We start from the raw sequence: 121,410 nt of genomic DNA, 5'->3' as shown, positions 1-121,410 counted from the left end.
GAGGACCATGGTCTCAGATTTGGAGGTACTGATTCTCATCCCAGCCGCTTCACACTCGGCTGCGAACTGCTCCAGTGAGAGTTGGAGCTCACGGCTTGATGAAGCCAACAGAACCACATCATCAGCAAACAGCAGAGATGCAATACTGAGGCCACCAAACCGGACCCCCTCTACCCCTTGGCTGCGCCTAGAAATTCTGTCCATAAAAGTTATGAAAAAAAAAAATTATGAACAGAATCGGCGACATATCTTAATGTAAATTTCAAATATTTTCGGTACCTTTAGAACCTAACCCTTTGTCCGGCTGAGGCAATTGAGAACTGGTTCTTATTTGCAATGCCCACCTGGTTGCAGACAGACTTTGAGGTAGGGAGTGCTTGGAGGCGGAAGAGAAGAAGAAGAATCACCTTTATTGTCATGAACATGCATGCACGCACACAAAATTTGCTCGCTGCATTTTACCCATCACAGTGAACACACGCGCACTTGTTAGTGGAACACACTCGCTCCTTAGCGAAACCGACTCGATCGGTGAGTTGAAGTTTTGCTTTTCAATGTATTTTACTCCTCGTACTCTTTTTCGGTGGCAACACGGGGGGAACTCAAGCTACCGGGGTAGCTAGGGAAGTTCCTGCAAGGTTCCTGCGGTGGGAAAGCCCCTAATCCCTTGAAAGTGCCGGTGGGAGATATCACAGGCAACGGAGGCATGAAGCAGATATCTTTTCCATCTTGGTTTCGTGTGGTTACTTGAAGACATAAGAAAGATTCCAGACGAAGTCGCATCCATTTTTCCAGGTGGTAGAAGTCGTATTTGATTGACAGCTGACAGTTGAGTGGGGCGTGGTTCCTGCGCATTCAGAGGACACGCCCACGGCGTTCGAATCGAGAACGGTGGAATTTGTAACGATTTTTATATACTTTTTTCACCATTCTCTTCTCTGTGGCATAGCAAACTTAGAAGAAGACTTTCTTTTCACTTTGCACTCACTGATCACTTTTGCGGTTCCAATTTGTCATTATTACTATTCCTGCTCGATGCCTGTCGGCCTCAGCATCCGTTTTGCAGCTTCGGCGCAACGCAGCCAATCCTTGCGAGAGAGGACGCGGCGGTCGTCGCGTGCCGCAAAGAGCACAAAGGTTGAATTGACGAAGGGGTCAAACGGGTGAAGGAAACAGGCGATGGAGGGAATGCGGCCCATCCAAGAAAGGCTCCTTATGGCAACAGTGACGGCGTGAAGATAGAATTTAGGGGAACAACAAACAAGACAAAGGATGAGCTGCAAGAAGTTTGCAAGGAGCTTCTGTAGGAAAAAGCCCATTGCAAGAAATCATGTTGGATTCTTCATGGCTACTTCTGAAGGCCATAAACAGTCTGGCTGCATTCTTGAAACCAGATGTTGCCAAAGGGAGACAAGGACAGAGCTTGTGCGTTTGTACGTCTAAGCGAAATATATGTCGCCACACGGCAGTGAAAATTGTATTCTGTGCTCGGAGCTGGCACAGCCTGTCAAATCCGCAGCCGAGCGAGCGGATCGTTCATTGCAAATCCAATCGACACATGAGGCGCCGCTCGGTGGCTGCGTGCAAACGCGCCATCGTCTCCTTGTGCGTGGGCGGAAGTGTCATTCAAATACTCACAAAGTAAATGGAGAATGGACGGAATTTCAATAAGAATTCTTCAAGAGCTTCAAATCCTGGCCGGCGGGATGCGACAAATTTCAAACTACTTGTGCACATGCGCACTCAGTGAGGAACAAAGTTTAGTCGTAACATTTTCCAAACTGTGATTACGAATGGGGGGGGGGTTACAGTGAAACGGTGAAAGCGAACAGACAGTGTGAGGTTTCTTTTCCTTTAATCCTTTAAACTGATTAACAGAGATGCACAATAGTCAGACGAGGCGTATTATGTAGCGCGTGCGCACAGGCGCAAAGCTTCCGACAGCCAACACAGGCAGTGACAAAGTCAAATGCAGAAACACTCCTCTGAAAATCACCTGATTTCTTGCGCCTTCGGTTTTTGAAAGAAAAAGATATTTTCAGTCACTTAGCCATCTTCTATGCACGCCTGGAGACTGGTCCCGAGAAGGAAATGTGGTGGAGATAAAAAATCCTAAAGATGAAGGTCACAGGTTGTGGGGGGGGGGGGGTTGGGTTATTGCGGGGGTAACATGCAGTCAATTGGACGCCTGCGTTTGAAAAGAGGTTATGTGACGGCACAGTCGGCCTGCGCGTTGGGCAACGTGGCAATCCCTCGCTACATCGCCTTCCACTTATTGCAGATTCAGTGCATGTAGATTGTTTCTTTTTCCAATAGTTCCACTCTGTTACCGTTAAGTTGATTGGCTAAACGATGTTAATGTTGCAGCAATTGACTTGGGCGCTTGTTCTTAGCAGAAGCAAAGCAAAGCAAAGCAAATGTATTTATATAGCGCATTTCATAGACAAGGTAACTCAATGTGCTTTACATGATTAAAGACATTTTAAAACCAAGGGAAAGAACAGCTTATAAACATTTAAGATAAAGAGGAAAAAAATAAAAGTACAATTAAAACAGTGTACAGTGGAAGAAATATCATTTAAAAGTGGAAATGGGGGGGGGGGGAGAAGAGTTTTGAACCTGGACTTCAAAACATGCACACTTGGGGCTGACGTCACTTCTGTTGGCGACATCTTCCATTTGTATGCAGCATAACAGCCAAATGCTGCTTCACCATTTTTGCTTTGTACTCTGTGCTCCACTATTTGACCCGAGTGTCGATCTCAGAGCCCTACTGGGTTTATATTCCATTAGCATTTCATTCATGTATTCAGAACCTAAACCGTTTAGTGATTTATAGACCAGTAGCAGAACTTTCAAATCTATTGTAAAGCTGACTGGAAGCCAGTGTAAAGACTTTAGAATTGGAATAATATGCTCTGACTTCTTCGTTCTGGTCAGAACCCGAGCTGCAGCTGTTTAATGCTCTTTTTGGGGAGTCCGGTCAGAAGACCATTACAATAGTCAAGTCTACTTGAGATAAAAGCATGGATGAGCTTCTCCTGGTCTGCTTGACACATGCAAGCCTTCACTCTGGATATGTTCTTCAGATGGTAGAACGCAGTTTTCGTCATTGAATTGAATTGAAGATGAAACCTTACTGATTAAACTCAACTCATACATTTGGTAAGGTTTAGCTTGATTTTCTACAACTACGGTACTATAGTTGAGAACATCCCCGCAATGAATTATGGCTTCACATAATGCTTTTGGCTGACTATATTGCCAGGATTATCAGTGTGAGGATAGGTGCGAATAGTTCAGGCAGCAAATCTGTTCACATCATTCAAGCAGAGCGCACCTGCCTTCAACAGGCATGTGCTTGTGTAGCTGTGTGGATGGCGACCTCAAGCGGACAAATTAAATAACTGCACCTCACTGAAGTATCACGCTTTGAATTGCATATGTGAAACTTATAAACATATATAATCATATGATAAATCATTGCACGATACTTCACCAATCCCCATTAATACATTTTCCTATATTATAAAACCAGGTATTAACTTTGTGTTAGAGTGCACATTACTTTTATTATTAATACTCCAAAACTTTCAATGCCCACATGCCATAGTAAACATTTGCCCGTCAACATCTCAAAAATGGAATATGCGTATTCAAAAAAAAAAATACAATAGCAGACAACACTATATGTGTCCATTAGGTTTTGAATTTCTACATTCAAGTATAATGATAAACTATTTACAATTGCTTTTAATATATATGGATTTCGAATTGGGTGACACATTATCTCAGACAAATGGCAAAAACAATTTGCTTTCTTTTGTAAGTGTATATAAATCACAGATGGAGGGGGCGCCATATAAACTCTCCCCAAGGGCACCACGTTGGGTGGGCAAAAGGGCAAACTGAAAGAAATACAGTGGTGCCTTGAGATACAAAACGAAATGAATCCGTTCCAAAAATGTAATTTCTATTTAATGAGGGGAAAAATAGCACTCCATCATATCGCACCTCAGAAAACATACATCGGTACAACACTAATAGTGGTCATTCTGCACAGAGGATAAAGAATATATATTTGTCTACACGTGTTGCTGCATCACTGATGTTCAACCTGTTGGGTAAAGGTTTAAAGCAGGGGAACGTAACACAACACTCAACACGATGTTTCCAAAAGCCGTCTTTAATCCCAGTGACTGTCCACACGTTTGTTTTCTTCCAACTCACGAAGCACGCTATAACGTTATCCAACCGACGAAAAAATACAAATGGTTGGACATTAGAACGGATCCAATAATAATAAATCACATTTATATTGTACTTTTCCTAATACTTAATGATTCTTTTGGTTCATCTATATTTTAAGTAGCACTTAAAATTCACAACACGACAAAGGAGAAGACATCAGGTTTTATTCAAACAGACACTTGAAAGTCAAAAGGCAGGTTGCAGCGTACGTGCCCGCCGAGAGAAATAATAGAGACATAAAAGCTGCAACTATTGAAGGCAGCCGTGGGGGAGGGGTTCTCGTGGGGCTGAACAGACGTGACGACTCACAGCAGGGACCAGCTAGCTGGGGGGAACCAAAAAGGGGTGAGGACAAACAGACAAGGAGGCATTTGTTTCAATCCATTCACATCACCGCAAAGTTCAGAACCTCGCCCCGAAGTCTCTTGAACCATTTTTGCTTTTAAATCAAACCCAAAAGCGAGTGAGCACTAAAGTTTGAGCGGGATGACGGGCCAGTACTTGGGCTGCTTGAGGTCACAGTTCCTGTCAAAGGTGAGCTGCATGGCCGCCTCCATGGCCAGGATCTTGGCCGCATCCTCGCCGTACAGCTTCTTCATCTCGGCCCCGCGCCTCTCGCCCGGCCGCTCGGCGGGCGGGGCCGCGCCGGCTCGGCGGGAGACGCTGCGCGGGTCCTGGTCGGCCGGGACGTAGGAGTCCTGCTGCTCGGCCTCTATTTGTTGCTGCTTCCCTGCAGGGGCAGGAAGGTGAACACAGCCAAGCCCCGTTTAAAAACCTTTTGGAACACACTCATTTGAATACATTCACAGTATAGTAAAGACTGTATCTGAATCAAGCACGTGCCTTTAAGAGGCGGGGTCGTCGTGTGAATGCCTGGGTGTGAGCTGTGGCTGACAGCAGCTCATTGTTTTTGTGATGCAGCGCTGAGACCTACTACAAATAGCAAAACTCTCTGAGTAACTGTCCCCCTAACTGCCAATGATGGCCACAAGATGGCGGCAAGGCACGACCTTTCCATCAGGCAAGGCTAGGGCCGCACTAAATGAAGGCCCGAACCTCTCTCTAAACGGACTGTAAAGTCATTTCCGTGTTTTCTTTCTGAATACATTAAATATGTTGCAAGATATATGCTGAAAATCTTTTCAGCATGGCAGGTTAATCGAAGGCTAAATATATTGATAGACAATATTGTCTGTATACATGTTACTCCACCGTCTATCTTCGAATATCCGTTGCATAAAGGCTTTTAACATTGCGACACTGATGTTCTTCGTTAATGCCGTTTTTCATTGTTTGTTACCGCACAGCTGTGTTTCTTTTAAATACACAACATGGACAAATTATTCTCACGCCTATCGCCGGCATGCTGGAGCCCATCCCAGCTATCTTCGGGCGAGATACCCTGAACTGGTGGTACATATAAAAAAAACGACCATTCACACCCACACTCAAACCGACGAGCAATTTAGAGTCTACCACGCATGTTTTTGGGATGTGAGAAGAAACCGGAGTGCCCGGAGAAAAGCCAGCCAGGCACGGGGAGAACATGCAAACTCCAAACAGGCAGGGCCGGGATTTGAACCCCGGTCCCCAGAACTGTGAGGCAGATGTGCTGACCAGTCGATCGCCGTGCCGGCGTACACAAGTATATTTTATTTATTTTCATTTAGACACATTGCAGAATTTCAGCCTGTCGACTATAAATATTCTCAGATTTCTGTTGTCGTGCATGAAAGCAGACAAATTATCTTTGTGTTGAATCCAAATAAGACATTTGCAAACATCTGCGTTTACTTGGGAAAACAATACTCAACATTTTTGCCAATTTTCTGACATTTTACGGAAACTGAACCATAATCAATTTGTGTTTGTGCATTTCCTGCACTGTCAATTTGAAATAATGTCCTGAGTTTGAATAAAGGAATGGAAAGTAAAGAATGTTTTTAACCGATTAACCGACAGATTAATCGATTACTAAAATCATTGTTAAGTAAAGCCCTTGTTGAAACACCTCAACAATGATGCTATTAAACACGACCAGTGAAAAACTCCACTTACTTAACTCCTGTCTGTGTTTCTCAGTCTGGGCAAAAAACTCCCGAAGCTCGTCGCTTATCTCCATGTTACTGACGTCGCACTCGATCTCGTCGTCCGAACTACTCTCCCCTTCTTCGCCGTCCCTTTCGCCCGGGCGCCAGTCCGCATAGCGCTGTCGGTTGCCGGGACGCCAGACGGGGCCGTAAGCGGCCCGGCAGGCCTTCCGGTAGGCTAGCCAGTGCCGCTGGTGCCAGCCCGCGGCCTGCCGGTAGTGCTGCCAGTATCGACTGTAGACGGGGCTGCAAAACCGGGACATTTGAGCGCTAACGTCCTCCTGCCGAGGAGAAGAAGTTGAGGTCAACACCGTTTACAAGCAGAGGTGGGAAGTAACGAAGTACAAATACTTTGTTACTAAACATCAGTGGATTTTGCATTTGTACTTTACTTGGGTATTTCTTTTTCTGGACAACTTTTCACTTGTCCTCCCTCCATTTGAAAACAGATGTCGGTACTTTCTACTCCTTACTTTGTCAAAATAGACTTGCTACTTTTTTCAAATGCCACGGATGACAACATGACGTAATAAAAAGACAAAAATGTGAAGCAGGGATCGTGAACAATGACGGCGACGCAGCAGATTCGGGGAACCAAGATATTGCCGACCCTTATTTAATGCCCGGATCAGACTCGAAGCAAACTGTAGGCCGGTCCCAAGCCCGGATAAATGCAGAGGGTTGCGTCAGGAAGGGCATCCGGCTTAAAACCTTGCCAAACAAATATGAGCGTTCATCCAAAGAATTCCATACCGGATCGGTCGTGGCCCGGGTTAACAACGTCCGCCACCGGCGCCGTCAACCTGCAGGGCGCTGTTGGAAATTCAGCTACTGTGGGTCGAAGTCGAAGTCAAAGAAGAAGAAGAGGTGGAAAGCGGGTTCTTCGGCAGAAAGAGAAGAGGAAAACACAGAGCCTAGAACTGAATGTGGGGACTTTGAATGTTGGGACTATGACAGGAAAATCTCGGGAGTTGGTTGACATGATGATTAGGAGAAAGGTTGATATATTGTGTGTCCAGGAGACCAGGTGGAAAGGCAGTAAGGCTAGAAGTTTAGGGGGAGGGTTTAAATTATTTTACCATGGTGTCGATGGGAAGAGAAATGGAGTCGGGGTTATTTTAAAAGAAGAGTTGGCTAAGAATGTCTTGGAGGTGAAAAGAGTATCAGATCGAGTGATGAGGCTGAAATTTGAAATTGAGGGTGTTATGTGTAATGTGATTAGTGGCTATGCCCCACAGGTAGGATGTGACCTAGAGGTGAAAGAGAAATTCTGGAAGGAGCTAGATGATGTAGTTCTGAGCATCCCAGACAGAGAGAGAGTCGTAATTGGTGCAGATTGTAATGGACATGTTGGTGAAGGTAATAAGGGTGATGAAGAAGTGATGGGTAAGTACGGTATCCAGGAAAGGAACTTGGAGGGACAGATGGTGGTAGACTTTGCAACAAGGATGCAAATGGCTGTAGTGAACACTTTTTTCCAGAAGAGGCACGAACATAGGGTGACCTACAAGAGCGGAGGTAGAAGCACACAGGTGGATTACATCTTGTGCAGACGATGTAATCTGAAGGAGGTTACCAACTGTAAGGTAGTGGTAGGGGAGAGTGTGGCTAGACAGCATAGGATGGTGGTGTGTAAGATGACTCTGGTGGTGGGGAGGAAAATTAGGAAGACAAAGGCAGAGAAGAGAACCATGTGGTGGAAGCTGAGACAGGACGAGTGTTGTGCAGCTTTTCGGGAAGAGGTGATACAGGCTCTCGGTGGACGGGAAGAGCTTCCAGAAGACTGGACCACTGCAGCCAAGGTGATCAGAGAAGCAGGCAGGAGAGTACTTGGTGTATCTTCTGGCAGGAAAGGAAAGAAGGAGACTTGGTGGTGGAACCTCACAGTACAGGAAATCATACAAGGAAAACGGTTAGCTAAGAAGAAGTGGGACACTGAGAGGACCGAGGAGAGGCGAAAGGAATACATTGAGATGCGACACAGGGCAACGGTAGAGGTGGCAAAGGCAAAACAAGAGGCATATGATGACATGTATGGCAGGTTGGACACTAAAGAAGGAGAAAAGGATCTATACAGGCTGGCCAGACAGAGGGATAGAGATGGGAAGGATGTGCAGCAGGTTAGGGTGATTAAGGATAGAGATGGAAATATGTTGACTGGTGCCAGCAGTGTGCTAGGTAGATGGAAAGAATACTTCGAGGAGTTGATGAATGAAGAAAATGATAGAGAAGGGAGAGTAGAAGAGGCAAGTGTGGTGGACCAGGAAGTGGCAATGATTAGTAAGGGGGAAGTTAGAAAGGCATTAAAGAGAATGAAAAATGGAAAGGCAGTTGGTCCTGATGACATTCCTGTGGAGGTATGGAAGCATCTAGGAGAGGTGGCTGTGGAGTTTTTGACCAGCTTGTTCAATAGAATTCTAGTGCGTGAGAAGATGCCTGAGGAATGGAGGAAAAGTGTACTGGTGCCCATTTTTAAGAACAAAGGTGATGTGCAGAGCTGTGGCAACTATAGAGGAATAAAGTTGATGAGCCACACAATGAAGTTATGGGAAAGAGTAGTGGAGGCTAGACTCAGGACAGAAGTGAGTATTTGCGAGCAACAGTATGGTTTCATGCCTAGAAAGAGTACCACAGATGCATTATTTGCCTTGAGGATGTTGATGGAAAAGTACAGAGAAGGTCAGAAGGAGCTACATTGTGTCTTTGTAGATCTAGAGAAAGCCTATGACAGAGTACCCAGAGAGGAACTGTGGTACTGCATGCGGAAGTCTGGAGTGGCAGAGAAGTATGTTAGAATAATACAGGACATGTACGAGGGCAGCAGAACAGCGGTGAGGTGTGCTGTCGGTGTGATAGAAGAATTTAAGGTGGACGTGGGACTGCATCAGGGATCAGCCCTGAGCCCCTTCCTTTTTGCAGTGGTGATGGATAGGCTGACAGATGAGGTTAGACTGGAATCCCCGTGGACCATGATGTTTGCAGATGACATTGTGATCTGCAGTGAAAGCAGGGAGCAGCTGGAGGAACAGTTAGAAAGATGGAGGCATGCACTGGAAAGAAGAGGAATGAAGATTAGCCGAAGTAAAACAGAATATATGTGCATGAATGAGAGGGGTGGTGGGGGAAGAATGAGGCTACAGGGAGAAGAGATGGCAAGGGTAGAGGACTTTAAATACTTGGGGTCAACCGTCCAGAGCAATGGTGAGTGTGGTCAGGAAGTGAAGAAACGGGTCCAAGCAGGTTGGAACGGGTGGAGGAAGGTGTCAGGTGTGTTATGTGACAGAAGAGTCTCTGCTAGGATGAAGGGCAAAGTTTATAAAACAGTGGTGAGGCCAGCCATGATGTATGGATTAGAGACAGTGGCACTGAAGAGAAAACAGGAAGCAGAGCTGGAGGTGGCGGAAATGAAGATGTTGAGGTTCGCTCTCCGAGTGACCAGGTTGGATAAAATTAGAAATGAGCTCATCAGAGGGACAGCCAAGGTTCGATGTTTTGGAGACAAAGTTAGAGAGAGCAGACTTCAATGGTTTGGACACGTCCAGAGGAGAGAGAGTGAGTATATTGGTAGAAGGATGATGAGGATGGAGCTGCCAGGCAAGAGAGCTAGAGGAAGACCAAAGAGAAGGTTGATGGATGTCGTGAGTGAAGACATGATGGCAGTTGGTGTTCGAGAGGAGGATGCAGGAGATAGGCTCTCATGGAAAAGGATGACGCGCTGTGGCGACCCCTAACGGGACAAGCCGAAAGGAAAAGAAGAAGATCAGACTCAAAGCAAATGTGGTCTTTCACGACAGCACGAGGTCAGACTACTGCCACCAAATTTGCCCGCATCTCGGACACTGGCAAGCGGCACTGCACGACGTGTTACGATACCAACGTATACTGCCTTTTACGATCATCGGGCTACTTCTTGTCAAGTCAAGCGAGACCGGAAAATGTGTCAGATATTGTACATAAGTGACAGTAAAAAGTGTGTTATATTTTTGCACTTCGGCACATTTCATTCAGTCTGTAATTTTGACTTTGACTTTGTAAAAAGGAATTTAATCAGTACTTCTACTTTTAGAGAAGTATCTGTACTTCTACTTTAAGTGCAGTGCGAGTACTTTTGCCACGTCTGCATTCCAAACTATGAAATGATATAATCCCGCAATTTCATTGCAGGACTTGAGTCCAATTTACAACATGCACATGAAATATCCTAATTTAATTTAGAAAGGGATTTAAGATTAAGAGTGCAGTTGAATGTCAGCACTTCATCAAAGTGCAGCAGGGTTTAGTTAAGCGAGGAAGGGGAATCTTAATCTGCCCCCCCCCCCTCCACACACACACACACACACGCACACACACACACACACACACACACTTTTGCAGCCATTAAAACAATCCAGCTGCTTTCGAACTCCGTTTTTCCAAACTGCTCTTAAACACATCGTGACGTTGCCACGCCGATGACCCCGATTCGCACAGACAGCAAATGAGACAGACGAGGGGTCGTGTGGAGTTAGTCGCCGATTGTCATTTTGATTAACTCTTTCATTAAATGAGCACTAAAGTCAAAATGCTAATCCGTGAGGCTGCTCCGGCTCGCTTTCCCCCTTCAGTTTCCTTGTGTTGAGACAAATATTTTGGGGGTAAAGAGAAGCTCTTTTACCTGGCTAACACTTTGGGCTGACGCTTCAGCCTTCGTCAGAGCTGTCAGCGCTTCCTGCGGTCACGTGTCTCACAACAGAAGAAACTTTCAAAGCAAAATTCCCCAACATGATGGTGTCTGCCCCCGCGCTGCCGCTGAAGAATGGCGTGGCAGGTGTGCGTATGTCCCCTGGCCTTCTTATTTCTATGGCCTCATTTATCCATCTTTTGACTTGATTGGTCTCTGATGTGATAATGTTCCCCTTTTCTCAATCCAAGACATGGTTGTGTCCATTTTGTGTGCAATAAACCCGCTGACAAGAATTACATTTTTGTGTGTGTTGCCACCGGAGATTGAATTATTTGTCTTGAGTTTTTGGGTCCCAACGAAGAGGAGCAGTTCAATGCGAGAGGATGATCATTACACTGGGGAACAATTTGAAAACAATTTTCTGTTGACTTCGATTTTTACGCTGATTCAAACTAAAATTGGCATGATGATTCCTGTTTTTTCTCCACAGTGTACCCTCCACATAAGCAAAATTCCATCGATTAGTCGTTAGACTTGCCAGCTGCGTGGCAACTTGTTTGTGCGGTCACCATCGAGACAGTAGCTCTACTGTCAAGATCTGCAAACAGAAAGCTAGCATAGTAGGAATTAAGAGCATTTGTGCTGCCTTTTTCTCTTAACCTTGTAACCATGGGCATACCGTTGTAAGTTCCATTTTGGTTTATGCGTTGTTGTTTTTTTTAGTTTTCAAAACTTGTAACTATTCCATCCTAGTGTTTTATTTACATTTGCTCCAAAAACTTGACGAGATAGAGAAAAAGTGAGATTAGTTCAAAAGAGTTGTCAGACCTAAATCAATAAGAATGTCGTTCCCCAGTGATCTGCCCATCAACTTCTGAAACCAAAGCGACGCGCCAGTCGCTGCTCTTACTTACCATGTGTGCTCTTCAGTGCCTCACAGCAGACAACGGCACGACCTGAGAAGGAATTTGGTAGAAAACTGAGCCGAAAAAGCCAGCTAGCGTGGCTAACGCTACCGAACACAGTGACAACAAGGCTAGTTGTTTGCAGTGAACGCTAGCATATTCCAACAAAGACGCATTCACCTCTTAAACTCCAAATAAACCACGGCGACATGCGGAAGGTAACGTTTTGCTGAATACCTCACAGCTGACATTTATATATGGATTTGAGTTCGACTCATCTCCGTTTGAATACATTTCCCAGCAGCCTTTGCGGCTAAGCAACGGGATCATAATTTATTTAGCGCCTCCTAGAGGCTGTTACGCGAACAACAATATAAACGCAAGACTACTATGTACACCACAGATCAGTGAGCTTGATACGACACGCCCATTTTTAGCTCAGTTACCACGGCGACGCTAAGCTAGGGAGGTCAAAGCCGGCAGCGTATTGCATGGGTGTGGACGACAAGATAACCGAAAGACCAAGGATTACGAAAAAAAAATTATGTATTGCTAGCTCACGCTTTGACGTTGACAAAACAGTGACTCTCATGAAAATCGATTGGGAAATGAGCAAGTGACTACTTCATTTCAACGGCCATGCATTGCCTACTATGGGAACGCCGATCTTTCCAACATGGTCGCCACGTAGGTTATTTGGAGCGCTGGCAGATCTTTCGTGTCAACGTTCCAGTTATTATCTTTGATATACTTGTAGAATATTGTAACTCAACAAAACGTCTGCAGTGCTTAATTTCCCATTTTGTTTCCCATTAGCTGAGTTGTTGCTCAGAGGGGAAGCTCGTGTGGATGTCGTCCATTTTCCCAGCACAATACTCTACTTAACTGTACTTTATTCCAAACGCGACAAAGACAGTAGGACGCAGAGCGCCGGGAGACACGTTTGACCAAATATTTGGGTCGTGCTTGAAGCCTTTTCAGCGCTCTTGTCAGAGTAAACGCAAAGGGACGATAAATAAATTCGAAATAAAAGACGCAGGAATTCACACAGTACAAGCGCACCCTCATAATCCCCATATGATTGTACATTTCAGTAGAATAAATGCTGTTTACGTGTGCGCGCGTCGTATGTTGATTATATTATTATGCATCACATGATTGCGCCGCAGCTGTCAATGAAAAAGCTGCGAAAACGAAACCGAAAGATATGTTCCGAGCAAGATGCTGCAGCAGCTGCTCCTCGTCACTTTGCTCTTTCGAGGTGAGTCGCATACGGGAGCTCGACGTTGCACTTCTCAGCCCTCCTGCAACTACTAACATTTGTGTTGCAGCCGGCAGCCCGCAGATGAGCGCTTTTGGGGACACACCAGCAGAGTATGGCGAGGATGCACACTTCAAGTGCGAGCTGCACGACCAGAAAGGTTCAGTTGAACAAATTCAATATCGCTTCAAACTGAAAGTGAAAGTACATCATTTTCATTGTCATTGCGCATAAACAATTCTTACATTCGCCTTTCAAGTTTATCGGACTCCACTTTCAAGCCAGTGCGTTCAATTTCAAATGATACCATTCGGATTTCGGATTCAGGTGTGCACCAGGTCACGTGGCAGAGGCGCCTGCGGGATCATTCCGTTGAGAACGTGGCGTCCTACAGCAGGAGGTTCGGACAGCACGTCAACGAGCCTTACCGGGGGAAGGTGGTTCTCACTGAGACGTCGCTCAGCTCGGCGTCCCTCACCCTAAAGAATGTCACGTGGGCAGATGAATTGTGTTACATCTGCATCTTCAACGTCTACCCGGGAGAGTCCAAAAGAAAGCAGATCTGCCTCACCGTGGAAGGTAAAACCGATGACCTCGTGTATCGATAGATCCTCCGACGATTGTTCGTTTCCGCCCCGCCCCGCCCCCATAGGTGCGTGCACACCGGTGCGAGGGACGATTCAAAAAATATCAGAAGTGATGATGACGATGATAATAATAATAATGCGTTCAGTGATTTCCCCAATGACAAAGAGGGTCAATTAAGGGTCTGGCGTGTCTGCGTGCCCCAGTCAGATTCACCAAAATCGTGCGGTCCCAGTTGGGCGTAGGTTTCGACAGACGTTCTGGCACCAAAATGTCCTGAGGCTCACACTCGCTGCGCTGATATGCCGAATCGCCTATTTGGTTTGCCGGATAGGCGATTGAAAGACAATCGAGACGCGCACGTTTCTATGCTGAAGCCGTCGACGGAAATCGAGGCCTTCGTGAGCAATTTGTCGTTTGACCAGTGTGACTCTGCCAATTTTGCAGGAATATCTGAGGTGAAAGCAAAGGTGTACCATCCCGGCAGCGGGCTCGCGGACGGAAGCGCCTCGGTTGTGTTCAGCTGCTCTGCCACGGGGAAACCGGCACCCACCATCCGCTGGCGCTTCACGCCCGACGCCGCCGGGTTGCAGCAGCCGGCGGCCACCGCGCTCGCCAACGACGACGGCACGTTCACCAGCGCTCAGAATGTCACGCTGCGTGTGTCACAGAGCTGGCAGGGCCACGCAGACTGTGCGGTGCGGAGCGGGAGTCGGGCGGAGAGGACGGAGAGGGTCCCGTTTGCCTGGAATGCCGGCTCGGAGAAGGAGGCGGGGGAGACCGGTATGTATGTCGTTAAGGCCGGAATAACCCGCAGGGTCGAGTGCCCGCTTCCGACGATCGCATCCAAAAGTGGCGCCTTTGACTTACGAGCGGGTATGTCGACAGCCGTCGCTGTGACTTCTCAAAACCAAAAAAAAAACAAACACGGATAGGCGTGTTTCCGTGGTGTCACTGAGTCTATTTCTAATCGAATCTGTCAGTGGATGCTGCGTGTAATTTGCGGACATCTAATCCCATGTCCTGCATATCTGGCCGGGGGGGGGGGGGGGGGGGGAGCTATGAGTGACTGACTGAGACTCAGAATGAAAGCGAAAGTTACCCGAAAGGGGATGACATTTCAAATGTTAATGTTAAATATATTCTAGAAGTTATCATTTATTTGATTAGCTTGCATTAGTATTATGGACGACTTTAGATGTCTCGCCTTCAAAAAGATGACTCAGCATCATCCGATGGAAGGGCGCCTGGACCAAGGACGTGATCGGATGTGGTCGGGGACGTGACAGGTGTTGGTCCAATGTTTTGTGTTGTGTCTTATTGTTTAGAACATTATGTCTGGGAAAAACCCTCCTATTTTCAAATAAATGCAGGAGCGACGGGAGAGATTGTTGACAGCGTGTTGAGAGACTGTGATCTGAACAATCTCCCATACGCCCTCCTCATGAGAAAAAGAAACCAGTGTCTTCATTCCTTTTGTGTCTATTTTTTATAATGTTGGGTAAGATAAATCCAACAGTTAACTTTCTCTTTCACATTCCTGATCAAAAAGACCAAATGAACAGCTGTGGTCCGATTAAAAGCAACGTTTGTTTGTTTGTTTGTTTGTTTGTTTTGTTTTAATTAAAAGTGAGAAAAGGTCAACGTAATTTTTTTTTTATTTGGGCAGGTGAAGGAGTGTCTTCAACATGGCAAATTATTCTCATAGTGCTTGCTGTGCTCGGCGTGATGGCGCTCATATTCCTCGGCATTGTCAGAAGACTGACGAGGACATGGAAGAGGTGAGGGTATTACAGTTCAATCGGAAATAGGATCGTGAAAGTTGCACGATGTTGCACCGCTGAAACGGTAGCGGCGACACCGTGATCTTTCGACATCGGATGCAACGTGACGTCCGTCCCAAATAGCGATTGGCTATACGGACGTCCTGAACAGCGAGCATCTACAGGCGTTTGATGCCGTGTGTACAACATATTGTACTTGATCCCATTTCTGAAACCATAGAAAGATAGATGAAGAGTAAAAGGCAGAAGCGGGTCGCTAAAGAGAGGACGCTGGCGAGAATTCAAGGGAACGTGTGGATATTAGCAAGGAAGCTGCCGGCGCCATTCTTGAATTTCTTTGGGGTTTTCAGACATTTTGACTGCCTTCATTTCGTCAGATGGCATTTAATTGATTTCTTGATTGAACGAGTCTGGAGGTAATCAGACTTGTGTGGTCAGCAAAAATGAACTCCGCTTTCCCCGACAATTTTATTGGCCACGGTTCATGATTTAACAGGGCCTTTTTTTCCACTTGATGTATAAATCACCATTTAAAAAACAGCACATTTCATGGACTTGGGTTGTATTTGTCGGATATTTACATGTTTGATGATCTTGAACATTAAAGTGCCCAAAAAGAAGGGGACACTGCATGTCGTACTCAATGATGAAGATTTAACGTTAAACTGCTTTTCACCGTTTCAGTTGTCACGATTTTGCGTCGTGCGCCTCGCTAACAAGCTCTGCATAAACCCCGAAAAATTCCTCTTCCGTTTGGAGAGTCCGCTGGCGCGATGGGTTTAGAGTGCCTCGTTGTCGGCCCCGAGTGCACGCACATCACAGAAAGACGGCAGAAGAGTGAGATATTTTAGTTGTTTTGCTTCTTTTAAAGTCAGATTAGACGGCCGGCAGGCGGACGGGGATTTCACGTCAGTGTGACCGCTTTCGAGCGCCTCGTCGTAGGGAACGTGTAGGGAAAATGTGCGGTATTTGATTTATTTATTTATTTATTTATTTTTTAAATGAAATTTGGCAGGCGTGTTGTGGTTTGTGACAAATGTAGAAGACGTTTATTTTTGACCTTTTGTAATTGCAATTGAAACAAGAACATCAAGACTAACTGCACTGATGTTCCTTGTTTTGTTTTGTTTTGTCTTGCGAGCAGGAAGAACGTTTCCAAAGTCGGAAGGGCCGCGTGCAGCGACTCCGGCGCGTCTGATGGCCCGACTTCCCGACGGGATCCTCTCCATTCACCAACTTTGCTCGCACCCGAACCCTAACAGCACTTCACGTAGCCTTGTATGAAGCTTTAAGTTGCAGAAGGTTTCTTAGTAGTTCAAGAGTATCGTTTGCTTTTCTGTAACAAAAGGAAAGGACTTTTGTCTTTTGAAAAAGCGGAAAGGGCTTGAATTTGTCTTATTTAGGATAAGCCAAGACGAACGAGAGGAAGTTTTCAGCTCCAGGAGCGAAGGTCCAACGGAGACTTTAGTGCTACGTAGTGGACGTTTCAGTTATTACACAGAAAGTTGATGAAGATGGAATGTTTGTAATTGTCATATTTCTTTCTAATTCTATGGAAATGGCTTTGCTTTTTTTCCACTTCAGCACTTCTGGGAATAATTTTGTGTTTGCGTACTGTTGCCCTGTGCATTTAATTTATTTTGTTATTTATTTTATCACTTTTAGTTCATGAAGTGTGCAATTTTGTTCTGCAAATTCTATACAAGGTCTTATTTATGCCCTGATTGTAATTGTGCGAGTCATAAAACACGTTGATCGCATCCGATTTGCGTTTGAATCAATAATTCGAAGCGGCGGAACGTGCGCTCGAACGGCCGCAATACGCGCCAGTGGCCACCGGAGGTCGCTCTTTCCTCGTCTGGAGTGAGTCCCCGGGGGGGAACGCAACTTCCATCACTTGCTCCTCTCCGCTCGACGGGAGCGCTCAGGGCGTCACCTGCAAAATTCGAAAACACCCCGCTCTCACCGACAGTCACTTCACGCAGCCGTCTGACCGCCGTGGGTGAGTTTCATCTGCAGCCTTTTCTACGTCCATTATCCTGCTGAGGAAAACCTTTGGTTCTTAACAATATACTAATACGTAATACTCCTCTTGAATCAGTAAGTGTCCATCTATGTATGTATTCCGTAGCTTCCTGTTGAGTAATAATAAATAATCAAGTGTCCTATGCGTTGAGTGTAAGAAGTGGCATCCCTTTTATTACTTTACAGGTTTACAAATAATTTGTAGTGCAACAATAAGTCACTTTTCACGATCAGTAATCACTATTATCAGAAAGATTTCTACAAAACTGTGTATTAAATAAAATGACAAAAAAGAACGATACTGAAACAAAATAAGGAAAATGGGCGAAATCAATTCAATGTGGAATAATTGAGTCTTCAAACTGCGCCATGTCATTGAATTCCCCAATGTGCATTTCTTCCATGTGTTTGTCGTGCAGCAAAACGAAATGAAGTGGGACGTTGCTTTCTGGAGTCGGTGGCGAGACTTTTCCGAGTTTCGAATCTCGCTGCGGTTGGACACGTTTGCGCTTCTCCTGCTCTGGATCGGAGGACCGTCCGGCGCGCGAGGTTAGTTTCTCGGGAGGCCAATAATACAAAACGGGAACTGCGCGAAACCGAAATCGAGCCGATCAATGGAAATCCCAGCGATTTCTACGCGACGTCGGCAATCTGTGCTTGGAGTGATGTCGGGGCGTCGTGCAAAACATCGCTCATCGTTCGCCGCACGTGTTCGGCCTGGAAAAATATAAAAAGCCCACGATCACCTTTCAAACTTTTTTTTTTTTTTTTTTTTTTTGTTCCCGCGCAGAAAATAATGGAGCTTTGTATGTTTTTTTGGAAGCTGTTGCACTCATTAAGCCGCGTCAACTGCATTGTCGCATTCCTCATGGTCATCCGAGTTTCCAAATAAGGTAACCACCAAAGAAACACGAAGACTGGCAAAGGCATGAAGGTGAGTCACTGCTGTTAGTGTGGGCCTGCTTCGCTTTTCTAACGTCTGGTGCGTCGACTTATTGTCTTCATCCTGTGTGTGTGTGTGTGTGTGTGTGTGTGTTGTTGTTGTTTTTTTTTAACCCTTTATGGGTATAAGCGTGGGATGAAGGAAACGCACGCACATTCAAACCCCCAAACTTCACAAGTGCGAAGCACTTTGCTGCCGACAGATAAACGTAAATAGATATTCAATCTGCGGGCCCCCTATTTTTCCTGATCAAACTTTGTCGTCGAAACGTTTTCGCGAGTTGCCGTCGAGCGTTCCACGTACACTTTGAGTTCTGCTTGACGTATTCTGGGACGGCGAAGGGACTGCGGCTGAAAACTAGCTGTTCGGCTAACTCGGGTGCATTTACTTTGATGAAAATGAAATGACCATTCATGTACGTCGTCCCTTGTCAAAAATACAGAATTCCGATATTTGGTGCAGACTGAGGCTCATTTGGGCCAATTTCCTAGTACGAGTCCTGGAATTCACCCAAAATGTCAACTTCCTGTTCAATTACATCCACAATGTTTTTTTTTTTTTTGTGTGCATTCTGTTATGACAGACGTGAATTTGAGGTTTCGTTCGGGCAAAACTGTTGTCGGCGCTTCATTTTTTTCCCAACCTACCGGCGGGCTCAAATATTGAACAGAAATATGAGGACGAGGACGACACTGACGTTAGGTAACATCGCGTCCTCGCAGGTGAGGTGGCATCACGTGCCAGCGTGAGTGCCGAGGCGGGCCGACCCCTCCTCTTGGGCTGCAATGTCACCACGGCAACGGGCGACAGCGTCCATCAAGTGCGCTGGCTGGACGGACGCGACGAGCTGCTGCTGGCGTACCGGCACGCCACGCCGATCCGCGTCAGCCACCGAGCGCCCGGCGTGCGGCTGGTCTCCTGGCGCCGGGACTCCAGCTACATCGCCATCGCCGAGGCGCGCCCGCAGGATGAGGGCTGCTACCGCTGCATCTTCGACGTCTTTCCTGCGGGCTCGCAACAAGGCAGCACGTGCGTCAGCGTGACCGGTGAGTTCGGCCTTTTTCAACCTTCGCGCGACAGCGGAACGAAGAAGAGCAGGCGTAAAGTCGACTGAGGTCGAGCTCTCGGTTGAGAGATTCACAGAAGCCAGATATTCCCCATCCACGCTCGATGTGAGAGAAATGTTGGCCGTTTTTGTCTGCAATTAGGATTTGCGGCGGATTTGTGCCGACCCAAAACCACCAAATATTCTCCATCTAATCAGAAAGAAAGTAAAGTGTATTTTTTCAGCTGTTATCATTGGCTAATTCAGCATTTCGTTAGCCTAGCAATGTAATTGCCAGTCATGATTAGCTTACATTTACATCAATAACCAACACCAATATGCTTGCTAAAAATGGTTTGCTTTTTTTTTTTTTTTCTTTATCTGTGCAGATTTTCATGGATGTCGGTGATTCTCAAAGTGCGGTATGAGTACCGGTTGTGTACCCGCGTTCTCTGTCGTGCTGCGCGAACGTGCGACTGCATTAAACACGTTGAAAACCGACAACATTGGAAAGATGACGCACATTCAAACATATTGGGAGGAAGCTTGTAGCTACGCAGCAGCTTATCTCAACTTTTGAAGTCCAGTGCAGTCGAATTGAACTTGAAAACTTTAGCAAATGTGCACTTTAGGGAACAGAACCTCGGCCTCTATATTTTTGAAAAGATGCAAGCTTGTGTGTTGCATGGACGGAACGGCGGCCCACCCACTCAGCAGCCTCGCTGCCAGCGAGCATGCGCAGTTTGAGCCCCGGCCTCCTCCTCGTTAAAGCGACTCCCGAGGCTTTTTACTGCACGTTCGGGTCCCGGCAGATGTGAGCAGAAAGCGTGCGATAGTAACAGCCCCAAATGTGCTTCGTTCCAGCCAGGGCGCATCAAGACGGCGACGAGAAAGCCCAGCGTGGCGAGCCGGCCGCCCTGTCCTGCCGGTACGGCCTGCCCGATCGGGTGCTCCAGGTTCTGTGGAAGAAGACGGCGGAAGGGGGCGGCGGCGTCACGGTGGCCTCCTACTCCCCAGGCCACTACGACGTGGAGGAGACGCTGCGGGGTCGTCTGAGCCTGAGCCAGAGTCTCGGCCGCACCCGGCTGGCTTTCCGGGCCGTCGGCGTAGAGGACGAGGCGTGCTACACGTGCGAGTTCCACACGTTCCCCGACGGCACCAGGAGCGCCACCGCTTGCCTCTCTGTTTATGGTCAGTGCTCAATCGCACAGATTGTGAGGTGATTTACAACGTCACCTGTAGGAGAAGAAGCCAATGATATCAATGACTCTACAACACGCTAAACATTTTCAAGGATGTCCGTTTCCATGCCTTTCTGTGACTCTTTCAGTCCATTGCAACCTGCTGCTCAGTGGCCACTTTCCTCTGAGAACATGTTGGAAGCCTCGTTTGGCATCGTCTCAGTCTCGATGTCAAAATGTGAACAACGTGACCGTTTTAAAACCAATTCCAATTTAACCGGGACATTGATTGGTCGAGTCACCCTTCAAATAGCCGTTGTGCATTTTGCCCTTCAGCTCTTAACGCCCAGAAGTACTGAAACGTTGAACGGTTGGACCTTCGAATGTGCATTCAACAAAAGTTCAAATGAAGTTCGCCTGTAAAGGTTACAGTGCATTTTAGGTCCATCCGTTTTCCGAGCCGCTTCTCCTCACAAGGGTGGGGGACAATGCCGGCGCCCCTCCCAGCTGTCATCGGGCGGGAGGCACACCCCGAACCGGTCGCCGGCCAATCGCAGGGCACATAGAAACAAACAACCATTGTCAATGCACAACGAAAAGTGTTACAGCTGCAAAGGACGGACCGAAAGTCTTTGGGTTTTGCTTCTTATTCGTTTGAATGTCCAGATGTCCAAAGGCATTTGGCCTGTGCTCTACAGTACACGAGATGTAAGTGGGCAGAACTTTGAGAAGGGAAGTTAATGCTCGAGCAGCCCTTTTATCGCTCAGGAAGGGGAAACGAGTGTATACATAAATCACAATCTGCTCTGAGTGACGCCACAGCTTCCAAAACAACTTTTTTTGGGGTGGGGGTAAGAGGTAAGAGGTGATTGTTTTAGGGGGAAAAAAAACCCCACATCACCAAAAAGTGTAGTTTTGTAATGAAAATAGATCATTACAATAATGTTGTTTTTATTTGTTGATCGAGTTTCCAAGCAGGCGATGCGGTGAAATGGTGGCTCCTTACTTTGCTCGGGGTTCCTTTCAGTTTGCATGTTGCATGTTCTCTGGGGGCTTTGCTGGTGGCTTTTGGTTTGTCTTTTTCCTCCCACGTTGAAAAAAAAAATGGCCAATTAAAAGCTGGGATATGAGGCGAGGCGACCTTTGCAAAAATGTGGGGCTTGGAAGCACAAACCTCGGGTCAAAAGTTTCCAACGTGGCTAAATCACTGCTTTTGCAAGGTAGAAATGAGCACCATGTCTTTGGCAATGTTCAGGACGAACGACTTTGTGATGGCGTCCTTTCTTGTTATGCGCAAAACAAGGTGAAAAAAAATCTGCTCACGTTTCTCAGCGGGGATTAAAAAGTCACTGTTCGCTTTTTTCGAAAAATTGTGGCTACAGGGGTCGGAACGATCACTAAGTTGGTAAAACTGACTGTGCTTTTGGAAACTAGCTCCACTCTGTTTGCAGCCATGTTGTTAGCAGAAGCAGGGCACGTCGGCTAGCGACGATGCATAAATACTGAATTGAATTCAATTGAATTTGGTTCTGTTCCTTTCTATGAAACGGGTCATTCATATTTGGGTTTCTCTGCCGCAAGAGGTCCCTTGACCCCAAATGTTTGAGAACCCGTGTGTTTAGGTTCTGTAAGGACTAAAAACCTCCATAAGGGTCAACAACAGACCGTTCAGTTGAGACAAATTCGAGCTATCCTTGTGATCTGGCACTGTATATGTGGACAAATGGCTGTTTCTTATCTTAACCAGTTCCTAATTTTCTCCGGCAGTTTTACCCGAGGTGACGGTGGCCCATGTGAGCTCGTCTTCAGGCGTCACCGAGGCCAACTGCACCACACGATCACGGCCCGCGGCGCAGATCACTTGGAGCATCGGCGGGGACGACCAAAGTCTCAACACGTCGTTTGTTTCCCGCTACGCCGAAGGTGACGGCATAACGACGGTGACGAGCACGCTCGTCCTCGCGTCAGGCACGCTCACAGAGCGCTCGGTCCGGTGCGTCGTACGCCATCAGGGACTGGAAAAACCTCTCTATGTGGCCCTCCACAACACACGCGGTGAGATGTCCAGAGTCCTCCTTTTAATCGGTTTCGTTATTGGTTGCGTGACTGCTTTTAGCTAGTCAGTTCAATTGTTTATTTCAAACTCATAGTTCATAAAAGGATTCTCATCTTGCGACGAGAGGCGCTAGCCACCGGCTAGCTCGCAAGCTAATAGGCCCTGAAGGCGTCCGTGGCGTCACCTCCTCACTTGGGAATTTTAAGAATGACGTCGAGCTCTTCTGTAAATCGTGGCAACCAGGGAAGATGCATTTTCAGGTTGTTAGCTTAGCTAGCTAGCTAACTGCACAGCGTATTGGTAGAAATGGGCCTGGTAATACTAACTAAGTTGCAGGATAACCACTGATACAAACAAAGGCGCTTCAGTTCTTAAATAATGGAGCAATGGTGACTCACGCTGGATGCCCAAGTGTGTCGCTGGGCGTCGTTTCAGCCATGCCCCCCCCCCGCCCCCCCCCACAAAAAAAACCAACAACAAACAAACAAAGATTGAAATAGTGAAAACCAATTTAACGCCACATCTCCACAATTCAGTACTCTGTATGCTTTAGTCTTTTTACACGTATTCAGCAATTATCTTCAAACACCTTTTATGTATTTAGAAACACATTTCCTATCTTCACTTTATCTTAAACCAGTAAGTTGAAGTACGGTAATGATATTATTGGCCAATATACAGTATCTAAACTATTAGTATGTCTAAAACTTCTTAAAGTGAAGCATTCCAATTTAACACAGCTTCCATATTCATCATGTAGAATAATTGAACATCTGAGTATCAACTAAAAGCCGTTTCGCACTCCAAACAACTCTGACTGGAGTCGCCATCATGGTCTTTGCTTTGAAGAGTAATTCTGGCGGGGGTTTGTGACTGCATTCGATGTTTCATTTGTGTCTTACCTGCTGGTCATTCGGGAGTAGAACTGGGTGTGTTTCTGCGCTGCAGTGAGTCCCGGCCAGACGGTCATCATCTTGCTGTGCATCTTGGTTGCAGTCCTGATCCTCCTCTGCTTGTGTGTCTACCTCCGCCGTAAATTCTTCGCTTAGAAAATGGCTCCCGGCAGGCATGGAAAAACATCCCTTCTGACAAAGACAAAGTTTATTTGGACAAGGTTGGCAAAGGTCGTTGGCAAGGCCCGGGTTTCAAAGCTCCTTTCCACACACAGGTGTTGGCGTGGGTGCGTCAAAGCGTGTCGGCGTCATCCTCCTCCTCCTCCTCATCATCGTCGTCATCATTCCTGTTCACTTGTGTGGAAAGTGTGACGTTGGCATTGTGAGGCTCCGTTCGATCTTCTGCCTTTATAAAAGCCTTCACTGAAATACTTCGTAATACTCAGTTATGTATTGAATGATGTATTTTAACCTTTTTCAAATGTTATTTGATACCGTTGTTAGATTTCTTTATATTTACTACTGTTGTTGGGATTGTGAGCTTTTTCTCGGCCGATTGGCTCATAAGAAGCCGTTTGACTGCCTCATATTGAGGGTACGTTTTAAATATCCACTTGCATCCTTCTTTGCCTGAAGAAGGGCGATGAAGAATCAAAAAGAATTACAGTAACGTTGATGCCCACGCAATGCAGTTTGGAATTTCGCCCAACTTTAAGGGAATATACAGTACGTTTATACACAATTGCCCCAAACTTGAGTTCACTGTCTCGCATGACCCATCAGCATTCAAGCATTAGGTTATTTTCGTTCCGCATTTATGAATTGTAATAACCACCCACAACATGTTTCCCACCAATGACTTGGCAACGAGACTGGCCGAAGTTCCGGAGCGAAAGAACCACTTTGGCGCGGCGGCAGAAGCGCTAGCTTGTCAAAGCCACGGGGTAAGCAGAGTTGCAGTGTTAGCGGCATTAGCGTCCGATTGGAACGTTCTAATAATGTTCGGCTAAGTTGTCGACGCGGTGACCATGCACCAACATGTACCGAGACATTCTTGACAAAAATCTGCTGCTACCTTTGAGGATGATGAAAATGAAACGAGGGTGTACCTTTCAGCAGGATAATGATCCAAAACATACTGCCAAGGAAACTCTCAATTGGTTTCAAAGAAAAAATAAATAAAGCTGCTAGAATGGGCCAGCCAATCACCTGACTTGTGTCCAATGGAAAATCTATGGAAAGAACTGAAACTCAAGGTCCATAAAAGAAGCCTTACGGAACCGTCAAGATTTGAAGACTCCTTGTGTGGAGGAATGGGCCACAATCCCACCAGCGCAATGCATGCGACTAGTTTCTCCATACAGGAGGCGTCTTGAAGCTGTCATTGCAAACAAAGGCTTTTGTACAAAGTATTACCAGTAGTAAATTCCAGTTGGGGTGTTCAATACTTTTTCCCTTTGTCATTTCACATTATTACACACAACTTCTTATTTGTTCTACTTTCTTTGTATGTATGGACTACTTGGGTTGTTCCCGACATCTGGTGAAATGTTCATGTCAATTGCACCTTTACAAATATATTTAATGAGAAAAATGGTGACGTGTTAAATTCTTATTTCAGCTGCTGTATGGCTAGAATAGTTTTTTTTTTCTTTGGGAATTTTCATGAAAGCATATCGCAGATGTTTTGTTAAGAAACCTGGGAACTACTTTAAATTGAGATTAAAAAAAAAAAACGTCTCCTTTAATATTGCCTCGACAGTCGTAGTAACAGTGCCGCAGATCATTAGTGTCTCCATTATTTCCTATTGGAGAATTGCCAGCCGATCGGGAGGCTGACCAGCATCCCGAACAGGTCTTGCTCAACCTTTGGAGGTTCGACTTGAATTTGATAACGTCGAGGGCCCAAGTCACTCAGCTGAACGAAATGTTTAGTTAATAAGACCGACTGCATCTTTTATTGCACTACAATTAAAAATCAGTGCACAAATGTCTTTGCCTGTGCATGTTCTTGTCCTGTTGTCCTCCTTTCCTGCTCCTGAACAGAATAGCAAGAGTGGAGATTGTTTACAGTTCGGGCAAAAGGACACGTCTGTCCTCTGTGCGGGAGGAATGCGTAGGGAGGAGGCCGTGACAAAAATACTTCCCTGAGTCCTCCCTCACATGAAACAGTGCCACACCCAACTTACGGTAAAACTCCAGGCTTTGAGTGTAAAAGATGTTGTCCAAAATAATTCCTTATGGAGCCAACTCACCAACAGCATGAAAAGCTGAGGTTGGCCCAGCGACTTGTTTGTTTTATTGGAGACTCAAGGCTGGCAAAACAAAAGAGTGACCACATGAACGGTTTGAATGTTTGTTGGTTTGGCACCTTTCGGCGCCGGCAGGATGCGCAAGGGAGGAACCGCATCCGGCCGCCGTAATGGCACAGCTCCACATCGATCTAGCTACAGGGGATATCGAAAGTCCACACACCCCTGTTCAAATGCCAAGGTTTTGTGATTTTAAAAAATCGAAACTTTCTCCACCGTTAATGTGACCTATGACCTGCACAAGTCAGTTGAAATCTTTGGAAGTAGAGTAAGTACAAACAAACAACCGCGATAATGGGGTTGCACTCATGCGCACACCGTCTCATCACTGGGGGTGTGGCTGCATTCAGAAAAAGCCAATCATATTTAAGATCAAGTCAAGTTTATTTATTTAGCTTTTAATCTCAGCAGAGTCTCCAAGGGCTTCACGAGCGCAGCGTTACAGAGATCGACGGCTTATCCTGGTCTTAATGACCGCTCGGGCGAGGAAGGAAGGACCTCGTGTTAAAAACGGGACCCGGCGCACAAGTGCCACCTCGTTAAAAACCCAAATACCTTCTGCTCTTTAGTAGTTTTTGGTATGCTGTTGTTTTGTTGCGTACCGAAATGTTGCGTCTCTCTGAGCAAGCACTTGAGGACGGGAAGATCTGTTGTCGACCTGGTGAGGTTGACATCAAAACAGTCTTGTGGGAAGTTGTGAAGTTTTGCGTGCGTGTGAGAGGGCACAAAACGGCCTTTGACAAGTGTTGCTCAGGTTTTACCTGAAGACCCCGTGAACACATTTCCATTTTTTGGTTTCTAAATACATGAAATATGTTAAATGATAAGTGCTGAAAACGTGCAAAGACTGAGAACAATTAAGTACTGAATTGTTGAGATATAGCGTTAAGCTCTTTCTACCACTACAGCATGCAGTTAGCCATCAAGCTGTGCCTACAACCTGAAAAATTAAAACTTCCCTAAAGCGTTTAGCCACGCGTGGCGCACGGAGCGAGGCCAGGACGAATTAGACTGCCGGTCTGCGGGCCCGCTAACAGCTAGTAGCCGCTAGTGGACCGGCGGTGGGGCCTTCTAATACTCCACACCCATGTAGATCCGCACAACAGAGACACTTCAGGGAAAGTTAACTGTTTATTATGTTTGCTAGCCCACGAGCTAACGAGCTAGTGAGCTCGCTAGACCGGCGGCGGCTTCATCTCACGTGTCAGCGCCTCGCTTGATGTTGCTGTGTGTGGGCACACATAACAGAGACACTTCAGGGAAAGTTGACTGTGTAGTACGTTCGCTAGCCCACAAGCTAGCGAGCTCACGAGACCGGCGGCGGGTTCGTCTCACGTGTCGCTTGGTGTTGCTGTGTGTGGGCACACATAATAGAGACACCCTGGGGAAAGCTAACTGTTTATTAAACACAGTAGCACGTTATGCAGCCTGTTGCTAACTAACTAACGAGCTAACGGACATTTGAGCACATGCTGTACAAACCAACCTATTTGATTGACAGTTGAAAAATGAGTGTCATAGAGCTGGGAGGAGGTGCCTCATTTTCACAATTTTGGAGCTTCCTTTTACAGTATATACTTTCTTTTTTATTATTCATTCAAATTTGGCACGCTTGTTAACATTGGTGTTTCAAATTTACAAGATTTTTTTTTTTTACTTTACAGGGCCTTTTAAGATAACAGCAAATATATTGATGGTTTTGTCATTTGCGCATGTCGAGAAATTAGCTGAAATATATTTTTAAAGTGTCATCCGGCGTGAAATTAGACACAAAATCCAATAAACTGTCACCTGCCAACAAGGAGCTCGAACTGTTGCTCGACGTTTTATCAACATGAAAATGTATTTAGTTTTATTTATTTATTAAGCACTCCCATTTTCTTCTGCTTAAAGCAAAACAAAAGCTTCAACTGACTGAATTAACAACAAAATTGACAAGCTCATTGGAGAAGGTCCCTTTGTGCTTTGAAATGTCTCTGAAGTCATTGTTCAATCCCTATTTCTCCTGTCAAAGCCAATTAAGTGCGATGTAGTGCGATATGGTCAATGTTCGACTTCCAGCACGAGGAGGAACCACCCGTTTCATGTTCAAGGGATGGATGAGAAACGTTAGCGGCTCTTTTGAGAGTGCTACGGTGCACAGAGCAGATGATGCAGGTGCTGTGGTGACAACTTTCATAAACCGCAGCACGCCCACGTGAATGTGTGCACCTTCCGCTTATACAAACTTTTTGGATGTGTCACTACCTTTTGAATTTTTCTTTCAAAAAAATAAAATAAATAAAATACATAAAAAAAATAACCCCTGAAGGTCACATCTCCTTCCTACAAAGGAAAGAGGAAGCTGCTGGTTTCAGTCTCATGTGAAAGTAGTCAGTTCACCGGCACGACCGTGGGCGAAAGCTGCTGATCTTCCGCCGGCAGCCGCGCGTGGCATCATACTCGAATGTCTGCGTACTCGGAACTTTCCTCTTTGGGCCGCCTCGGTGGCACGGGGGCACCGGCGGGCAGCTGGTGATGGAGTGCGGTGTACACGACGGAGCTCGCGTCTTTCTCTGTCCTCCTTTCTGAAGGCTTTTCCTCCTTGGACGTCATCCTGCTGGACATGAAGCTGCCGGAGGAGGTTTCGGCACTCGCCGGCTGCTTTAGCAGAGACAAGTGCTTCAAACATGAACAGACATCATTCATACCCGCTGTTTAGAAACACTGACAAGAAGAAGATTGGGGATAACTCACTTGATTGTCACTTTGCGTCTCCCTCTCCGAGTTGCCTGCATGAGGGAGATGCATTTATTTATTTATTTTTTTATCGGATCACATATGGACTGGCTTCATATTTATGAATATGTACGAACAGGTTCATACACTATTTCCACTATGTTTTTTTTTATTATTACTTTTTTGGGGAAATTTTAGGTGAACTTAATTGGCCCTTTTGTAAACTGTTGAATGTTTTAGTCGGTTTTGCTCAAGTTGCAGTTCAAGGAGCCGAATGGCAAAATTCACGCCAGCTTTTTTTGACCTATGAATAGGCTAATACAGCGGTTCTCAAACCTTTTGTACCAAGTGCGACCTCAAAAAAATAATGACAACAATACTGTGTCGCATATTAGGTGGAGATGTTCAACAAAAACGAGGCAGATGACGACATTACTCTAATAAGTTTGAACATTAACACTACACTTAAAAAAGGAGGGATGTACTTAAATAATGATTCAATGATCTATTGCGCGTGATAAATAAAAAAAAAAGTGCCAGACTAAATGTTTGAAATCTAACATTTCTAATAGATTAAATGCAAATTAATTCCTTTAAAAAAAAATGAATTAATTAAATACTTCAAATTGAAATACAACTCAACTGTATTTGGAACATGTAGTGTACTGGATGAAAGTAAGCTGAATGCACTGTAACATTCTGCACAGTTTGAACATTCGATGCAGTGATTTTTAATCGTTTTTGTATCCCACGGTCGTCCACTTCTATGCCTTTCTGTGATTCCTCCAGTCTGGCTTTCTCTCCCGATCGCACGGTGTGACACTCTCGGCTAAGTGGCCGCTTCCTCTCTGAGAACTTCCTGTTCGAAGCCGCCTTCGTCTCGTGGTTTAAATATGTAAACAGCGTGACGAAGAGCACTGTTTAAAATGTTATTTTCATTGAGCCGAGAAATATCTTGCTCATTCATGGATCAAACAGCAGATTGTGAATTTTGCCCTTCGGCTCCTTGTTATAGACCAGCCGACGAGACCTAGTTTTGTGTGTGTGTGTGAGTAGCATTTGCATTGGCTTACAAAAAGGTGGTAAATAGAAAACAGCTCACCTTTACACCGCTGCATGGAAATGACCGAAATGCAAACGACGACGATGACAAACGCCATCGTGCCTACGGCGGAGTACGCGTACATCCATCGCACGTCCGCTGTCATGGCTGCAAAAAACACACATAGACTTGATTTCAAAGAGGACGTGTGTAGCAAAATAGCAGGCGAATAAAACAAATACATTCTTACGAGTTTCGTTCCTCAGCGAGATGTTGGTCGTCACGTGGTTATCTGGGAAACCAAAGGTGGAATTTAATCTCGGAATGACCGGCAAAATTCACCGCAATCGATGACCGTGTTAAGGACACGTACCATACACGGACACTTTGATGTTCTGTCCTAAGGTGAGTCCACTTTGACACCGATAGAAACCCGCATTGCTTACTTGTATATTTGTGAAGCTTAGTAACAACATGGTATCCGAGTTGCTCACGTGGACCGATTTCACGTTAGTGCGAGAGTCATTGGTCACTGGCACAAAAATGTTGCTTTCCAATTTATACCAGGAGACGTACGATGGATTAGAGCAATTCATATACCGGTATGTGCAATTAATCTTGACGCTTCCCCCGACGGGAACGTTGCGATCGCTTTTGTGCTGCATGATTTGCAGGCAGTCTTCTCCGTCTGGACAGAGGGGATGAGAAGCACACAAACATACATTTAGAAGACGCGTGTAAATATGGCCCACAGCACTTTCAGACCTCCATAGAGAATTTTTGCAGGCCTCCTATCAGGAACTGTAGTCCACTATTTGGACAAGGGACACGTTCATGGTTTTGCCTGTACACACCACCGCAGTGAGTCTGAACAAATAATTCAGACACAATTGAAGCTTTTCAGCTTGATTTGAAGCGCTTTGACAAGTTGACATTCTCTGTCGCGCTTGTCCTCGTTTGGGATAAGTGAGGTGCGGAAGTACACCCTGGACTGGTCACCAGCCAATCGCGCTGCACAAACAAACAACAAGCATTCACAACATTTGTTGTTTTGGCAAGTTGGGAGGAAGCCAGAGTACCTGGAGAAAAGCACACAAGCAAGGAGAGAACATATGCCGACTGTCCACAGAAGGGCCCGAGCCGAGCCTGCAGTGGCAAAACCACAACAAGCTCGATGATACGGCGCATCACATCTGGACCGAACAAACGTATGAGTTACGCAAGCTTTAGGACCTCGGACGGTGAAGGATAACACAAAAACAAAAAACAGCAACTTACAGCTGACGCTTGAAGTAAGACGCAGCACTGCCAAGACGGACGCAAGCAGCACACACCAGCAGTGCTTCATGGTTGAAGGCAACACTCCTCATCTTCTCCTTGCAGCAAGTTTGTCATTTGGTTACACAAACACACAAGCACAACTTCCTCTGTCTGATCTGGCTTTGCAATGTTATGTGCAATTGAGTGAAAAGTCACATGCACGTTCAAATTTCAACCACACGCTCACGAGAGTAACTGGACGTGGTATTTTGGAACAACAGCGCCTCGGTGTGGTCACGAGTGTTATTGCTTAATGTCCGTTTGATGACCGAGGGTTTACGTAGTGACGTAGGTCTGTACGTAATGACGTATTCCGTACGTCTCCGACGAGCCGAAAATGGCGGAGTACCTGGCGTCCATTTTCGGCACAGAGAAAGACAAGTAGGTTTCCCTGTCTGTTTTTCTTCATAAAGCGAGAAAGGCGGTTTACTCGAAAAGCGCCACTACAGTTTCCGAGCCTGACTGGTAGGTGAGCTCAGTGGATGGCGGTTAGGCTTAACTGAGTGGCACAGTCGAGCTGATATTAGCAAGAGGAGCTAACAAGCGGAGCTAGCGCAATGAATGAAACAGGAAATCACGGCCGCAAATCTGCAGCTGCGAGGCGCTCACAAGTCCATCCATTTTCGGAGCCGCTTCTCCTCACTAGGAAATACTTCGCAAGCACATCTTGTACGAGTTGGCCGCATCTTTACGGCCACGTTTGCTTTTCACCGCTAGCGAACTTCTGCGTTTCGCTTCACCCAACCACCAAACAGTAATCGTTGGCTTGATTCTACTAAGTTGTATTATTATTCTACATATGTATTAAAACATTTTACGATCAAACAAAGTGACTGTTACTCACAATGTGACAAATATTTTAACTTTTCTAAGATATTTCAGTCCAAACAATACGGACATATGCCGTCTTGGGCACTTCTATCATATACACTTGTCGTGCCATTGTGTAAATGAAACGATGCGCAAGTGAGATCATGTTCATGATGTGACAGAACTGTCCCCACAAAATTCAGTTAAAAAAAGAAAAGAAAAAGAATACCAGCCGTGATGTGCGTTTGGACGCAGCACCACTCAAGAAGCTTGATCTTACAGGAATAAAGATGTTGAGATTGATCTCTGGAGTGACGTAATGAGAAATGAATTGGTCAGGGGGTCGAGGGAGGTAACTGAAGTCTCAAAGAAAGTAGACTGAGGCGCTTTCGACTTCTGATGAGAAGAAACGAAGGACAGACCGCACGGAAATACGAGGGCTACCAAGAACCAGATAAAGAAAAAAAGACTGTGCTAAACCAGATCTTGGAGACAATGAAGTCGATAAAAACAATGCCTTTATACAATATCAAAACTACATCATGTCCCAAAAGTCACAAGACACAGTTTTCCATTTCCTTTCAGGTATCATGCAGACAGACGTGCGGCCATCAGCCTTCGACGGCGTTGCAGTTTTTGTAAGCACGTGTTACCCTCGCCGGTGGAGATTGGAGCGGCGTTGCAAGACGTTTTTCTGTCCTCGACTGCAGTTCAGCACCAGTTTGAGTAGCTTCGTGACCGTTGTCACAACGCACAGTGCTACTTACTCGATCTGTGGCAAGTTTCTCGGAACGGCAGCGGAAGACCCGCGACTACCACCGCTGATGAAAACATCAAAATCCGAAAACAGGCGGAAAGTCGAAGCTTTTGACGTTGTTGAGCATCATAATCTTTCGCTTGAAGCCTTTGCACGACCTGAAGTAGTTCCTGATCATGTGTTATCAATTTGCCGATCGGTGAGCCATTGGCCAGGGAATGATCATATGCGTACAAAAGCTGCAAAGCCCAAGCTGATAAATGGTGATGATGGCCTCTCGTCTGTCTGAATGATACCTGAAAAGAAATCGAAAAAAGGAAGTTTAGTGTATCGCGACTTTTCAGGGACCCTGTATTTGTGTAGGGAATAGACAAGAAGAAGAAGAAAATGATGTGCAATATTCTTTCGCTGTTGCACAGCAAGTGATCAAATGTTCATGCGAATCCTTCCAGGGTCAATTGTTCCTTCTATTTCAAAATCGGAGCTTGCAGACATGGCGATCGCTGCTCAAGATTGCACAACAAACCGACCTTCAGCCAGGTGAGGATGACGTCAGCCGACAGTTGCTACGAATGCGGATTTGATTTCCCTTTTAACTGCTCATTTTCTCCGCAGACCATTTTGATACAAAACATCTACCGCAACCCCCAGAACAGTGCACAGACTGCCGACGCGTCGCGCTGTAAGTGTCGCCTTCCCCTCCTTCCTGTGTTTCATTAAAGTGGCGGCCACGCGAGGTGTCGCTTGCAGCGAAACGGCTGCCGGCTACACAACACACGAGAACATAAACACCTTTTGCACCTTTTAGCTGGCGGAGGAACGCCCAGAACAAACATTTGGTGAGGAAAAGTACACCGCCGACAGGCCAGCTTGTTAAACAGTAAACTGCTCACGTGACTTAATACATGTGGGATGTTTACATTGTTGAATTTTACGCCCCTCCCCCAATTTGAAACACTTTATGCACAGCTGGCACTTTGCTGAGCGTCACAGAGACACTTGCGCTAACACTGCTAAACAGTGTGCACTTACTCCAAAATGGGATGTTTTACTTTAACAAGAGCTCAGTTGTGCTTAAAAAGTAATGAATGCATTCATTTACTCAATCATAATTCAAATTTTAAATTGTGTCCTCTCTGCCACTGTTAAAATCTATCATCAATTTGACTGAGTTTTTGAGTCTGAGTCAGCTTCTTTTGTTTTTTTTAATTTTTGTTTATTATTGTTAGATTTTTTTTTTCTTTAAAATGTTTTTTATGTGCAGCACTTAGTTTCAGCTGCGTTTGTTCTTTTAAAGTGCTGTAGATATAGTCGAGTGGGTTAAAAGTTTATCTTTATCAGCATTCTGATTAGAAGCCTGACCTCGGCACAGAAAAAAAGTTGTCATCTCTGTGCTGTTTTTCTGCGCTCGGTCACGCGGTGCTTTGGCATGTGATCTCCAAGCTTGTATCAGGACAGGAAAGTCAAGTTTTGGAACTTGTAAACTTTATCACTCAAGAGTTTTGGGCACACGCATGCAAATCCCTTTTTGAGCTCTCGAATATGACGAAGTTGGAAGATGTCATTCCTGAGGATTCTAACAACATGTTTTCCCTCCCCAGCTCCACGTTTTTTCGTTGTTGTATGTCACAGAAGTTTACGTTTTGTATTTCAGACCGTTTCCCTCTTGAACATTTACCTTCATAACCTTGAAAACTGTGCCCAAGTCTGCTGATGGTTTGCACTGTAAGTTCTTCTTCATACCCAGGACCCTCTGGCACTGACTGCACTTATGTTACCGTACCGCACAGTTTCCTTCCAAATTTGGCTACACTTGAGATTAAGGAGCCACGTGCAGTTTCCTGTCGAAAAACGAGTTGTGCCAGCGCGGCGTGTAGGTGCACAAAGCACGTTGCGCCTCGTTTTGCTGATGTTGAGCTGAAGGAACAGCCAAGGAGGGTTGATTCCTTGGGTTCGGCGGCCCAGGACTCCCCACGATTCAACTCTCCTTAACATTCCATGACAGGAACCACAGCGAAACCTTCAGACTCGACTTATCAGGGCCTTTCTGTCCGAGCCTGTAGGCTTTGCGCTCATCCCACACCGAGCACACAGTGTCCCAGCCACAGAAGCGGGTCGCTGACCCCAGATTCTGTTTGTAATGAGTACATCAAGAACCCGACCGTGACGTTCTGCGTGTAAAAAAAAAACATTGTTCCGCCAGGAGGAAGCCAACCAGGCCCGGTTCTAGTTTTTCCTCAACATACAACACACACTCACTCACACGGCTGTAATTTCATGTCACCTGGTAGAATGTAAACGTGAACTGTCCTCAGTCGAGGTTCTTGACAGTGCTGCTGATTTCTGTGTTGTGACTGCAGGTCCCGTCAGTGATGTGGAAATGCAGGAGCACTATGACGAGTTCTTTGAGGTGAGTGACCTTTTGTATCGCTCCTTTTCCAACGTGACATGTCAAGATTTTTTCTGTTGGCGCGTCTGTCACACAGCTGCCCTTACGTACAGTGGGGGAAATAATGATTTCATCCATTGCTGAATTCATGACAAAGATGTTAACATTCTCTCATTTTGTTGGTTAATTCACGCCAGTTATTTTCCAGCAAGCAGTTTGAATGGACAAGAGTCATTCCATGAGTGCTGTTACGCAATCCGCCTCGCGGATGTTCTAAACACTTCTTTTGGCCGGCATCAACGGTCAGCAGTTACCTGCGTGGGTTTGCGCCAACCAACATTTGAATAACGTCAAATAAAATGTCGGCCTTGAAGCTTCGCAGTCATCTTTTTTCCCCACACAAACTAAAGTTACTGCTGACTCCAACGCGCCACTTCACGGAGAAGTTAAAGAAGCCAGTGTGAAAGAACGATAATGTCCACACTTAGAAAATGAGATCAAGCCCTGTATTTTTATTTGTTCTATTCTCTTGTAAATTCTGTTTGTAATGTAGCATTGATAGTATCCTTGGGGGGCTGCGAAACGCGCTTACAAATAAAATTTATTATTATTGTTATTCAAGTGCAATGTGTCTACTGTAAGCAGAAGTGGCTTACACATCAGCAGGTGTACAATTGCGACACAAGGTAACGTAAACATGGTTAGCTAATTTAATCGAGTTTAGCACCGCTAGTTGGGATGTACTGTAACCCCCCCACAAGTGGTCAAAGATGGACACGGCCGCCAGTGGTCTTTCAATCACTTTCTTGAACAAACGCTAACAAAATAAACATGTAATATTAAGCACATTCATATGCCAGCGGCAACAGCCACAACTGGTACCCAGGGGCTAAATGTGCAGATAGGCTAACCTGAGCTAACAACAGCGAACTACATTCTCATTCACTGGCGCACACGTCACTCACCAAGCTGGGCCCCGTCTTTTAAAGCCATACACGTTCCAAGTCACAGATAGTACAGTGTAGACCGTAAGGATGGCAACCCCAGGTGGACAAAAATAAGAGCTGCACCCCACATGCATATTTTGTATCGCTATTGTTGTTTGATAATGCAAAGTCAGTTCTTATGCGATTAATTGATAATCGGTAGAATAATCGATTGTAAATATTTATACAAAAATGGGAGGTGTTAATAAACTAATGCACAAGAAAGAATACCTCATTAGATTATCCTCGAGCCACAAGCAGCTAGCTAGAACTACATATAGCTAGCTAGCGATAACCGTGACTCGAGCTTCACTGCTCATTGCGCTATTAACGGAAACACTTGCACAACTATCTGTGTGGACCTGAAAAACTGATTAAATAAACATTACTGTTAACTAATAAATAACATTTGTAGAACTCTTGTATAAATGCAATAGCACGGTCGAGGCTGTGATGTTCTACTCGGCCGTGATTATCTTGGGATAGAGTACACATTTGTGAAATACTGCTTGATTGATTATGCTAATAGACAGGACCTCAGTCAAAAATGTGTAAAAACAGACAATGTAAAAGTTTTGTGGGGACAGTTCTGTCAAATATTTTGAGTGGAAGAAAAGAAATAAAACGTGCATTTTATTGAGTGCTATAAGTTTTTGATCCCTAAGCAAAACGTAAGGTAGTAGTAGTTGTGGAGAAACCCTTGGTAAGCACAGCAGTACTTCAGACACTTCTTGTAGTTGGCCACCAAGTTTGCGCTCAGCTCACGAGGGATTTTGGCCCACTACTCTTTCCAGAAACTCTTTTGAGCGTTCAAGTTTCTAACCTCGTGAATGAAATGCACAATATAAATACATTTTCTTTGCTTTGCGACTGTACTTGCCTCTGTTCAGTGTCCCCTCAATGCGGTGAAGTCACCCTGTACCCTTGGCACAAAACAGACCCAAACCATGTTGCCACCTTCCTGCCTGACTGCGGGATCATGGATTGTGTTCTTTGGGTCAAGTACATGCCAGATGGCTCAACTTTGATTTCATGTGACCACAGGGCTCGCTTCCGAGGCTTTTCTGAGTCATTTACCGGTAGATGTTCACTGGCAAATGTAAGCCGGTGGGCCGCCCGCACACGAGCCTTCTTGAGCAGGGCACGGCAAGATTTTCAGTCCTTTACGGTGCGGCGTTACCAGCTGTTTTCTTTGGGGATTAACAATCTCCTGCTTTGTCCTTTGAGGCTGCTCCCTTCCACTTCTCATGATCGTCATCGCTCCACAAGGCGAGATCTCGCTAGGAGCCCCAGACCGAACTATCAAGCAATGGCGCCAGTAGTTGTCCCATTTTGTAAAAAACTTGAATAAATTCAGCAGGATGTCCTCCAGTGTACACAGCTTGTGTTTTCATCGATTAAGAATAATATCTGACCCTCGTGCTGTGGTCAGGTAGTAAATAGAATTCCCAAGCATTCCAAAATGCCAAGTGTGGGACTTTGACCTTGGAAAATGTGCTTGAACCCGGAATCAATTCAACTTGTGTTGGTACAGGAGGTCTTCACGGAGATGGAGGAGAAGTACGGTGAAGTGGAGGAGATGAATGTGTGCGACAACTTGGGGGACCATCTCGTCGGCAACGTTTATGTCAAGGTACTTCGTGAATGACTGAATTGTTCAGTTTTCCTTGCGGGCTGTCGGCAACTGCCGCTTTGTTCTCCAACTTTGCTCGCAGTTCCGTCGCGAAGAGGATGCGGAAAAAGCCGTTATGGACTTGAACAACCGCTGGTTCAACGCCCAGCCCGTCCATGCCGAGCTCTCGCCTGTCACTGACTTCAGGGAAGCTTGCTGCCGCCAGTACGAAATGGGGTGAGTTACCACTGTCAGGATGTTGCTGTTGGAATATGAATTTAAAAAATCAAAACAAAAAAGGTTGAAATCTTTTATCGGACCAAACCCAGAATCTGTAAGTCAAACCAAGTTTCACTAAGGTCTGATCCAGGTGGTTTATCTGGCCACATTTAAAATTTACCTTCGAAGAAAATCTGGATAAAATTCAGCAGTTTGATTAAGATCGTACTTAAATCATAATGTTACCTGATTTCAGCACTCTGAGATGGTTCTTTTTTATGAATGTCATAGACCAGTATACTTTGTGTATACACTGCATACTCCACATAGGTCATTAGATTGCCTGCTTAATTTGTCTCTCGTTTTCATTTCACTCATTATTACAAACACAGTCATGTGCAAAGGTTTTGCTAACTTTACGACGCTTTAGCAAAGCTAACATCTATCTATCTATCTATCAATCAATCAATCAATCAATCATACTGTATGTGTAAAGTTAAAAAGCCCAGACTTCTTTAAAGAGGATTGTATAGGAAAACAAACTATCATTAAAATAAAGTGCAATAATTGCAGAAGTAAAGATTTATCCATGTTCTGTTCGGGACTACGATTTTAAATGGGTGGTTTGTTTTGCTTGTAAATAATTTTCAAAATAGTGTGAATAATCATAAACGATACTTTTATATGGTGCTGGTACACTTATGCAGTCATTTTTCAATGCATGTCAATCATACGTTTGTGGTAATGCCCAAAATGAAGTGGGAAGAAGGTTAGGAGCCCTCACGAGAAGAACTGGCCCCTCTCAGTTAAACAAATGATCCAATATAAATAAAGCCTTTGTTTTATTTCATTTCAATTGACCTGTTTTGCCTGCTACTTGTTGCGGACAAACTTCTTGTTCACAGTGACATATTTTTCAAATATCATATCTTGAGTCACTGTCAATTGAAACAATGTTATGCCATGGTCGTGCGGTACCTCCTCAAAAAATGGTGCGACCAAATGAAAAAGTTGATCTGGTGCCAGTGTGAGCAGTGCAAAAGTTAGCGTAGAGCCCCGAGCCCATTAACGGCATTGCTCCACGTGAATTTGTCGACACCACCGGCGATGGAAACTCGCGGACCGCCCGGCTGCCTCCATCGCTGGCCGCAGAGGACGCGGCGTGCTCTGTGTGTCGACGGCTGAGTTGGACCCGGAGTTTGGATTTCGTCAGCCGAGGAGGCGCGTTTTCCCGTTTACTCCCGCAACTGGCAACCGGAAGTGGAGCAGCAAAAGGTCGACTCTGATTGGCTGTTGTCACGCACATTCTCACTGTGTTAGATCGAGCAAATAATTGATAACAGTTGATCATCGAGATTGACGGGAAATTTATCATGATCATCGATCTCGATCCTATAATCGACCAGCCCTAATTTGAACTCAATTGTTTGATTAGTCGGCGAGATATTTGGTGCTTTCTTTAAATTGACTATGATTAGACTGGAGAATGTGTGTTCTCCATAACTTCCACACAAGCAAAATATTTTGAAATGTAGTTGTACTTGTATTGTTATATTTGGAAGAAATAGTCTGTGGAGACGCTTCCACATTGTGACACCTTCACTGGCTCACAGGCAGTCGGAATTGATATTACTCAAAACTCCAGTTCGTACAACGTAACTGCAGGGTTTCTACTCCCAACGGAGGAAGACGTTTTGTAGTGACCCTGCTAATTATTATTCTCTCTCTCTCCTCTGTCACGTGACATTTGGCTAATTTGACAGCTGACGTGAGTATTTAGGCTGCTTGTCAGCTGGAGTTGGCAGGTTCCATTTCAGATGGACGTTCATGGCACTTGTGCTTTTGTTATATCTGAAGATAGACGTGCTTATTTTGCCGCGCTGTGTTCCAGAGAGTGCACCCGAGGCGGCTTCTGCAACTTCATGCACCTGAAACCGATATCCAGGGAACTCCGACGAGAGTTGTACGGACGCCGCAGAAAAAGGTTCCAACGCCCCGTTTGGGTTGTGCAGATCACTTGATTTGATTCATTTCTCTTTTTTTTTGCTGTTTTCCACGATTTACTTTTTGTCTCCCGACAGGCAACATTCTCGCTCGCGTTCTCGGGAAAGACGCTCCCGCTCGAAGGATCGGCGGCGGGACCGTGAGAGGCGGAGGTCGAGAGATCGAGAACGCTCAGGACGATTCTGAAGGCGGACAATGGAACAATCTACCGAAATCCGTCTTGGGGGGGGAAAAAAACAAAAAAAAAACCCTGACAGTGAAAATGGTTATTTAGACTTTTGGTGAATTGTTCGTGTTTTTCTTTGATCCCTTTTTTATGAACAGCAGGTCGCTTTCTCAATAAAACAGATTTGTTACACTGCATTGTTTACTTCAGAAAATATGAATCCCTTCATTCCTTTGGGGAAAAAAAAATTGAGATGCACATGTGCTACATTCCAACATGTGGGAAATAATTAAAAACAACTGACATTGTAGATTTTGTGTTTTTGTGTGTTTAGAAGGGAGGTGGCTCATCTTTTGGTAGTGAAGAATTTGGCTGTAATATTTGCATTTTCACTCCAAAACACGATTGAGCCAGCAGCAGGAGCTACAGAGAGACCGGGGGAGCTAGAGAAAGGCACAGAAGTGGGCGCCTGCTGTGAATTTTGCCATTGAGCTCCTTGTTTGAGAACAGCGAGACGTGCATTCAAAAGTTAAGAGAAGGTCAAATCAAGTTGACCTGTAACGGTTATGGTGCACTTGAAGTTTTGCACACAAATAAAACTCCTCCAGCATTCTGAGTATTTCCGATATCAAAATCAATGTAAGAAAAACTAATCATTGAAACAAATTGTACTGGAATTTCTGCCCTAAAATGTCTACAGAGGAAGCAGCGCTTAGTCACAATGGAAGTGAATCCCGCAATTTTGACCTTTAGTTCTTCAGTAGTTGTTTGTTTGTTTGTTTTTAAGATCGTCATTGGAAAAGTCATCCGATTTCCACTGCGGTCAAGCCAGCCTCCACTCGAAAAGTAGCAGTCAAGCCAGCCGCCCCTAATTTTGTTCATGCTAGGCATTACGGTAATAGGTCGCCAACTCGTGGCGAAAGCCACCTTCAAAATAAAAGCTTCCTAATAATACGGACGTCAGTGTTCTTCGGTTAAGGAATGCAACCAGCAAAGTTAATTTGAATCTTGAGATACATTACATACATACATTAAAAAAATTACTTTATTTGATATCTTAGGAAAAATAAATGGCAATGGACTGCACTTATATAGCGCTTTATCTACCTCATCACAGTGGCCAAAACGCTTTACAAAGACTCATATTCACACATACATTCATAAACCAATGGGCGACTGCTGCCATGCAAGGCGCTGCCATGCCCACTGGGAGCAAATTAGGGTTCAGTGTCTTGCCCAAGGAAACTTCGACATGCGGACAGTCGTAGCAGGGAATCGAACCTGTTCTACTGAGCCAAAGCCACCCCAACATAATCCCATTGGTATCGCAAGACAAGTCCAGATCTGTGTGACAGACCACCGAGGACTCCGCAAAAAGAGGTTTGATGAAGATCTGATATTGTATTTCAAAATAAAAATCTCTGAAAACTGCATATGTTGCTTTCATTACCCCTGACTGAAAAAAATCTGTTAAATCTTTTTTATGAGATATCACAACACCAGTCCAGTTCTGGGAGACACTACACCCCCCCAGGTCTCCAACAAAAGAGGTCCCATCAAAATCTGATGTGACATTTCAAAATAAAAGTCCACTGAAATTGGTATATTTCACTGTCATGATCACGGATTTAAAAAATTCTTTAAAAAAAATCTCCTAGTTATCACAACACCAGATCAGTCCTGGGCGACACTACACCCCCCCCCAGGTCTGCAACAAAAGACTCAGTAGGTAGAACAGGTTCGAATCCCTGCTACGACTGTCCGCATGTCGAAGTGTCCTTGGGCAAGACACTGAACCCTAATTTGCTCCCAGTGGGCATGGCAGCGCCTCGCATGGCAGCAGTCGGCCATTGGTTTATGAATGTGTGTGTGAATATGAGTCTTTGTAAAGCACTTTGGCCACTGTGATGATGGAGATAAAGCGCTATATAAGTGCAGTCCATTGCCATTTATTTTTCCCAAGATATCAAATAAAGTATTTTTTTTATGTATGTATGTATGTAATGTATCTCAAGATTCTAATTAACTTTGCTGGTTGCATTCCTTAACCGAAGAACACTGACGTTCGTATTATTAGGAAGCTTTTATTTTGAAGGTGGCTTTCGCCGCGAGTTGGCGACCTATTACCGTAATGCCTAGTATGAACAAAATTAGAGGCGGCTGGGTTGACTGCTACTTTACGATTGGAGGCTGGCTTGACCGCAGTCGATTTCCCGAGACGTCAATCGGGCGTGTTCTGCCGATAAACAGTGGGCTGGGACTGCGTGGGCCAATCAGTCTCGGGAAGTGTCCGGCTCGTGATTGGCGCAGAAGCTCGAGCGGACGCCCTCGCTGCAGCCAATCAGAGAGCGCGGCGACGCGTCAGGTGGCAACTGCAAACCAGAAGTTGTGCTGTGCTGCGTTGTGTCGCAGCTCCTCATCTGCTCTCGGCTTTTACGCTCGTTTTCGGGGCCACGTTGCACTTAACAGGTGAGTGACGAGCCAGCGGTGCCGAGTCCCGACGACACAAACGCGACAATGTTCGGTGGAGCTTCTTCAGTCGTGTTGTGTGCTTCCGTGGAAGCTGACGCAACACCAACGACTTCACCTGCGTGTTCTTCTTCTTCTGAAACGAGCCCATTATTGGCGGAAAATCACGTCTCGGTAAATTTCAACGTCTAACGTGTAGAATTTGCTGTCGTTTGCCTTGTGGGGAAACAGAAGCGACCGTGTGCGCGTGCGTGTGTGTTTCCCTTTGGAGAAGATTTACGAGGTCATCCATTGTTTTTTTTTTCTTCCATTGATATGATGCAACATTGCTGCAGCAGGCCACACGATGGACTTGCAAACACGTTGAGCTCTTCGTGTGTGCGTGCGCTGTGCGTTCCTGCTGCTCACATTTGTGCGCTTTGTTGTCGCCCAGTCTGTCTGCTTGCGCTTTTTGCTGACAGTGCAGACAGCGCTTTTCTTTTCTTTCTTTCTTTTTTTTTTTTTTGTACAAATGAAATTAACTGCTAACTAAATGTTAGAATTTTGGAGAGCTGATTATGCCACAGAAGACTAATACTACATGACCTCCATATGTAACAGTTAAGGGTGAATTACTAATCATATTTTCATCGGATTGGTTTTATTTGGAGCGTTTAATCCGAAGTAATAAGCATACAAAAGAGCTTTTCCCTGGTTCAACCTGCACGTCTTAATTGCTAAATTGAGTGCTACACGCAGTTGTTTTGACAGCAGATCAGTGAAACGAGCAGCTTGGCTCGCACTCCATGACGTCTGGCTGTTCCGAAGAATTCTCATAATTAAGCACTTGTTCTCATCCATTGCCATTCCTTGGCAGAATTTCGACGATAACACGAGCGATAACGAAAGCGAAACACATTGATTTTAGTTTTGGTGCCATTCCAATTAAACTGTAAGGCTTTCCAGAATAGTACACAACTTAACAACGATAGCAATAAAGGAAATCATGAGATGATTCAGTCAGCAGCACCCAAAATTGTCACTATTTCCCAAATTCTGCCAGGTAGGTAAACTCACGAGCACAACTGTATGTGATGTTTGACAACATCAATAAGGTAAAGCATGAAAAAAATATATAATAGATGTATAATATAACATTTGGCAACAGGGGTAAAAAAAAAAGCCAACAACATTATTCCAATTGATGAACGCAGGGAACGACTTTTTATTTTATCTGCTGTAATGCTGGTGTCTGAATTCGCTTTTAAAATTCTGTATTCTATTTGATCATACATTAAAAGAAAACATCCATAATGGAACACATTTACCTTGATATTACAGACCATTACTGTTTTTATAATAGGATTATATTAAATTTGTGTAATTACAACAACAGTTGTCTGTAGATATAGCATATTTTGTTCTTAACATTCACTGCCAGCCTTCCCAGTTAACATGGATATTTGACTTCTAAAGCCGTCAATGGCAGTGAATGTGTTAAAAGCAACTGCGTCAGCGACTGATGCAATATGAGCTCGATAAGCCAGTTTGCTTTAATTTGGCAGCGCGAAGGATCACTGGACTCTAATCTTAATAGGACATTTCATTTCGCCACAATTGGAAACCGTTCCCAGGTGTCTTGATAACGTCTCCGTGACATGCCGAAGGATCAAGAATTACAGAAAACGTTCCGCACCTCATTTTTTGGTCTTGCTAAAATGAGTGCACCGAGCAATCAAGTATGTGCTACTGATCAAAAGTTAATCTGTACGTCCAACAAAACTCCTTACAGTTTTGCTTAGAAAGCTTTGTCTTGCGGGTGAACCACGACCTTTGCTTGAAAGTGACTTTGGATCTTCGCCCAGCCTTGTTTTCAGAGAAACTTGGTGTAGGGGCGGTTATTATGTAAATTAGCCAAGTTGTGATGACACAATTTGCAATGAATGGCTCACTCACAGCTTTTTGAAAATAAGCTCATTTCAAAAGATTGACTTGGTTGTTTATTTTCATGTATGAAAGGCGGGAAGAGACCCAACTATTTGTATATAACCAACTAAAAAGTCTACTTTCCATATTTGATCAAATGAACGTTAAAAAGTTGAGATGTGCCAGGAAAGGAAATATCAACAGTCAGTTGATGTTATTGTTTCCTTTCAGTCTGGGTTTACTCATTGTTGGCATGATTTGGCATGAATGGTTAGCAAATTGTTTACTGAGCTTTCGACTGTTGTTCAATATACTCTCCAATCAGAAACAAATGGTCCACATATTTTCTTCAGCAGGATAAACAAAAGGTTGCTGAAATGATGCCTTGTCGAAGTTTTTCTGGAAATTTCAAAAGCACAATTTCTTGGGACATTGATGATTGTCATTTTTTTCCGTTTTTTTTTTTTTTTTTTTTTTTGGTCAAGCAAACCATGCCTTCCGTTCCCTTGTCCAACGAGGCTCCTGTGAAAAGCCCCATCTGCCCCCACGCTGCCAAGCTGCTCCACCACATCAACGGCGAAGTAAAACTGCACGAGGCTTCGGACCCGACCAACGGGGTCGACGGCACGCGCGCGGCGGAGGACGACGCCGAGCAGAATGGCGGCATTCCCAGGAAATGGATCCGTCCGGACCTGCCGAGCCGCTGCAAGTGGAGCCTGGGAGCCCCGCGTGCAGAATCTCCTCATCCTCATGTTCCAAGGTGAGTTGGGACATATGTAGAGACCCTATTAGTTTTTCACACTGAAAATTCTCAATAAGGAAGAAAATAATTACAACTAAATGTTGTTGTCAGCAGTATATGATTATTATAATGAATGTGTGTTTGCCAACACCCTTTTCCTTTATTCTATTTCTGTTGACAGAACGGCTGCGCCTACTATTCTTCCTGACATTTTGCACAGGATTGGTGACACTCCCCTGGTGCGGATCAACAAAATCTCAAAAGCGTTCGGACTCAAATGTGAAATATGTGAGTCTCCGCGCACACGAGCCGAGAGTTACTGTCCCTTCTCGAAGGGTTTAACGCTCAATTTTCAGTCCGGCCTGAAGACCGCGTTGGGTTTCGCTTTACATTAATGTTGCCCATATTAAGTGTTTTTACACAGGTTAGTATTTCAATTACAAATTCTTTGTAAGCTGTTAATTTACTGTTATAAATGGCTTTCGCAACAAGTTCGGGCTCACCGTTTGGCACATTCACGCTTCTGTTGTGTTCAATTTAAATTTAATTGATTTAAATAAATGTATCAATGATTAACTACAATTTTTAAATGGCAAAGAGACCCTTATTGTAAAGAAGGGTACAAACAACCATTATGTAAGTTCTAAACTCTTATATAAAAGGGAGATTTATTGTGACGTATGATTCACATTGCTAATTTGCATATTATATACTGAGTTGAAAAAAAATAGGAAAGGTATTATTATTCACAAATGTTTAAAACCAACACGAAAATTAAAATCCCTACGTAAAAGCTGGCAAGCGCATTTGACACAAAAGCTTTACTCCAATTATAATCAGCCTAACCATTCAAAAAGATTCCCTCCATTTAAACATCATTATTGGTAGACTTTACACCGATTTTATCGGCCTGATCGGTATCGGCCGATAATTAGCATTTTATGCTGATCGGCTTTAATGTCATAATTCGCTGACATTGATCGGCTCCGCAAAAGACATAGACTCCGCGTCGCCATCGTGCACAGTTTATTTGAATCCAAAAGCTATTTTATTTTTAGCCTTGTCGCGTGTATTTTGACCTAGTACAGATACTGTATTGTATCTGACGGCCGATAAAGTTATTAAAAAAAAAGTCGGCGGTGTGGGACAGACAACACGTAATGGTCGTTGTTAATGTTCTTCCTTCCTCCGTGACGTCGGCGTAGTGGCCAAGTGCGAGTACTTCAACGCTGGCGGCAGCGTCAAAGACAGGATCAGTCTGCGAATGGTGGAGGACGCAGAGAGGGCGGGCGTCCTCAAGCTGGGAGACACCATCATTGAGCCCACCTCCGGCAACACTGGTAATCGAGCGAGCTGGCGCATGCGTTTGTGTTCACAAGTGCGTACGTGCGTGCGTGTGTTGCTATGACAAAAGGTATTTTAACGAGCTGAAGCAGAAGCCTTGTAAATGTTGTGTTTGCTCGTGTCGAGGTATCGGATTGGCTCTGGCCGCGGCTGTCAAAGGCTACCGCTGCATCATCGTCATGCCTGAAAAAATGAGCATGGAGAAGGTGAATTTGTCTTTCTGTCCACAGTGGCTTCCTTCCCTCCGCATTCTTCAGGAGAACTTTTTCTTCACGCAGGTCGACGTGCTGAGAGCACTCGGAGCCGAGATCGTTCGCACGCCGACCAGTGCTCGCTTCAACTCCCCAGAATCTCACGTGGGAGTTGCCTGGCGCCTGAAGAACGAGATCCCCAACTCGCACATCCTGGACCAGTACCGCAACCCCAGCAACCCTCTGGCTCACTACGACACCACAGCCGAAGAAATCCTGGAGCAGTGCGACGGTACAGGACGTCCGCGCCGCTCCGAGAAATAGCAAGTTTCGTTAGCACGAGCAACGGCACGTTGACACGTTTCTCTCTCACCTGACCAGGTAAACTGGACATGTTGGTGGCAGGGGCCGGCACTGGAGGCACCATTACGGGCATTGCCCGCAAACTAAAGGAGCGTTGCCCCAACATCAAGGTAAGTTGTTACCATAGATCACAATATATATATATATATATAGTGTGGGACAGACAACACATAATGCCCGGATCAGACTACAAGACAAATTTGCACTTTTCCGATTGTCAGACTACTGCAATAAAATCTTGTGTTCCGATTTCCACCGCATCCCGTTTTTTACGATCACTGGGCTTCGGCTTGTCAACTCAAATGCGACTGGATACACTCGTTACCATGGCGACGACAACAACGAATCGCGCCGTCTGTTTATAAGAACAAAATGGGGGAAAACGTGCGTTGGTGGTCAGCGGTGCTCGGGAGAGGATGTTCGTTTAAGGCTTGCTTGAGGTATGTTCACGTACTTTTAGTACAATACGGCTCACAAGCAGGCAACAAAACGTCATGTAGCATAGCAAGCTAGTGCTAGCACTAACGGTTGAAGCACCTGTTCTTGTGCTTGATTTTGAATTCTCTCACGGCTGCTCTATTCCCATTTACAACCGCGTAACTGATAGCCTGTAGTTTGAATTGTCTGTTCGCTGCTGCCATTTTCGGGGGTCCTTGTTTAGCTAGTACAGTACACCTACCGGAGGCGTGGCGGTACTCTACGTGGCTTTACGTAATGTTCTCTTAATTGGTTTATCGCTGCCAGGGTACGTAGTGTACGTGTTACGTCCCTATGTCGGCGGGAGATGGTCCGACAGTCAATGAAGCGGAGCGCTTAGCAAAATCGCACATTTTTACAGATTTTACAGATTTTGGAACTCAGTGCACACATAAGGCGCACCGGGTTAAAAGGCGCACCGTCGATTTTGGAGAAAATGAAAGGCTTTTAAGGGCGCCTTATAATGCGGAAAATACGGTACATTATTTATTATAAATAGATTTTACACACGTGCATATACAGTAAATGAACAGGTCATTTAAATTGCTCCATCTTGTTATCGGTTTTTGAAACTCGCTGATCCTCTCGCTCGCTTACCTGGCAGCTCCATCCTCATCATCCTACCAATATACTCACTCTCTCTCCTCTGGATGTGTCCAAACCATCGGCATTACTAAATTGTTTATTGAAACATTTTACTATGGCTTTGCCACCATCTCATGGCATTTTAGGGAGTTTAATAAAGAGCACACAAACTGCAAAAGGTGAGTTTTTCAGAGGAGAGGGTTCACAGAATAAATACAAAGGTATATTTGTGAATAGCGGGCTCACCATACCTCTGAATTATGTGGCAGTATTACCCACCAACAATCAGCAACCACCAACATTTGTTTGGAAGTTGTACTTTGCGTTTTGCGACCAATCAGTTCGGTTCGGTTCTGACCCTGAACAGGATCTGGTTGGATGGATGGATGGACATGGCCAAAAGCCAGCACACGTGTTCTAACGTAACCGTTGCACGTCACCGTCTGGCCCGGTTAAAGATATTAAACAACTCTGTTAGAGCAATACGGAAATACGAGGTGTCAGCTGAGACTAACTCTTTTGACATTTTGTCTGTAGATTGTTGGTGTTGACCCGTTAGGCTCTTGCCTGGCAGAGCCAGAAGAACTGAACAAGACTGACAAGACCCAGTACGAGGTGGAGGGCATCGGCTATGACTTCATTCCCACAGTGCTCGACAGATCAGTAAGTAGCACCGGCCTTTTCTTCTCTCCTTGCACGTTTGTGCATTTGCGATAGGCACCGATGTCTTCATTCGGTGTTGTCAGGTTATTGACAGCTGGTACAAGTCAGACGACGAGGAGTCCTTCACTATGTCTCGTATGCTGATCAGGGATGAGGGCCTGCTGTGCGGTAAGTGCTTGCACCAGTCGACCGGAAACGTACTTCGAGTAACAGTAAATATAACAGATAATGTATGAACACTGAAATTAGTGAACTTTTCAATCCTTTTCTAATTGATTGAGATCTCCCTGTATGTTACGTTGCCAGTGAAAGTATCTGTGTGCGAAACAGGGGGGAGCTCTGGCACCGCCATGGCAGCTGCTGTCAATGTTGCCAAAGAGTTGAAAGAGGGACAGCGCTGCGTGGTCATCCTTCCGGACTCCGTCCGAAACTACATGTAAGGCGTGGTCAAGTTCTAACGCGGGCCGCTTCAATGGATTTTGTGGTTTGGAGTGCTGCCAAAGAGTAAGAAGGGGCTTGAACGAGTGTTGGCTTGGTCTTCGGGCATCCTCCCAGTCCAAAATCCTCCACATCACCATCTGCAATTATTTTCCTTATTTAATGATTGACACACCTCTAAGGGACCATATTTCATTGTCTGGGCTTTCACTGTAGTTTTGATTTCTAAATGTTTATGTGTGTTGTTTTGGGCTGACACGGGTGTTTCTACGTTAGCGACGTGCGCATTTGAATGATTTCGTCCAAAGTCTATCCGATCTGTGCGTTCACATTGTGATGTGCATCAGATTTTTAATCACACTTGGATTAGGACAGATTATTCTTTTTCTTTACACTGCAATGAAGCAATCTGCATTGTGCCACTTGAACCATGAAGTGATTGACAGGTGATCAGTCGAGTCCACCGCCGCTGCGACCCTGAACAGGATCAACACTATAGAAAATGGATGGCTCGAGCTGTAGTTACGAGGGCCCACAAGTGTTTTCACCAATATATCACGTCAACTTTGATGAATGAGAAACTCTGATCAAATGGATTGAGTTGGAATGAATCCATTTTCAAAATGTCTTTTGCAAGGTCCAAATTCCTGAGTGACAAATGGATGGTGCAGAAGGGTTTCCTGAGCGAGGAGGACCTCATGGTGAAAAAACCCTGGTATGTTGAAAGTTGCGTTTTTATCCCGAGCAAATTGGAACGTACAAACATTCAGGGATGTGCATGGCATCGGTCTCTGTCGCTGTCAGGTGGTGGAACCTAAACGTGCAAAGTTTGAACCTCTCCGCACCGCTCACTGTCTTGCCGACCGTCAGCTGCCAGCGGACGATCAAAATCCTCAAAGAGAAGGGCTTTGACCAAGCGCCTGTGGTGGATGAGTCGGGGTGTGTGTCCTGGATCACGTCAAACACAAATATTTGCCATGGTAAAATATTTAATTGTGTGTGTGTGTGTGTGTGTGTGTGTAGGGTAATCCTGGGCATGGTGACTCTGGGGAACATGCTGGCTTCCATCCTTGCAGGGAAGATCAGGCTGTCAGATGCAGTCAGCAAAGTGCTCTACAAGCAGTTCAAACAGGTCAGACTAACTTACTGTGTTTGAAACGTGTCATGATCCTTAGTAAATCAGATCCCAGGCAGAGTTCCGGTCAAGTCTGTCCAATTAAGCTTAAACTTGGATGAAGAAGCATTGCATTTTTCAAATAGATTTTAATGTCTATTTTCTTCCATCCCACTCTCAAAATATTGTCCCCTTCTCTCATAATTTCAGATACGTCTTTTGGATAACTTGGGAAAGTTGTCCCGAATTCTGGAAATCGATCACTTCGCCCTGGTGGTTCATGAGCAGATCCAATGTAAGTTGTCTGAACTTTCTTGCGCTTAGTAGGCGTGTGGGGGAAAAAATACACTTATTGTGTGTTTCAGCTCACACTTCTTAAACGAGACATATTGCCGGCATGCATTGTTTATTTGAAATTGAAGCCATTACCCAGGTATCCTAATAACATGTCTTTGGCAAGCTTTTTGTCACCGTACCCCAAGAATCAAGAATTACAAAATTGCCATGGTAAAATTGGCTCCTTTTAGGGGCGGAGCTCTCAAACCGCCCGGCTTTCGTTAGAATGACAAGCAGTGGGCTGGAACGCCTCACACCGGGCGACCGCTCCTTGCTTCTACTAGCGGAAGATAATGAAAGCGTTGTTGTGGCACAAGGCCACATCGCCAAACGCAAACAATCCCTCTCAACATCTTCACAGAGCAATCAAGTGTCTTTACTAGAGTAGTGTCGCTTATTAGAAGCTAACACTAATAATGCTAGGGGCTTGAATTTAAGGGAATCTTCTACTTATTTGTGGAAGTGAAGCCTGGAGCCCCAGAACCGCCACTGCTTTGAGTATTTGGAAGGTAGAAAAGGTGCTGTGTCGATAGCTTTGTTTCTGCATCACCTTTTGGCTTTACCGTGTGAGTCCTGCACTTCATTCTTTGCTCCCGTGTTCTTGTTGTGTTTCAGACCTGACGGACGGCTCCCCCAGTTTGAAGCAGATGGTCTTTGGGGTGGTGACCGCTGTGGACCTCCTCAACTTTGTCACAGGCTGTGAGCGGCGGGAGCGCACTTTCTCCGAGTCGACGGACGAGCAGTGACTGACTGAGAAAGACGTAGCGCAGTGCGGCGCGTTTCTCACGGCGTCATAATGCCCGCAGATGTCGTCAGTCAAGTTTGTCTAAAATACGATAAAAAAGGATGATCATTTTTTTTTCATGTTTATGTGAACTTGAGTTTTGCAGGCTATTTTAAAGTTTGTTACAGGATTCATACAAGTTAAGATTGGGTCATTTTTGGAGGGGTTTGAAAGAAGTGGTTGTTGCGAAGTAAATCTGCTTGCCGTGCATAAAGAAAGTTGTTTTGTTTAAGTAGAATGCTATCGTTTAATATTATTGTCAATGGTTGAGCCTTTTTGTTCACGTTTGAGATAAGGGATATCAGAATGATGATTTAGTTTTTGCCATAAATCAAGATTAGCCAGGCTGACTGATGGTTTTCATTTCTAGTTACAGTGTGTGCATGTGTTTGCTGCTTGTGTGTGTCTGCAAAAAAAAAAAAAAAAAAAGTATTTAGTATCCTCCTCGAGGTCTTTCTAAATTCTACATGCTCCTGCTAGTTTTGAGGGTCTGGGGGAAAAAGTATTTTGTATTTAATGTAATTGATGTGGATGGTTCAATAAACATGGTACATTCAGTATCGACACTCATTTAACAAGTGTTAGGCCAAATCTTAAAGACAATCAGGCTGTTTTTGTGCTGATTTTGCCCCTTTCCGACCAAGGCCAACAAATGCCAGACAAGTTTGTCTCATAAGGTTATCCTGTAAAATAATCCTTTGGTTTGAGGTGTCGGATGAATTTGTCCTGATAATGGGGTCGGAAACAGGCTTTGGTTGACAATCTTAAATGCTAAACGTGTCCAGTCGTTCTGATCAAAACTCTTCACGTGTGTGGGAAAAACCGACTCTTCTCAATTCATGACTCCGTAGATTGGGAAGTGCTACGGAATGTAGCCAATCAAGAAGCAAGCTGACTGACGGACAAGGAAGCGGCCGTAAAGAAAAACATGTTCTACCTGCGATGTGTTTTGTGTACGTGGGTTCACTAGACGGCAGGAAGTCATTTCCAAAAAAGTGTATATGGACGGCACGCCCGCAAATGTTCTTTCTTGAGATTATCAGAGCACACCACACACCGTATGACATTTTAAATCTTCATTTCAGATTAAGATAAATAGTTGTGAACAATCTTTACAGGTACATCTCAAAAGTGTCAACATCTTAATTTAGTTAGGTAGCTCAATTCAAATAGTGAAACTCATAGAGATGCTCTATACACGATCGGAGTGAAATATTTCATGATTTAAAAAAAATAAATTGATTGTCGCCCACAGCAAACAAAAATCCTAAAAAATATATAGAAACTATAATATTAAGTAGCAGTGAAAACGATTTTTAATTTTGAAATTTGGCAGGAATTTACCCTCTGAAAAGTTTGTAATGAATGAGTACTGAAATAAATGAACTTTTCTGCAATATTTTAATTTCTGGAGATTGTGTGTGCGTGCGTGCACCAGGCGTCGGTGGGCGTGTAGTGCCAAGATTGTGCATAGGCGGCGCTCTATACAGAAAAGACTGATTTTGTGGGACGAGGGTATATGACGTCAGCATCCTAGCAACGGAAAAGAAGGCGCAGAAAGACTGAAGCAAGCTAATTGCTAAGCGCTTCGTTCGCAATGTAAACATGTTACTCGTTTTGATATTGCGCTCTTATACAGCCGGCTCTTGGTTCATGGTGAATACAAGTCTTATTTACAAGGTGAGTGACGTGTGTCGAGACTAAAACGAGTTTAACACGCTCGCTCGAAGCGCTAGCATTAGCGGCAGTTGACGGTTTTTGGAATTTTTGGGATATGTATTCTTCGTTTGGGTCTTCCCGTGACATGGACGGACACCTAAATCACAGGACTGAGTGATGCTTAGCATTGTCAATGGCCACTAATGTTACATCAGACAGGACTTCGCTCACAATGTAGTTCGGGTAACGGTCGCCACAACACACAACGGGGCTGACGAGTGGCGGAACTCCTGATGACCACTTGACTGCAGACCCGCACTTGGCCCGACATGTTTAGCCTGATGGCCAATTGCTGCAACTGGCTGAAACGCTGGCGAGAGCCGGCAAGGTAAGCAAGTCATTTTACATTCAAATTTAACAAATGCCTTTTATTTGCTCTCACAATGTGGACATAAGCTTAGATGTGGAGTTACGTCAACTGTTTAGCCCCTGAAAACGGGATACATGCGATAAAATAGTTACCAAGTCATCAATCACAACAGAACTGTACATGCGCCAGTTAGTTACACGATCAGGATTTTTGGGGCCGATCACCGATTTAAAAAAAAAAAAAAAAAGATATCCGATCACAAGATGGAGGAATGTGTCTATTTAAATGACCTGTTCATTTACTGTATATACATATGAACTTAATTGCTCCAAAAATTATATTTACAATAAATAATATATATTTCGTCCTCTATTTATGCCAGCGAGGCATACTGACAAACAGAACAAATGAATGGTATTCTATTAGATGGCAGGAAGTAAATAGAGTAATTCATGTATCCACTTTTTGCGACTTTTTTTGTTTGTTGGTGTACCGTGAGATTTATTCATTTTTTTTGTTTTTTGTTTTTTTGGGTAAAATATGTTCCTTGGCTCCATAAAGGTTGGAAATCACTGCTCTAGTCAGATCGTGTGTTCTAATCAGTCATGTCAACCCAACATTACACCGTGACAGAAATAATGACTTCACCCACACCGAAACGTTAGAGCATGATTCGACAGAACGGCGGCATGTTTATGAACAACCGTTAGCGCTAGCACTAGCTTGCTAGGCTACGTAACGTTTTGTTGCCTGCTTGCGACCCGTATCGTATTCAAAGTACGTGAACATCCCTCAAGCGAGCCTTAAACGAACGGCCTCTCCTGTCCTGAGCACCGGTGACCACCAACACACGTTTCCCCCCCATTTTGTCCTTAGAATGCAGTCGGCGCGATCCTCTCTTGTCGTCGCCACGGCAACGAGGGTATCCTCCCAATGATCGTAAAAAACGGGATGCGGAATCAGTAGTATTATTGCAGTAGTCCGACATAGTGCAATCGTGAAAGAGCAAATTTGTCTTGTAGTCTGATTGCGTGTTGTCTGTCTCACACCGCTGACGTTTATTTTTTATGTTTTATTTTATATAACTTCATTGGCCGTCAGATATTTACAACTACGTCAAAAGACCCGCGACAAGACTAAAAATAAACGAGATTTTTGTTTAAAATATACTGTGCACGATGGCAACGCGGAGTCAATGTCTTTTGCGGAGCCGAATCGGATCTGCGAATTATGACATTAAAGCCGATCAGCATAAAATGCTAATTATCGGCAGATACCGATCAGGCCAATAAAATCGGTGTAAAGTCGAGGCTGGAAATTGAGAAACTCATGATTCAATTTGATTTTGATTCTTTAGGTTGCGATTCAATTCAATTTGGAATCTTTAAGTTGCAATTCAATATTATTGTAAATGCTTTGGTGTCTACTCAGGAAGAAGTAGAAATACACATAATTATAATGCCTGTTGACAATTTTTAAATACGTATTCTTATGTGAACATACGTGGTATATCACCCCCCCATTTTTGGGCAATAAAACATCTGAAAATAAAAACAATTGCACAATAACTTATTTGTGCATATGGAGTATAAAATTGCAAAAATACAAAACATGCCAGTAGTTTGAGCCGATTCAGAGGAGTTGCTGAATCTATATTGAATTGGGGTTGGGAATATTGCTATGCATCGATTAATCCATATTTTTACACACCCTCAATCCTTATAAAATAACATCATAGTTATGATTTTCCGCAGCGGGATGTTATAAATGTAATATCGCCACATCTTAGTACATATACACATTTGCCCCTTGTTGTATATTTGCTCAACATCAAATTGAATTGGACATAAGAATTTATGGAAAACTGGCAAGTAAATGTTTTAGTACACCACTCTTGTCCAATTTATTGGGATTAGTTGAAAAACGCATGTAAAACCGGCTCAAGAGACTACATGGCAGTCAATGGCCATTTTGGCACAGATTTTCTACCAAAATAATAAAAAAAAGAATCCATTTAGCAAGAAACATTAAGTTGACACATAAAATGATGCGGCGGGCCAGATCTGGCCCCCTTGCTTTGAGTTTGACTCCCTTGATTTAAAACGTCCCACACTGATAGGTACTATTAAAAATGTGTAACATTCAGAATCGTAAACTAGATGAACCAAAAAAAAAAAAAAACTCACTCACGCATGCAATGCAGAAGCGCAGTCATAAAAGCATGTGCAGTACATAAAATATGCATCATACACAGCAAAACCACAACAAAAGACATGCAACTTCGGTTTTTACATGAGTATTATCCTCCTTGAGTGATTTGTATTTTCAATGTTCAATGAAGTTGTCCTTAGGTTTGAATGTGAGTGTAAATGGTTCTTTGTCTCCTGTGATTGACTTGTGATGAGTGCAGCTTGTTCCCCGTAAGTCAGCGGAGATAGGTTGAACACAACAATACCGACGCTTTCTCATATTCTAACATTGGAATCATGTCAACAGATTGGAATAACTGGGGGGAATTTTGTAAGCCAGCGATCTCTTTTGCAAATCACCAGACACTTCATTAGGTACACCAGTCGTGTGTGAGCTTTGTAAAATATTCTGCCTTTTTCGAAGATGCTCAGTTTTGAGCGCTATTAACGACAGGTTTACCTTTGTGGTTTGTGAACCGCGTCGGTTGTTTATAACTTTTACTATTGGATACCTTAACGAGCTATGTAAGAGATGCCTTGTATTAGAAATGGTTAGCCTAATGTGCAAGTCATTTTTCAACATTTTTTGGTAAATAAACAACAAATTCAAAAAACAAGAAGAGTCCAGTTTCCTCAATTCAACATTTGCGGATTGTTAGACCTGGATGACTCCGACTCTACACAGACATAATTTTATTTTTTTTATTGAGATTGTGACAGGAAGTTAAAAAATGACATGGGTAGATTTGAAATATATTTCCTTATGGTGCATTGAGTTCAAGGCCTATCCAGCAATGGAGACGCATAATAATGAAAGATTAAACGTTTGCGCACAACCCACGTGGTGCAAGTGAGTCTTTGGATTTAGTGAGAAATCCTCACCTAATCCCACGGCCAGGTCAGTTGAGCAAGTCGCTCTCCTCTGACACTTTGCTGCGAGGGGTTTGCAACGTAAACGGGGTCCCAGATAGCGGGTGCTCATTATATCGGCTTTCCGTGGGTTTACATCATGAGGCTGCTCAGATGAAGGCCAGCTGGCTCCAAAGGGCCGTTAGATGGATTAAGTGCTTGATGTCTACTCGGCCCAGGTGTCACAGTTAAGTATGTAGAAAGGAGACAAATGAACGTCCAGTGTATGTGCTTATGATCACCTTGAATACATACCCGCAGTCCTCTGTTTGCTATAAATGTTTTCCTGTTTGTCTTTGTCACTTGATTAGTTCATAAGATTAGCATGCTAGAGCTACAAACTGCTTTGTTATTCAGCACACACTCATAGCATGACAATTATTGGAAACAGTGCATTACATAATTGAGAATTCTGAATGAATAGTTGCATGACAATAACTGGCTCATTCAGTCCACGGACCGATTTCACTGTTTATCTAAGTGGCGTAACTGCGCCTTCCATTGTGACAATTAAGTGTAAGTTTCTCTGGGCCTGGCTCATGAGTCAGAATATGAGTGTGTTAAGACTAAAAACTGTATTCAGACTAATTTCTTTTCCTACAGAAAAGTGACTTTGGTGATGGTAGGACTGGATAACGCAGGAAAGACCGCCACAGTACGAGGAATCCAAGGAGGTTCGGACCTGGTTTCATTGTTCTTCCTATTTTGTTGTACAGATTTATCTTTGCTAACCTTTGACTTTGTTTTGCAGAAAATCCCCAGGATGTTGCTCCAACTGTGGGTTTTTCGAAGGTTGACTTGAAGCAAGGAAAATTTGAGGTCACCATCTTTGATCTGGGTGGTGGGAAGAGGATCCGCGGTATATGGAAGAATTACTACTCGGAGTCACACGGTGTGGTGTTTGTGGTGGACTCCAGCGACGTGCAGCGGATTCAGGAGACGCGGGAGACCATGGCAGAGGTTCTGCAGCACCCGCGCATCGCTGGGAAGCCGGTGCTGGTGTGAGTGGATGCAACGGAATTCAAAAGTTGGATTTAAAAGGATCATTCATTCAGGGCTTTTCCTGGCTCCAATTGAGACAGTGGTGGGACCTTTCCGATCATTTGGATAAATTCATATGCTGCGACTCCCACTGGCTCAATAAAGCACTTTTATATACACATACATTTTATTGTTCTTAAATGTATTTTTTAAATTAATCTATTACACTAAAATAAAAATATTGGAATACTGTTCGGGGCGGCACGGTGGGCGACTGGTTGGTACATCTGCCTCACAGTTCTGTGGTTGCGGGTTCAAATCCGGCCTCACCTGTGTGGAGTTTGCATGTTCTCCCCATTCCTGCATGGCTTTTCTCCGGGTACTCCGGTTTCCTCCCACATCCCAAAAACATGCATGGTAGGTTGATTGAAGACTGTAAATTGCCCGTAGGTGTGAATGTTAAGTACGAATGGTTGTTTATATGTGCGCTGCGATTGGCTGGCGACCTTTTCAGGGTGTACCCCACCTCTCGCCCAGAGTTAGCTGGGAGAGGCTCCAGCATGCCTGCGACCCACGTAAGGAGAAGTGGTACAGAAAATGGATGGATGGAATACTGTTCAATATGAATTGAATATAACTGTGCATATGTGTACAGTTGCATAGGAAGTTAATTGGCTTTAACTTGGCTAAATGTGGTTGTTGCACATTGTCTTCAGCCATTTCACGTTTAAGCCTCCTAGATTTCATTTGGTAAATTGTCCTATCTGCACCTTGTAGTCCAATGCAGTGTTGTAATGAAAAAGTAAAACCACAGTAAATAATCTTTGTTTTAAACTACCGTAATTTCTCATGTATGATGCGCACCCATGTATAATACGCACCCCCAAAGTTGACCTCAAAATTGTGGAAAACCCTTCTACCCATGTATATAATGTATTTTTACAATGCATGATTTTGCTTCTACCCATATGATAAAAACATGAAATATTATCTGTATTTTTTTATTTTCAAAGAATTATTCTGAGGTTAAGCACTTTATTTGAACACGTAATACTTCCTTTTTATTTACTTACTCTTATTTTGAAATTCACAGCCCTACTTTTATTTAGTCAATGAGAAAACACACAGTTGTGCTCATGTTTGATTACCCAGGCAGAATTTGTAAGATGGGTTCAATTATTTAAAGAAAACATGAAGGACCAGACGAAACGCATTTAATTTTATCCGGCTTCACCTGTGTGGAGTTTGCATGTTCTCCCCGTACCTGCATGTTTTTTCTCCGGGTACTCCGGTTTCCTCCCACATCCCAAAAACATGCGTGGTAGGTTGAGTGAAAACTCTAAATTGCCTGTAGGTGTGAATTTGAGTGTGAATGGTTGTTTGTTTATATGTGCCCTGCGATTGGCTGGCTACCGGTTCATGCTGTATCCCGCTTCTCGCCTGAAGATAAGAGTCCAGCACGCCCGCGACCCACGTGAGGATAAGCGGTACAGAAAATGGATGGATGGATTGGATTCAAATTAAACTGTCAAGCATTTCAGAAAAGCATTATCATTCAACAAAACATACCCTTAAAGAAATTAATGATGTTGTTCAGTCATCAGTCGTATTTATTAAAAAAAAATAATAATAATAATTTGCAAATCCTGCCAGGTTATGTAAACTTATGAGCACAATTATACATATATGCAGTCATATTTACCCCTGTCATATTGGAATAAAAGTGTAGGCTACACCTTTTTCATAACCTCTCGGTGGCGGTGGCATATTGGAATTTAAATGTACAGCTTTTTCACAACCTCTAGATGGCGGCATACATTTATATAATGTGAAAGTTGTTTTCATTTTCACCTTTACCTGTGTATCATGCGCACTATTGACTTGACAATTTTTTTGGGAAAAAATATGAAAGAATAACCGTCATTTGCGGCTCTTCTTTTTCAGTGGTTTTAGGAGCAACTTCCAACTGTTTCTGTCCATGCGGTGACTGACGGAATACTGCAACTGTTAAAAATGACACCCAAATTAGTGCAATCCTGGGCAAATAATTAAACAAAAATGTATGCGATCAGAACTTTTAGAATTAGAGCCAACTAGAAATTAGGTTTAGATGTAGAAGGTCTTGGTTGTGGGAAAGGGTCATTTTCTGTAGCCGGTGGCCTATACTCATTTAGTTCTGGTCTCTTCTTGCAGACTTGCCAACAAACAGGATCAGGAAGGAGCACTGGCTGAAGCAGACATCATTGAGAACCTGTCGTTAGAGAAGCTTGTTAATGAGAACAAGTGTCTCTGTCAGATCGTAAGTGTTTCTGCACCTGTTGTGGCATGGCCGTTGAGTGACATGAAGAGCGTTCAGTTTTACTGTGAGCCCCACCATTTCTAGAAAAAACAGCTTGCTTTGTTAAAGCGCCCTCGTATGCTTTGGCTTGGCAGTGCTGACGAAATGCGTTCTATTCCTTTTCCAGGAGCCGTGTTCTGCGGTCCTGGGTTACGGCAAGAAGGTTGACAAATCCATCAAACGGGGTTTGAGCTGGTTGCTCAACAACATTGCCAAAGATTATGAGGACATTACTGAACGTGTGCAGAAAGACACTGCAGAACAGCGTGCTCTGGAAGAACAGGATAAGAAAGAGAGGGCAGAACGAGTCCGGCGGATAAAAGAAGAGAGGTGAGCAGGGAGGTATGGGGAAAAAAATGTATCATGGATGCGTTCCCTACCCAAGAATAGAAGACAATATCTCTATTTGTTTTCTACACTAAAGTGTAATGAAATCTTTTTTTTCATTGCTTGCGGGTAAACACTTGAACTCATTTGACCCAAGAATATTTTCTATACATCCCTCACAAACGTGTGTATCAAGATGCCAAAAGGTTAATACGTTTTTTTTCTAGAGAACGGCAAGAGAGGGAAGAGGCAGAACGTGAAGGCAGGCAGATTTGCGAAGATGAACCTGATGAAGAAAACATGCCCAACCCCTTCCAGCCGATTGAAAATGTCATCAGTGAGGTATGAAACAGCAACCGAACATTAAAATAAGGCGCTGTGTGATCGGCAGCGTGACCGATTTCTCTTCCGTCCAAAATTTCATTCAGAGTGGGGATAAAGAAAATGCGAGAAGGCAACAGGAGCTGCAGGAGTGCACGATCAACAGTCTGAAGGCAGACGGCAAGTATCAGGAGGACAATCATGAAGAGAGAGACGATGCCAGGCAAATGCCAGATAATTCCAGCTCAAGTAAGTGTGTTCCGACCCGCGCCGATCTTTACAATGAGTAATGTGGCAAATTTTAATTGAATGCGACTGTGAATCCACAGTAGCTGTGCGTGTGCATTTCAACCTCAAACTGAAAGATGAAAAACGAGATGAAGGCAGTGGGCACTTTTGAAGAACATTTGCAAAATAGCATGCACCCCGTTTCTGTGCCACTTGCGAACACTCTGGAAATTTTCAGTGCCTTAGAGGAAATAATTTAACAATCACACTGACACCGCATTACGGATATGGTTTCAAACATTCAAGAAGAAACTGAAGCGTTTTCCCATCATTTCAAATTCATAGCACCATATTTTGTCGCAGGCACAACCACGGAGCAAAGCAAGCAAAAGGTGAGAAAATTGTACCTGAAGAGGAAGCACCGTGTGGACCCACTGAAGACGGAGGAGGGGCCAGCAGAGAGACCCTCCCCTGCGCCAGTTCCAGGTTCGTCTTTTCCACGTTACACTTTCTTTTCTCAACTCCATTCGGCTTTCCCAAGTCACACTTTCTATTCTCAACCTGATTTGTATTTTCCACATCACACTTTCTCTTCTCAACTCAATTCGTCTTCTCAATTCGATTTGTCTTTCCCGCGTCACACTTTCTCTTCAACTCGGCTCGTCTTTTCCACTTCACACTTTCTCTTCTCAACTCGATTCATCTTTTCCTCGTCGCATTTTCTCTTTTCAACTCGATTCGTCTTCTCAACTTGGTTCGTGTTTTCCACGTCACACTTTCTCTTCAACTCAGTTCGTCTTTTCTGCGTCCCTCTTTCTCTTCTCAACTCAATTTGTCTTTTCCACTTCACACTTTCTCTTTTCAACTCGATTCGTCTTTTCCTCGTCACACTTTCTCTCCTCAACTTGATTTGCACTAATGACATTTAATTTTTTCATTGTTTGAAAATAGTGAGGAGGGAGCGAGTCGACGCTGTTGCATTTTCGAATGTCAAATGTTAGCAGTCGTACGTTGAGGAACATTGTCCTTAAACTGTTCGACTATTTTCTCGCGCACTTGTTCCCAAAGAGGTGAACCTCGCCCCATCTTTGCTTGTGAATGACTGAGCAATTCAGGGAAGCAATCATGGCACCCACCTGTTCCCAATGAGCCTGTTCACCTGTGGGATGAGCATTCCTCAACTTTCTCACTCTTTTTTGCCACCTGTCCCAGCTTTTTTGGAACGTGCTGCAGCCATAAAATTCGAAGTTAATGATTATTTGCTAAAAACAATCAAGTTTATCAGTTTGAACATTAAATATCTTGTTTTTGTTGTGTATTGAACTGAATATAGATTGAAAAGGATTTGCAAATCATTGCATTCTGTTTCTATTTACGTTTTACACAACGTCCCGAAATAATTGGAATTGGGGTTTGTATATACGGTCATGGAAAAAATGATTGCACCACTTGAGTTTGTTGTTCATTTTAATGTCTGGTACAACTAAAGGTAACAGTTGAATTAGAGCTGTTATCTCGCCATTTTCCACGGGTTTGATAGCAAAATAACTGGGAAAACAGTTAAGCTTAAGCATGTCAAATAGGACATCAAGTATTATGTAATCAGCTGCATTTTTGTTCATTCTCTCAGCTAAAATAACTTTAGTGGTACCAGACATTCAAATGAAGAAGAAATTGAAGAAACAAGGGTGATCTAATCATTTTTTCCATGACTGTGTATGATGCTGCATCTAATAAGAAGGTACATTTTCCCTGGCAAATATTTGAAAGTTCTACTGCCTTTTTTTCTATTTTAGTCGGATGGGCGTCACCTAACGTTTCTAGGCTGCCCAAACTCGAGCCTCTGTGGGACTCAAAAGCCTCTGGTAAAGACCGCCGTGTCTACAGTCCAATTTGTTGTTTTGTTCTTTAACAGCTCCCATCTAATCCCATGCTTGCAAACAATCATTTAGTTTTCCTTCTTTCTCTTTCACTAATGGATGGAAGTGTCTTCTCTTCAGAGTAATAATTGGAGGGCTGCTGTTGTCATTGTAGACAACATTTCAGTTGGGCACTGCAGAGGAAACACCGAAGCCGTGCTTTGACTCTTAATGCAGCGTTAAGCTTGATCATCTCCAATGGCTTGTTGGTCTTTGCATCCACCTGTCCATCTCCATACAGCATCTTCACCCTCTCATCCCACTCTGTTTCTTTTGCCTGATGCATGGATTTATTTCAGAATGTCCTGTCTGTGTAGTAATTTAGCCAAACCCTCTCTTCCGCTCCACAGAGTTTTACAAGAAGCCACTCCCGCCTGTCGCAAATAAACCACAGCCTAACAGTGACACCCACGATGTGGTTTTTTAACCTCATTTGCTGATTGAGCCCCCCCAATCACGGCTCTCCCCTTTTGCTTTCTGTCCCAAGCGAGCGGAGTTTAAACCGCACCGCGGCGCTCAGCAGCCCGGGAGCAAGCAGTGCAGCGTAAAAGACGAAGGAGCAACACGGAGACGGATGCTCTGTTCACACGCCATAAAGCTGTGCTTTCACAGGCTCAAAGAACACATACACGTTTACCAGACAAACGTTTTCATGTACCATATGTTTTTACCATGTTATTAAACAAAATGAACACAGCTGTGTAACTCTTGTCATTTTTCTTTTTCAAATACCTCATGATTTACAAAATGAGTTGGGAAGAAGGAACTTGTGTCCCTACAACCTAATCTGTCTCATTATCAATATATTGAGAGTATTTAAGGATATTCAGATACTATTATCGATATGTACAAAAAAATGCCATCTACCAATATGCAATACTTTGTTTTCATAATGTTATACACCAGTATGTTGATACCATAATATACAATTAGCTTTCCCATACCACTGTCCTATTAATATATTTGATGCAAATTTCCAACGGTCTAGTCTAAACCAATCAGATGGTGAAGGGCAGGACCCCATCTCATTGGCCATGTGCGTGCGTGCGTGTGTTTGAAATGCAGGCCCACGGAGAATTGCAGGCGGAGTCAGCGAAGTTTTCCGAAGGCCAGCATGTAGCTGTGCGATTACAGCAAGTTGAGGGGCATAAATGGAATTCGTTCCAAAGCCAAATGCCACCGCGACATTTTGGATTGAAGCCAGATGAACGCGGCCACACGCGCGGTTGAATTCGTATGAAGTTGCGACAAAAACAAAACAACATAAACCACAACGCGACAAAGTCCATTTAAAACAACCATCCCAGCCAATTTCTTGAGGTGGCAAAAAAACCCGCGGTGGGACATTTTCCGTTTCCCGTTAGCTTGCAATTAAGGAAGCCTTTGTCCAACAATGCAAGCATTAACATGACAGTCACATGCACAGTACATCACTCGCTTGAAGAGATGCAGCCGTTAAACATGTTGACAAAGCAGCGTTCAAGGAAGTGCTGCAAACCTTTCATAGGCAGTATGAATCTTGATCTACTTGTTGTGCTGTTGTTACTTTGCACTTTTTCTTAACCAATTGGCAGTATATTATTGTCTGTTAAGACGTTAATGGCTCTTTATACCTCTGTGCCAAATGTTTATTTGTTTTAAGAGAAATGTTATGAAAACACCCATGAGTCTTTTTTTTTTTTTATATATATTTTTTATTTATCAGATATTTATTGTTCTACATTTCAATGTCAATGTTCAATATTCTTGAGAATTAAAAGTTAATTGCTCTTAAAAAGGTACTTACAGCATTGTGCTCTAATATGATTATATTAGCGTCATTAAAAAAAACATCCGCAATGAAGGTATTACAAAGGACAAAAGAGCAAAAAATACAACCACGAAGAAGTTTAGTCCCTTAAACAATGTATGATTGATGACATTCAACAGATTTGACCTATAAGCTGATATGCTGTCTATTTTTTTTAAATAGTTTTTTGCCTTTTATATAAATACTTGTATAAATGTACTCATGCTTCACGGCGGTATTGTCACAAATTGTCTTCACGCTGGCTGGAAGGAGATGGCCGTGCTTTCTTCATCTGGTTCATTTGACAAAACTGCATACATTTCCCTTTTGCCTTTTCCTTCTTCGCTTGCGGTCTTTGGGAAGGTTTTACATTTTTCAAAGTTCCCTATCATTGTGCAGTCACCTGGACTGAAACAAGAGGGAATCCATATTATCCACACATGAAAGCTGCAGTTTTGACGGTCTGCGCATATATTGATAGTCACCGCTTGTGCTGTCATGGGACGTTATTAAAGAAGATGACCAGAACAAAGACCAAGCCGCACGTCGACATGCACTCAGCGTCTAATCCGTTGATCCTAACGCTAGCTCTACCTGACCTCATAATGTCAATAGCTTTGATTGTTGTTATTGGGGCTTAACGTGTTGCCTGTAGGGTGAGCATCGATCGGAGGCGTGAAGTCAGCCCGCGGTTCCTTCCGACAGACGCCACAAGAAATCGAGCTGGCCGTCAGGGAAGCGTTCCGATCATTGACTTTGGGTTTCCTGAACATGTTCCGGCACAGATAGCACAAATAGCCGCAAGGGTGTGCAGAAAAGCCACTTAGCATCTTGGCAGTTTATTTTGCACTCGACCGAAAATGTCATCCATGATATGCGCAAAAGATGCATTTGCATGTACTGGTTGCATATATTATTGAAGGTGCGCCAGGGACCTCGTTGTGTGTTAAAACCACGGCCAGAGGCTGGAATGAGCATCATTATCAAACATGAACCCGGATGTGTGTGCGGACCTGTTATTTATTTACGATATTCAATTGGGTAGGCCACAGGAGGAGTTAATCCGGCAGCCATTGTGGCTGTTGTCTTTTTAGCGTTACCCGTGTCTTTTGCCTATAGAGGGCAGGCCAGTCCTACGAATCACAGCCCAGCAGGGATGTGACTTCTCACCAGCGTCAGAGAGTTGAAGTGCAAACTGCTTTGTCTTTTTACATGCTTATTGAGCTGATCTGATCATCTTGGTTCATACGAGTGACTCCCTGAGGAGTAGAGGAGGCGGAGGAGGTGCACTCACCCAGTGGTGAGGACTGATTTGAAAAACTGCAACGTTACGGCGCAGTGACATTCAAGCTTACATTAAGCTGAATATTGGCATCCATCTGAATGCAATCTGTGCATATGCAGATAGGCGTGCGTGTTTTTCAGATGTCTGGATGCTTTGTGGCACCATGCTTCCTCTTATGGTCAGTCTTGGTACTACGACAGACATCTGGATTAGACCAGGAAGGAGACTGCTTCTTTCTCATCGTTTTATGTGGAGTGTGCTGGGTCGTTGACCTCGCGTACACCACACACTATTGCACTAAGAACACGTGTGGGTTCTCACGTATTAGACGACTTACAGATGCTGCTGCCACATATCTCAGATGCTGCTGCCACGTATCTCAACGCTTCCCGACCCGTTAACACTACCAATGACTATTTTCCTATTAGCCAAGTCAAGTGTATTTGTATAGCCCTTAATCACAAAAGAGTCTCAAAGGGCTTAACAGTCCCACAGTTGGCAATCATTCAGTATATCCCTTCGTCTAAACCCCCTAATGGCCCAATGAAAAAACTCAAAACCCCATTTGATCCCCCTTGACCCCTTCCAGGACGAGCAGGCTGCAATGGATGTCCAGCCGGCAACATTTAGCACATAAAGTAGCCTGCTGGGCGCCACGGTGGACGACTGGTTAGCACATCTGCCTCACAGTTCTGAGGGGTGGGGTTTGGATCCCGGCCCCGCCTGTGTGGAGTTTACATGTTCTCCCCTTGCCTGCGTGACTTTTCTCCGGGCACTTCGGTTTCCTCCCGCAACCCAAAAACATGCACGGTAGGTTCATTGAAGACTCTAAATTGCCCGTAGGTGTGAATGTGAGTGCCAATGGTTGTTTGTTTGTATGTGCCCTGCGATTGGCTGGCGACCCGTTCAGGGTGTGCCCCACCTTTCGCCTGAAGATAGCTGGGATGGGCTCCAGCACTCCCGAGACCCGCGTGAGGAGAAGCGGAACGGAAGACGAACGAACGAACGAACGAATGAACGAACGAATGAATGAATGAGCCTGCTGTTGTACAATGTTCAATACGATGGCATAAAAGTCCATTTCAAGAGAAAATGCGCCACAGGGTGGATGCCTCCGGTGGTTCTGCCTCAGGATCTATGAGCCAGGTTTTATTACGTTTTTGACTCAGTGATACACATTTTATGTCTATGTTAATGCATCCAGTGTAAGGCAAAGGACTTTATCTTTAGTTGGCCACGTACTGTAGCTTACACGGAGCAGCTAGCCGTGAGCAGCGGATCAGCTGTTAACTTCCATGACTGCCAACGGCGATACGGACCTTTCCCTGCATCATCTTGTGAAGTTTACCACCCTGCTTTCTCTGACATTGCCTAACCGGAATTTTCCGTCTCGCTGCTGTTTGCCGTCAAGCCAGCCGGCTTTCAGCTGGTGGCCAAGGCCAGCTACTCTTTCGCTAACGTGGCACCTTAGTCGTAGCAGGATGTTCGTTACAGAAAGAGCACAAGAAATAAACAGGTGCCAATTTGTGCCTTTTTCATGGAATAGTTAGTGTTTTACAGAAAATTCCTGATTTTGCAAATCAGCCAGGGTTTGTTGTATGCTTTAGTGTTTGGTGGCACCAGTACAGCTGATGGGCACAGGGCCTGCTCTGATTGAGGTTAGGAAAAGGTGGCGGCTAGTGAATGGCAGGAGATGCAGAAAGGCAGGACAAAGGGAGCGATTAGGGCGGAAAGGCAACGAGAGATAGGTGAGCGAATCAAGAAAGCAGATAAGGGATAATGAGGTGTTCACAGGAATGGTGTTAAGAGAAAAAGGAGGACGCGGAACTTGGGGAAGAGCCGTGAGATAAAGGTTAAAAAGTGTGATAGGAACGTTCCGGTGTCCGGCGCTTAGTCAGCAGAAGTGGAGGAAGACGAGAAGCCACAGTGAGAACATCTCAAGACTGTGCTGACATTGTGTTATCACCTTTTGTTTTGGACAACAAATTATTATTATTATTCCATCCATCCATCTTCTGAGCCGCTTCTCCTCACTCGGGTCGCAGGTGTGCTGGAGCCTATCCCAGCTGTCATCGGGCAGGAGGCACGGTACACCGTGAACCGGTTGCCAGCCAATCGCAGGGCACATACAAACAAACGACCATTCGCACTCACATAGACACCAATGGGCAATTTAGAGTCTCCAATTCATGCATGTTTTTGGGATGTGGGAGGAAACCGGAGTGCCCGGAGAAAAGCCACGCAGGCACGGGGAGAACATGCAAACTCCACACTGGCGGGGCCGGGGATAGACAGACAATTTTTAAACTCCCATTTACACCGTCACGTCAGTGAGAATTGAACCCATGCTGGCAAATAAACTGTTACTCCATTAGTGACTGACTCCTACAATCCATTTGGATGTAATTACAGTACTTGCTTGCAGAGGAAAATGTATTGTGTGACTGACAGGTGCCTCGAACGCTAACGTTTGCTCTTGTTGTTGTTTTCAAACGTTTGTGCCTCACTGTCGACCACACAGCATCAAGTGACAGGAAGGAAGGAAAACAAATAATGCCATGCCTCTTTGAGAAATTATAATAATCATCAGTAATCATCCATAATTTACTTATTTTGTACAACCCCAATTCCAATGAAGTTGCGACGTTGTGTTAAACATAAATAAAAACAGAATACAATGATTTGCAAATCATGTTCGACCTATATTTAATTGAATACACTACAAAGACAAGATAGTTAATGTTCAAACTGATAAACTTGATTGTTTTTAGCAAATAATCATGAACTTAGAATTTTATGGCTGCAACACGTTGCAAAAAAGCTGGGACAGGGTCATGTTTACCACTGTGTTACATCACCTTTTCTTTTAACAACATTCAATAAACGTTTGGGAACTGAGGACACTCATTGTTGAAGGTGGAATTCTTTCCCATTCTTGCTCGATGTACAGCTTCAGCTGTTCAACAGTCCGGGGTCTCCGTTGTTGTATTTTACGGTTTGGCATTGTTTTGCTGAAATAAGCAGGGGCATCCGTCGCTTGGATGGCAGCATATGTTTCTCCAAAACCTGCATGTACCTTTCAGCATTAATGGTGCCTTCACAGATGTGTAAGTTACCCATGCCATTGGCACAAACACAGTCCCATACCATCACAGATGCTGGCTTTTGAACTTTGCGTCCATAACAGTCCGGATGGTTCTTTTCCTCTTTGGCCCCGAGGACACGATGTCCACAATTTCCCAAAACAATTTGAAAGGTGGACTCGTTGGACCACAGAACACTTTTCCACTTTACATCAGTCCATCTTAGATGAGCTTGGGCCCATAGAAGCCGGCGGCGTTGATGAATGGCTTTTGCTTTGCATAGTAGAGTTTCAAGTTGCACTTACGGCTGTAGCGCCGAACTGTATTTACCGACATTGGTTTTCTGAAGTGTTCCTGAGCCCATGTGGTGATATCCTTTACACATTGATGTCGGTTTTTGATGCAGTGCCGCCTGAGGGATCGAAGGTCACGGGCATTCAATGTTGGTTTTCGGCCTTGCCGCTTCCATGCAGTGATTTCTCCAGATTCTCTGAACCTTTTGATGATATGATGGACTGTAGATGATGAAATCCCTAAATTCCTGTGGTAAACATGACCCTGTCCCAGCTTTTTTGGAACATCTTATTATGCGTGTATTTTCACTATTCACGGTCCGGCCTGGTCCCTGTCACCCCACGAATGGGGCGTGTCCACTGTAATGTATGTACTTTCTGCTATCTAATAGAAGAGCATTTATTTGTTCAGTTTGTCACTATATGTCGCTGGCATAGGCAGATGAACAAAGATACATTATTTGTTGCCAATAAATCATTTTTTGACCCATCCATCCATCCATCCATTCGTTTTCCAAGCCGCTTCTCCTCACAAGGGTCGCGGGCGTGCTGGAGCCTATCCCAGCTATCTTCGGGCAGGAGGCGAAGTATACCCTGAACCGGATGCCAGCCAATCGCAGTAATTTTCTGACCCCTAAAGTGAAACTAGTTTCCCACGGCACTGATGTGCCACGGCACTGGTTGCGAATCACTGAATTCGAGCTACGATTCCATTGTTGAAGTGGAACGTGGTGTACATGTCAGCAGTTCTTTGCCTCTTTACCTACAACTCGTCGTGACTTTTATGCTTTGTTGATGGAAATGTTGTGCAGCTTTGCATCAGTCCCAGAACCCTGCATGTGATGACAAATCTAAATGTGGCAAGAGAGAAGCCAGGAAGCATAACGAGAGATACAGCATATGCATGTCACGTCTGCGGACTCACTGATAACACAAGTAGGACTGTAAATCGGAGGGGTGATAGGAAATCAATGTTGTGCATGTGGGCAGTGATCAGTTGATGCTCATGAAGGCTCAGAAAAATTATTGTCACACGGAGAGAACAGCACCTTTGATGTTGATGGGCTGAGGAAAATGAAGACACTGAAGAGTGATTGCGCCCACGAGGGCCGAATCCGACAACGAGGGGAGAGAGATTCTGCCCAGAGTGGAGCAGTTTGCACGCTTTCAGAGTGACCCTTTCTTTCTGCTGCCACTCAGTGGTAATAATACTACTCAGGTGGTAGTTGCCGCTGCGATCATTTCCTGCTTGTTCCATGTGCTGTACGACCATGCAACTTTATTTACACAATTTTATTTACAGTGTCACCATTATACCACCTGAATATAGGCTGTTGTGAGGAGAATGTGTAATGCAGTGGTTTTCTAACATTTTACTAGCTTGCCAAGTAGCAGCAACACGGCTAGGGGTACAAATATCGATTCATCAATGCATTGCAATTCTTCCCCCCACGGAGGTGTGACGGAGTGTGCGATGATATGTGACGGAGGCGATTTGGTGGCAAATCTGCCCCCCACTATTGAGGATCGATTCAGCAAATCCTCTGAGTCGAGTGACCTCCTGGCCAGTGGGGGGCGCTTTGCGTGAGATTCACATTGTGTGGACGGAAGCCGCGCTTGACCAAACAACAACAAAATGGCGAGAAAAACAAGCAGCTGCAGCAGCAGCAGCAGCATGAGGCGAGCGACGTCTACTTTGAATCTGACGTTTGGGCTCAATTTGGATTCACCTGTGAATCCGGAACAGGAAATGGGGTTCGACAAAGTAAGTACCAGCAAATGACACAATGCAACAACCATGCGACTTAATTAGGTATTCCTTAACAACCCTGCAAATAATAATCGTAACCCCAACCCTCATGAGTAAATATTGAGAAATGCGAGATTTCTAATGAGAAATATTGTTTAAGTATACCTGCACTTCAATTTTTCAATACAGAGCAGCCATCATGTTTACTTTTGTACTCGATATGGGCAAATAAATTATTGTGCACATTTTAATTACAGTTTCCAAGAGGAAATAAATATTATTTAAGTTTACATGCACTTTACCTTTTCTGTGTTTATACACAACTGTCATGTTTTTACTTTTGTAGTCCATGTGCACAAACATGTTTTGTGAACATTTTTATTTTCAGGAGTGTTATTGCTTAAAAAAAGTGACATGACATACAACAAAGGTTTACGTGGTGTCAAAAGTAAAGATTTCACAATATTGTCAAATTGTACTCTTATTTGTTGTATTTCTACTTCTTAATTCATCAATCTGAGACGATTTTAAGCAATGTCACCCTCTGCTGGCAACCAAAATTAATGTCACACAACTAGGGGTGTCAAATTATCACGTTAAATGTGATTAATTAATTACAGTCATATTTAGTGTTTTATGTTTTTTAATCGCGTTAATCTACTTTTTTAATCTATGTAGTGTTTGCTGTATGCAAGCAATTTGTTTTGTGAGCGTTTGCTTGTATTTGTGTTTCGTTGCCTCCCACTGCTGGCGTTGTAGGGTAATTATTTTGTGCTTAAATTTAAGCCTTTGTTGTGATAGATGATTTTCTTCCATGCACAGCTAACGTTAGCAGGAAAGATGAAGCGAGCCATAGCAGAACTCTTCGCCAAACTAAACTTCGCGTGTGAGTTAACTCTGAGACCGACAGGGTGACGAATGTACTTTTTGATGATGAAAAATGTTATTTTTGATGTGCTATCTGACAGCAATGGAATTGATATTTTAAACGTCTTATCTGAAACAGAGGAAAAGCAACTACTACTAATCTTAAATAGAAAAGTGTTTTTACCGTTTCAAATTTGTTACCTTCAGCACTCGAGGACCTGATGTTTTTTTTATTTGATTTATTTTCTAATTGTATGTCGATTGACAAACAAACACAGCAATATAAAATAAAAATAAAAGAACACAGCCTGGTGGTTGAAACTAAAATTTGTAGGCAGCCCTTAAGACTCGTCGCAAATGCAGTGGAATGAAAATGGATATGACTCCATCTAATTAAGGTTGTTAATAATACATGACTTCATAAAGCTACTTATATACTATATATATATATATATATATATATATATATATATCAATCTTTTGATCTGCCACAATAACAATTTTCTCAAGTTGAGGGCTTTTCTGAGCAATTATTAGGTGAGATTAAACAAAGAGACTAATTAGATCAATTAATTACAGGTCAATGTGAATTCATCACTTGACAGCACGAGTCAAAACTACCTCCGCAATGGTTACGCACGGCACGTGACCAAACCCGGAAAACAGGTCTGTATACAGTTGTGCTTCTCAACTGGTGGGTCTGGACCCAAAAGCGGATCGAGGACAGCTATCCATCCATCCATTTTCTGAGCCGCTTCTCCTGTCTATATATATATATATATACGTATATATATATATATATATATGTATATATGTATATATATATATACGTATATGTATATATGTATATATATATGTATATATATATATATGTATATATGTATATATATATGTATATATATATATATATACGTATATATATATATGTATATATATATATGTATATATATATATATACATATATATATATATACGTATATATATTTACGTATATACGTATTCAAATTTTTTCAGTACAGTAGAGTGGTGTTTGAAGTTCACACATGGAAAATATTAGGTAAGTGATAGGAAATGTCATTCACTTTCTGCGTAAACAAATGCAGTGCAGCTCGGCCTCTGGCTAGCAGGCATCACGGATATTGGCTAGCAATATGCTTTGAGCGGTATGCTAAACTCATTGAATCAGCAAAATATAACACACTGTACATGTGTTTTCAGCTATTTTTAAATCCAAAAAGATTTATTGTTCATAAGTTTTATAAATGTGGGTGGTGACTGTGCAACAGTCGGGAAATGTGGGTGACGACAGTTGAGAACCCCCGGCGTATAGTACGCTGCGGCTCGCTGACACGATCGTTTGAACCGAACTTGCTAACATGTTCAAAGGATCGCGTCAGCAACTGCGACGTTCACGGGGAGTTTGCTGACAACAGGTTAGCCGACTCTTTGCGTATGTTTCTCTGTTTGTTAGGTGTGACGTGAATTCACGTGACCAAAACCCGGAAGTAGCTACACAGGGAGATATATAACCATGTGTGCTATATACGATATCTGTGTGTGAACATGTTTTCCATGTTTGGTCATGTGACCTAAGTAACCATGCAGGGGTAGTTGTGATGTTAATTTCGGTGGCCAGCAGAGGCTGATATTGCCTAAAACGGCGGTGCCATGAGATTGCAGCACATTGACAAATTAGTCTGTTAAATTCTTATTCCGCAAATACAATATTAACCAGAAGACCGCATTTTGAATGATATAAGTATTCTTACCCCCCAAAATTGTGGGTTTCCTTCCCCTTTTGAGGACGCAGTCGCTGCATGATTTTATCATGAAACAGCAGCTTGACTGACGTGGCAGCACCTCAAGGGACACGCAGATTTTGAGGTTTCAAATCTTGCTATGGCACAAATTTGCCAACTTCTCAGGCTGTTGCTCGTAAAATGACATGAACTGCTTTGACAAAAATATGGATTTGGGAATAAAAACACTCATTGAATACCAATGAGCCTTTAACAGTACACAAAAATCTTTAAGTGCTGAATTCACCCTAATCGGTAGGCACCTGCGTTCCTCTTTGTCTGCACAGCCTCCCACTCTGTGCAGACTAACTAAGTCTGCACAGAGTGGGAGGACCAAAGCCAGTGAAAAAGCAAACATTTCGGATGGATTTGCCAGTAACACCATCATTGTTGCTTTCAGAGGTGTGTGTGTGTGTGTGTGTGTGTGTGTGTGTGTGTGTGTGTATGTGTATGATTGGGGGTGAAGGTGCATGCGTGGGCCGAAGGTTCAGGGCCTCAAATACCTTCCAGCTTTCTATCATCACTTTGTAATGTAGTGGTTGTAAAACCATATTTTGGCAAAATCAGTATCTAATCGGCTCCTAGTATTTGAGGTATTCACTGCCCAGCTGTCTGTAGTGTCTGTACTCTCAATTCTGAGACTACTGCGTCGCCGCCCCCTCATTTGGAATCAAGCTGCTTGATGGAAGAGCTTTCCTCTTAATGTCACCACATTCCATCATCTGCTCTCTCGGCAGCACACCTGTGGCGTTCCGTAAGCTGTTAAGGAATTGATGGCTCAATTGGTCAATGCAGCCAATGTGGGAAAAGAATCGGTAATAAACCTCAAGAGTGATGCGTGTGCGATTCTGCACATGCATCCATTTAATGAATTTCTAGGCAAAGCAAGAACGTACGCATGCGGCCATGACACTCAGGCTAATTTCACACTGCAGGGCATTATGCCCATTCGCATTTTTTGTGAAAGGTTTTTATTCAGTCGTTCACGTTGCAAAAACAAACGGAGGTTCTACTCTGGATGGAACGCGTCGGTGACATCACACGCGTGCGCAAAAAACAGGACGTCACATTGCGCGCGCGCACAACCACAAGTCGCCGTGTTGATGGAAGTAAATGCGACCCCGCGAAGGTCTCGTCGTGATGCATTTGTGGGGATTTTAAGGATTCTGTGCAACTGGAGACATTTTATTCCATTTATCAGTCGTAAAGCATCTCCTTTTCGCCACTGACTTTTTTTCTGTCGTCGCCGTTTTGTGGCGTCTGTTTTGTCGAACAATCGTGACGTCGTCATTTGATGACATATAGGTTGGATGCACGACCCGTGAGCGTCCATACTACACTCGCGTCGGATACACATCCGATTTATATCCACATTGAAAAGAGGCCTGGGTCGGCTATGAAAAAATCTGAATTGTACTGTTCACATTGACACGAAAAAATCAGACACACATCACATTGGGCAAAAAAATCAGAAGTGACCTGCAGTGTGAACATAGCCAAAAACACTCTCCACCAACAACCAGCTAACTTTGTAGCTCCTCCCCCAAATACAGAGCTCTTCAAACGATGACGTCTCACTTCAAATTCTTGAAGACCCCTTATAATGTCTCCACAGGGCAGTGATTTTAAAATCTGTACAATGTGCTCCTGCCTTCTGGTCTTCAATAGGACGTGCCGCCAAATTCTGTAGTACTTGTAAGCTTGAAATACTTTTTGGGGGAAAACCAGAAAGCAGGGCATTACAGTTATTAATACGATTAGTCATTGAACCGTGCATGGGGGTCTCCTTATTGGCCCCAGAGAGGAAGGGGCGGACTCTGGCTATATTCTTAAAATGATAAAAAAAAAAAAAATGTTGTTACATTTTTAATGTGCGGGATAAAAATGAGCTCAGAGTCTAAAATAACATTTGAAGAATAGTGCTTGTACTTTAGTTAAAAGTTTCTCTCTCTGGGCCTCAGGACCAATGACTTATCCTAGTCAAGCTGGAGAAAGTTCTCTGCCATCCAGGACTTGATGTCCAAAATAGAGAGAGGTTCCGTTGGACAAGTTTCATCAAGAGACACAGCAATGTACAGCTGCGCATCATCAGTGGAAATTAACTTCATGCCTCCTGATGACACTGCCAAGACGGATAATGTACACATTGAATAATAAAGGGCCAGGAATTGAACCCTGAGGCACACCACGTTTCTTCAAAAACTGTTGAGGAGCATGTATATGCTTACCATAAATGTTCCCTCAGTGAGGTAGGATAAAAAACATTTGTGTCATCATGTCATTTTACGTAGCATAAAGTGGCGCCCAATGCCGATGTACATATTGTACATACCAGAATCTGCCACTGACCACAGGTGTCCACGTAAGTCAGCATTCACCAAGGTACCGCAATCCTTTGTCCCAAATGTGTTGAACAGATTCGACGAAAAGTGAACGTGGGAAAAGAAACAAGTTCCCTTGACCTCAATATATTCCCATCCAGCTGGTGAAAATTGCTTTTGCATTGGTCCTTCGACTTGATATCTCTTAGCCAATCACAAAAGACCCACTGAGCGTCCTTTGCACAGTCAGTGCCGTACATGTGCCGACTCAGCAGCTGTCGGCAACAAGCGAAGGCGGGCGGGAGCATGACAGGTAATCTGTGACGCTTGTCAACTTGCAATAAAGGCCAAGAAACCTCAGTTGAGTGGCAGTCGCCCAGTGGGTACACAGACTGTTGTCTCAATCCATCTTAGTTTTTTTGCTGCCCAAGTGTTCTTGAGCAATATGATAAAAAAACAACAACAGGCTAGCAGAGGGATGTTTTCTTTTCTGAGCTTCAGGGAAAAACACGGACGAAAAGAATACATTCACAACTTGCACCAGTTTCAACCTGCGGTTCAGTCTTCTCCCTCTGTTCCGCAGCGAGAAAATGTGTTACTTAGTGGCTGTAATGATAAAAATGTTTTGTAATTCTGCTTCCTATCTTGGCCCCGTGCTAACTAAAACAATGTACATGGCAAACGCACGTTCCCACCCAGATACAGCGTCTTCTTTTTAAAAAAAGACTGTCACATATCCGTTGATCTTGTCCAAAACATTGATTCGGGAGCCGCGCCATGGGTGGCTTTTGTGATCCCTCAATCCAACGCCAGTTGTCGGTCGACCTTCCTCAAGCGGAGTGAGTCGCGACGCGTCTGCTCGGCCATTGTTGCTTCGACAGGTATCGTAATTGCATTTTCTCCCTTTGAGTCCCGATCCGTGCACGGCGCCAACACACCCCTTCGGACGTCGTCGTCGTCCTCTTGCCCGAAGGAACAAAAGCTTCACTCGGAGAGCGACACCGACCGCCTCGGAGTGCGCTCAGCTGACAAAATGCGTCATGACACTACTCGAGCTACTGTGAAATCATGCTCACAACTGGGCTGGAATGGATGAGCCTCATTTTGCAGCCCAATTCTACAAGTACGGTTAACCTTCAGGTAAAAAAATAAAAATGATTTGATGGAATATCTTCCAATCATCCCAAAGCAGAACTAAATTGCAAGACCTTTTCTAACAAATTATGCAAACTGTATTTGACTGTATTTAGCCACTCGGGTTACCAAAATATCTATTTTCATACTGTATCGAAATAAAATGTTGACTCGTATATTTTTAGATAAAAAACATTGCATTGCACAATCTTGCTATTGTGATTACAAATAAAGTTTTAGATCGTTTGCGACAATGGATTTGTTTCTGTTATAATTTTTAACCCCCAAAATAACCAGAACATTGTGAGCTACGTATGAATTTGTCTGTCCAGTCAGGTTGGCATATATTCTCCCACCTTTTCTGGGGTAGCAGGACAGCGCGAGACCAGGAGGCTGTGCCCGCGATGAGGGTCAATTTGGGAATAAGGCTGACAAAAGAAATGTCGAAAAAGGGAAGAAGGATTTAACGCAGGATTCTTTTCAAGAAAGCAAAAATCGAATCTGTGGTTGTAGTTGCGTGTGAGCGATGCATGGCGAGTGACCCCCGGCCAACCTTTCTGCTCCTCCCGATTGTCTGTCAGCACCCATCTTTTCAGACGCAAGCCAGATGACACCCAGTGGAACGGTTAAGGCTCAGTAGACATTTCCTAATGAACGCAAGGGCGACACACGCTTGCTGGAGAGCGCGCAGATGTTCTAGCGGGGCCCAAGCAGCGCACGGAACGGAGCGCCGCTTGTCTCGTCTGATGAGAGGCCTCATTTGGAAGCGCCGTTAGCACGCCGTATGATTTATGGCTGTGTCTGCTGCTCCTCCGCAAACTGCAGATCTCACTTCACAATAGAAGAGCGACGTGGCAAAGAGAGCCGCCGTCCCGCTGGCGCCGTCTTGTTACTCAAACGTTGCGCCCGCAGAGATGGAGGAACCCTGTCGAAAGCACAGTCGTCCCATTTTAAATAGACTCAATGGCGGATGGAGATCAAGATGATCTGGATCAGGACTTTCTTAGGACATTTTTCTTGTATTTAACTGGTGCAAATGTAAATTTAGAATGGGGGGGGGAAACACCACCTCGTGCAGGTTTGCATGCAGTGAATCATCCTGCGGGGGATTTAATTTGAAGCCGATAATTAGTTTCATCATTTTATTTAACCTCCATTTGTCCTGAGAAATGGTAGGCAGCAGGATCATTAGGAGACAAAATCTGAATTACACCAAATGCAATTATGGAATCATGATTTTTATCTTTTACCTCATGCACAATGTCAGATGAGTCAGATTTGCCAAAAAAAACAAAAAGCAAAAAAACCAAAAAAAAAACCCCACACACACACAAAAAAACAGGAATGTGTTTACGGACCGTGCTGTTGCCATTATTTGAAGTGAATAAATGATCTGATCATTTGCATTACAGTTACATCTCAATAAATTAGAATGTGCTAGAAAAGTCCATTTATTTCAGTACTCGTGCATTCCATCCATCCATCTATTATCTGAGCCACTTCCTCACATCCTCACGAGGGTCGCGGGAGTGCCGCAGCCGATCCCAGCTGTCATCGGGCAGGAGGCGGGGTACACCCTGAACTGCCAGCCAATCGCAGGGCACATACAAACAAACAACCATTCGCACTCACATTCACACCTACGGGCAATTTAGAGTTTTTCAATTAACCTACCATGCATGTTTTTGGGATGTGGGAAGAAACCGGAATGCCTAGAGAAAAGCCACGCAGGCACGGGAGAACATGCAAACTCCACACAAGCGGGTCCGGGGATTGAACCCCGGTCCTCAGAACTGTGAGGCAGATGCTCTAACCAGTCTCCGCCATGCCGCCACTCATGCATTCCATATTCGTTAAGCACTTGCGAAAATACTTTTCAGAGGGCAAATTCCTGCCTAATTTCTACATTAAATATCATTTTCATTGCTTCTTGATTGATTTTTTTTTTGGGGGGGGGGGGGGGATTTGGGGTTTTCATTTGCTAAAATCATCAAAATTATACATATTTCAAAAAAAAAAATCATGAACTATTTCAGTCTGTGTGTAGTGCATCTCTATAGCATGAGTTTCACTTTTTTGAATGAAACCACCTAAATGCAATTCATCTTAATTGATTGAGACGTAGCTGTACATCATCGCCGCAAGTGCATGATGTCGCTGGGAAGTTTCCACAGTTTCATTTCTCCGCAATCAAGGAAGATGGGGCCGGCTGGGAATAAAGCACCGTCGTCCCCTCTGCGTAGCGAAAGAATGAAGTTCTGCCGCCCGCATCCGCCCGTCTGTCGACCCCCGGGCCCATTGATCAGATGGCCGACTGCAGGTGAGTGGGGGGAGCGGAGAACGATTATGAATCGCTCGGACGTGGCGGAGGCGACTTGGTGGGAAATCTGCCGACGGCATCCCCTGTGGAGCAAAAAGCATTTCCTGTATTGTTTGCTTCAAATAGCGTATGTTGAGGTCTTATCAAGCAGCAATGTAGTTGAGCTCACTGGCGGAAGCAACAAAATAAAAAATCAAAATGAAATCCATAGTGGCACACACAACATTGGAATAAGCTTCCAGCCAAAGTTGAAATTGATCAGTAGTCCTCCGATTCATTCGGCAGCACAAAGGAAGCTTTTCTTTGTGGTTGTTGTGTTTGATTTTTGAGGTTTGTTTTCATGCAAGATGGGGAAACAACACCTTAAATACGAGCTCATATTTGGACAAGTTTTTTTTCGGACAACTTCTTACTTTTACTCCCTAACTCTTGCTAACTCTAGAACTCCTTTACAAACCACATCTGCCATTTCGAAGTGATTATATAGCAGATGTACAGCAGTTTAATGGATAAATATGATTCAGAATGCGCCTTCCGGTCTTCGGCTCGATCCGGCGCTGATGTAACGCGAGCCTGGCAGCCTGTTCATTCGGCTGTGCTGTTGTTCCTTGTATATTTGTTGTCTTATGATTCAGCGATGTCACGATGGTTTATTATGTGGCATTTGGTTGTACAAATGGTTCAGGCAGTGGCAAGAGTTTTTTGGAATTTCCAAGTGAAAAAGGAATACGTGAACAGTGGATAGGGAAAGTCAATCGACGTTTGAAGAAACGTGGTCGGCTATGGGTGCCTAGCAAGCATGCCAAACACTCTGCCGATCACTTCGAACCGGCGTGTTTAGAGTAAGAGTTAGCAGAAAGCATTGGATACAGAGGTAGAGGCTGAAACCACCGGGATCTCAACCGCCAGCAAGAGAACTAAATCTCGCAGGTGCGGCGGCGAAGCGGCGCAAACAAGAGGTGAGGATTTCCTTGTACAACCCCAATTCCAATGAAGTTGGGCTGTTGTGTTAAACATAAATAAAAACAGATCACAATGATTTGCAAATCATATTCAACCTATATTTAAATTAAATACACTACAAAGACAAGATATTTAATGTTCAAACTGATAAACATGATTGTTTTTAGCAAATAATCATGAATTTAGAATTTTATGGCTGCAACGTGTTGCAAAAAACCTTGGAAAGGGTCATGTTTACCACTGTGTTACATCACCTTTTCTTTTAACAACATTCAATAAACATTTGGGAACTGAGGACACTAATTGTTGAAGCTTTGTATGTGGAATTCTTTCCCATTCTTGCTCGATGTACAGCTTCAGCTGTTCAACAGTCCGGGTTCTCCGTTGTCCTATTTTACGCTTCAAAATGCGCCACACATTTTCAATGGGAGACGGGTCTGGACCTCAGGCCGGCCAGTCTAGTACCCGCACTCTTTTACTACGAAGCCACGCTGTTGTAACACGTGCAGAATGTGGTTTGGCATTGTCTTGCTCAAATAAGCAAGGCGTCCATGAAAAAGACGTTGCTTGGATGGCAGCATATGTTTGTCCAAAACCTGTATGTACCTTTCAGCATGAATGGTGCCTTCACAGATGTGTAAGCCCCATACCATCACAGATGCTGGCTTTTGAACTTTGCGTCCATAACAGTCCGGATGGTTCTTTTCCTCTTTGGCCCGGAGGACACGATGTCCACAATTTCCAAAAACAATTTGAAAGGTGGACTCGTTGGACAACAGAACACTTTTCCACTTTACATCAGTCCATCTTAGATGAGCTTGGGCCCAGAGAAGCCGTCGACGTTGATGAATGGCTTTTTCGTTGCATAGTAGAGTTTCAAGTTGCACTTACGGATGTAGTGCCGAACTGTATTTACTGACATTGGTTTTCTGAGGTGTTCCTGAGCCCATGTGGTGATATCCTTTACACATTGATGTCGGTTTTTGACGCAGTGCCGCCTGAGGGATCGAAGGTCACGGACATTCAATGTTGGTTTTCGGCCTTGGCGCTTACATGCAGTGATTTCTCCAGATTCTCTGAACCTTTTGATGATATTATGGACCGTAGATGATGAAATCGCTAAATTCCTTGCAATTGTATGTTGAGGAACATTGTCTTTAAATTGTTTGACTATTTTCACGCGCACTTGTTCACAAAGAGGTGAACCTCGCCCCATCTTTGCTTGTGAATGACTGAGCAATTCAGGGAAGCTCCTTTTCTACCCAATCATGGCACCCACCTCTTCCCAATGAGCCTGTTCACCTGTGGGATGTTCCAAACATGTGTTTGATGAGCATTCCTCAACTTTCTCATTGTATTCTGTTTTTATTTATGTTTAACACAACATCCCAACTTCATTGGAATTGGGGTTGTATGAAAATGACATCCATTCACACACACAGGCTTTTTAAAGGCTTCAAGCAGAAGATTATGATACTCCACAACCTGAAGTCGGTACTTGTAAAGTTGTGTCACTCTGAGTTTTTGTTCATGCTGAGTTGCAATGCAAGCCTCTGGAAAGACTTTCCGTGGCTTTGTGCGAACGCCTGCTCTTGAAGTTCAGTGTTTATCAGTGATGTTCAGTGCAGGCCTTCCACTTCGTTGTTTGCCAAAAACAGATCCGGTTTTGCGAAACTTGCCATAGACAATGTAAATTATAATATGTGTTGCAGCAGTGTGATGGCCATAAATCGTTTCAAGCTGCTGCTGAACTGCAGTCTGCAATTTTGGAGTACTGCCCCACCATCAATTGGCGAGCAAGAGCTTACAAAAACTGCAAATCCTAAACTGTCATTTGCTGATGGCCTCACGTCTGTCTGAATTATACCTGTAAGGAAATCGGAACGAAGGAAGTGTAAAAGTGTGAAATAAATAATATTTACTTATTCACATTGCAAAATCAATAAAATTAGTGTCTCATGTCTATTTCTGCGTTCCACTGGGGATTTATGCATTTCATTATATTCGCCACACACTTTATAAATGTGTAATGTTACATTTTACAATTTCTAACAGTTTATTTATTGGAGAATATTAAGATAAATTTTGATTGAAAAAAAAAAAAGAGTACAATACACTGAATGGCAAGTGACATGTTTCGAAGTTGGACTTCCTTTATGCTTCAGAACAGGATAGCTGTAATCAAACCTCAAAATATTTGTTTGATGCTTGAGGAAAATATTTGCAATCCGGTATTTGCGCAAATTCGGCAAAAACGGGTTGAAGCACTTCCTCCCGCTTCGGGTGAATGGCGAAGGGGGCCGTCGCAAAGCAGTCGTAACATCATCAGTCTTTATTTTAAACACAGAATGTCACAACAGACTATGACATCTGGCACAAATATGGCAGTATTCGATGTATACGCTTTGTTCGGCTTTACATGTATCATATCATGTTTGTATAAATAAATGACATATATGAATTGAACTTTTGTCCGAAGACCCCAGCCATAAAGAAAATAACATTTTAGCGCTCATTAGCGTAGCATACACAGAAAGTCAGCTAAGCTGTTTTTGAGGTTTGGTCTCGTGACGTTCTGAGTATCGCTGATTCATCGTTAAATGTAACTTAATATCATCAGCCGCTGATTAATCGTTAAAGGTAACTTAATATCATCAGTCTTGTTTTCTTCAATGACATCATTGTTTTCAGACTGTTTTGGTCTTTTTGCTCCTATACCAACACTATAGGTTGTGTGCGGTTACTTCAGCTGCATCATGAAATAAATTTCCGGGGAACTTGGTTGCTGCGTGAATGCAAAAACAACGACGCCTCCGAAATCTAATTCTCTTGGTAATGATGGTGTGAAAGGGCCTGAAGAAAGGGCCTTTCTTCATAATGCATGGAATGAAAGCTCATTCAAGGATGGCATTTATAAAGTTGGAACATGAAAATCAATTATGGGTCGATGAGTTTTTGTAGGACCACCGCCTATCATTGAGTCCAGAATTTATTAAAGACTAAACCAAGGGAAAAAGTTTGTAAGATTAAAAATGGTGAAATATTTCTTAGCTACTTGGCGCCAAATGACATTTGTATGACTCCAGCCTCCTTCCTTCATTGATGTAGCAATTTCACCCAAGAATCCGATAATAGCATACAGCCCACTTATCTGTCGCTACACAAACGTCCCCTCTGCTTACAAATGCTTGCAGCATTGTAAATTGTTGAGCCATAAAGGAGTCCATTTGTGCTCAAGTGTTGTCCTGCTTGATATTAAACGATTAGGAATGGAAGAGTTGATGCACACGTTGTTGCCTTACAACACGTTTCCATTCAGAAGTTGAGCAGAATGTTTACGGGCGTGTTAAGCTTTTGTGTGTGTGTGTGTGTGTGTGTTACTATCATTTGCTAGCTTCCTGAAATGTGCTTTTTTGGGAGTATGCCTTAATGGCTATATTAATTCACTCTTGTGTTGTGGACGCAGCTAGCATCTGAATATGTACCAAGTAGTGCATGTTTGCTCATTTGTCAACCTCATGCTCGACTGTCATATACACATCGCACATGCTTTGGTTTGTGTCATTGGTTCGGCGAGTCTGAGAATGATGTTTACTTTCGGATTTAGGAGGTAAGAAGCTCAACGTGTTAGCATTTGTAGTCATAAGGAGTTTGTGGCCGTGAGCAGAATGGAGAGGAAAACATTCAGTGGAGCAATTTTCTCTCCAAGCTTCAACGTATTAGCACGTTTAAACCTACAGCATGCTGGTTCAGTCTGCTGCGACTCCACAGAACAAATCCGAGCTTTTACAGCTATTTTTCAAATGTAACAAATTGTAATCAGGGAAATTTCCAAAAGCAACTGTAATTATTTATATATTTCCGCCCAGTAATGTAATATATTTCAATCACGTAAATGATGTAATGAAATTATGTAATCTCATTACATGCAATTAGTTCCTCCGCATGTAGGGGTTGAATTACTTCAGATTTGTTTGCTTTGTTTTTTTTACTGGCTGTGCACGCCCTAAAGAAAAGCTCGCTCACTCGCTCTCCGCGTTGTCCTCGGTTGCAGAGGCCCCGCCCTCCCATTCGTTCATCCAATCACATTCAGATACCTTTGCGGCCTAGCAAACAATTGGAACTTGTAATACTCAAACACTAAGTCACGCAGCACAACTGCAATGTCGCGTTTTGCGAAAATATATATGTAACAATAGCATACAATAAAAACCAAAATTCTACCAATCCTCTTCTGGGTCATCCAAATGCTCGCGAGCAAACTTCACACGGGCCTGGACATGTACAGGCTTAAGCAGGGGGACACGTCTGGCACTGCAGGATTTGAGTCCCTGTCGGCTTGCTGTGTTACCGATGGTAGCCTTTGTTACTTTGGTCCCAGCTCTCTGCAGGTCATTCACTAGGTCCCCCCGTTTGGTTCCAGTATTTTTGCTCACCGTTCTTGTGATCATTTTGACCCCACGGGGTGAGATCTTGCGTGGAGCCCCAGATCGAGGGAGATTATCAATGGTCTTGCATGTCTTCCGTTTTCTAATAATTGCTCCCGCAGTTGATGTCTTCACACCAAGCTGCTTACCGATTGCAGATTCAGTCTTCCCAGCCTGGTGCAGGTCTACAATTTTGTTTCTGGTGTCCTTTGACAGCTCTTTGGTCTTGGCCATAGTGGAGTTCCGAGTGTGACTGAGGTTGTGGTCAGGTGTCTTTTAGGTATCGGACAACGAGTTCATACAGGTGCCATTAATGAGTGGAGGACAGAGGAGCCTCTTAAAGAAGAAGTTACAGGTCTGTGAGAGCCACATATCTTGCTTGTTTGTAGGTGACCAAATACTTATTTTCCACCATAATTTGCTAATACATTCTTTAAAAATCAGACAATGTGATTTTCTGGATTTTTTTTTCTCATTTTGTCTCTCATAGGTGAGGTATACCTATGATGAAAATGACAGGCCTCTCTCATCTTTTTAAGTGGGAGAACTTGCACAATTGGTGGCTGACTAAATACTTATTTGCCCCACTGCACTTCCCACCACTGGTGTTTTACTGTATGAATTCTAAATGGGAAAAGTGTTGCTTGGGGAGAGCCGGCGAGGACGTACTGCATTCTCGTCATGTCCCTCCTCTTGCCCGTCTTGCTGCACCAGTGATTAACACGAGTGCGACATGCATACACTTTGACAGACAAGCCCCTCCCCCTTCCTGTGCGCTCGCCACCCTTCCCTCCCCCGTGGTCACTCTCGGAGGACTCGCTCCCCCCCTCCTGCCCATTGGCATGTGGACGTGTGTAATGGAGATGGATGACGGCTGGCTCTGCTTACACCGTGCAACAGACGGACTACTCCCGAAGCGCCTGTCGACCGGCACCCATCATTCTTCCTCCTGAGCCTCCAAAACACACACACAGCCCTCGTCATATCTCTCTGCATGTGTGCGTGTGTGTGCCCTCAGTTCCTTTTAAAATCAACCTTTTACAACTAACATACAGTATATTCTGTTAAAAAGAGAAGAGCTTTTTAGTTGTTTTTTTTTTGTCCTGTGCAGCTGTTAAGTCAAGCAGAATGGAAAATCTGTATCCCTTTCATGCTGGAACAGTTTTACTGTGTCACAGTAGAGTGTTTAAGCTTCCGCTGTGGTTTCTTAGTATTATAATTGAGGTTTATGGCGAATCAGACTTTATCAGTCGAACAGAACAAAGTTTCCAGAAGGGAGAGAGAAACAGACAAAAGACAAAGCACTAATTGTAAACAGGATGAAAGAAGTAAATCATGACATTATCTACAACAATTAAACATTAAGTATGAGTGTTGCATGGGGGTGTTGTGCTACACCCTGTGAGGGAAGGACAGGACAAGATAGAACAGGACAAGAACAGGAGAAGAAGCATGCAGGACAAGGGTCGTGAACCCGGCTGTACAATTGAAGCATGGTGGCATTAAGTCTACAGGACGAGAGTATAAGTGAGGGGATACACAAGCGGTTTGCATATTCATGAGTTATTTGTCGCAGTAAGTGCGTGAGCTCACACCCAGTGAAAGAGTCCTAGAAGTGTGTGTCTGCGGATACATTCAAGTGAATTCACACCGTTTTACATGCACAAAGACTGGCACAAGTGTCCTGTAAATGCTGTTGCCGCACCGCGGTGGCTATGGACCCGACCCGATCAATTGAGGGGCGGGATCGGGCCCAGGGGTCCACCCGAGAGCAGCCCGGCGGATGGGACATGTCCCACACCGAGGCCCGACAACCGAGGCGCCCCGACAACCGGTCACCCGATGCGGGCCGCAGGGACCCAATGCCCCCCCCCCTCCCCCCAGACACCGGGATTTGAACTCCGTCCCCCAGAACTGTGAGGCAGATGTGCTAACCAGTCGTCCACCGTGCCGTTAATAATAATAAGAATAAATTATTTTGTCTCATAATTTTTTATTTCTGTACCTATGTAGCGGCGTTATAACGCTTTAAACTGGCTAGTTGCATCAGAATCAGAATCATCTTTATTTGCCAAGTATGTCAAAAACACACAAGGAATTTGTCTCCGGTAGTTGGAGCCGCTCTAGTACGACAACAGACAGTCAATTGACAGAGAACACCTTGGAGACAGAAAGACAAAAAGTCAGTGAGCAATAAAGGTTTCCAGTAATGTGGTAATGCAACAATTATTATTATTATTATTATTTTTTCTGACAATGTGCAGAGTCCTCCAGCAATTAGAGCAGTTTGAAATGACTAATAGAACAATAGTCCGGTGCGATGACCATTGTGGAAAGGGGGCCGAGACTTCAGGAAATGTGCGCAGTTTAAAGTGACCAGTAGTGCGATAATCTGGGACAATGTCGATTGCGTAAATGTTGCAGATGCTACTCAGGTACATGAGTGGCCAGTATTGGTCAACAACAGATATGCAAATAGTGCAGCGTGGCGAGACAATACAGTGAGTGCATATAATTGGCCCCACACAAATGTGAGATCAAACTCAAGACAAAAAATTGGCAGCATGTTGCAATGGAATTGTAGGTTAACTGTTTAAGACGTTAATGGGGAGAATGAAGAAGCTGTTGGAATGTCTGCTAGTTCTAGTTTGCATTGATCGGTTGCGCCTACCTGAGGGAAGGAGCCGGAAGAGCTGGTGACCGGGATGTGGAGGGTCGGAGAGGATTTTGCACGCTCTTGTCTTAGTTCTGGCGGCGTTCAAGTCCTCAAGGTTGTGTTGGCCACACTGCAACTCCAGCCGCTCCACTTCCTGTCGATATGCAGACTCCTCACCGTCTTTGATGAGGCCGATGTCAGTGGTGTCATCTGAACGCTTCAGGCGTTTGACAGCTGGGTGCATCGAGGTGCAGTCGTTCATGTAGAGAGGGAAGAGCAGCGGAGAGAGGACACAACCTTGGGGCGCCCCGGTGCTGATGCTGCGTGTGGATGAGGTGGCCTCCCCCAGCCTCACCTGCTGTGTCCTGCCCGTCGGAAAGCTCTAAATCCACTGGCAGATGGCAGACGAGACGCTGAGCTGGAGAAGCTTGGAGGAAAGGAGTTCGGGGAAGATGGTGTTGAACGCACAGCTGAAGTCCATAAACAGGATCCTCACATAGGTCCCCGTGCCGTCGAGGTGTTCTAGATGAAGTGCAGTCCCATGTTGACTGCGTCATCCGCAGACCTGTTTGCTCGGTAGACAAACTGCAAGGGGTCCAGCAGGGGACCTGTGACGCTCTTGAGGTGGTCCAGCACGAGACGTTCAAAGGACTTCATAACCACAGATGTCAGGGTGACAGGCCTGCCGCACAGTTCCAGAGATCTATTGAAGATCTGTGTGAAGATTGGAGCGAGCTGGTCCACGCAGACTTTGAGGCAGGATGGGGACACATGGTCTGGGCCTGCCGCTTTATTAATCTTTTGTTGTTTGAAGATGCGTCTCACATCCTGTTCGTGGATGGTTAATGCGGAAGTCAGAGGGTTGATTGTCGTCGGTGGTGTGGCTGGGTGGGTGTGGGCTGTGAAAGTGTCCTTTTCAAATCTGCAGTAGAAGGTGTTCAAGTCATCGTCTTGTCTTTTATTATTCTCAGCTTGGGGGGTTGGTCGCTTGTAATTGGTTAGCGATTGGAATGTGTGCCAGACTGATTGAGAGTCGTTAGCGGGAAACAGTTTTTCTAACTTTAGTGCGTAGTTTCTCTTTGCAATGCTAATTTCTTTAGTCAGCTGTTTTCTAGCGCGTTTATGCTAGATTCCTCAACACATGTAACCAGACAATGTAACGATAGTCACTGGCATATATTCTTTATCCTCTGCGAAAAAAACGACCACTATTTCAGCATCTTACTGAGTCATTTACAGAAATTATGAAACGCTGCCTCGTCTGTTCCTGCATGACTGTTTTAATGCCCCCCGGTGGCCACAGCAGAAGGAGCCGCAGTGAATCGTTTAGGATACACAAATTCTCTTGAATGATGTTATCAGTCCAATATTTTTGAGTGCTATCAGGCAACGAGCGCCAGGCGGCAGCCAATACAAACTGCCGGATGACGCGGCTTCGAGGCGACACGCAGTAAGTCACCACAATTCCCAAAAAAACGCACGATTTTGCGGCCGTAAGGCTGTCTCTGATTGTCTCTATCCATCGTGAAACTTCAACAACCAGGCTTCGCTGAACTGGCTTCTATTAATTTCTTTACATCATTAGCAATAAGTGTGTACAGTTTTGAGTTACTGTGTTTATGTTGAGACTTGTGAGCTTTAATTGAGTTTCACTTTTGCTACCTGGGCTTACCATGACGCAACACAAGTGTAACAGAGTACAAAATGTGTTTTAATGGGTGAAAATATGTTGGCAAGTTGTGTCTAACTCGGCAAAAAGTGCTTATGGTTCCTCCAAAAGGGTGACCACTTCAATAAGTGGGTTCAGGACAGGACAGGACAGGACAGGATTTGAGTCAGACAATTTTTGTGTTTTAGCATTTGAGAAATACTGTAAGTAAACGAGCGAGACACAGAATGGCTGTCGCGCCGCCCCAAAGCCATATAAATACTGTATAGAAAGCGTCAAATATTGTTTTACAACAATACGTCACTATATTTAGAGTTTATAATGTGGCTGTAGATGAAAAAGCGACGCTTGTGTCCAAAATGTACAGTATGTGCACGGTACGTGCGGCGCTGGGTAAAATGAATTGGGAGCCAGTTTTTCATTCTCCCTTTACCAACCCTCTTCTTCCTGAACTATTACTCAAAATTTTTATGGTTTAATAAATGTGAAAAGGTACAATATACTGGATGTGCAGCCTCAAACACCTTTACAGGCTCGCTGTTCACGGTGTCCACACAGAATACCAGAATATGCCACCGCTCAGTGTGCGGGAAGGAGTCGGTAAGTGTAATTTTTTTTTTTTTTGCGATGATCCGGTCTAATTGGGTTGTTGCCCATCGCGCGGTGTGCGGCAGCATTAAGTTGACAACACTGACTGTGCTTTTCTAAACCAACTCTGAAAGCGGGGGCTGACATACTTTGGTCATATACATGTACACTTATATTTGATTCCAAAATAGCTCAACAAAAGAGCGGGTGAGATTGCCGTCGTAAGAATCCTCCCTCCTCAGCCACCAACGCTGGTAATAATAATTACGATGCTGGTCCTGATTTGGACGGTCTATCCTTCCTGCATTGCCATTTGTGGTTTGTTTGAATCCTTTCAAAGCTGGATCAGAGATTAAAATAAAGGTAGCTTGGTAGCAAAATGTCAGGAAACAAGATTTGCTTTTGGGTCCTTGACTTTTTTATTTATTTTTTTCAAACTGCCACAGAAAGAGCAGCGAGTAGAATAACATGAAGCAATGGCAAGGTGTTTCAGAGACACTGGAAGATATGTGATTTGTTTTGATTTCAACACATTTCTTCCTCGTATAAAATATTGGAAATCCAGTAGCTCCTTCCTTGTTGAACACGGTTGATTTTCCAACCACCACCTGATGCTTGAATGATCAACATTTGGTTTCTTTTCAGTCCTTTTTTCGATTTGGGGGTTTTGCTGCATTTGGCTCCGACCACCTCAAGCGATCCGTCTAGGTTAGTGGTGGAGAACCTTTTCCTATCAAGTAATTTCCGCTTTTAATAAGTCTTCTGAGGACCCTACTAAATATACAGTATATTTAAAAATATGATGCAATGATCAAATGTTTATTGCATGTTGTGTGAATTTATGGGTTCCTTTTTCTTTTATGAATGTACGCAAATTCAAAAGTGAGTAGAGTATCCTCCTTTTGTCTACGCTCGCGTTCTTTTTGTTTTAAACCGAAAGGCAAACCTTTTTTGATGAATCTCGGGTGGCTACAGGACGCCAGGAGAATTGAGGATCTGCGGTTTCCTGGCAACACAACTGGGATCAAAGTTTCTATACTTCTCCTTTCAGGTTCCTGAGACAATTGATGTGTTTCATGTCTAGTTCTTTTTCTGCTTGCTAGTTTGAGGCTTAAGCTGGCACAGTTGTACGGTACAGTAAACCTCAGCTACTTCTTTTTCATTGTTATGTTGATTTATTTCCGTTATTTTATACGGAAGATTTCACTGCTTATTAATAACTTGCCATTTGAATCTGTTTCCAAGCTGCTGATTGAGCCTGGGAGGCGGAGAGGAGAGCCAATCCCGGTACAGAACTGTACCGCGTACGACGTAGCTGCTAACTGCTAATTTGTCAACATTAGCTATGAATGAGAGCACCATCTGTTCAACATTATAATGGCCAATTTGCATTCGTGGAAGAGTGCATTTCACATAGTGTCCAACGTGAGCTATAGGAGCGCGTGTGGGTCTTTTTGTTGCAGATGGTGACACTCAGGTTGAACCTGCATCTGTTGGATACAGCGGCTCTGCTCGAAAACTTGGAAAAGTGAATACCGTACACCTGTGTCGTAAGTTGCATTGAAGAAAGCTCTCCTCCTTTTTTAGTGTGTTGCGGCAATTCACCATGCATGTGCATTCCAACGTTTACGTAAATTACGACTCGGTAGTCAGACCGCTTTCCTGTTGGGAAACAGGATACAAACGTGTGACATGCCTGGGTAAACAAAGAAGTCTCTTCATGACATTCCTCCTCGTGCGCTTGCATGTGTGCGCTTCCTGTCGAAAGCTTGAAAAACGATAATGAGGTGATTGCTTTCAAGCAGAGAGAAAGCAATGCATCAGTGACTTATGAGACTGCTGGACATGCACATTATTGCTCTGGGATTTTGCAAGTGTTGATGGAAGTGACAAGTGATGCTCATTTGGGAGCGAACAGGGCCGCTTTCTGCGACTGTTGACGGTTTGCAGAAATAGGCCGACGAGCAGGCCGGAAGGGACTGACTCAAGTACAAAGACTCGAGTCAAATCCACTCAGCGAGTTCAAACATTTGCATTCTGGAAATGCATCCCGCTAATACAGTCGGAGCTCAAATTTGAATGCCTCAAAGGTTGCACAGTTGGGGAACAGATCAACCGACATAAGGCACGTCGACTGTTCATTTTACGCATTATTAAACAATTTGAAGTGTTGAAAATAGCTTGAGAATAAATCCATTAACTCAACTGTCTGAGAAATGTTGTTCAACTCCGCCTCTTCCCTCACTCTGTGGGAGCCGTGCGGCATAAGACAGTAATGAGTGAAAATAGTTTGAAAATAGCTGAACTAGATACGTTTGAGTAAGCCTGGTTTGTTCAAAATGAATTGCTGTAAGGTTTCAGTGAAGAAGCAACCGGTCAGCCCCAAAGGTAAGCGTGTGAAGATTCATTTCCGCTTATTAAACTGCTAAGTCAGCTCAGCGTTTTACACATTACATCACGCATGTCGCTCAGACCTTTGAAAGGAGTTTGGGAAGATGACGTAGCCGCAGTCGTTTGCTTTTGTGAAGTAATGAAAGATGTTTGCCTGGTCGAGGGGTCTGCGCGAACGCGAACTTTGACACGAACGTAGCGTATTGGACCATTTTCATCAATGATAGCATAATATGCAATTTTTTTTACAGCATTAAATCAGCCATTGAACATGATTTTGGGGCGGTGTTGTGTCAATTAACGCTGCACCTGATGATGTATTCCTTAATTGACTGTAACGTAGATCAAGTTATAATTTTTGAATTTGTTTAGTTTTTCCAATGATTCGCTTTTCACCAAAACACCAAAAAAATTTCCTTCCTGCAGTTCGGTGTCTCATTATCATCTGTGAAGACTGCAGACGTCTTCTGTTGCTTCTATATAATTGTCCTTCCTCCAAGTTAATTTTAGTTTCCATAATGTTCAGCAGTACCAGGGTTTCAGTTTCTGGCTTTTTATTCTTAAAGATTCCAAGGCTGGATTTATACTGCAGACTTCAAGTTACACAATTCATATTTTTCACTCTCAAGTCATCAATCAGCTTCATATCCCAATCATACAACGTCAAGCTTACACAGATAACGGGATCGTAGTAACGGGAATAAGGTCATAATTTATGAGAATAAAGGTTTTTATTTTCAAGAAAAAAGGTTGTAAAATAATAAGCACAACCGTACACTGTAGTTTCATGAAAAAAGGCCATATGTTCCCACGATAAAAGTTTTTATTTTTAGCTGGAGCTTAACAAAGTCTTTCTCAGCCTTTGTGTTGCCTTTTTCCTTTTTGGTCTTTTCAGACGTTAAGACGACTCCGAAAACCTTCTCTCCAGTCGTATCACTTTTCAGCTTTTTTATGGCTTGTCATGCTTTATGAATAACTTTTATTGTCATGAGGATCTTCTGAATCAGTGATTCTCAAACTTCTTTCACCATGTACCACCTAAAAAAATACTCCTTCAAGTACCACCATCATGACCAAAATTAAAATAAAATAGTGTAAGCCACTGTAAGATTATGCACTGTTTAAACATAAAGAGTACACTTAAATATAACCCCAATTCCAATGAAGTTGGGATGTGTTAAATATAAATCCAAACAGAATACAATGATTTGCAAATCATGTTCAATCTATATTTAATTGAATACATTACAAAGACGAGATATTTCATGTTCAAACTGATAAACTTTATTGTTTTTAGCAAATAATCATGAACTTAGAATTTTACGGCTGCAACACGTTCCAAAAAAGCTGGGACAGGGTCATGTTTACCACTGTGTTACATCACCTTTTCTTTTAACAACATTCAATAAACGTTTGGGAACTGAGGACACTAATTGTTGAAGCTTTGTAGGTGGAATTCTTTCCCATTCTTGCTCGATATACAGGTTCACCTGTTCAACAGTCCGGGGTCTCCGTTGTTGTATTTTACGCTTCATAATGCGCCACACATTTTCAATGGGAGACAGGTCTGGACTGCAGGCCGGCCAGTCTAGTACCCGCACTCTTTTACTACGAAGCCACGCTGTTGTAACACGTGCAGAATGTGGTTTGGCATTGTCTTGCTCAAATACGCAGGGGTGTCCATGAAAAAGATGTTGCTTGGATGGCAGCATATGTTTCTCCAAAACCTGTATGTACCTTTTAGCATTAGTGGTGGCTTCACAGATTTGTAAGTTACCCATGCCATTGGAACTAACACAGCCCCATACCATCACAGATGCTGGCTTTTCAACTTTACATCCATAACAGTCCGGATGGTTCTTTTCCTCTTTGGCCCGGAGGACACGACGTCCACAATTTCCAAAAACAATTTGAAATGCGGACCCGTCGGGCCACAGAACACTTTTCCACTTTGCGTCGGTCCATCTTAGATGAGCTCGGGCCCAGAGAAGCCGGCGACGTTTCTGGGTGTTGTTGATAAATGGGTTTTGCTTTGCATAGTAGAGTTTCAAGTTCCACTTACTTTTCACATACAAGATGCACTGTTTGAAGAACACTGCACTAAAATATAGCAAAACAAAAACTGTACTTAAATAATGATTGAGTTAAAAAAGTTAAAGTGAAATAAAAAAAATATACCTAAATAAATGTTTGCCAGCAAATTCAAAGCAAATGTATTGTACCGGTACTTAAAAGTTAAATACAGCTGAGCTGTACTTAACAAATTTACTGTACTCGATTTGAAAAAAAATATTCTTTCTCATACCACGAGAGGAAACCTGAACATACTTGGAGAATCACTGTAGCCTACTAAAGTATAAAATTTTGGCGGTGGTCTTTTAGAATTGCGTCACGAGGACGCAGGCCGAGATCTTTTGGCGAATTCTTTGTTCGTGGAGGATGACGCAATATGTTAGGATTAGGTGAACGGGACGCCACCATCTGTGGGCGGGGCATTAGTGGCAAGCACAACCTAACGGATGGTAGAAGAGCTTGGCGGAAGAAGACCTCGAAACAGTAGTCGCCGACCTTTTTTCTGCCCAGACTGGTTTCACAAAAAGCAATATTTTGACAGAGCGGCATTGGAACAAATAAAATGAAACGGTTAAAAATAAAGTCAACATGATGCTGAATGTAGTTGCAGTGATTAGCGGAAGTCTTGTGTTTCCAGTCCCATCTTGGGCAAATGGGAGACACCCAAAGTGTCTTACTTATTCACATTATTTGTCCAATCAACTACGTGATTTTGTTTTGGTGGCCATTTTAGCAGAAAGTCCCGCTTGGCAAAGGTAGGATATTGCAAATGGAAGCAAGCAATTCTGTGTGTTCACATATTACACAGAGCGAGAGAATCAACTGTAGCAATAAAGCTGTTTTTTAAGTTGCACTGCTGAATGCAACTTTATTTTTCTTGGAGGTTGGCGGCCTTTCTTCTTCTGTCCGGCCTTTTGGCCTCTTCCCCTTTCTGAAGAAGCTCCCCAAAGAAACTTTGTTAACACATTTTTGCTAGCTTGTGGGCTCACTGTAATACCGTGTTACATGACGAGACGGGCAGTTTAACTTTTGTACGGAAAAACAGGAGGATGAACCTGATGAATAAAATATTAATAATATATGGTCTCTCCGCGCGGCCCGGTATTAAGTCTGTGGCCCTTTGATTGGGGACCGCTGCACTTAATGATGTATTTTCAAATTGCTGTTTTGTTAACATTGTTTGGCTTCTGTGCCCTGCGACTGACTGGCGACCAGTTCAGGGTGGAGTCCGCCATTTGCCCGAAGTCAGCTGGGATAGGGTCCAGAGCCCCGCGACCCTGACCAGGATAAGCGGTGTTGACAATGGATGGATATATTTAGAGAAGGAATAAAAGTAACAGTAGAAAATGGATGGATGGATGTTTGGCTTATTAGGTCATTTTTAGTGAAGCGCTTGGCAACTTTGTTTGGAACAGTGATCATGTTCACCTCAGTGCATCAACTGACGTCAACAATCCCGATGTCGTCTGCGGAAAGGAAGTTGAAAACTGGTTAAAAAAAACAAAACAACAAAACTTGGGGGACTTGGGAACCGTTTCCAAAGACAATGACAAAAATAGGAATGGTTTGTGTGTGTGTTTTGTTATAAAACAACATTTACCACCCAGCAAAACAACCAAAATATAGATGTAAAGTTTGACAGAATGGGGTCACGCTGACAAGAAATAAGAGTGTGAAACACAATCAGGTTGTGTAATTTAAAAAAAATAAATCAATCAACAGTAAGAACAATACACAAATGCTAATGACGTGTTGAAATGGACTTTTCTTTTAGATCTCGTAGCAGTTGACCACCTCCTGCTTTGTGACCTTGATACAGAAGTGTTTGAAAGAAGCATACTCGTATTTTCAGGCTCGGCGTGTGCTGTGTGTTGTTACCTCTTCGGGTGTTTGTGGGCACACGCAGGATGAATCGAGTTTTCACTGCAGCAGCGCTTCAAAATAAGCCTTCAGTTCAGTTAGCGGGATGGAGGGAGGCAGAGCGCCTGGCATGGCAAACCGGACTTGGCGATTAAACCGGTTGCTAAACTATCCATGGGGAAAATGTTAAGCAGATCCAATGGATGGAGTCATGGAATTTGAGCCCCTGAATAGTACTATCGTCATTTGCCTCCGCCGCTATCGATCAACACAAGCTGCGCCCACCCAAGATGTCGGCTCGGCGGTCACTCGCCTAACGGCGCGCACGGAACAAATACGTAGCAATGTCTTCTCATACTGCTGCGACCCTCAAAGATATACAGCGAGCCCGCATATTCGTGGTTTGGCGTTCAGCAATTGACCTATTCGGAGAAAACCCCACCCATCCAATTTTTTATTTTTTTTTCCTGGCAAAATACAATTGACAGTATGTTTGGAAGTGCTTGAAATGCGAGGAGCCTCTTCACACCCATCACACATCTTTCGAGGCCGCAGTTTGTGTTATATTTTTGCTTTAACTAGGGTGCCAAACTTTTTTGAGTTGGTGGCCACATTCACCCCAATTTGATCTCAAGCGGGACGGAGCAGTATTATTTGTGCTATAATAAGCTATAAATATCAACACGTCCACATTTGTTTTGGTGCAAATAATTACATGTACATTTTGAAAACATTCAGTTATTGATGATTATCTCTATTGAATATCCATCCACCCATTTTCTGAGCCGCTTCTCCTCACTAGGGTCGCGGGCGTGCTGGAGCCTATCCCAGCTGTCATCGGGCAGGAGGCGGGGTACACCCTGAACTGGTTTCCAGCCAATCGCAGGGCACATAGAAACAAACAACCATTCGCACTCACAGTCATGCCTACGGGCAATTTAGAGTCTCCAATTCATGCATGTTTTTGGGATGTGGGAGGAAACGGGAATGCACGGAGAAAACCCACGCAGGCACGGGGAGAACATGCAAACTCCACACAGGCGGGGCCAGGGTTTGAACCCAGGTCCTCAGAACTGTGAGGCTGACGCTCTAACCAGTCGTCCACCGTGCCGCCTCTATTGAATATTAAAATGTTTATTTTAACCGTACAACTACTATATATACTGTGTTCCTTTTATACAACAACTTAAGATCTCGAAATTCTTTTAACGTTGGATACATTTGCACATCCATCTTGACAGAAATCTTGACAAGCTCAACGGACTTAACACGCCATCGAAACTTGAACTTGAACTGAATGAGAGTGCCGGTGCCCCCCCTGGTTTTGAAATGACCGCAGACAAGTTGTGGCATGAATAAAACATACCAGGGTTCCACCAAACCAGCCTGTTTTCCACTGAAGCTGTTGACTGATATTTTGCAGTATTCGGTACCTTAACATATTTGCACAGGAGGTCATCATTTTCACAGAAGTGTATTCTTCACAGTGAAATGAAGGTCAGAAGGTCATTTCCTGTCATTTGAGTGATCGTCAGTGTGATCTCCAGTGAACAAAATTAGCAACAACAGTTAGTTTTGTTCAAAAATTGCAGTTAATGTGTGTGCTATCCCATCCATATAATATGCGTGTGTGTCACTTGTCAAACCTCGAAAGCTCGGGATTCTTCAAAACATCACATCTTGTCAAAATGTTTTGCTGGCTAATTTAGGCTTTCGTGACGATGAAGAAGTCGAGGCAAGCTCATTTGTTTGTTGACAAAAAACACTGACATCTAATTCTAATTCGTTTCCAAGGATCCGAAAGACACTTTAGCTCCTGGACCCAATGCTGTTTCAATAATTGCTTTCCATTTTTCTTTTGTTTTGTGCACTGCTTGCACACAGGTTGCCGGGAGACATCCAGGTGGAAACAGTCAATGTACTGTAATTCAAAGGCAACAAATTAGAAGGTAATATTGGATGGCCGCTGGAGTGGAAAGCCTTTTTAATGGTGCCCAAATTCTCCAGCAGTGACCTGTGCAAGAATGGTCCGCACCGGTCCTTTTCACCGATGTGAAGGAAATGCAGGCGATCGTTTTCAAAATGAATCGAGATGTCTCTTCTCCTAAACTGAAAATTCCTCTCGCAGCACAGCAAATTGTTACCCTTTCGCCAGTGAAAATTGAACAAATTAGATTCTGCCGGCAGCATTCAAATAGCAGGAGACGGTTTTCTTTTGTCAAGAATGTACTTAATTGCAGACCTTGACTGGGAGTTGCGGCACAAGGCCTTAATTACTGTCACATTTTCAGAGCTGCTGCGCACTAAAATGCTGTTTTCATTTCTTTGGACGCAATCAAATGTGAAAGCAGACTGGAAGGTCCTTGCCGTCCCGCTGTTTTTTTCTCGGATTTATTTCCAACTGGCTACGAAACAGCTGTTAAACATGTTTGGGACAACTTTACCGAACTTCTAAAATAATAAGTGCTGAAGGCAATTTAAATATTCCATGGCTTCACTGCTTTCATCTCTTCTGTTTCCGAGTGTGCTTAAGCGTCCAAATCCGTTCGGAGATCCTCCAACATACGTAGTCATCGGCAACGGCGGATGCTGCCGACACGCTGTTCTTCTCAGCGTCGGCCCGGAGCTTCGTGGGCGCTGACAGTCGTCCTTATCGCGGACCGGGGCTGCCAAAACGTCAAAACGTTGCCGCAATCCGCTGAGGAGGAGGAAGACCAGGCGCGTGATCGGCTCTTGTGCTCTTCCTGGAGCAGCTTTTCCAAAAGCAACCCACGTCCACAGAAGATAATCACAACCCAAAGGTGCAAAGGTGGAAGGATTTCTTTATTTTTTTTTCTGGATTCTTTAGGATGAATATCTTTCTTGGAATGAGCTTGGCTGAGGTGTTTTTTGTTTTGTTTACACTGAATTTCATATTCATTGTGTTAAGTAGATGTTATGCTGTTAGAAATGCATATTAGTCCAGCGCCTCTTGTAAAGTGCAATCAGCAAAATATGTGAGCTTGCTGACGGTGGATATTTTTGGCCAATGTTAGCTTTTATTTAGCAACATGAATCAGATAGAAAGCTGACTGTGTACTGTTTTCCAAATATGTTTCGAATTTCCGAAATGTTTTTGTATCAATTCATATTTCACTATGACCTTGTGGACATGTTAAGCTCGACAACATCCAACTACAAATATACTGTAGTATGATCATTTACGATACAAAAGTTTCAAGTATTTATTGCACAACTGTCCACTGTTTCAGCTTGCACTGAAGAAAGATCAAATGAAAACATCATAACCCCCAATTCCAGGGTGGACAGCAATTTCAGGGCCACATGCCAAAATGTTCAATATGATTTTGAAAAGAGAGTGAACAAAATAAATCTTTTGATCACGTAACTTTGTGTGGACAATAAAACTACGTAAGAGGATTTTGATTTAGTATCATTTACCACATATTACATTTAGTATCATTTACCACATATTACACACACTAGTTTAATAGTGTCATATTTTCTTGCATTAACGCAGCATCCGCTGGCATAAAATCCATTTTAAGAGACTCCCATCGAATCGCTCGCGACTGTACTGTCGTGGTTGTCTTAGAAGACGTTTTGCCTCTCATCCGAGCACGCGTCATCGGTCCATGCAAACAGGCTCGATAGGACAGCTCTGACCAGAACGGTCCGGTTGCCATCGATTCAGTGCCTTGAGAATGAAATGACCCGGATGAGTGAGAATACTCACAGGGATTCATTCCAAGACACGGTTGCGCTGCATTGTGAGTTTTGCCAGTGTCTCTTACAGTGTTGACTTGAGTGGAGAAATACATATTTCCATCCGGCACTGCTGTTAGTTTCATATTCATTTGCCCTTCACACGCAGTCGGAGGCGTAATGTACGGCATTCGGACATGAGGAGGAGACGGACGCAGAATCGTGCCTTTTTGCGACCCCAAATAATGGATTACAACGGAGAGAGCAATTCAAAACATGTTTCTGGATCATTTGTATGCAGCTCTCTACTGTTTCCCTTCCCTCCTCTTTGTTGAATTTGTTGACAGTTTACACATCTCACAAGGCTTCACTCTTCCTAAGCGCTGCCCTACGATTGGCTGGCAACCGACCCGGGGTGCAGGCTCTAGTTCACCCGCGACCCTAATGAGGACGAGCGCCCTCGAATGTGGATGGATGGCGGCAATTCCTAACTGTACTGGTGAGCTGGCCTTCGCTTCGTGTGAGGTGGAAGCGTGACTGAGGAAGCGCGTCCTGTACGTGCGGCGCACGCTTCTTGCAGCCTTGAGACCTTCCTTTCATTTCCCCGGGTTACAGCGTGAAAGTTTAAAAACAAGCTCATAGATTTGAATTCATGCTGCGAAGAGATGGCAGGATTTGCGCTTAACTGATGATCTCGAAAACTTGCTCCAACTAACATGCTTTTACATGAATATTTAAGCTCGGTTTCAGTGGCCTGTGAATTATTTAGAGGATGTTGGTGCGGGTGAGACCACAAGGCTTGACGAGGAAAACTGGCTTAGCTTGTTTTTGGTTTTTTGTTGTTGTTGTTGTTATTGCGATTGCAGAGCATAATCTTACCATTTTTTTTTGACCTCCTGCTAAGCCACAACCAGTCGACGCCATGCTTCGTGAAAAGTGAAGGAGTTGACGAGTTGAAATGTAAAAGCAGATATCATTTTTGCTGAGTTTAGTAACATGATCGTTTTTTATTGTGATTAATATGAATGAATGTATTTATTTTTTATATGATTATCGTCAGTGGTGCCCCTCAAGTGTGAATTCAAGTCACACTCCCACGTGTCCGTTGTTTTGCACACCACGCATCACACGCACGCATGCAAGGAGCAAATCAGAAGAGTCGCATAGAGAGTGCTGGACCATTTGAGCTGCGGTGCTGGCGACGATGCCTTGCACGAGGGCACCTCCATAGTTGACAACAAGCAGACTAGCATCTCTCCAACACATTTTTTGTAAACATTTTGGTCTGTAGTGGGATTCCAACATGTCTCCAAAGTCCAAGTCCTTGCAAATTAAGACGCTAATTAGGAAAAAAACATATATTAAAAAAAGTGTTCCAAAAAGGTTTCATTGCAAAAGCAGACAATTCCCACCAAAAATCTTTTCCGAACCACATTGTTGTATTATGTATTTACATTTCATCATGTTTTGTTCTGTGTTTTTCATCTGTGACAAGAACAAAAATGTGGTTAATTCCAAAATAATGAGTTATGCTTTTAATTGTCTTTTTTAGGAGGAAATATGCAAGGTTTTTCTTGATGCATTTATTCAAAATTAATCAAAGTACAACCTCAATTCCAATGAAGTTGGGACGTTGTGTTAAATATAAATAAAAACAAAATACAATGATTTGCAAATCATGTTCAACCTATGTTTAATTGAATACACTACAAAGACAAGATATTTAATGTTCAAACTGATAAACTTGATTGTTTTTAGCAAATAATCATTAACTTAGAATTAGAATTTTATGGCTCCAACACGTTTCAAAAAAGCTGGGACAGGGTCATGTTTACCACTGTGTTACATCACATTTTCTTTTAACAACATTCAATAAACGTTTGGGAACTGACGACACTAATTGTTGAAGCTTTGTAGGTGGAATTCTTTCCCATTCTTGCTCGATGTACAGCTTCAGCCGTTCAACAGTCCGGGGTCTCTGTTGTCGTATTTTACGCTTCATAATGCGCCACACATTTTCAATGGATGACAGGTCTGGACTGCAGGCAGGCCATTCTAGTACCAGCACTCTTTTACTACGAAGCCACACTGTTGTAACACGTGCAGAATGTGGTTTGGCATTGTCTTGCTGAAAAAGCCTTTGCTTGGATGGCAGCATATGTTTCTCCAAAACCTGCATGTACCTTTCAGCATTAATGGTGCCTTCACAGATGTGTAAGTGACCCACGCCATTGGCACAAACACAGCCCCATACCATCACAGATGCTGGCTTTTGAACTTTGCGTCCATAACAGTCCGGATGGTTCTTTTCCTCTTTGGCCCGGAGGACACAATGTCCACAATTTCCCCCCAAAATTTGAAAGGTGGACTCGTTGGACCACAGAACACTTTTCCACTTTACATCAGTCCATCTTAGATGAGCTTGGGCCCAGAGAAGCCGGCGGCATTGATGAATGGCTTTTGCGTTGCATAGTAGAGTTTCAAGTTGCACTTACGACTGTAGCGCCGAACTGTGTTTACCGACATTGGTTTTCTAAAGTGTTCCTGAGCCCATGTGGTGATATCCTTTACACATTGATGTCGGTTTTTGATGCAGTGCCGCCTGAGGGATCGAAGGTCATGGGCATTCAATGTTGGTTTTCGGCCTTGGCGCTTACATGCAGTGATTTCTCCAGATTCTCTGAACCTTTTGATGATAATATGGACCGTAGATGATGAAATCCCTAAATTCCTTGCAATTGTACATTGAGGAACACTGTCCTTAAACTGAGTATTTTCTCACGCACATGTTCACAAAGAGGTGAACCTCGCCCCATCTTTGCTTGTGAATGACTGAGCAATTGAGGGAAGCTCCTTTTCTACCCAATCATGGCACCCACCTGTTCCCAATTAGCCCGTCACCTGTGGGATGTTCCAAACACGTGTTTGATGAGCATTCCTCAACTTTCTCAGTCTTTTTTGCCACCTGTCCCAGCTTTTGTGGAACGTGTTGCAGCCATAAAATTCTAAGTGAATGATTATTTGCTAAAAACAATAAAGTTGATCAGTTTGAACATTAAATATATTGTCTTTTTCGTGTATTCGATTAAATATAGGTTGAACATGATTTGTAAATCATTTTATACTGTTTTTATTTATGTTTAACACAACGTCCCAACTTCATTGGAATAGGGGTTGTAGTTGAGAAAGTAATTGAAATAGTTACAATGCTATTACATTTTCACAAGGGTAACTTGTCATTGTCCATCCATCCATCCATCCATTTTCTGAGCCGCTTCTCCTCAATATGGGTCGCGGGCGTCCTGGAGCCTATCCCAGCTATCATCGGGCAGGAGGCGGGGTACACCCTGAACTGGTTGCCAGCCAAACTTGTCATTGTAAGCAGCTACATTTCCAAAGTCATCTTCCCAACATTGGTGCAATATTTTAGTTTTTCTTTTTGCATGCATCAAACTGACTGAAATGTAAAGTTCACGTATGTGCATAATTCAATCTTCGTCAGGGCTTCTTTGTGCTCATTGTGGTGGAAGCTGTTGACATCAACTTGAAAATCTTCAAAGAGGAACAATAAAGGTTACGCCTCCAACTTTTAAGGTAACCGAGAGTTTGAAAGCCTTTACCGTCACGCCTGACGCTTTTTGTGTAAAATGAAATGAATAATTGGCAGCGTGGCTGTGACCGACCTGCTAATGATCAATTAATTGGGTATGGCTTGATTAAATCGCTCGGCACAAACAAGGTGTTGCTCTTCCACAATTTGCAGGGCCACCTCATTCGCTACGCAGTTAACGGGGAGACTTGACGACGGCACGTTTACGCACATTCGGCACGCCGGACCGGCAGACGTCTCGTGGGCGTACGCACACCCGAGCGAGCCGGCTGTGCTTTTAAATGATGAGTACTGTACATCAGCCGGCAGGTACATTGTTTGGGCGCAATCGTCGGGCTTGACATCAGGTTTTGTCTCACGTCTTCCAATGACACACGACCAGACGTTAGTCTAGTCATCTCACATTTATTGATAAAGTAACGAAATATGGTTACTGGGAGACGTAGGCCGTCAACAAACCCACCTGCCCCTACGTGGCCCCGATATACGTAGAAACGATGCGTTCAAAAACACTCTGAAATCTCAGCATAACTGAGCTTTTGTACTATACTGTACTGTACAGGTATTTTTTCCTTGTAATATGTTCCAGAATTGGCCGCTGTTGTTTACTGGCGTAATGCAGGCAGAGAATGGGACTGACGGATTGTCGAGTCACAGATGTACAATAATACTAGATCCTCCCGTGCCTACGTGGCGGCCACATTGAATGCGGGGCATTGACGTGGCGGCCATGTGACGATGGTTCTATCGATTGTCTATTGCGTGTAGATCGTTGGCACAGAGAGAGCGGCATGGCGGCAGCGTTATCTCTGAGGAACACAAAACACAAGCCTCTGGAGTCTGGAACATGCTCTTTTTGGTACAGTAAATTTTTTTGTGTCCAGCCGTTCACCGTTGGCAACGGATTTGGAACGAGCAAGCACACTAATTCTTCACGGCTCATGAAAGCGACTCGCTTATGATGAGTACTGTACATCAATAATGTACAGTAATGAGTGGTAAGTTTGGATTAAATGTGAAACATTTTCAAGCTTTTTTTAAAACATTTATTTACAATAACTTTGTTCTGCACTGGGTATTCTAGGTAACGGAAAAATATAAAAAAAACTATTATTTTGTACTGTACCGTAATATGGGTGCATTGGCCTAAAAATAAAATAAAATACGTTATATCGGACGACCCCTCGCCCCTATTAGCCCGCTCTATCGAAGTTCCGCTGCATATATACATATATATACTGTTTATGATTTTAATAAATCTGCGATGCACTGAATCTGCAATGGGTGAACCGTGATATAGGCAGGGATTAACTGAATTTCAAAACGGGCAAGAGTGAGAAGGTCCTCGGAGTTAATGTCGTGTTTCGGGTGTTCTACCCCACATTTACAAACAGCAGAACCAAGAAATCATCACAATGATGAGAAATGGAGCCACTATGTCGTTGTCACTGGGAAACAGACCAACATTAGTGAATAAATCAAGTTTGACATTGTCTTGTAAAGCGGATAATGAAAGAAATGGCGGGAGGTGTCGTTAGGAGAGATGAGCTCAAACATTCAGACGGTCGATAAAGTTGGCTTGTGACTCATCAGCTTTGTGGGATGAACCTTCTTCTGTGCACACTGTGACAGAAGATGATCTTTCCAGATGAATGAGGACATCTTAAAAGCTGCTTTGTGCACGCCTTTATTCCGTTTTTATTCTCTGGCGTTTAACCCAACTTGATGCGAGCGAGCATATTTTCAGATGACACCACTGTCATCGGCCTCATCAAGGACGGTGACGAGTCTGCATATCGACAGGAAGCGGAGCGGCTGGAGCTGTGGTGCGGCCGACACAACCTGGAGCTGAACACGCTCAAGACTGTAGAGATGATCGTGGACTTCAGGAGGCATCCTTCGCCACAGCTGCCCCTCACGCTGTCTAGCTGCCTTGTGTCAACCGTCGAGACCTTCAAGTTCCTGGGAATTACAATCTCCCAGGACCTGAAGTGGGCGACCAACATCAACTCCGTCCTCAAAAAGGCCCAGCAGAGGATGTACTTCCTGCGGCTTCTGAGAAAGCATGGCCTGCCACCGGAGCTGCTGAGACAGTTCTACACAGCGGTCATCGAATCAGTCCTGTGTTCTTCCATCACAGTCTGGTTTGGTGCTGCTACAAAAAAGGACAAACTCCGACTGCAATGGACAATCAAAACTGCTGAAAGGATTGTCGGTACCCCCCTACCCACCCTTGAGGACTTGCACGCTGCCAGAACTAAGACAAGGGCGTGCAAAATCCTCTCGGACCCTCCCCACCCTGGTCACCAGCTCTTCCAGCTCCTTCCCTCAGGTAGGCGCTACCGATCAATGCAAACTAGAACTAGTAGACATTCCAACAGCTTCTTCCCTCTTGCAATCAACTTCTTGAACAGCTAACTTACAATTCCATTACAACAAGCTGGCAATTTTTTGACTTGAGTTCGTTGTCACATTTCTGTATTATGTATTACTCGTGCACTCACTGTAGTTGTCTCGCCGTGCTGCACTATTTGCATATAGTGGCCACTCATGCCAGAGTAGCATCTGCTCCATTTGCACACTGATTGAGGAGTATCTGTAACATTTGCACAACCATTGTCCCAGATTATCGCAGTACTCGTCACTTTAAACCGCATACACTCCTTGAAGTCTCAGTGCCCTTTGCACAATGGTCATTGCACCGGACTATTGCGATATTAGCCATTCGAACTGAGGACTCTGCATCTTTTTGCACAATTGTTGTTTGTTGTTGTTTTTTGTCAATGTCTTTATGTCTCCAAAGTGTTCTGTAAATTGACTGTCTGTTGTACTAGAGCGGCTCCAACTACCGGAGACAAATTCCTTGTGTGTTTTGGACATACTTGGCAAATAAAGATGATTCTGATCTGATTCTGATTCTGATGGTTGTCAAGCTAGACCATATTGATAAAAGTAATGAATTTGTGGTGGTATTTTGCTTTATGATGGCCAGACATTCTAATGCACAACACTTTTTGTTTTAGCTTACAGTTGTCATATCCAAGCTGTTGGATCCTTTTTGTTTCATGGTTTGTTCCTTAACACCATGTTGAGCTCACCCTGCTTCCGTAAATAGCAGCACTCAGTCTTGCAGCTCTGCTGTTCTTCCCCAGTGGCATTTATAAAAGTTTCATTACAGCAATATAAAACATTACGTCATGAATCATTTGCGTCATGGATCATTGCATCGGAGCCCTAGCGGGGACGTTAATGGGAAGCAACTTTGTGACAAGCGCGTCCGTGTGGAAAAGCTGATACAATGTACAACAGGTTGAGAATTTGGTCCTTGTGGTTTCAGATTGATGTTTGCGATCCTTCCGGCAAAAGAGAAAAGGTTAAATGTGGAAGTTAAATGATTCACCTGTCATCATTTCAGAAGCATCGTCGTGATGATCACTGAACACAAAATCTCTCTTTCGCTCTAACAAGATACGCATTAGTAACCGCGAGGGATAGTAAATGGCAGCCAGGCGTGCGTGGAGGAAAGAAAGAATTGATCTTCTCAGTCTGATGTATGGCAAGTCCTTCCATAGAGTGCTCCCTTTAAGGGAAACTACGAGATTCCATTTAGATTGTCAATGGCGAGCTGCATCTCGGCTGCCTTTTTACTATGTAACATGAATGGAATGAAGCAAATGTCACACAGTAAATGTATGCATGCAGGAGGATTTTATGACAATTCTTTCTGTTCCTTTTCACAAATGTTATGCTCTGTATGTCACAAAATCAAATCTGTAAAGCTTTTGTCCCAACAATTGTAAAACGTACCTTTGGAAGCTCACGCTGTTGCACTCCAGTCATCAGTGAAAAGTAATTTTCCACACCAACTGGTTCAAAGTTCAGTCCACCGTTCCAAAAATGAACGCGTTCATAGCCCCCCAAATATGTTGCTGCGAGCTATTGCCCTCCAAAAACGGGCATTTCCGCATTATTGCCACCCATTTGGGCCACACTAGTAGCCAGCTGCTGCTTTCACCCTAAAGTCTCAAAAACAACTTGTTTCTTGAATGGTCTTTTTTGTTGAACGGGGAATTAAAACAAAATCAGGACTCTAAGTCCTTAATGTGCCGACACAAACACAATCGCAGGTAGAATATTAGCCGTCACTGCAGCTATGTACGGCCCTCTACTCTAACTAGCCCCGCCCCTTTCATGTGAGTACTTGCCAGGGGCTTTTATATGCACGCAAGGCACCTGTAAAACAGCAAGGGCTCATTAACTGTGTCGTGCGTTGCGCTGGAAAACACTCACGAAACCCGGCAGTCTCCTGAACCGAAATGAATTGTTGTTCAAAAGCCGTTTGCAGACGGCAGAATGAGCGCGATCGCGGTAACGTTCGTCAGCCAGAAACGCGCTGCGTTCGGTTGACTCGTCCGAATGATGAACTTTCATTCTTTAAACTCATTCACGTACAACACGTCATCGTCACGCAGCTGCAATTCCATCTGCTGCTTCAGCTCGGGCACTGCTTTGCCTTTGCCCCGATGCAAGTAGACTGTGACGGCAAAAAGAGAACATACCTTCAATTTTCATTCGTATGCTCACCGAAATTTGATGGTTGTCACAACGTTAGTTTCAGCATAATCCTGCTAATAAACATAATACCAAATCAATACTTTTGCACTTTGCAGAGGTAATAAATTGACAAGACCATCTCGGAGTGCAAGCTAGTTCAGATAAAAAAGCGAGGTAATTGCGCCAACAATGCGTTTTTCCACTAAATGTACTTTGTGCGCCGCCATCTGATAAGTATCGTTTCCACCGATTTTAACGGGTCAGGTAGGATCCTCTTTTGGATAGATGAATGTAACGCAATTCAGTGTTCCTTTCCACAAAGCAGGATGCAGAAAGTAGCAGTTCCTATCTACTATTTATTGAAGAGATCCATTTATGTGGTTGTGCATCCCGATTGTGTGCAGTGATAAATTACGTTTACAGTTGGATGCCTGAAATAGAGGCTGACCTTTGACATCGCTTCAGGCTCCCGTATCGGCTCTCTGCCGTGACCTCTGACCGCTGTGCGGAGGCAGACCTGAAGATAAGTAGTAGTGCAATAGCGCGCTGTTTCTATTAGAGAACAATTTCAGCCTTTGCGCTGTACATAAGTGAAAGAAAAGTGAGCCAAGCCTGCCTAAACTCTCTCCTCGTACATACTGGACAGTAGTCCATGCTTGAAAATGCCTAATTACTTTGTATATATTTTTAGTGTGTATAATTGTACTGTACTTAAATTTATAGGAACCATTTTTAGCTTGTTAATCGTTAAGAGGGCATGGAACACTATGAATTTCATTACACTAATAACTTGTTATAGTATAGCACCAGTGAAGGTCCTAGCTGGAATGTCGCCCTGTGTGAGACACCCTTTGACCCCACCCGCCCACCATCACACGCACACACATGCATCGCGCACCGGAGTGGATATATTATATCCACATATTATATTTTCTTTCAAATATATTGAATTCTTAACAATTTTTGGCCTCTCAGAATAACTTTCTTTTACAATAATAGTTAGACAGTTACATATTATTTCTTGATGTTATTTTTGAGGTGATGAGTAATTTGACAGTGGAACTTGTCCCCCATGATATGATAAGAATCGGTGGCATTGACGTGTACGCGGTCCAACTTCAACTGAAGCCAATAAGAGAAATGTACAATCTGCCGATGAACTTGCCACACCGTGAAACTAACTCATTAAACACAACTTAGGGGACAACAAAAATGATGCACAACAAGTACAACGCACGTGCATTACACTACACACACTAACTAACTAATTGTAACTAAGTTGTAGCGAGTTACAACTATTTACAAATGTCGCTAGGCACGCTGGGATGCCCAGCATCAACGTCCTTAACGCTACAGCAGGAGTTAAGCTGCACTTCCCAGTATGCCTAGCGGCATTTTGTGAAATAGTATTTATTATTCAAGTAGTTCTTTGTTGTTGTTCCCCTGTAGTGGAAGTAGCAGTAGTTGTGTTGTGTATTTGTTGTGTGTGTGTTTTACATACCTACTGCACTGTATGTGTCGTGGTGTCATTCCGTTTGTACCGGGAATAAGGTTACGTTTTCTGTTTAGTGACCACTCGTTCAGTTCCGCAGCGTAACAGAAATAGGAAAGATCTCTTTTTAACTATACTGATTCACTGGAATTAAGGAGTTTTTCAGCTTAAGAGAAAAATCACACTCACTTTGTAGCACTTGAACTTTTCAAACACATAAAGTCCGATTTTAGGGTCCGATACAGGTTGAGGTCGACAATCTCAAATAATGAACGTGATCAATATTTACGACCAAAACTCTTCGTGTGTGTGGGGGAAGCCGATTCCTCCCGAGTCAAGACTCCCAGAATGTTGACGTGGAATCGAATGTAGCCGATCAAAGAAGCGCCCAAGACCATAAATGAAAACAAACATGGCTTAATTAATGTTGTTTTTTTTGTATCAAAGTGAAATTCCCAGTATTTTCCAAAGCAAGTCGTTTTTTGATGATATTTTACAAGGCAAGATAAGATAACGTGTGATCACGCGAAATTTTGAGATCGGCGCCATAACAAAATCTTTGGTGTTCTTATTGGCGCATACCACACACAATATGACCAAAACTGTTAAATGCCTAATTTTCTATCTTTATGTGTGAGGTCTGTGACAGATAAAACATCTTTTGTGTGTATCAGGCCTAAGATGTTACTTCAAACTAAACCTCCCTTAGTACTCTTACAGTGGTCAGGTGAAGTATTTATAGCCTCTCCATTAAATGTGAACCTCATCCAACATTTGCTCGGACTTCTGAACGTTAAATCAGAGATTTCAGCAACCTCGGATTTCCTGATAATTGTAAATGTTTAGTTCGTTATTTTGCTCTGCTACATGTGACTGCCTGTTTCTAAAGCAAAAACTATGATTTGTGAGTCTTGCGTTGTGTGCAGTGTGCGGTGTTATATGCCCACCTGGTGATTACCAGCGCAGAAGTATCATTAAAAATGAATCATATTCTGACAGTTTGACAGTGGTTTTGCTGCACTTGGACTGCCTCCCTGTACGGGTTCTGTTGTAAAACATCAGCAATCACACAGGCTTGATGAAATGAGGCTTTGAACAACAACAAAAAAGATTGAAATTTTTATTTGTTTTCCATGTGCACAGTTGGAGCAATGAAGGATAAAAATACACAAATGCGAGTAATGATTTGAATGTTTCTCATGAAAGCATACGCCAGAGCGCACGTGAATGCTTTACGACAAAACCATTTTGAAAAGCTGACCCGAGCTGTATGTTAGCCACTCGTCATGACATTTGGTGGATAATGAAACGGAAGTCAAGGATCACTGATCTACTAGAAGTTTTGTTTTTTTATCCCCAATCATTTGCTGGTAAACGTGGGTAATAAACTTTACACCGATCTGATCGGCCTGATCGGTATCGGACGATAATTAGCATTTTATGCTAATCGGCTTTAATGGCAAAATTCGCCGATCCGATCAATCACGTCATTGATCGGCTCCGCCAAAGTCAGTTACTCCACGTCGCTGTTGTGTACAGTATATTTGAATGCAAAAGCTAGTTTATTTTTAGCCTTGTCGTGTTTCTTTTGACATAGTCCTGTAAATATCTGATCACCAATAAAGTTATTGAAAAAAAAACATGTCGGCGATGTGGGACAGACAACACGTAATGCCTGGATCAGACTACAAGACAAATTTGCTTTTTTGCGATTGCACTATGTCAGACTACAGTAAGTTAGCACCCATTATTTCTATCATGTTGTAATGTTGGGTTGACCTGACTGATTAGAATACACGAGCTGACGAGAGCAGTGATTTCCAACCTTTATGGAGCCAAGGAACATATTTTACAATTCAAAAATCTCACCGCACACCAACAAACAAAAATGTCACATTCATTACTCTATTTACTTCCTGTTTCCTCCCAGTGACAAGCTACCTTCTCTCTTATGTGGCTGTGTCTCGAACCTTTGACACAATTCGCTTGCCATGTGCTTGAACCACGGTTGTTCCAACCACCTGTCACACTTCATTAAAAGTTGCACAAAGCGGCACTCAGGCCAAACAATAAAAGCTGAACTATTAAAGTCACCACCGGTGACCCGCTATGCAGTGGAAACACAGATCTTTTATGTTTTCCAAAATGACCGCAGTCAATTGTGTGTGACTGTGGGATGAGGTGAGAGAAATTCACAACCTGATTAGCTTAATTATATACGCCGGATTCTCTGCCCACTCAGAGGTGGGCACTTTGCAAATTGTCAGCATTTTTTTTTGTCAGAATGCAAATTGTGTTTAACTGCAATTTAAGCCCCACTTTGTCAGACCATCTTTGAGCAGCATTGTGAAAGAACACTCTCAGATTCCTGTTGTGAGAAAACAAAAGCGTGCAAAAACAAATCAACGTTTTTAGGCCTGACTGCCAGAAATCTAATTTGAAAAATTGGAGAGTTAAAAGGGAAAACAATGAAAATGTGGATAAAGGGAAATTAGATTGGGGAAATGAACATTGCATTTGAGCCCCAAAGTTCCTGTACTGTTCCATGATATGCCGCTCGTCATGATCAGTTCATTATGATGATAAATTGGAAAAACAATTTGTGTAAACTGTTGTTAAGGAATTTACTCAGTGGAAATCATTGTTGAGGATCAATGTTGTAACCCATCACTTCCAGCATTGCGTGACCAAGTTATGACCAAGACCCTTTCCAGTGTCAGCGCTTGCAAGTCGATGCCATCCACGCAGCTCACCAAGCGGCTATGCAAAATCCCGTTGTGGGGTGAAGACGTTGAGATGAAGGCGCCAGCTTGGCCTTTCTCTAGTTTGTGGCTTGCTGATTAATCACCTTAACTGCTGTGCTTCGTGTTGTGGGTGGAGGGCCAGAACATCTGACTACGCTCTGCCCGTTCCCCTTACACGGACTCGTGATTGTTATGTCATTTTTTTATGATCCGTGGCGCCTTTATGATGGCAAAATGCTATCCATCAGTTGTCCCAGTGGCCCACTTTCACTCAGGCACCGTCCCACCCGCTGTGATTCATTGACACAAAAATATGTTCAGCTAATTATAAACTTTGAAATAGAGACAATAGCGACTTTGTCATGAGGGTCTGGTAAATGTGTCAGTTGGTAATTTACCTTAATTTTATGTTAAGGTTTATCACACCTCCTCCTTACAGCACGACATTTCATGTTTACTATTAAATTAGGCATGTTGTTAAACCTGTTGTCTGACTGTGCAGTTTGCCGAACCATCCCCTTGATATTTGGAATGTTACTGGACTAATAATAATACACACCAAGGAAAAAAAATGGTGTGGTTAACCAAGTCAACAATTTCTCATTTTACCAAAGGAGTAGTTGCTTTTAAATGCCAAGCCACCACTGAAATTAGAGCACGGCGGTTGCACAAATGTCGCTTCAGCACGAAGATCTATATCAGTTTTCAACAATAATGACCTCGAGCTATTTGCGCCTCTGTGAGAATGCTAGGATATTGCAGAAGGTGTAATAGTTTGTACTTCTGTGACTTGACCTGACGTATTGCCCAGGCCGTTCTGACGAGAGAATTGTATCAACAAAAAGTTGGACATTTGCCATCATAGCCTTCTAACCCTGAGAAGCTGTCAAGGCGCAACACACTTTTATTCAGACTGAAAAGTAATTTTCATATCTATCTCAACTAGATAGTTTCAAGGGGAAAATGTTATCCCTTTAGTCGACAAGAGACAGGACAAGCACTTTGAGAATAATGAGTGATACTATGGTTAGGGTTAGGGTTAACGTGAAACTTACACGCAAGGAGATCTTTCAAACATACGGTTATCATCTGCCTCATGCATCATTAATTAACTGTGGCTAATCACATTATTGGGATTCATTTACATTGATCACACCCAAGACTGATTACCTCCAGAACTGTTCAATCAATCACTTAAATAGATCCTGTCTGACAAATTGAAGGTGGTCAAAAGGTCTAAAAAAGTTTTAACAAAATGGCACAATCCAACAAAATTCAGGGACAGATGAGGAATAAAACCATTGTCATCTTTTAGTCTGGAAAGGGTTACAAAGCCATTTGCAAAGCATTAGGACTCCAGTGAATCAGGGTGAGAGGCATTATCCACAAATGGAGTAAACATGGAACAGTGGCTAGCCTTCCCAGGAGTGGCTGGCCTACAAAAATGACCCCAAGAGCACAGCGATGCCTCATCCAGGAGTTCACAAAGGAACTAAAGGCCCTTACCTCAGGTCAGTATTCAGTACTCAACAATAAGGAAGAGAAACTGCAGGGAAAAAATGGCATTTATGGCAGAGTTGGGAAAAAAAAAAAAAAAAGAATATTCTATGGACTGACAATATGAAAGTTGAACTTTTTGGAAGGTGTGTGTCTCGTTATATCTGGCGTAAATGTAACACAGCATTTCAAAAAAACAACACACACCAATAATCAAACATAGTGGTGGTAATGTGATGGTTGGGGGCTGCTTTGCTCCTCTAGGACCTGGACGACTTGCTATGATTGATGGAACCGTGAATTCTGCTCTTTACCAGAAAATTCTAAAGGAGAATCTGCTTCAAGCTGAAGCGCAATCGGGTTCAGCAGCAGAAGAACGATCCTACTTGTTCACGGTTTCACGGCACTGTATACTGAAATAATAACCCTAAAATCTTTGCCTGTTTAGCTGAGAACAAAGTTAAGATACTTACAGGAAGCCATGATTTATTCTGTTGTATGAATGGCAACAGGTGGATGCACAGGTTACCTTCTAGTGAAAGGGCATTTAATTGTTCTGCCTGGTTGCCACTATATGTCACTGGCATAGATACAGGACATTGCCAAAAGTATTCGCTCGCCTGGCTTGACTCACATATGAACTTAAGTGACATTCCATTTCTAATCCATTGGGTTCAATATGACATCGGTCTACCCTTTGCAGCTACAACAGCTTCAACTCTTATGGGAAGGCTGCCCCCAAGGTTTAGGAGTGTGTTTATGGGAATTTTTGACCATTCTTCCGGAAGCAAATTTGGGAGGTCGCACAGAGATGTCACACCCATGTTCGGTCATTGCAGCATTCCCTTAGATACAGGCACCCTCCTGCCTCACACAGCTCTGATTCTACAGTCAGGTTCATAGATATTGGGACAAGGACACAATTGTCATCTTTTTGGCTCTCAACACCACCTCAATGGATTTGAATAAATTAAAGATTTGATGCTCAGCCAGGCCTCTATGGCAACTGTCTTCAGGCCCTGCTCTTTTCTTGGGCATTTCCTCTTCAGCTTTGTCAGTTCAGCAAGTGCTATACAGTGGTGTGAAAAAGTGTTTGCTCTATGGGCAAGGTGGGCCATGTAGGTTTGGATTTTTTTTCTACCTTAAAAATAAAAAACTTTGCTTTTGTTTAGGGTTGAGCATCGAGAATCGAGAACCGATTTGAACCGGGACTAACGGTCCGGTTCTCCCGGAACCGTTCAAATTAAAAAATGTAAATTAAAGTTCCCAGTTTCGATGCCTAGTCCTCCAGCCACGAAGAGGAAGTGGCGAAAAGCAACGAAGAAGAATGCGCACGATGATGTGCTTTGTGCCCAACGCCGGTGGTGGTGAACAAAAGTGTGTCTTAATTTTGTTAAAATTAATGACCAATCACCTCAGTGCAACACTTGGAATAAGATTATATTGTGCAAAGGAGTTTTTCCTGATCTGTAGCGTCTGACGCGCTCTGAGCCTCAGCCGTCACCGCGCGGAGCTTCAGTGAAGTCAACTCTCAGTCAACTGGGTGAGTGAAACATTAAAATACGTCTATGCCAACATTGAGACAGCTAACAAGGTAAACGGTTGCTTGCACTGATGATTTTTAGCGTTTATTTTAGTCTTCAAACCAACATAAGCGCCAATGGCAAAAAAAAAGAAGCTTAACATTGGGCTAAAACTTCACCATAGGAACTGAACATCGCAATGAATTGGGACAAAATTCACATAAACGTTGTCTCACAGTATCACAAACACTAACCTTGTGCCTCTTCGATGGGTAGGGAAAGGAAGTGGCGTTTTAGAGCATTTGGTTCCATCCATCCATCTCCTCACTCGGGTCGCGGGCGTGCTGGAGCCTATCCCAGCTATCATCGGGCAGGAGGCGGGGTACACCCTAAACTGGTTGCCAGCCAATCGCAGGGCACATACAAACAAACAACATTCACACTCACATTCACACCTACGGGCAATTTAGAGTCCCCAATTAATGCATGTTTTTGGGATGTGGGAGGAAACCGGAGTGCCCGGAGAAAACCCACGCAGGCACGGGGAGAACATGCAAACTCCACACAGGCGGGACCGGGGATTGAACCCCGCTCCTCAGAACTGTGAGGCTGACGCTCTAATCAGTCGGCCACCGTGCCGCCGCATTTGGTTCCATCCATTAAAAAAAAAATATTTTTAAATCACCGGTGCCGTGTGAAGTTACTTCTCGTACCAAAATGCTGAGTTCCGGTGCATACCCTTCAAAATAAAAGGCTTCAAGCTTAACACAAAGTCAAGTTAAAACTTGCATATATAAACTATTTGAAGCAATGAAACAGTCCCAAATAACTATTTTAACAATGCTATATTTAACTTTTAGCTGAAACATTCATTAATGAATATTAAGTCAACTGGGTAAGTTCCACACACATTGCCTTGTATTTCAAAGGTTTGATATTGATACTGGCTATAAAGAACCTCGAGTCAAATGTTCATTTTAGTCTATGCTGCGGGCTGCTAAGAAAATGGATGTGCATAATTTGGACACCCTTTATCTAAACCATGCAAACTTTTTTGACCCAGCCCCCTAAAAGAATCAGAAATTAGAATCGTTTGGAACCAGAATCGAACTAAGGAACTGGAATTGGAACCGGAATTGCTCAAATTCAAATGATGCCCAACCCCATTTGTGTTGTCTTTGACTAATATTTAGATTTGTTTGACAATGGGAAACATTTAAGTGTAACAAACATGAAACTAAATAAGAAATCAGGAAGGGTGCAAACACTTTTTCACACCACTGTACACGCTCAATCGGATTCAGGTCAGATTGACTTGGCCATTGCACAACATTCAACTGATTTGCTCGAAAAAATTGTTCATTGTTCATCTGCACTGTGAAGCGCTGTCCAATGACTTCTGAAGCATTTGGATGAATATGAGCAGATAGCATTGTCCAAAACACGACAGAATTCATCTTGCTGCTTTTGTCAGCAGTCACATCATCAATAAATGCAAGGGCACCAGTTCCATTGGCAGCCATATGTTCCCACATAGCCATGGAGCAGCTGAGCAGCCAATTGTCCCTTTAGTTTTGGTCCCTTACAAAGTGGGAGGCACATATACAAACTGGTTTCATTCCTACACATTCACCTGATTTGGATGTAAATAGTCTCAAAGCTGAAAGTCTGCAGTTAAAGCACATCTTGTTCGTTTCATTTCAAATCCATTGTGGTAGTGTTTAGAGCCGAAAAGTTGAGAATTGTGTCCATGTCGCAATATTTATGGACCTGACTGTACATCTAAAGGTGGAATGTTGCCGGGTTGACTGCACAACGATCTCAGGAGATACATATCAGAATCAGAATCCTCTTTATTTGCCAAGTATGTCAAAAACACACATGGAATTTGTCTCTAGTAGTTGGAGCCGCTCTAGTATGACAGTAGACAGCCATTTTGACAATAAATACATTTGAGATGTAAAGACATAAAAACACACTTCGGAGAGTCACTTAATGGGAAGAGGGAAGAAGCTGTTGTAATGTTTGCTGTTTTTAGTTTGCATTGAGGTGGAGGCTCCAAGAGGATATTGCATCCTCTTGTCTTATTTCTGGCAGCGTGCAAGTCCTCATCAATGAATTTTTTTTCCCCCGGCAGTCCCGATTGTCCATTGCAGTTGGAGTTTGTCCTTTTTTGTGGCAGCACCAAACCGGACCATGATGGAAGAACACAGAACTGATTCCATGACCGCTGTGTAGAACTGCCTCAAAAGCTCCCATGGCAGGCCGTGCTTCCTCAGAAGCCGCAGGAAGTACATCCTTTGCTGGGCCTTTTTGAGAACGCAGTTGAACTCCCACTTCTGGTCCTGAGAGACTGTAATTCCCAGGAACTTGAATTTCTTGACGTTTGACGCAGGGCAGTTGGACGGCGTGAGGGGCAGCTGTGGCAAGGGATGCCTCCTGAAGTCCATGATCATCGCTACAGTCTTGAGCATGTTCAGCTTCAGGTTATGTCGGCCGAACCGCAGCTCTTCACGCTGAGCAATGGTACATACATTTAATTGTGGCTTCGGCGGAGTGAAGTTCAGGCTTGTGGCATCATTAGTGTGTGTCCACTGGAGGTTGTTGTCATGGCGACGGTGAGCCATAGCGGTGTTAATGCTGAAAAGAAAAAGGAAAAAAGGAGGAAGGTTGGGGGAAAAAGGGCCCGTTTGGGATGCCAGTAGCACGACTAACAGAGATGCAATAGGAGGATAGGACAAAGGGCAGTAAAACAGGTCTACGTGTACTTTAACTAAATGCCAAAGCGTAGAAATAAGTCTGAAGTCGAGATTTAAACATTTCTACTGAGGTAGCAGCTCTAATATCTGCCGGTCGGGCATTCCGGACTACAGGAGCCTGAAAACAAAAATGCTCGAGAGCCGACGGACTTCTTTCTGGCTCTCGCAGTCACCAAATGACCAGCGTTTTGCAAGCGTAGGTTGGAGGACGGAAAATACGGTGCCACTAAATCAGCGAGATAAGAGAGTGCTAAGCCGTGTAATATTTTATGAGTACGTAACAAAACCTTCAAATCGCATCTCAAGTGGACCGGGAGCCAATGCAAGTTGCCCAGAATCAGAGTAATATGATCGAACTTTCTTCTTTTCCTCTTAAAAAAAAAAAAGAGTTTCGTACGAACTGCAGGCTTTTAAAACTAGAAAGCGGCATGTTACAGTAGTCGAGGCCAGACGTAACAAATGCGTGGGCCACGATCTCCACTTCACCTTAACGATATTGCAGAGATGAAAAAACACAGTTTGGGTAAGATTCTTAAAGTGCGTTTGAATGAGAGAGTCGAGTCGAATATAACGCCAAGATTTTCTGCTGAGTCTTTTTGGGTAATGGTACTTCTATCAAAACAAAAAACATATCCCGATAACGATGTGCAGTACATTGTACGGTTGACGTTGTTATATCACATTGCTATCGGGATGCCATTTTGGAAAGGTTATGAACCAAAATACACTTCACATTCACATTTTGTGTGACATAATCACTTATTTGCGATGTGAGAGGAATCGATAATCAAGATTGTCAGACAAATGACTGCTAGTAATCAAATTACTGGGAAGCGCTTGTCAAATAGAAGCAGACTGCAAATCCCATCCGTGCAGTGATTTGAATACGGTTTGCTTTTTTGTGCCCACAAAATCCCCCTGAGCAAGATTCACGGTCACGCTACAATCTGCGAGGTGTATGTTGAAGTGGACGTCCACTGCGGCGGGCAGGTAGGGTGGCAAGTTGGCCGGGGGGCTTGGCGCCGGCCCAGAAGCTCGAGCATGTGTTCATTAGTGAACGGTGGGGAAGCTTATCATTCAGAATGGCCTCATTAGTGATTGGAATTAATATGCTGTGGGTTCATTAGAGCCGCAGGCAGGGGAGTTGCCAGGACTGCAGTATGCCCTCGGTTCTCGTGTTGGATCAGATGTTGGCAAAAATCTGCTGAAAACACTTGTTGGACATAGACCGCACGACTCTGTACACCACTTGTCTAGCACGAGCGTGATAGGGTGTTTATTCCCTAACAGGTTCCGGAGGCACGCTGTAGGCTTGAATTGCTTGAGCTGGGATGACTAACAATGACGCAGGTTGTATTAAGATATCAACTCGTAGGTTCTTACGGGTGTTTCGACATTACAAAAGCATCCCACCGCATCACTCGTCAGTAGCACTGCCTTGCTCATTTCCCACATCCTCCCCTGGCCTTGCTCATCTTGTCCTATTGGTTAGTTGTCGCGAGTCCTCAATGGGTGCCGCCCCCGCCATCAACAAATAAGAATACGATTTGACTGTGGAAACGTTAATTGTGCTCCAATGGCTAGACCATAGGTGTCAAACACAAGGCCCGGGGGCCAGATCCGGCCCGGGACATCATTGTATGCGGCCCGCGAAAGCAAATCATATGCGTCAACTTCCATGATTCTTGCTAAAATCTGTACCAAAATTGTACGACCGGAGTCAGAGTTTGGTCCGCATATACGGCAGTAAGTCAGACTCGTTTCCGGTGAGGGTTGGACTCCGCCAAGGCTGCCCTTTGTCACCGATTCTGTTCATAACCTTTATGGACAGAATTTCTAGGTTTGAATTCCGGTTTGGTGGCCTCAGTATTGCATCTCTGCTTTTTGCAGATGATGTGGTTCTGTTGGTTCGCAGTCTAGTGTGAAGCGGCTGGGATGAGAATCAGCACCTCCAAATCTGAGACCATGGTCCTCAGTCGGAAAAGGGTGGCGTGCCCTCTCCGGGTCAGGGATGAGATCCTGCCCCAAGTGGAGGAGTTCAAGTATCTTGGGGTCTTGTTCACGAGTGACGGAAGAATGGAACGGGAGATCCACAGGTGGATCAGTGCAGCATCTGCAGTGATGCGGACATTGTATCGATCCGTTGTGGTAAAGAAGGAGCTAAGCCGGAAGTCGAAGCTCTCGATTTACCGGTGGATCTACGTTCCTACCCTCACCTATGGTCACGAGCTGTGGGTCGTGACCGAAAGAACAAGAACCCGGATACGAGCGGGCAAAATGAGTTTCCTCCGCAGGGTGTCTGGGATCTCCCTTAGAGATAGGGTGAGAAGCTCGGTCATCCAGGAGGATCTCAGAATAGAGCCGCTGCTCCTCCGCATCGAGAGGAGCCAGATGAGGTGGCTGGGCATCTGTTTAGGATGCCTCCCGTACGCCTCCCCGGTGAGGTGTTCCGGGCACGTCCCACCGGGGACGACTCAGGACACGCTGGAGAGACTACATCCTTCGGCTGGCCTGGGAACGGCTCGGGATCCCCCCGGAAGAGCTGAATGAAGTGGCTCGGCAGAGGGAAGTCTGGGCGTCCCTGCTAAAGCTACTGCCCCCGCAACCCGACCTCGGATAAGCGGTAGAAAATGGATGGATGGATGGAAATTCCAAATTGGAATATGTAATTAAGAATGATTTTAAGATATTGCATTTTTCTGTTACAAAACCCCTTTTTACAGTAACTTGAACAATAGTTGAACAAACTATTAGTCTTTTCTTCTGATTTTAAAACTAGGTATCCCTCAATTTGTTGTGTATATCTAAGAATATGATGAGGTATGGTTTCACTGTCATAATGGCCCTCTGAGGCAAATCTATTCCCCTTGTCCTTTCTGTCCCGCTGTCTGTCCACCAAAACCCTTTTCTGTCTGGCTGCATTTCCAATAAACATCATCATAATAATAATAATAAAAAAAAACACAGACGGCACTTCATTCATTCATTACTCTCCCATCACACACACATATACACGCACACGCTTTATTTGCTCGCTGAAAGTGTAGTTTTTGATGTGTTGCACAGGTTAAATTTATCATGAGTTCTTTTCTGAGGGATGGAAGTTTGAGCAAGGAAAAACATAAGATAGTAACTTTATTGTATGCAGTTTGATTTATTGAAAGAGTTTGATTCTAAGAATGAGTTTTCGAGTCTGCTCCCCCTGCATTTGAATAAATGACAGCTGGTGGGCTGCCACATATTTGTTGTATGCCCATCGCATGCTGAGAGAAAGATACGTGCACCGTACCGCTCATTAAATATTGAATGGCCACACTTTTGTGTTCTTTTATTTATTAGAACATAAGATGGAGGGCCCGGTTGGACTTAAAACGTGCTGTGGCGCACACTCCCTCCGTTCATGCAAACAGTCAAAATGCTGTCGGGGAGGAAAAAACCTCCACAGAAATACTTTGTAACTCAGCACATCCAATTGAAGTTTTTTTTTTTTTCCACACTGATGAGTTGGTTCAGGGCACGGTGGCTGACTGGTTAGAGCGTCAGCCTCACAGTTCTGAGGACCCGGGTTCAATGCCTGGCCCCGCCTGTG

At 43.8% G+C, this 121,410-nt stretch overlaps 7 protein-coding genes across 21 annotated transcripts; 5 read left to right on the top strand and 2 right to left on the bottom strand.

The window, feature by feature from the left end:
* Positions 1-4,398: 4,398 nt before the first annotated feature.
* gemin8 (gem (nuclear organelle) associated protein 8) lies at positions 4,399-13,555 on the bottom strand. Of its 3 annotated transcripts, XM_061773171.1 has the most exons (4): positions 12,090-12,229; positions 11,919-11,960; positions 6,310-6,622; positions 4,399-4,981 (listed from the first exon to the last, which is right to left on the bottom strand). In XM_061773171.1, the coding sequence occupies exons 2-4, from the start codon at positions 11,919-11,921 to the stop codon at positions 4,722-4,724; spliced, it is 576 nt and encodes a 191-aa protein (XP_061629155.1). In that variant the 5' UTR covers positions 11,922-11,960; positions 12,090-12,229; the 3' UTR covers positions 4,399-4,721. The 3 variants fall into 3 exon arrangements, with proteins under 3 accessions (XP_061629155.1, XP_061629322.1, XP_061629240.1); XM_061773338.1 differs by lacking the exons at positions 11,919-11,960; positions 12,090-12,229 and adding an exon at positions 13,416-13,555; XM_061773256.1 differs by lacking the exon at positions 11,919-11,960 and having other exon boundaries at positions 12,090-12,218.
* LOC133477466 (OX-2 membrane glycoprotein-like) lies at positions 12,381-17,302 on the top strand. Its single transcript, XM_061772292.1, has 7 exons — positions 12,381-12,596; positions 13,079-13,170; positions 13,241-13,330; positions 13,498-13,749; positions 14,203-14,538; positions 15,425-15,536; positions 16,684-17,302. Exons 2-7 carry the CDS (start codon positions 13,131-13,133, stop codon positions 16,796-16,798), a joined length of 945 nt encoding a protein of 314 aa, XP_061628276.1. The 5' UTR covers positions 12,381-12,596; positions 13,079-13,130; the 3' UTR covers positions 16,799-17,302.
* A 114-nt stretch (positions 17,303-17,416) lies between these two features.
* On the top strand, positions 17,417-25,278 carry LOC133477349 (OX-2 membrane glycoprotein-like). 3 transcript variants are annotated; one of them, XM_061772169.1, is made up of 7 exons: positions 17,420-17,541; positions 17,984-18,113; positions 19,230-19,553; positions 20,417-20,743; positions 22,501-22,788; positions 23,738-23,855; positions 23,958-24,095. In XM_061772169.1, exons 2-6 carry the CDS (start codon positions 17,993-17,995, stop codon positions 23,836-23,838), a joined length of 1,161 nt encoding a protein of 386 aa, XP_061628153.1. In that variant the 5' UTR covers positions 17,420-17,541; positions 17,984-17,992; the 3' UTR covers positions 23,839-23,855; positions 23,958-24,095. The 3 variants fall into 3 exon arrangements, with proteins under 3 accessions (XP_061627993.1, XP_061628153.1, XP_061628070.1); XM_061772009.1 differs by lacking the exon at positions 23,738-23,855 and having other exon boundaries at positions 17,417-17,541; positions 23,958-25,278; XM_061772086.1 differs by having other exon boundaries at positions 17,421-17,541; positions 23,738-24,097.
* Positions 25,279-27,380: 2,102 nt separating this feature from the next.
* On the bottom strand, positions 27,381-33,376 carry LOC133477533 (uncharacterized). 7 transcript variants are annotated; one of them, XM_061772486.1, is made up of 7 exons: positions 31,033-33,376; positions 30,834-30,947; positions 30,128-30,442; positions 30,005-30,046; positions 29,815-29,922; positions 28,731-28,765; positions 27,381-28,637 (listed from the first exon to the last, which is right to left on the bottom strand). In XM_061772486.1, exons 1-7 carry the CDS (start codon positions 31,100-31,102, stop codon positions 28,431-28,433), a joined length of 891 nt encoding a protein of 296 aa, XP_061628470.1. In that variant the 5' UTR covers positions 31,103-33,376; the 3' UTR covers positions 27,381-28,430. The 7 variants fall into 7 exon arrangements, with proteins under 7 accessions (XP_061628470.1, XP_061628385.1, XP_061628561.1 ...); XM_061772401.1 differs by having other exon boundaries at positions 27,381-28,655; positions 31,033-33,375; XM_061772577.1 differs by having other exon boundaries at positions 27,381-28,634; positions 31,033-33,374.
* LOC133477815 (splicing factor U2AF 35 kDa subunit-like) lies at positions 31,389-40,209 on the top strand. The gene is made up of 8 exons (XM_061773032.1): positions 31,389-31,455; positions 33,094-33,181; positions 33,257-33,323; positions 35,002-35,051; positions 37,551-37,649; positions 37,732-37,865; positions 39,739-39,831; positions 39,929-40,209. Exons 1-8 carry the CDS (start codon positions 31,412-31,414, stop codon positions 40,035-40,037), a joined length of 684 nt encoding a protein of 227 aa, XP_061629016.1. The 5' UTR covers positions 31,389-31,411; the 3' UTR covers positions 40,038-40,209.
* Positions 40,210-42,328: 2,119 nt separating this feature from the next.
* On the top strand, positions 42,329-51,985 carry cbsa (cystathionine beta-synthase a). 2 transcript variants are annotated; one of them, XM_061771528.1, is made up of 15 exons: positions 42,329-42,486; positions 44,877-45,151; positions 45,315-45,421; positions 46,339-46,473; positions 46,604-46,683; positions 46,756-46,960; positions 47,050-47,141; positions 48,631-48,756; positions 48,840-48,924; positions 49,087-49,192; positions 49,832-49,909; positions 49,999-50,133; positions 50,218-50,326; positions 50,519-50,603; positions 51,260-51,985. In XM_061771528.1, the coding sequence occupies exons 2-15, from the start codon at positions 44,883-44,885 to the stop codon at positions 51,388-51,390; spliced, it is 1,743 nt and encodes a 580-aa protein (XP_061627512.1). In that variant the 5' UTR covers positions 42,329-42,486; positions 44,877-44,882; the 3' UTR covers positions 51,391-51,985. The 2 variants fall into 2 exon arrangements, with proteins under 2 accessions (XP_061627512.1, XP_061627429.1); XM_061771445.1 differs by having other exon boundaries at positions 42,392-42,660.
* A 950-nt stretch (positions 51,986-52,935) lies between these two features.
* arl13b (ADP-ribosylation factor-like 13b) lies at positions 52,936-63,365 on the top strand. Of its 4 annotated transcripts, none has more exons than XM_061771748.1 (10): positions 52,936-53,475; positions 57,159-57,229; positions 57,307-57,556; positions 59,730-59,835; positions 60,002-60,204; positions 60,429-60,543; positions 60,630-60,771; positions 61,114-61,236; positions 62,547-62,615; positions 63,157-63,365. In XM_061771748.1, the coding sequence occupies exons 1-10, from the start codon at positions 53,417-53,419 to the stop codon at positions 63,168-63,170; spliced, it is 1,152 nt and encodes a 383-aa protein (XP_061627732.1). In that variant the 5' UTR covers positions 52,936-53,416; the 3' UTR covers positions 63,171-63,365. The 4 variants fall into 4 exon arrangements, with proteins under 4 accessions (XP_061627732.1, XP_061627648.1, XP_061627902.1 ...); XM_061771664.1 differs by having other exon boundaries at positions 63,020-63,365; XM_061771918.1 differs by lacking the exon at positions 62,547-62,615.
* Positions 63,366-121,410: the final 58,045 nt, after the last annotated feature.

The sequence above is a fragment of the Phyllopteryx taeniolatus genome, chromosome 1, assembly GCF_024500385.1.
Source record: "Phyllopteryx taeniolatus isolate TA_2022b chromosome 1, UOR_Ptae_1.2, whole genome shotgun sequence".
Lineage (NCBI taxonomy): Eukaryota > Metazoa > Chordata > Actinopteri > Syngnathiformes > Syngnathidae > Phyllopteryx > Phyllopteryx taeniolatus.
Note: the sequence above shows the minus strand (reverse complement) of the source record. Positions and strands in the feature narration are given on the sequence as shown.

What these genes read in the sequence shown, in the direction of transcription:
- gemin8 (XM_061773171.1), bottom strand. An exon ending in GAAACACAGACAGGAGTTAA is followed by an intron (nt 4,982 to 6,309) that starts GTAAGTGGAGTT and finishes CTGCCCCTGCAG; the next exon opens with GGAAGCAGCAACAAATAGAG.
- LOC133477466 (XM_061772292.1), top strand. Translation starts at nt 13,131, where the DNA reads ATGCTGCAGCAGCTGCTCCTCGTCACTTTGCTCTTTCGAG. An exon ending in CGAGCTGCACGACCAGAAAG is followed by an intron (nt 13,331 to 13,497) that starts GTTCAGTTGAAC and finishes TTTCGGATTCAG; the next exon opens with GTGTGCACCAGGTCACGTGG. An exon ending in GATCTGCCTCACCGTGGAAG is followed by an intron (nt 13,750 to 14,202) that starts GTAAAACCGATG and finishes CCAATTTTGCAG; the next exon opens with GAATATCTGAGGTGAAAGCA.
- LOC133477349 (XM_061772009.1), top strand. Translation starts at nt 17,993, where the DNA reads ATGAAGTGGGACGTTGCTTTCTGGAGTCGGTGGCGAGACTTTTCCGAG. An exon ending in AGGACCGTCCGGCGCGCGAG is followed by an intron (nt 18,114 to 19,229) that starts GTTAGTTTCTCG and finishes GCGTCCTCGCAG; the next exon opens with GTGAGGTGGCATCACGTGCC. An exon ending in CGCTTGCCTCTCTGTTTATG is followed by an intron (nt 20,744 to 22,500) that starts GTCAGTGCTCAA and finishes TTTCTCCGGCAG; the next exon opens with TTTTACCCGAGGTGACGGTG.
- LOC133477533 (XM_061772401.1), bottom strand. Translation starts at nt 31,102, where the DNA reads ATGAAGCACTGCTGGTGTGTGCTGCTTGCGTCCGTCTTGGCAGTGCTG. An exon ending in GCTTGTGTGCTTTTCTCCAG is followed by an intron (nt 30,443 to 30,833) that starts GTACTCTGGCTT and finishes CCCTCTGTCCAG; the next exon opens with ACGGAGAAGACTGCCTGCAA. An exon ending in CTCGCTGAGGAACGAAACTC is followed by an intron (nt 29,923 to 30,004) that starts GTAAGAATGTAT and finishes TGTTTTTTGCAG; the next exon opens with CCATGACAGCGGACGTGCGA.
- LOC133477815 (XM_061773032.1), top strand. Translation starts at nt 31,412, where the DNA reads ATGGCGGAGTACCTGGCGTCCATTTTCGGCACAGAGAAAGACAA. An exon ending in ACTATGACGAGTTCTTTGAG is followed by an intron (nt 35,052 to 37,550) that starts GTGAGTGACCTT and finishes GTGTTGGTACAG; the next exon opens with GAGGTCTTCACGGAGATGGA. An exon ending in TACGGACGCCGCAGAAAAAG is followed by an intron (nt 39,832 to 39,928) that starts GTTCCAACGCCC and finishes GTCTCCCGACAG; the next exon opens with GCAACATTCTCGCTCGCGTT.
- cbsa (XM_061771445.1), top strand. Translation starts at nt 42,535, where the DNA reads ATGTTCGGTGGAGCTTCTTCAGTCGTGTTGTGTGCTTCCGTGGAAGCT. An exon ending in AAAAAATGAGCATGGAGAAG is followed by an intron (nt 46,684 to 46,755) that starts GTGAATTTGTCT and finishes TTCTTCACGCAG; the next exon opens with GTCGACGTGCTGAGAGCACT. An exon ending in AATCCTGGAGCAGTGCGACG is followed by an intron (nt 46,961 to 47,049) that starts GTACAGGACGTC and finishes TCACCTGACCAG; the next exon opens with GTAAACTGGACATGTTGGTG.
- arl13b (XM_061771664.1), top strand. Translation starts at nt 53,417, where the DNA reads ATGTTTAGCCTGATGGCCAATTGCTGCAACTGGCTGAAACGCTGGCGA. An exon ending in ACAAGTGTCTCTGTCAGATC is followed by an intron (nt 59,836 to 60,001) that starts GTAAGTGTTTCT and finishes TTCCTTTTCCAG; the next exon opens with GAGCCGTGTTCTGCGGTCCT. An exon ending in TTGAAAATGTCATCAGTGAG is followed by an intron (nt 60,544 to 60,629) that starts GTATGAAACAGC and finishes AATTTCATTCAG; the next exon opens with AGTGGGGATAAAGAAAATGC.